General features: G+C 39.8%; 3 protein-coding genes across 3 annotated transcripts; all 3 read left to right on the top strand.

Moving 5' to 3' along the window:
- Positions 1-5,219: 5,219 nt before the first annotated feature.
- On the top strand, positions 5,220-12,346 carry ZNF367 (zinc finger protein 367). Its single transcript, XM_036402561.1, has 5 exons — positions 5,220-5,770; positions 6,734-6,884; positions 8,506-8,625; positions 9,004-9,142; positions 9,723-12,346. The coding sequence occupies exons 1-5, from the start codon at positions 5,411-5,413 to the stop codon at positions 9,961-9,963; spliced, it is 1,011 nt and encodes a 336-aa protein (XP_036258454.1). The 5' UTR covers positions 5,220-5,410; the 3' UTR covers positions 9,964-12,346.
- A 548-nt stretch (positions 12,347-12,894) lies between these two features.
- SLC35D2 (solute carrier family 35 member D2) lies at positions 12,895-36,473 on the top strand. The gene is made up of 12 exons (XM_036403171.2): positions 12,895-13,111; positions 15,848-15,881; positions 17,488-17,574; positions 20,455-20,522; positions 23,339-23,410; positions 25,368-25,436; positions 26,508-26,610; positions 28,573-28,665; positions 31,018-31,085; positions 31,810-31,888; positions 33,641-33,723; positions 34,319-36,473. The coding sequence occupies exons 1-12, from the start codon at positions 12,969-12,971 to the stop codon at positions 34,419-34,421; spliced, it is 1,002 nt and encodes a 333-aa protein (XP_036259064.1). The 5' UTR covers positions 12,895-12,968; the 3' UTR covers positions 34,422-36,473.
- Positions 34,839-59,864, top strand: HSD17B3 (hydroxysteroid 17-beta dehydrogenase 3). Its single transcript, XM_036402925.2, is given in 7 exon segments — positions 34,839-34,899; positions 37,988-38,578; positions 40,626-40,670; positions 46,735-46,794; positions 48,903-48,920; positions 52,385-52,512; positions 59,064-59,864. Coding segments are annotated over 6 exon segments (576 nt in total). The 5' UTR covers positions 34,839-34,899; positions 37,988-38,424; the 3' UTR covers positions 59,235-59,864.
- The last annotated feature ends 62,032 nt before the right edge of the window (positions 59,865-121,896 follow it).

Raw genomic sequence — 121,896 nt, 5'->3', positions numbered from 1 at the left:
AACACAATTCTACTAAGCAAAATTGACTACATGAAGTCTTAAGCCAAAAAGAGAGCTCCATCACCGAAGATGGACATGCTTATAGAGGAGTACCCTAATGCTGAGAGCTTTGTGCACAAGCTGGACGTTGTGCCCTGGCTGGCAGCAAATGGTTGGAGCCCCATCAAATGGGCCAGGAACAGGCACTGACCTTCTGCTAACAAAGGGCACAGGGACCTTGGTGCTAGCTGGTGGGGGTGGGGGTGGCCAGTCACGTAGAGACTCTGCAGGACCCAGTGAACAAGGAGAGGACCTCAGCCAAAATATCACCATTGGACCAAGAGGCAAGTGCAAGGGGCATGAAGGGTGGGCACATAGGTTGTAAGGGTGTAAAAGCCCAGGAATTCCTTAGAAACAGCACATGCTGCTACTGAGATGCCACATCAGGATCAAAATACTTCCAGGAACCCAGCATCTGGGACACTGCTATGGGAAACGTGGGGTCGAGATGGCAAAGGAAGCTTGTCTGGCAGTGTGAGTATGGTGAGTGTAGGGATTCAAATGGGGCACCTGTAAGGTGACTGGAGCCACCCACTGCAAAGGGGTCTCAGTCCCAGCAGTGAAAGTCTCACAGGTTGGGAATGTGATTCCCAGAGTGGAATCTGAATGCTCAGACAGGAAATCTGGAAACTTTAAAAATATAATAACAAAGACTTGGATAAAAGATATTATTACCATTGCTAAGGTTTTACATAAATCCATATTATAACATAATAACAATAAAGTTACATGCAGTGTGACCGTTTGCTATTATCTGCCTAAAGGCCATAATATAAAGTACATGCTTTAAAGAGGTAGAATACATCTTTTCATCTTTATTTGTCATGTTTTGTTCTGTTTCAGAGTTAGTTGTTTTTATCTCTGAAAGTTCACTATCTTCAAACTCCATAATTGTCATTTCCATCTTGAGTCTAACAAGCTAGATTTTCCGGCTTTCTCTTGAATCCTTGCTCCGTATCCTTTTACAATTCCAGTCTTATGTCATGTGTGATAAAAGGTGTGCTTTGTTGTAATAAGCAGGATTTGATCTGACTATATCATGTTTCATTATTTTCGTCCTTTAACTCACATAGAGAACTTTTTCTTGTTTCTACACTGAAATATTAATGCTTTAATGCATTGAATTGGGTTTGCAAGGGCAAGCTTTGGAGGGGGGAGAGTTACAGGACTGGTTTCTGTGAGAAGCTGCTGGAAGTTTCCTCCATGTCCAGCAGAGCCAATCCCTGGTGGCTCCAATGCAGATGTGTCACTGGCCTAGGCTGGGCCAGTCAGAAATGGTGATAACACAGCTGTGATAACAGATTAAAGATGAAAGGGAAAAAAGTTATTATGCAGATATAATTGTGACCAGAGAAGAGTAGGGTGAGAACACATGAGAGGAACAACTCTGCAGACACCAGGGTCAGCGGAGAAGGGGGAGAAGGAGGAGGAGGGGGAGGTGCTCCAGGCACCAGAGCTGAGGTTCTGCTGCAGCCCCTGGTGCAAACCATGGCGAGGCAGCTGTGCCCTGCAGCCCATGGAGGTCCATGGGGATGCAGAGATCCACCTGCAGCTGGTGGAGGAGACTCACACTGGAGCAGTGCAATAATCCGTGGCTCTCTGGGCTGTTCTATTAGTCCGACCCAGCTAGCTCAGACTCTGGCCCACACGGACTTGCATAGACAGAAATAAAATATGAGAAGCGCTCTTGTCCACGTGGGGACGAGTATCCTGTTTATTGGCTTGGGACAGGACACTGCTGGCTGCAGCAACCACCCAAGTAGAAAAGAGTCCATAAGAAAGAACTCCTGCAGTGGAGTTTTATACCCGAGGGAATGGGGGCAGGGAAAGAGGACCGCGGCCAATGGGATACCAGTGGGGAGGGGCGAGGGGAGGGGTACCCATAGGACAGACCACCAGGTGTGTATAACAGGGGGGTGTGTGAGGGAGAGACCATGTGATGGGGGAGGGGAAAAACCCATCCACATGACCTAACATATTCAGTAAATATTTCCCATCACCCAGTCCAAAACAACAACTAAATACACTATTTAGTGCAATACAACGGAGCAGGTGGATGCACAAAGGAGTCTGTGAATCCAAGGGAGGCCCCATGCTGGAGCAGCTTGTCCTTGAAGGACTTGTACCCTGTAAAAGAGTGACACACACTGCAGCAGTTTTGGGAGGACTGTGTGTCCATGGGAGGGACTCTCATGGCAGCAGGTCACTGAGAGCTGCTGCTCATGAGATGGACCCATGTTGGAGAAGTTCATGGAGAACTGTCTCCTATGGGATGGACCCCATGGTGCAGCAGGGGAGTGACTCCTCTTCCTGAGCAGTGGGAGAAGCCTCAGGTGATGAACTGGCCATAACCCCATTCCCTGTCTCCCTGTGCTGCTGTGGTAGGAGCAGAGCTGGAAGGAAGGAGGGGTGGCAGGAAGCTGTTTTTAAGGGTTATTTTACTTCTCATTATCCTCCTCTGATTTTGTCAGTAATAAATTCACTTCATATCTCTAAGTTGAGCCTGTTTTGCCCATGATGGTATTTGGTGAGTGATCCCTCGCAGTCCTTATCTAAGCCCATTAACCTTTTGTTAAAATTTCTTTCCTCTGTCCAGCTGCAGAGAGAAGTTATAGAGACTTTGGAATCTAGCCACAGTCAAACCAAAACACATATTAAGCTAGTAGCATAGCATCAAAATACTATGAAAAGGAAATATTTAATATTGCTAAGACACTTCAGTTCAGATGATTACTTTAGAACAGGTTTTACATGTAACATGAACTATTTTAATAACACATCATAATACCTATGACTGTGTACTGAAAAGCAGTGTGTTTTAAGCCCTCTAGGCCAGGTACATTCTATATGCCCATTTTCTCTTCCAGTGGCAGGATCTGGAGAAAAAGTTCAGTTCTCTTTGGTTATGGCTATTACAACATAAAACACCATTGTTCAGAACAGTTAAAATATCAGATGTGGCATCAACTAACTTCTCCCTTCTCTTGCGTTGCCTCCATTAACAAAATTCTATTAGTTGGCATTAGAAAAATTTACAAGACCCACATATAAAAGTTAATCTGTTGTCAGGCCCTTGAAATCCATCACAAAACATAACGTGTACATTGGGGCAGCATAGGTTAAATATGGAGATACTCTGTTGCTCACAATGCACTGCACCATTCCCAGAATCTACAGTGCTGTACACCAGGTCACTATGTTAATTCCATCCATCACTGGAGTTCTTTAGCAGCTACATGTACTACCTGAAGCATTAGGCATGTAGTTTTGGAAAGTTATGAAGAATATTTGCAGCTTGGTTTTGGGGTGCAATTATTTTAACATGAATATTATTTTCCTTTTTTTTTAATTTTAAAGTAGATTTTAACATATTTTTTGTATTACTATTCCTCTACAACATCATTACATTACCAGAAGTATTTACCATGGGCTATTTTCAGGGCCAAAGGTTTTAAGGGGGTCAGATCCAAGCATGTGGAAACCTATTTGCTCATTTTGGAAACAAATGTTACAAGCTGCAGCATTTTCTTTCTGGCCTGGTAAGGAAGGCCTAACCTGGCATAGTAATGGTAGGACTTTGACATGTTACACTGACTTTGAGAAGCTGGGATAGCATAGCAATGGACAAGAATTTGCCTAAGCAAACATTTGAGGATTTTCAGTTAGTTTAAAAGAGCAGTTGAAGCAAACTCAACTATAATTCAGAATTAAAGGGCTGCTGATCTCAGGATGGATAAGGAATGCTGAAGCCCCGTATTACAGCCTCTGTGTTGGAAGAATTGGTAGGCTTTTCCCATTATCCAAAAGGGAGTTACTTAGTAGTCATACACTGCAAACCTGCTCTTCCCTGCACTTTCCTGTTCCTGTCAGTCATGAAGTTTGCCAACACTCTTACAAGGCAGCAGTCAGCAGCATACAAACTGCGAACAAAATAGATCTGGGGGAAAAAACCTCACAATTTTTGGAGCTTCGTGGCATCTCTGTGCTCCTGATACTGGCCTCAAAATTTAGCTACTAATGTAACAAATGTAAGCTATGTTCTCAGACTGGAGCAGCCTCGTGCTGAAGGGAAACTTCTTATGTTTTAGTTCTCTACCACACTCACCGTAAAGAAGCTGACACTTATGTTGAAGTGAAGCTTCTTATGTCTCAGTTTAGAGCCACTGGCCCTCGTCCTGTCGCTGGGAACCACTGAATAAAGTCTGGCACCATCCTCTTAAAATAACACCTGCCTTAAGAACCTCCTAAAATTCCCGAGTCGAGTGTCATGACAACGTCTTCTGCACACTTCTCACAGCCCCGGGACCGGTGCACGTAGCTGTACAGCTACGAGTGCCCTATTGCCACAGGCACCGTTGCTAGACGGGGCGTCTCCCCCGGCGGCCCCGCCAGCGCCATAACGGCCGCACCGGCCCGACCCCACCCGCCCTGCGATCCCCGCGGGGGCAGCTCACTGGGGTACCCTCCCAGCCTGTAAGATCGCTCCCAGCTCTGTCCGCCACTGAGGGCAGAGCTCCAGCAGGCAAAAGGAAAGAGTTTCCCCCGCCCCAGGGAAGGGAAGCCACGACCCGCTGTCCCAACGCCAGGCGACCCCTTTAAGCCGCCGGGCGCGCCAACTCCGCTGCGGCGCCACGGGATTGGCCCGCGCAGCCCGCCCACAGCCGCAGCGCGCCAAACCTGCCCGGGCGCGCCGCCCCTGCCTCCCCCCGCCCCCGCCACGGCAGGCCAATCAGCGCCTCCAGCGGGGCCGTGGGCCCGGCTTCTGCCCAATAGAATGGCAGCAGCCGCACGGCCTCGCCCTCAGGCCCCGCCCCCAGGGGTGCGGCCGCCGACTTTCCCGCCCAGCGGTTGGCCGGCGGGAACAGACTCCCCGTGACACCCGCGCTAGGCCGGGTGATTGGCTGCGCTCGGGCGCGAAACGTAACGCGGGAAAACCTGGGGCTCGGCCCGGGCTGCGAGCGCGGAGGTATCGCGGCGGCGGCGGCGGCGGCTCCTCCTCGGGCATCGCCGGGACCGGGGCTGCCAGCGGGGCCGGCTTCGCTTCAGAAAGGTGCGGGGACGCTGTGACTGCTTCGCTCCGGGCGCTGCCATGGCCGGGGGCCGCCGCTGACTTGGCGGACCCGCTCGGGGGTGGCCGCGGAGGCGGAGGGGTGCGGAGGGCAAGCCGCCGAGACCACAGGGAGCCGCCGTCCTCAGTGATGAGCGGCTGAGGCGAGCCTGAGCGGCGACAGGTGCCGACGGCCGCGGGACCTCCGTGCAGCTGCACGGCCCATTCCGGGACACGGGTGCGGACTGCGGGGCCCTGCCGCCGCGGAGCGCCCTCCTTTCGCTTTCTTTCCCTCCCTTCGCCGCTGCCCGCGAGGGTTCGGCGATGGCGGAGCGGCTCCCGCCGGGCCCCCCCCCGGTGATTTTTTGCCAGGACTCCCCGAAGCGCGTCCTGGTCTCCGTTATCAAAACCACCCCGATCAAGCCCTCCTCGGCGGGGAGTGGGGCCGAGGAGCCGATGCCCGTCCCGCCCGTCCCCACCAGCCCCGGCTTCAGCGACTTCATGGTCTACCCCTGGCGCTGGGGCGAGAACGCGCACAACGTGACCCTCAGCCCCGGCGGCAGCGACAGCACCGCCGGCCCGTCAGCCCTGCCGCCGCCCCGCGGGGGAGCGGGCAGAGTCCCTGGCGGAGACGAGGAGAAGGCGGGGAGCCCGGGGAGCAGCGGGCGGCACCGGCACCTGAAGGTGAGTGCGCGGCGGGCGGGGGCGGGCGGGCCGCGCGCCTGCGGGGTGACTCCGCGGCGCGCGCCCCTCCCGCGCTTCCGCCCGGGCATTTAAAGTGAAGTCACTTCCGGCAACGGCGCGCGCGCCGCGGGGAAGAGCAGGGGATGGAGCGGCTGCCCGTCCTCCCTCCTTTAAAAAGTAAAAAAATGACCATAAAAAAACCAACCTCGCCGCCGAAAAAAACTCTTGTCTTCTCTCCTCGTGTCTGGAGCGGTTTGTCCCGTTCTGGGCTCCTCGGTAAAAGAGAGGCATGGAGCTCCAGGAGTGGGTCCAGTGTAGGACAACAAAGATTATTTAGGGACCGGAGCATTTATTTTGTGAGGAAAGGCTGAGGGAGCTGTACCTGTTCAGCCTCAAGAAGAGATGACTGAGATGATTTTAATAACGGATATGAGTATCTTACCACGGTGCCAAGAGGATGGCGCTAGGATTTGCTTGTAACAAGCTGGAGGAAAAAAAGGCAGTAGGCAAAAAGTGATACACAGGAAGTTCCACCTCAATATGAGGAGGAATTTTTTTATGTGTTGGTGGCCAAGCATAGCACATGTTGCCCAGAGAGGTTTTGGAGTCTCTGTCCCTGGAGATACTCAAGAACTGCCTAGACACAATCCTGTGCCATGTGCTCTAGAATGACTGTTTGAGCAGGGAGGTTGGAGCAGATGACCCGCTGTGGTCCCTTTCAGCCTGACCCATTCTGTGGTCCTATTGTCGGTTTCCCCCGTGCTCCTGAGCTCATGGTGGTGCCTGTCATCTCCCCTCCTGCACCGGGCCCTTAGGAATGGGCTGGGCACAGTCTGGTGTGGCTCTGTGCTGTCACAACACCATCCTTGGTCATGCCTTCGCTCCAGGGCATGCTGTACCAGTTGGCCAAACTGCAGGGGGGAGGAAGTGCCTGAGTTTAGTTGCCTCGTTATTTACACCCAGGATGGAATAAGACGCGGCCGTCCAAGAGCAGACACCGTCCGAGACCTGATCAGTGAAGGAGAGCACTCTTCCAGCAGGATACGCTGCAATATTTGCAACAGGGTCTTTCCACGAGAGAAGTCACTGCAAGCCCATAAACGAACTCACACCGGTGAGTAAAAGGAAAGTGTGAATAGCTGGGGAGAGCCACTTAGGAAGCACAAATGAAGGAATTAAATCCCCCCCAAACAAACATAAAGGAACCCCAAAGAACTTAACCCGTTATGATTTTATTGTAACTGCTAAATTAACATACTTTGCTCCCAGTGCTTGTTAGTCAATCAAAGTCTTTGTAACCATATTTGTAGTGGGGAAGTGTAGCAGCAATTTGGGCTATAATAGTATAGCCAAATTGTGTAAACATTTTATCTGTCACAGACTCACTTTTTAAGAAAGACTGTAGTCTTGGGCTTGGTACTCTGTACTTGAGCCTCGTAGCACTTTCTATCCTGATTGCCTCTTTGTGATTTGTTTCCTCCTTGCTGATGTATTTTTCACATCACAACTGAAGTTTTGCTGTAAGAGGTTAGAGTAACTTAAAAAGTGGCAACTTCAGGATTGTCCCAGGAAGTGGGCTTAAATATTGAGAGAAGAGTCTACATGCTTAAAATCACCACCCAGTCGTTTTTTCCCACCACCTAAAATTAATTTTCTGGGGTGGAGGAGATCAGGCTAATTTACTGAACAGTATTTAGAAGGTGATTTGCATTTAAGTTTAAATGTATGATGAACTCACTCAATACTCAACTGAGCTTAAACTGAAGATGATGTTTGGGGTTTTTTTTAAACCAAGCAAATACATTTTATTTCTTCAACAGAACACTGTTTGCCATAAAACATGAAAAAATGTAGCTCACAATACAGACACAACCACCAGCACTCTCCTCAAACCAACCAAACAAAATCCCAAAAAAGTCCTGGCTGTCACCATCTCCTTCTGACTCAGGTCACTATGACTAATCTAAATAATGATATTAAACAGCATCATTCCTCATTTTTTGGTCAAAATAAACTATTTCACTCGATCCTGCAATGTGTTGAACTTGTAAGAACTTCTTAACTGAGTAGAGCTTACCCTGTCATTCCTCTGAATTAGTGAGCCATACTCACCCTCATTTTGTTGCCTTCCTGAGGGCGGTGGCATGGCATATCTTTGTGTAGTGTGTGCAGTCAGGTCCACTTGAGGAAGGAGACACCTGCTACCTTTGTTCTCCTGGTTGCAGTTTGCATGGACAACTCTTCCTTGATCACTGATTTAAGAAAACTTAAATCTGGAATAAGTTTCTCATGCAGCCTTCATCATTATAACTTTTCTTAAACATGAGCTATTTCTCCTAATGAGATAATTCTATAACCTTGTATTGATGTTGACCTCAGGTTATTTTACCCTTGTTCAGGCTATGGTAAGGATAAAATGTTTCTGGTTACAACCTGAATCCAATACAATCCTTGTATTACTGAATCCAATTACTTGTCCATATTTCTTGCTTTATATCTGCACAGTTTCACAAAACTTATGTAGTGCTATCTAGCAGTCTTAAATCAGGAAATATGACAAGGAAAAGTACAATTTTTTTTTTTTCTCTTCAGAAATAAGTGTATTGTTCAGTAGCATAGAGCCTGCACTTCTAGGATTTTTTAAGTAGATGCAAGTTTCTGAAGCCAGGGACCACTGCTGGGTACTATGACACTTCTAGTCATCTTTCATAAATCTCTTCTGTTACTACTTTTAGGTGAAAGGCCTTATTTATGTGATTACCCAGATTGTGGGAAAGCCTTTGTACAGAGTGGGCAGCTCAAAACTCACCAGCGTCTCCACACAGGAGAGAAGCCTTTTGTCTGCTCAGAGAATGGTAAGTCATCAGAGAACGATTTGCAGCTTTCTGGGGTCAGACTAATATTGGGAATGTATGCGTGTTAACATGGCAAAAGCTTTGGAGTTTAAATTTGGTGGAACTTTTAGGGAAGGGAAGAGCCCTGCAGAATCTGCCTAATTCTGCAAGTATGTATCTACGGATTGCATACATTCTCTGTCAGTGGATACTAATGTATAAAATAATGACCGGGCCATGTTACGAACCTAGAGCCTTTGGTTTTCAACAAAACCTAGGGGTTTTTGTGAATGAGGAAGGGTGGATTCAGTGGCATTTCCATCCCACAGATGCTACACTTTCTTTGGTTGGCTGCTTTCTGTAACACGTTCTTCATTGTCACTCTGTGTTTTTTTTAAGGCTGCGTAAGCAGATTCACACATGCAAACCGTCATTGTCCCAAACATCCCTATGCCCGACTGAAGAGGGAAGAACTCACAGACAGGCTGAGTAAGAAGGAGACAGCTGACAATAAAGCGGTGGCCGAGTGGCTAGCGAAGTAAGTTTCCTCATCTTTCTCAAAATACTTAAAAGAGTGGTCTAACACAGCATTCATTCTTTGGGATAGTTAAACCCCAAGAAAGCAAAACTAGATGTTCTTCCAGTACACATCAGCACAGCCTTGCCTCTCCTTAAAGAATTATGAACTCCTGGTCAAGACCAAGTTCTTGAGCCTTTTTTCTTACAGTTTTGTTTTGTGTTTGCTCTCTGCTTAAATACCTTTTTTTTTTGCTTGATCAACACCTGCTAATACTTTATTAGCTAGTGCTACAGTTTTGCTGAATTTGCATTTGTATGAGGGGTACTGTATGTCTAGGAAGAAATGCCTGCTGAGAATACCATGGAGACAAGAAATCTGTCACAGATGTTCACTTGGGCACTTCACATTGAAAATACTGAGTAAAGAAGCTTTCTGACAGCTTAAATACTACCATATAAGGGCTGAAAGGTAAAGCCAAGTGCAATGCCCAGTTCAATGCAAGCTAGTACTTGGGAGGTTTTTGCCCATTTTGAATTGGTGGTGTGCGAGTCAATTGTTGTGTGTATTTTACAAGTATTCCTCACGTTTGATGTTATAGATACTGGGAGACTAGAGAGCAGCGTGCTCCTGCTTTGAAGACCAAAGCAATCCAGAAAACAGATCAGGAACAGCAGGACCCAATGGAGTATCTTCAGTCTGATGAAGAGGACGATGAAGAGAAAAACAGTGCTCATTCAGCTGCCCGCCACCGTCGCCTCCAGGAGCAGCGTGAACGCATGCATGGCGCGCTGGCGCTCATTGAGCTGGCAAACTTAGCTGTGGCACCCCTGCGACAGTAGATAGGAGGAGCAGTCTCTGCCCATAAAAAATGTACTTTCTGGTGTTACTTAACCAGTTAGATCCCAAGCATAAGCTAAGCACCTTATTTGCTTATAATAGGCTGCTATTCTGTAGAATTTATGAAGAATGTTGTTGCCCCATAACATGGGGTGAGAGAATTGCACTTTTGATAGGGTAGAAGACAGATGTAAAATTTCTAAGTATTTTGTAAATATGGGACTGCATAAGGCAGGGTTGATAAATTTATGTGTCATGGAAAGCTAGATTTTTGCAAGGTTAACTCATTTATCTGAAGCAGATTTCACAGGAAACACTTTCTGAATAAAGTGTTCACAATTAGCAGGATGGTACATGTGGCCAAAGATGGCTGACAAAAAAGTATTTATCTGACTATCTAGCAAAGTGATGAGTCTGGGGATATTGTCAAAACAGCAATGAAACCATGTTTTTCTAATGTCAGTATATCTATACCTAGCATCTCCAAGGCGAAGGGCAGAGTTTAGTTATCTCAACTTGTACAGGGAAAGAAAATGCTTCATGCAGGGAATATCTTCACTGTGACTGCCCAAGGTATGAGGCTTGACTTTGCTGCTTCACATTTTTTTTATTTGATTTCAGCAGAATCTCTTGGTAGCACTTGTTATTCCTAACATGTGTAGTTGGGAAGTTTTGCACATTGTTTTATCTGAAAATGATTAGTCTTGCAAAGTCTAGAAAAAGGTAAAGAACTGGTAATATTTTTTTCAGGTATTTGGGCCCTTTAGTGATTTGGCACTTGATTTTGTTAATAAAGGGGTTATTTACAGGGTGGTATGAATTTGTAGTAAACTATTCTAGGTCTTCTATTAGCAAACACTAAGTTTTAAAGCATTGCTTTTATAATGATTAGCAAATAGAAGCCTCAATACTTACTGTGCATAAAGCCACCTTACTGCTTTAGTCCAGCATAACATGCCAATTTTTTGTTCACTAACCATAGCACAGCTATAAAGTAAACACTGCAGAAAAGTATTCACTATACAAATAGAAAATAGGCTTCCAAAGGTAGTTACAAGTGTGTTAACAGTGTGATTTCATATATTTCCCAAATAAATGAAGTTGCAGAATGCTGCCTAGTACTCAGATGCTGATATAAAATGTTTAACAGGGTATCTTGTCACTTTGTGAATGTTATGTACTTTCAGTAGCATTGTCTCATGGTGATCTTTTACCATATTTTGCTTTGAAGGCAGCCAGAGATTCCTAATATACTAACAAAACTTTGTTTTCAGATGGGATTTTTTGTGTGTGGTTTTGTTGTCAGTTGTTGTTGTTGTTAAGCTACTGCTTATGGGGATATTAATAATGTGTATTTACTGACCTGCTTGCTTTAACTTCTTCCCCTCGTTGGAAGTCAGGAAATTCAGATGAGAAGGGAAGTCTCTTTCCCTCTCGCTTGAACTGAAAAGGAAGAAAACATTTTGTCAATCACTTGATGTAGGCTGACCAGTTGCATACAGCTGTTCCAGAAAAGTAGAGTGGTTTCATATCTGAAACTGCAGCTGTTGAAGTATGTTCTCTGATAACCTTTTGTGGTTGAAAATCTCATTAATCCAGTTTGTTTAAATCCTGTGTCGATGCACTTAACTAAAAAGTAATTGAATAATTTAAAAAAAGAAAGTGTCTTTCATTGATTGTAAATAATTTTGCACCAGTGATACGGTTTAACTTTTGTTTCAGCTTCTGAAAAGAATAGGAAACACTAGTCATACAAGGCTTCTTTGCCTATGTAAAACTGGTAATTCATTCGTGTATGTAGGTTTTGGGTTTCTAAAAAATATTAAGTGCTTCTGACTGTTCATCTGGCTTCATGTGAATAGTCTGATCCCAAAATGAGCCCTGAACATACATCTGTTGTAATTCTGAATCATAACTCAGAATTGCTCCCGAGCAGTATTTCACAGGGCAGAAGACTGTAATTACCAGCCACTTGCAGACTGGAATATTACTTCATCAGGTTTGGTTGTGGATTTTTTGGTGGGGTTTTGTTGTTGTTGTTGTTGGGTTTGAGTTCTTCAAATTTCTTTTTTCAGTCAGCCAGAATATTTCCTCAGGTCTTTGAAGTATGACAAGTACACTGGATTGTACTTTGCCATAGACGAAATTCAGACAGCTGAAGCAGTTTTCGATCATGACAAGTTTAGGGTAAAATACCAAGTTAAAAAAGAAAGATGGGTTGTGGAAGACTGCTTTTTGTTTTATTAAGTGATTACATACAAGAAATTGTTTGGTTCTTTGAAAGATTTAAGTTGTAGTTTCGCGTGAGTTAAAAGCAGAAGAGTTGATGTGCTGTCATTCTAATAGATGCTTTGAATAAAAACTTGATTTAATTTTCAGGTTTAATGTGTGCTGTTTGGTAATTATTAAATACTCAGCCTCTTCCTTGTTTCTGACAGCCCGGCTTGTTGCAGAGAAGGTTTAAGGTGTTTATTTTCCCTGTCCCTTGAAATCTGACACAAGTTAAACCACCCGAGGCAAATTGTTTTTTAGTTTCAGGAACTTGTGAGAATCCGTCCCTCCGCGCGGAGCCCAGGCCGAGCTCTGGGGGTGCTGAGGGCTGGCTGCAGCAGGGTCCCCGCGGGGTTCGGCCGTCTCCCTTCCGCGGGCGGGCTCCAGAGGCCCCGCTTTGCCGCCGGCCTGGTTTAACAGCACGGCCGGGCGCTCTGAGGGCCGGGCTGCCGCGGCCCCGGCCCGCCGGAGGCCCCGCGCGGTGCCCGCCCCGCCGCCGCCGAGTCCCGTGGGCCGCTCTGGCGGGGCTCCCCGGCCGTGGCGGCGGCAGCGCCCCCGGCAGGCGAGGCGAGGTGCGGCGCCGCTCCAGACCCGCCCGCGGGGCCGCCGCGCCCGGACCCGGGGCCGCCGCCGCCGTCTGGGGACGGGCCGGGGAGCAGGAGGAGGAGCGGCGTCCCCACGGCCACCCTGGTGCAAACCCGCGGTGCGGCCCTGCTCGCCGCCGCTCGTCGCCGCCATGAGCGCCGGGCAGGCCGCGGGGGAGGAGGCGGACGCCGTCGCCGCTTCCCCGACACTTCCCAGGGTGCTCTCGGCGCTCTTCTACGGGACGTGCTCTTTCCTCACCGTGCTGGTCAACAAGGCGCTCCTCAGCGCCTACAGGTGAGCGCCGGGGCGGAGCGGGCGGCCCCCAGCCGCGGGTGCCTGTACGGCCGGTGCCGGGCGATGCCGGGCTCTGTCCCTGCCCGGCGGAGAAGCCTTCCCGTTCCTGTTCCCCTTCCCGGTGGCGTGACCCTCGGGCGTCCGTGCAGCTCGGGATCCCGAGCCAGCTGGTGGGTAATGTGCTGGAAGCAGGGCTGGTTTCTCCAATCTGGGACCCTACCCGTGCCCAGTATGTACCAGTTCTGCAGCACCGCCCGACAACACCCGTCTTTTCCTGCGGGTCTTTTCACTATTCCCAGAGGATCGCACTACCTGAGACACCCGTGAGGGAAACAGCGTATCCTCTAACTGTTCCTGCTGAACAGTATCTTTCTTCCAGCATCTTTCCTTTCTGAGGCAGCCAAAAACGAAAAGTGAACCTCGTAAAATGGCTTGATCGTAAAAACACTGAGAGATTCCGTCCTTGACTTGATGGTGCTAATTCCCATATGGAATCCTGGTGATAATTAGAATCTTCTACCACTGTAAAGCAACAGCATTAACTGCACCCCTCTTACACTGCACTTTACTCTTAGTCTTGCAGCTGACGGAAATAGGAACTTGGGCATTCATCTCCAAGTCATACTTTTCCCATCTAGATGTATATACTTGTTGGACTTCAATCATCCTTGTGGGTCCCTTCTGACTCAGGATATTCTATGATTCTATATTGTCCTGTGACTGTCATTTTTGTCACCAGTAATGTATTTTACTTGAAATCTTTGCTCTGTTTTTGCTATGGTTTAGCTCATCTTGAATCAAAATAAGAAAAAGAAAAACCAAAATAAGAAGAAAGTTGAAAAGCCAAATGTCATTTTCTAACATTCAGTGCTATTTGAACATATAGCAGCTGTATTTAATATGTCTCATAAATTGTACATGGTGCAAGTTGAGATTTTATTTTATAGTGCTTTTTATCCTATGGACTGCAGCTCCCTGAAAGTCCCTAGCATACATCTAGCACATCTGCATGAGATAATCGAGTACAGTGTGTCCATCAGTAAGCCTAAGTTTTGTATTAAGACCTTACAGCATTGCTGGAAGTATTTAGACCTCTGCAAATCACAAATGTCTGCAGAAATCTGTAGTACAGATGGGCAAACTCTTCATCTTTATATGGGGGAGCTGTAAATACTAAACAAAAGGCAGTTTAAGTGTCACATGATTATAAATGGAAGTCCTGCTATTTTTTATGTTTTTCCTGCCCCCAATATTTCTGTTTCCCTGATCTCTTTTGCTATCAATTGCTCCTAACTCTGTTTTAGGACTGTAGGGCTCTTATGGCCTTTTTGCTGTGAGTCAGCGTGTTTGTTTCTTTTGTCAATGCTTTGTTCCCATTTCAATTATGTTAATATTAGATGTACATTTCTCGCCACACTAAGTAGGAGAACTGCAGCTTCTGCAAATGTCATGAAGTTCAACAAGGCCAAGTACAAGGTCCTGCACCTGGATTGAGGCAATCCTAGGCACAAATATAGTGTGCATGGAGAATGGGTCAAGACTAGCCCTGGGGAGAAGGACTTGGGGGTGCTTGTGGTAAAAAGCTGAATATGAACCAGCACCGTGTGTTTGCAGCTCAGAAACTCAACCACCTGGGCTGCATCAGAAGAGGTGAGGCCAGCAGGGGAAGGAAGGGGATTCTGTGCCCCTGCTCCGGTGAGACCCTACCTGTAATAATGCATCCAGGTCTTGGACCCCCCAACTCAAAGAAGACATGGACCTGTTGAAACTAGTCCAGAGGAGGCCACTAATCACAGTGGTTCTGATCGCAGGATGGCAGCACCTCTCCTGTGAAGACAGGCTGAGAGAGACAGGGTTGTTCAGCCTGGAGAAGGTTCCAGGAAGACCTTATTGTGGCTTTCCAGTACCTAAAGGGAAGAGCTCAAGAAGGACTTTTGAGAAGGCCATGTAGTGATAATGCAAAGGGAAGTGGACATAAGCTGAAAGAGGGGAGGTCTAGATTGACACTAGGAAGAAATTCTTTACTGTGAGAGGGGTGAGGCACTGGAGGAAGTTGTCCAGAGAGGCTGTGGGCTCCTCATCCCTAGAGATGACCAATCATCAAGAGCAGTCTGGATGGGGCTTTGAGCAACATGGAGTAGTGGATAGTGTCCCTGCTCATGGCAGAAGGTTTGGAGCTAGATGATCTTTAAGGTCCCTTCCAACCTAAACCTTTCTGTGACTCTATCTACGCTTTCAGGTAAAGCCAACTGAAGGGTTATAGTAGGAATGTAGCTAGTTTAGTAGACAATAGATGTTTCTACAACATTTACCTAAGAACTTGATTTTGACAAAAGCATATTGCTAGTATGTTTGGATTGTAGAGATAAGCTTCCATGTTAGAGCAAATGCAAGATGTTTTAGTTACTATCCCATCTCAGGATTTAAAATGTATATGTGAAGCTACTCAAGAAATGATGCATTAAGAGCTCTCTAAGTGTGTTACCTTCAGTTACGAGTAGTCCCCAAACAGCTAGCAGTTCAGAATTGATCAACTGTACATGCATGGGCTGTATCATTTGGGCTTCAGAAATAAAATATTTCTATTACATTAAGTGTAGTCTTGAACTCTTCTTAAACACAGGGCAGTCATCCTCATGTTTAATTGTTGAATTTGGTTTTAAAATTTAACTTTTTTATTTTTCCTAATTACTTATTTCCATTCCTCAGTACTAAATATCTGTTCATGCTTTTCAGCTTCCCGTCACCAATGTTTCTTGGAATTGGACAGGTATGTTCACAAGTAAAGCATACTAAAAGTATTCATTCTTTTTTAAGTTAAACTAATGATAATAGAGGTAGATTTTAGGGGGCAAAATCACAGTTATAGTGAACTGCTTGTCTTCTGGATTAGATACACTTTAAGGAACTGTAATTTGTTTCATTGAAAACAGGCAACTTTGAGCTTGAGTAAAAATTATTGCCTGGAAAGACTGGATATGCTATTTAATTCTCCTTGTAAAGTTCAGTAATTAAGGAATCTGGCCTTCAAAACTGTCCAGCTTTGTTCTAGCAAATGCATACATTCTGCATGCATACATTCTGTGAGGGTCCTTGAGCCTTTGTGGACTGCATGCAGAGATATTGCCCCTGTTTGTAGCCAAACCATTAATTTCCTCATAAATTTCTCCCCATTTCCCAGCAGTTTTCCAGTAGGACCAGTGCAAAATTTTGATTCTTTCTTGCTTTATTTGCCCATGGGTAAGTTGGAGTATGGCAGCAGAAATGTTTGTTGTTGGGCGACATTGTAATAAAACCAAAGTTCAAATGCTTGTGGACTGGGTCCATAAAGAAGAATGTGTCACTGCAGAGGGATCACTAATAAAGACTGAGCCTTGAAGCAAGTGTTATTTAGGCAAATACATTTTGTAGGGAATTTGCTTTCTGCCAAGGCTGCACAGCAGGGGGTAGTGAGGAAGTATTGAAAACAGGGTACCGTAAGTCTGACATCTCTGCTGTTAGGTGCTAGAGAGAGTGAAATGTCTTTTAAAGACTTTGCGATGTGATAGAGAGTTTTACATACCCAGACTGCTAAAAGAACCATAGAACATGTTTCAGTGAAAGGCTTGAAAATGTGGCAATACTTCATGTCTTGATGTGGCTTTTTTCTTTGTAAAAAAAAAGAAAAAGAGTCTTTGCAGAATCAAAGACTTAATGACATTTCCATTTTTTTGTTGACAGATCCTTCCAAGATTTTTCTGAACACTATATAAAGTACATATGATACGGTATAATGCTTTAGTCTGCAGAACATGACTCCACCTCATCCTCTAGATACTTGATTGCTGTATTTTCATATTAGGAAAATTTGACCTTTTGTTTTGACTCCTTGGGGCAGCATTAACACCTGTGATATATGATTGCTCAGATACTCTTCTTCATTCTGTCTGCATCTTTACTATTTCTTCCTCATGTTGACAACAGATTGATCAATGCCCAACTTCCATGTTGCATTACCAAAAAAAAGTTTTGGGAGTGCTTCTGCAGACTAAACTATTTTCTGAGTAAAAATTTCATGGTTTATCTGGGATTGTGTCCTATTTTATTTTCTCAACTCCTTCTCAGCATGCATTGTTTCACAGAATGCCACTAATTTTCTTCAGGATAGTAAAGTATATTTGTGTATTTTACTTTTAAATAAATAGCTGGCAAAATTGTTTCAATAAGAGCAAAATTATTTCAATTTGTTAATTTCATTCTGTGCTGTTCTTTTAAAGAAATACATAAAACCTAGCATTTGTCAAATTCATATAAAGATTTTGTCTTTGAAGCAGTTTTTTCATTCATACATTACAATTTTGCTCTTGCATAACTTCTCATTTTTTCTTTTTGTTTAGATGGCCGCCACTATACTTATCTTGTATGTGTCAAAACTAAATAAGATTGTTCACTTCCCTGATTTTGACAAAAGTATACCTGTGAAGGTAAGGATCACATATGTCATAGTATTAATAGGAAAGAGTTACTTCTTATAGTAGCATTCTTTCTTATGGAGACAAGAAAAACATTTGCATTTCTTTTTCAAATGGGATTCTTTGCATCATTGTTTCATTTAAAAATTGATTTGATAATTTTAATTTCTCTGTAATATTCTAGTTTGGGCAATAGATATAAACTCTGTTTGCAGAGAAATCATTGCAATTTAGTTATGCAGCACATGGGAAGGTTGCTTTACCTTTATATAGCAGGATGAAATCTTCCACATTTCTGAAAGGTTTTTCTGGATATAGCTCTCTGTGGGATCAATGGGAGATAGGTGTTTGTGAAAGACTTTTGAACACAGCATAAAAAGAGGAAGGCTGCTTGGAAATATGAATGAAGCATGTGATAGTAGAAAAAATAGTAGAAAAGTAATGTGGTAGATGAGAAACCAGAACAATAGCTGACTCCCAGTACAACATTTACGTTCCATAGGAGGGGCTAAAATAATGCCTACTGAAAATACTGATGGTGGCGACTAGCTGCATTATACAGACCTTAAATGTATATGGTCTAAAGAGGCAGGATAGAACAAATGTGACAGGACCTCTTCTTACCTCAGTTTGGGAACTAGAATGTGAAATTAGTACAGCAACAATCCTCAAAGATTTTTGCATCTATGCAATGTTATTGGAATGTTTCTTCGATGCATTAGCCTGTGTGTTTATGTCTTGTTGCAGGTTATCAGTTATGTTTGCTCCAGGACACAAGGAATGTTCCCAGCCCTGCTACAGGGATCAGATAGCATAGTTTTTCAAGCCCACATCTTTACTGCAGAATGTCCTGTCTTCCTGTCAGTGTGAGGTTTACAATGGATGTCTCACAGATATGTTTATTCTTAATGCATGTTGAAATCATTGGCATTTCTACATGTACAAGTCTTGGAGGAGAATCCATGGTATTATTCATAAAATGGACAATCCTTCTTTATTATTCCAGAATAAGAAAGAAAGTTTCCCCGTGGGTAGCTTTGAGTTCCATGTATAAACAATTTATTGAGACCTTGAGAAGTTTCTTCCCTCCATCCCCACAAGTCCTGCTGTGCTCCCTCTCTGCTGTTGTCTTCGCTTTAACTTATATACAAAGGCATTAAAAAATACAGCATGTATTTTCTTTATCCTAATAATATCTGTTGTTTGGAAGATTTTGCTGGATAGGCTGGGAGGAGTCAGCATTTTAGCTTCTAGGACATGTACACTGTTTGTGGTGTTGGATTTGACTAGTCATAGTGAATCAGCTTTTTTTTTTTGAATCAGGATTGCCCATTGTTGATTTCTCTACTTTTTAAGGAACCCTTAGTCCAACTCCTTATCCTTTTGTCAACTTTTGCTATGGCACTAAGATAACCATTACTTTTCACTCCTCAACTGGTAAATGTCTTCAGTGCATTCAGCTGGAGTTTTAAAGTAGTGAAATGCTTATTTTACTGATGAAACTTTGAAGTTCCTGACCCCTTTTAAATAAATGATTCACTGATCTCTGCTGTTACGCTGGATGTTGTAATTTTGTCTTTACAATGGAATGAATTTCAGAGGAAAGATAATATAATGTCTGCTCTGTTTTCAGCCTATAAATTAAATGAACCAAAATGTTCTAAATAAAAGTCTGCAGATGAGACTGTGCTTTACAAAATTTTTGCAAACTTAGGCCAACAGGCTGAATATTTATTGTTACTCATACTCCTGCTTTCTTTATATTCCTGTTTACTTTTACTGTGACTTTCACTTAAAAGTTAACTTCCGTTGACTATCAATTAACTTTTACTTCACTTTTTTCTCTCTTGCTGTGAAAGAAACACAGCATTTTTAACATAGATTAAATACACCCTACTCCTCTGTATGCTTTTCCAGCAGGGTTTAAAAATGAATAGCCTTTGACTTTAGTGTCCTCCAAAGTGTCCCTGTTTAGAAACAAGAGCAACTATTACACATTAGGATAGAGGATCTGTTATGTCTTTCTGCCATCTCAGCCCCTCTTGACTGATAGTGAATGGGACCAAATGTACACACTGCCTTTGTCCCCATTGATTACCTTGGCTGGCTTAAATCTTCTGCAAATTCCAACCTTATCCATTCTGTGATAATGTCATTTTTTCTGTAAAAGGAAAATTAATGACTTTGAATTGCAGCTGATAATTGTAGGGATTAATGTATTCTTGTACATTTTCTTAAGGCTCATAAGTTCCATTATTTTTTCTCTATATTGTGTTATGGACTATAGATTTCTGTGCAAGTCAGTCTCTTTGCTGGTTTAATTTACTCATAGTTAAATTTACTCATAATTACTCAAAGTTTAATTTACTCATAATTACTTAACTTTCCTTTCTAGTATCTTACAAAGCAAATTTTTTGGGTTAATCTAAAATGTTGCAACTTCCAGCTGTATTAATATGTGTGGAATATGTAGAAGAGCACAGCATACTTATAGTTTATTAACTTTTTTATTCTACCTCTTCAGTTGATTATTTAGATACTGTTGTTATTATTACCTTTATATCTAAAATTAAATGTTAAAATGGATATTTATCTGAGGATTATAGTAATTAGAATAAGAGTGATTAACATTTACTCTAAATGGATTCTAAGTCTCATTAGTGGTAAATTGCAACTCTTCTAATGACATAAATGAAGCTGTGGTCATGACCAGTCACATAAATAGGAGCTGCAGATGAGCTTGCAGCTTAGTTACCTTTTTTCCTGTTGAAAAACCCCTCTTTCTTCGTAAAAGTACATCTGATATGACAGGTATCAAATTCTATCAAGTGAAGTTCCTCAACAGTACTTCTAAACAAAATAATCTGAGTTATGCTTTTAATTTTATCACAGTTATTTCCTCTGCCTCTGATTTATGTTGGAAACCACTTAAGTGGATTATCAAGTACCAGCAAACTCAGGTACAGTAAGTAGAAGTTATAAGTAGACTCTTTGGATTTTACCCTTTTCTCTTGTGGGGTAAAAAAGAAACACTAAAGAAGAGCATTGTCTGGAGTCTTAAATCCATGTGCTATCTGTCTGTCTGCCTGTCTGTCTAAACCCCTGGTACTGTTATTAAATTTTTACACAAACATTTGACCAGTTTACAAGTTGTCTACTTCCTTTAAGGGGAGCTTAGCCAGTCCTGTACTGACATAAAATCACAATACTGCTATGTAACCATGAAAGTGCTTACACTTCTGCCTCACACCCAAGCATCTAGCTTTTCCTGGGTGTCCTAACCAGAGAGTTGGAAAACTGTGTTTCTAGAAGGAAGAAGCATAAGGAAAATGTTTGTATCATGGTGTCATGGCAGATATTTAGGAATCACCAAGAGATGAAAAACTACTGTGTAGTGGGGTGGTGGTGATGCTTGGGGAGGTGGTGGTTGTCAGGGAGCGCTGCTGAAGAGTGCCTTGACTCCCATGTGCCTGTAAGCTTAGACTCATGAGAGTTGCTTCCATGCTAGTGCTAAAGAGGTGTAAGCAATGCAGATAGAATGAATGACTGTATTTTCTGTGGAAGACAAGCATAGAAGCATGATGGCTGCACCAGGACTGGAGGATACAGCTAGAGGATACAGCAGGATACACCACTACCATTGTGGTGGTTTTTTTATGTTGTTGCAGGCTTCTGAAGGTTTGGTACTAAGCTAAACCAAAACAGAATTTTGCAGGTTTCTGTGCAATTCATAACTATTAGACAGATGCTAGGAAAGAAAGTAGAACCACAGAATCATAGAATCATCAAGGCTGGAAAAGACCTGTAAGATCATCCAGTGCAACTGTAAACACAGCACTACTACCACTGTAACCCTGAACTAGTAATCTTATCACCCAATGCCAGATCCAAGCGCCCTCAGGGATGGTGACTCCATCACCTCCCTGGGCAACCCATTCTAATGCTTGATCACCCTAACAATGACAATTTTTTTCTAATATCTAGTCTGAATCTCCCCTGCCTCATCTGAAGGCCATATGTTCTGGTGCTCTCACTGTAGGCACAGTAGAAGAGACCTACCCTCACTTCACTGCACCCTTCTTGCAGGGAGTTGTAGAGAGTGATGAGGTCCCCCAGTGTATTACTTTTAATTTGTTTGCATTTCTGTGGTGGTGTTCGCAGGGGTCTCAGGATGAGGGAAGAGACAAGAATTTTGATTCTATGTTTCGGAAGGCTGATTTATTATTTTATTATATATATTATATTAAAAGAAAATTATATATTGAAACTATACTAAAATAATAGAAGAAAGGATTTCATCAGAAGGCTAGCCAGGAAAGGAATGATAATAAAATCTTGTGATTGACCAGAGAGTCCAAGACAGCTGGACTGTGATTGGCCATTCATTAAAAACAACTGCATGAGACCAATCAAAGACGCACCTGTTGCATTCTACAGCAGCAAATAATTATGGTTTACATTTCATTTCTGAGGCCTCTCAGCTTCTCAGGACAAAAAATCCTAGCAAAAGGATTTTTCATAAAATATGTCCGTGATACATTTCTTTTTATTTATAGAATTAATGTTCTCCAGCTATGAACACTAGATGCCTGGTTCTGCAACTCCTTGTTGAATGCATTCACGAGCTGTTCCACTGAAACAGACATTAAGACTTAGGCAGTACTGTGCCTGGTAGCACTTCAGCCATTGTGAATATGAAAGAAGTTTCAAAACTGTAAAAATTGGGTTTTACTTTCCCTTTTCCCTGATTCCCTGTAGTAAATTTAAATGCTTAGTAGGGTATGTAAGTGCACCTTCTCCCTCTCCTGTGGCTGGTATACCTATTTTAGATTTACCAGTTTTAACTAATTTTTATAACAGAAACTTTAAAATGCCTGCAGTGTTCCTACCATTAACATTTTGTTACATTACATTTTGGTACAATGTATGATACTTATTTACATCACTGAATTCTCCGCCTTGTTTAGGTTGTCTGGAAGGTGCAGATGATCCCATGCATAAATTCAAAATATCTGTTGTAAAGTTTTTAAATATTGTGTTAGGAATTGTATCATTTACTAATGCAATTGTTAATTATTATCTTTAGCAGGGGATTAATTGGTCCATATGGCCATGCTGTCACATTTACAGTGTCAGATGCAAGTGTTTTCTCACCCAGAAAGGTTTCCAACTGCATTACTTCATGCAGATCAACAATATCTTGCTAAAAATAGAAGTTTGTTTCGTAGTTGCAGCTGTGGCCCCACCTTTTATGTTTCTTGTATTTCCTCTAATTTTTTGGTCATGCATTTATTTTACTTTTTCAAAGTACAACTTGTTTACTAAGCATGTTTTCTTTGTATTTTATTTCTGTTACATGTTTTCAGAGAAAAGTTTAGTGTCTCTCCTCTTAAGTTTCAATAGAAATAGTTTTTATTTAACTATGCCTATGAATTTTGGAGAAAGAATTATTTTATAAGGGTTATGCTAGGTAAAAAATACCTACTATATTCCATTTCAGTAATGCAGAGTGACCTTCAAACATAGCCAGTTGCACAAATTTACTAGCTGGCAAAGCTTGCTATCTTTCAATTATTTGGTTGTCTAATGTGCATTTCAGACTGACATTCATATATATGTACTAAATACTAAATATATGTACAAATTGCTATTTGGTTTGGTTTCTTATTCCTGGACTAATTGTTCCATCTCCTGGGTTAGTAAAATAAGAGTTAGAATATAAGAATGCTATTAATCTGATACTATGCTTGGATTTTTATTTTGTTTTTTTTGACAGTTTGCCGATGTTTACAGTGCTCAGGAAGTTTACCATTCCACTTACTTTACTGCTGGAAATCATCATACTTGGGTGATCCTTTTTGTTTGTTTTTGGGGTTGTGTTTTTGTTGTTTTTTTTTTTTTCCATTTAAGATTCCTTTACTTTAGATCACATCAAATGGATTACTTGTGTCATCTCATCAGAAACTTGAATGAGTGATTTTTACTTACAAATAGAGAAAAGCAAAGAAAGTGATTTATGTAGCTTTTTTGAAGGCATAGATATAGACATTTTAGTGAAGAGAGGGAAAAAATCAACTTGCCTCCATTTTCATATCTCATTCTCTAGACTGTTACATGGGTTTCAGGTCAGCAGACACAACTCAGTACTTTCAGTGTTTATGTTTGTGTCTTGTCTTCTAAACTGTGAACTGCTTCAAACAGACAGATCCTTATGTCTCCAAAGAGTGCTGATAGCATGGCAGTCTGCTTATGTAGAGTAACTGTCTGGGTCAAGTCTGAAAACATACCAGGTTAATGAAGCAAAATGGTATTTACCAGTTCTTAGATCAGAGAATTCCTTACTTACAGACACCTATGTTATTTTTCATGAGAAATTAAGAAGGATATGCTAGCTGCTTAGGATCTCTAATTTCAGTAGTACTGAGTTGGAGGAACAGGAGTAGAAATAAATCATACTTTGTCCAGAACTTCACAGTTCTATCCACATGACTGATGCTGAGCTCACAAGATGAACTCACAAGGAGAAAACCAGCTTGCTGAATCTGAACCCAGGCAGCGTGAGAGTGATGATCAGGGGAAAGCTAAAACTGCAAAAAGCCCCCAACTAAACCGTCATCTGCTTTTGGCTGAAGCAGCAGTTAATTGATCAATGTGATTGATATTTGGAGATGCTCTGGAATTCTTTTCTAGTTTTAACTTCTCCCAGGGAAAGCAAAACTTGCTGTCTTCTGTTGGCCTGAAGACTCCCACAAGCAAGTGAAAAAAAAATATGAGTCAGTGAGATGCACATAAATGCTCAGCTGGAGAACAGCAATGTGGCCTGTGAGTGCAAGCAACATCCTAACCAGTGGAAAGCTTGGGAGGAGAATGCTGTGTAGGTGCAGACTGACACAGTGGATTTCGTCAGGGCTGAAAATGAAAGGACTCTAGAGAGTCTGTGCAGGCTTATGTCAGGATTTTTGAAACAATCAAGATTTGGCTTGTTACTCTTGAGAGTCATTATGATCAAAGCCTAATTTAACTAGAGTCTGCTCAGCACATTATTCTTGGGACAGTGGTCCACAGATGTAGTCCTTTACACACAGGATTTCTCCAAGAGTATTTCTTCAAAGAGAATTGTACATTCTGTTTTGAGGATCTTCTCTCTCAGTCTTATCTTGACAGAATAAGGACTAGGGGAATATCTGTAAGGCATGTTAGAGTATGATGCAAAAATGAGTGCTTAAGATATTTTCAAATAAAGTGGTGTAGATATAAAAACCTTTTAACAGGTTTACAGTATGCCTTTTACTACTCTGTGGCAGCACTGATGTGGTGGTGAAGAATGTTATAAGCTCCGTGTTTTCCCTTTCAAGTAAAAAGTTTCAGTTTGAGTTCAAAATAAGTATCTATTTGAAAATAATCCAGACAGTGTGCTGTATAGCATCTTCCTCAACAGGGGTGGTATGAAAAACTGCATGAGAGATGTACTGGACTGCTGGACGACTCTGAAATATGTCTATTATGAATATCAATACACATTAAATTTGTTTGGTTCAGTGCTGTTACTTTGAACCTTTAACCTTTACTTTTATAATTGTCTAGTAAGAGAGTGCTCAGAGTGCTTTTTCAATATCTGTTCTCAGGGCCAAGGTCTGACAGCATGGCACATGAGCAATCACATTTTTTCTGTAAGGTTGTCAAGACTTTGCTCTCATATTAAATGTTCTGTGATTGTTAATTGCTTTGAAACTTTTCAGGCAGACAGCCATTTAATCTCTGCTTCAAATAATGAAAATGTGAACTGTTTCAATTTTTGCCTGCAGGAAACGGTACCCACTGAATATTATAGTCAGCATATTTGCCATCATTCTTGGGGCTTTCATAGCCGCTGGGTAAGGTTTTAATTTCTCATACAAAGCCATATTATGAGGGGAGGGACAGCAGGAGGACTTTTTCCTTGTTTAATTCTGAGTAAACCTAAGTAGAGATAAGTTACTTTGGATAAAGTTTTGATTTGGAAAATCTCTCTAGTGACATCTCTAGGAGGTGCAGTTATACAAAGGAAAAAATCTAATTCCTGCTGACAGTCTTTGGGTGTGTCTTTTTCCACCTCTAGGTTTTCCATGTTTGCAGGATCATAAGTGAAGCAAGTTAAAACTGTGTGAGGAATCATGTTTTTATATCATGGTATCAGTGTATTTTAATAATCTTGGAAAAGTATATTCTTGTTCTGGATAGAAAGAATGATATAATGATATTTTGGTAGTGAAATATGGAGTTACACATTATATATTTTTTTAATCATAACCCCCCCCCCCCCCTTTTTTTTTTTTTTAACTTCTATTGTGAGATAATTGCTACAATGCACCCGTATGCTGTTGTCCTCTGTTTTATGTTTGAACATTCCTTTACCTACCTGGAAAGTTAATGTTTTGCTTGTTTGTTTCCTGGCTTTGCTATGAACAAGGGTAAATAATTTCCATGTGATGTGACAGAGATAGAGCCATGTCCTATCAAATGAATTACCCTGTATTGATGAGATAACTAGTCAAAACAAATAGGATGACAATATGTCTGAAAAATATACAAACCAGCTGGATTTTATTCCCTAGCTGCTTTCTCTCTGTAGTAAAAGAAATAGGTAAGTAAATTCAATTATAATTGGACTGGTTGTCAGGGTTGAGATGGGTGGAATTTTTCTCTGAATGAAAACTGAACATTTCCTGCCACTTTCACACTGAGCATTAGGAACTCTGATGTTTCATTTGTGATGGTCCTGTGACTGGAGAAATGTAAAGTACTTTGACTTACAAAGAAGGCTTGAAGCCTAACCTGTGACTGGCTGGAGTTCATGGGATTTGCATATCCTCATTCACAATATTTGTCTTGGTAAACAAGGTAATGCAATGGATTGCATATTTTTTGCTTATTTACAATATAGTATTTCTTTCTTTCTTTCCCAGGTCTGATCTGTCTTTCAATCTGGAGGGCTATATCTTTGTGTTGCTAAATGATATCTTCACAGCAGCAAATGGAGTTTATACAAAGCAGAAAATTGATCCAAAGGTAACTTGGGGTGATTGATTTGAATTTAGCAGTGAGCTACTGTCTTGTTTTAGGGCAAATTTAGGGAGGGGTCCCTCTAGAAAGCAAATTCAAGTGGCCCTTCTCCCTACCTGATCAGGAGATAAACTTCCTTGGAGAAAAGTGGAAAAAAAATATTTATTTAACAAGCAAGGTAGTCACAAACATGAAAAAAAAAAAAGAATAATATTAAGCATTGGAACCTCACACTGTTCTGAAGAGATGGCAAATTCAGAGAGAGAGTCCTTGTCATGGAGTGTAGCTTGGCTTGCTCAGTCTCTTATCAATCCCTCTGGTGCTAGAAAATGCTGTGTCCTGGACCCTGGTGGGGCACAGGCATGAGCGCCTGATGTTTTCCTGGGTTTTCAGTCCAGAGCAGGTTTGAATAGTTCCAAGAAAAAGAATAACTACAGTCCAGGGAACTTCTCTGCCTCAGCTAGCTGAAAACTAACTAAAAGCAAAGGGGAGCTCTCTCCCACTGTCCTTGCTGCAGACAACACACACCGAGAGAGAGAGGTGAAGCTCTTATCTCTAGGTTCTTGAATACAGCTGCCTCAGACATTTCCACCGCTTCTCCTTTTCCCCCTCTTCACTCTTGGATCTAGTTTTAAAGGCACAAAACTTATTTATAGGCTAAACAGACAAATGGGGATAAAATTCAGCATCATAAAGTCACCCCATTAGTCACCCTAGGACACCAATTTATTATATGACTTTTATGTACTTACCATTATGAACTCATAAATAACTTTATTTACTTTCACATTCCAGTTGATACATGCATTCTTAATAGAGAACAGCCTAGAAAAAGTTGTTATTTCTATCTCTGGCTAGGCTTTGGTAAGCAAACTATATTTTCTTTTCTCCCAAGGCTTTTAAGCAGAGTTTGTAGTTATAAAAAAAAAATCAAACCATAAAGCAAACAGTTTACCTCTAAATTTGATATGTATATATATAGGGATGATGACTTTTTTTGACTAGAAACACATGTTATGTGAGGTTTATGTAGAATAAACAGAGAACTGTCCAGCCTAAGTCATAACCACAGTAACTGTAGACTTTCTCAGTTATCTAAAAGCAAGTCTTCAGCAAAAGCAGGTGTGACAAGGTATTAGTTGATGTCTTGATATACATTACTCATGTAAATGTTGGGCAGGCTGCTCTTCAAATGCAGTGCCATGAAACATACTAAGCCATAGCAAAGAGCAGTCTTGGATAGAGGTTTGGTTTCTGACTTCTGTGGTTCACTCTGTATAGCAGAAATATATGTCTTTTAATAATCTTAGAAATCTTTGTCGATTCCAGATTGCATTTTTATTTATAAGCAGCGCTTAACAGCCTCACAATTTTCTGCAAAATACAGGAGAAGAGATAGGCTGCAGAGATTTTCTAAGCAGCATGGCTGAATCTGTAGGAAGGGAAGGTTATTTTTTCATTATCCTAATTTCCTGCCTTTGTGCCAAGCAAGTTAACCCACAGGTTATATGGCAACCCTTAAGTTGCATAAAGTTACATCAATTACCAGTGATTACAGAGCTCTATCTATGAGTCAAATTTCATTAATTTTCCTGTTATATGTTTTTGTGGTTGATTTGTAGTAGAATGACTAGGTGATTGCTTGCCCAGGGAGAGACTTTTGTGAAGTCAACACAAAGCCCTTCTGGACCAGGGCTTTTGAAAGTTCCTAAAGTTGTATAGGAAGTGTCCAAGGTATAACAGAGCAATAACACTCTGCTGAGTGCACAGACAGAGTGAGTGAAGTGGAATTTCAGCTTAGTATGAAACACTGAATAAAAGGATTGCAAGTTAAGTTTGTATTTTAATTTGAGATGTATTCTATCTGTTTACTCGCTGACAATAATGTCAGAAGAATTACCAGAGAAATATGTAGTATTTTGCTCCCAAGTGGCTTTTAATGCCAAATGCCATGTTTGTTTTTCACAGGAGTTGGGAAAATACGGTGTCCTGTTTTATAATGCTTGTTTCATGGTGATTCCAACAGTTATTATTAGCTTTTCTACTGGAGATTTTCAGCAGGTAAGTAGCAATATTGCATATCTCAGACTGATAATATTATTTTGTTCATATTTCATTTGGGGAGTGAGAGGGGCTTTTTGGTTTTTTCTGAAGAAGTAATTCTCCCTCAATTGATTTGTTTTATTAGTTTGAAAAGTGTGAGTTAGACTTGTCCTTCACATGTAAGAACTTGTGAGTATTCGCTTAAGGAGAAGCTAATTTGTGTGATAGTCCTTATTTGAGTCTTTCTCTAGGAACTAAGGTATGTTCAGGTACACCCAGCTTGAACAAAAGGTTGAGAATCCACCTGCACTGTGTGATTTGCCACATGCTCTAAAACAAGATTGCAACTATACAGACAATTTTCAATCTTTCTCTTTGAATCTTTCTGTCATTCTGATGTCCAGGGCAGATTTCTGTTTAGTCTCAGTCTAGTTTAGTAACCTACATTGTGGTTTGTCATAGAATGAGAGCAAGAGTCTCCCCAGATAATCCTAATACAGTATCTATAGGCAGTATGTCCTTAAACATAAAATATCAGACCAGAAGGCTTTCCTGGCTCCCTCAGACTTGCTGAGTTGCCTTTTTGGTAATAGTTAAATGAGTCTAGTCATTCATATTCCTTTCTAGAAATGTTTTACATTTGCCACAGAAAATTCTTTGGAGGATGTAATAAATCATTGTAATGTTCTTTGTTGTATGTTGTTGTGCCCTGAACTCACACGATTTTGTCACTGTGTTTTTAGAATTCTGCTTTAAGCAGAAAAATTATGATTCCCTGAAAGTGCTAGAATTAGGTCTGCAGTGAATGTGAAATTTCTTTATGTCATCAGTCCAGCATGACCTTGTGCCGGGTTAGGACAATGCAGCCGCTGCCTATCCTGGAAAAGGAGCCCAAGTTTTTATAGCTGTAAGATTTCAATTACTTTTCCAGAACAAAGGGTTTGAAATATTTTGGTAGACCTGGTCAGAGGAGTTTACCTTGTTGCTATGTTTACTTCAGGGGAAAATAAGGAGTGTGTTGTGCCCACTGGCTGATTTGCTGTAAACATCTTAATGCTCAGTTACCTGAAGAGAATAAATATCTATTAAGGAAATACATTTTGGTTGCTGTGCATCACATTGGTTTGGTCACTTAAAAATAGAAGTACTGTTAAATGTTGCAGATAACTAGTGTCACTGTGACACACAGAAATCAAATTACAGAGAAAACAGAGAAAATGGAAAGACACTGATGATAAGTCAGCAAATGATTGTAGATAACCATTTTACTGAGCAGATTTTCAGACCAGTTTTTACCCTGGCAGAACTTCTTGCCTTGACCCATCACAGCATACGTCTTCTGCTGTGAAGTCAAAGCAACAGTACCATGTCTGTCCCTACCCCCATGTGATAGGGACATGCTTCTACTCCTCTAGCTAGTTCTGTAATCTTGGAGAGATTGCAGTTTGTAAATGAATGTCTAAGTTACTAATTTCTCCTCCCCCAGATGGCTCACTGTAAGGACAGGAAAACATGATGCAATGTAAGATGAAGGAAGCCCCAGAATGGTTATACTTGGCAGCTTGTTGTTGCACACCAGCAAAATTCTAGTAGGGCAGAGCTGCTCAAGATCCTTTTTACCTATTACCTCACATGGTGGAGACTCAGCTGGCTGTTAGCATGAACTAATGGCCTTTATTCTGTTTCTCAAGGATGTGTTCAGCCTTAGCTGAATTTGTTGTTTATGTAGCAAGTGTAAACTAACCAGATTAAAATGAGGCATATCCAGGAGTGGCTAGAGATGGAAAAGAATCTCTGACATGTTTCTTAGTGGCTGGTTGGCACTGTGTGTTTGTTAGCTGCACTTCACTAGGGAGGATACTTCAAAGCGATTGAGCCTTTTCGTTGATATTCGTTATTGAGAGACCTTAGTAATGCTCGAAAACACAGGCCTGGGCCCTGAAAGTTGTTCATGAATGAACCTGTGGTGTGGAAGAGATTTAGAGGAAATTACTTATGTATTTGCTGTTTCTGTCCATCTCACATCAACACTATTTATTATGTGTTATTATTCACAGTGTTAGTATCTGTCAGTAAATAGCAAAACACAATTTTCGGTATTGTGTTCATGTTCACTGCTTACAGTGTGCACTTGTGTATTTGCACTGCTCTACATGTTACAAGTACTTGTCTAGGTATCAGGGATGCTGTCATCCTGCTGTCTGTCAAGTTAGATGTATTAAATTGTTTCCAGAAGTAATATAAGTGGTTCATAATTTTGGTATGAATTAAATGTATTTTGTGAATTTACATATTTTCATATTAAGTACATTTTATATGTGTTTACAGTTGATTATATAGCACATAATTCTCTCTCTCTCTTTTTAATAGGCAACACATTTCCAGCACTGGACAAATTTTTTATTTGTCTTTCAATTTATTCTTTCCTGTTTGTTGGGGTAAGGATATGGGGGAATAAAGCAGGTTTTTTTCATGTCAGTGTTTCAATTTGAAAATCTCAAACATAAGACTCACTAATAAGTTACATTAAAGTTCAGAGAAAATGGGTTTTCCCCCAGGGTTATGTCTTGACTTTTAATTATTTCTGATGGTGTAAATAACTGTTCAGTGCTATCTGGATTTTTGACCTCACAGTACAGTGCTGAGCAACATGACATTTAGCTTTGTATTTTCTGTACGATCTGTCTTTTCCAATAATCTAATTTTGCAGTTAATAGCATGTATAAGAGTATAAGAACTGTTTCAGTGTGTTTGTTCTTCAAAGCAGCTGGAAAAGTGTGGGAGACTTAAAAGTAATGAAACAATGCTTTGTTCCTGTTGAAACTGCAGAGTCAAAGGAAGAAGGAATTGCATCCTGTTCTTCTCTTCCATGTCATATCCAAGGGGTCAAACTAACTTCAAGCACTGACATGTAAAAAGCACAGAGAAAAGAGTTGACTCTGCTAGAGCTCAAGTAGCATATTTTAACATGTATTTTGAATATTCTGTAAGTGCACATCATTAACTTAAATTAGAGATTCACAGAAATTCTTTTACAAGGGTTTGAAACAGGTGGGATTATAGATTCCAGAAAATTACTATTCCAGATAATGTTTAATATCTTGAAGTAATGTTAAACTTAGCTCCCTGGGAGGAATTTATAAAATTTTCTCCTTTGTTTAGGTTTCTCTTGATGTATTCTACTGTTCTGTGCAGTCATTACAATTCTGCACTCACAACAACAGTAGTTGGTGCAATCAAGGTGAGTTATGGACCAGAAGAGGGAAATAGAAATGCTCAAATAGACAGGAAAGAGCATTGGCTCAGCAGTGATCTTTATTCTGCTTTGAGATGGAAACTCAAAATGAGGGCTAATACTGAGACACTGCTTGTGCCAAGCAAGGTCACACCACAAAGTGACCCTATTCTCTTGCCTTCAAAGTCAGGTATGCTCCAGAAAACATTGTTAGTATTGATCTGTTTTTATTTCTTCTACAAGAGAAACTGGAACAATTTTAATTAAAAGGTGTACATTTAGCCACATTTCATCAGGGAGTATCCTGTGCCTCTGTTGTTTGTTAGGTTATTGTGTGTTAGTCAAGATGCCCTGATGCAAATCCAGGTGAACTTTTACTTTGGATTAAACTAATTTCCTTAGCAGCTGATATGTAAGCCTTTTATAGATACAGAAGCTGAAGTACAGAGTGTGCTTTATGGTTAAGTGCCTCAGCCTCTGTGTGAGAACCTGTGTTCTAGCTGAACGGACTAATTAATTTTGGTTCGTACAAATTCTGGTCAATTTAACCAACACCAAAACATGCATATCTTAAAAATTGAACCTGGTGTCCTTAGAGTCTGTTTTCTTTAACTCAGTTTAACTTAAAACTGTGCATCTTGCTTTGTATTGATGAGGACAACATGTCTAGGAACATCCCTGACTGCCTCTGCACTTTTAGGTAGGCCAGTTTGGAGAGAAACATAGAATTATAAAGCTGAAAGAGAAAAGACAAAACTTATGCAGCTGTGGGCAAAAAATTTTCAGAATTCAACTTACCTTAACAGGAATAACAGTACTGAAAGTGCTCCCTTCCATGACTAAGGAAAACAATAAATTCACCATAACAAAATCTGCAAAAGGAGGGCAGTACTTCTCTTTCTACATCCTTTTCCTTTTTGAAAGCTGCAAGATTAATCTAGTAGTTTTCATTCTGTGGCCCTGAAAACATTCTTCTAAATTTTCTATGTCTGCATCAAACCATTAAGTCAGGGCAAGACTATTTCTGTTTTCTTAGCTGTAATAGTCTTTGACACTCTTTGAACAGCCTTAAAGTTGAGAAGCAGGTTATGATGCAGCAGTCTCCATTAGAGACTTGTAGAGACAGATGTCATTATGCAGACTAGCTGCTAAAACAATTGAAAGCAACAAAGTGTTGGTAAAATGATCACACACTTTTACATTTTTCCTTGTGTCTTTAGGGGTCTATTTTTTCCAAAACTTGAAGCAGGTGGGTGAGAGGTAGAATTTTTAACTTTAAGCTGTGCCTGTCTTGAACCTGTACCAAGTGATTTCAGAGCATATTTAGTTGGAAAAGTAAGCAGATAACCCTCTTAAGGTAATAATGAAGAACTTTTACTGTGGCTTTAAGGCATCCTTTTTATGCTGGAGAACCCAAAACCCACTTTTAAGAAATGAGATTTGAATTCCAAAGATAATAAAGAAATAAATATCAAAAGGTGACCTTAGGTCCATTTTACCTAATATCAAATAGCCTTTTTTTCCCTAGAAAGTTACTGTGCATTGTATACATTTAGAAAACATATTGATTTTATTATTCTTTTCATTGCTACCTTATCCATAAGGCTGACATCCATGAAATTAGTTTAAAGGCTGATTTTAGAGTGGTCAGCAACACAGTATGACTATTTCCTTAGAAAAGTGAATTAGTTGATATTGTTTGTATTCATGGAGATGAAATCTGACTTAAATAAATGCATTAATTTTGTTTCCTTTCAGAATATATCCATTGCTTACATCGGAATTTTGATTGGTGGAGATTACATATTCTCCATGTTAAACTTTGTAGGGCTAAATATTTGGTAAGTGAAACTTGAATAGCCTCTATTTATTAAAGCTGAAAATTTCTTAGTGAGTTCTAGTTTTATATTTTGTTTGATTGGACTCATTCGGTGATGCAGTTTTGAAACTACTGGCCTGACAAAGCACTGCCTCAGCATGTCATTACAGTTAGTTATGTCTTTTCATGTCTGTTTTCAGACATTAAATATTGCTGTGGTAAGGCCTAATTGTGGAAATATGCCTGCAGTTTTACTGTGTGGAATTATTTATTTTTTATGAGCAGCAGTTCTGAGCTGTGAGGCTTCCAAGTACAAGTCAGCTGGGAAGTGAGAAAACTGACTGAATGAGTTGTGCCCATTATATAAGCTCTAACTTGTGAGTGGTTACTTTCTGTGCTTAGATGATGCCCTGTGTGTGTGAATCTGTGTGAGCAACTGGTAATTGATCTTTGGCTGCTTGGGGTTGCTTTCTCAGATGGGTTACATAGCTCTTAGGTGCTCCTAGTTTATGATAGCTGGTGTTCTTTAGCTCTTCAGAAGGAAAGTTATGTACCTATGAAATGACATCTGTAACATCAGACATCTTTGACACCACTGTTCATTCTCTTTTGTTTAGCATGGCAGGAGGCCTGAGATACTCATTTTTAACATTAAGAGGAAACAGCAAGCCTGCACAACTTGGGGATGAAGAGAATGCACTTACAGTGTCAAAGACTTAGACAAAATGCCTGCCTTGAAAGAGACTGAAGATACAAGTTTGTTTAGCATTGCCAAGACCTTAAATAAGTGTATGCTGGAACATATTTGGAACAACAACAAAAAAATCTACCTCAGTTGTCACAGATGCACACAATTCACTGGCTCAGAAATATTCTTGCTCAGCATTTTTTTTTACATGCAAGCTAGTTTGATTTTAGCTTTTTCTTCTTAATCTGAAAGCCATTTTGTAGGAGGAATGCTATGAGCCAATCTTAAGTTGTAGATTTCTGCATTTACCATACCGTACTTGGTGCTATTTCAACAAGATCTTTGAGCTTTGTTTCAGTGACTGCCTGTAGTCTCTTGAGGCAAAATTCCCTGTAAAGATCATGAGGCTTGATTCACCATTGCCTTATGCCATATGCAAACCTAGATATCACTGGGGAGATGAAAGATCCTAGTGTTTCAGATTGATTTCACGCATGCATGTGCTCTTGGGTAAGTGATATAGAAAGTATGGAGCAAAGAGGGTATCTGCCCCCAGATTGTTCCCTGTGTAAGTGTCAACTAAAAAATTCAGCCTATGTCCATGTATGTACATTGTGTAGGCATTCTCTCTCTGTGTTTTTCTCATCCTCAATCACACTATGGTGTTCTGCAGAAATTGTCACTGTTGTTATAAATGAACCCTCATAACTTTGCAGCAGATCAAGGAGAGTAGGGAAATGACAGGGGATATTTTAATATTTGAAGATTTTTTGTGTGTATGTGTCTGTGAGCCAGTACTGACAAATCTATTTTTGTTAAGGTACATTTTTCTTTTTATATCACATTCCTCTCCTCTCACCTTTTATCTGCCACCACCTTGCTGCAGAGAAGTGTGCTACTATGTACAAACATAGTAGGAAAGAGAAACATAGATATGTGGAAGACTGACTTGTGTTTAAACAAGGAGAAATGCTAGTGTCCTGTTGTGTCTTATGAAGTAAAAGCGTGTGTCTTATACAGTAAAAGCTTATCTGGTACTCATTTATGCTTTCAGTTCTAAGCAAGGAATCATAATGAGCCTGGGGATAACTACAGTAGGCTCAGCTGGTACAGTGGTTAAGAGGCCCAGACTGACGGTCTTAGTGATCATCTGGGACAATAAGACCTATATCTATATTTCAATAACACCTGTATCTGTATTTCCTTCTTTGAAAATATTTGACAATGCTTACCTGTTTCTCTGAGGAGAAACTGTTAACCTTTGAAAATGTGATAGGCACACTGAAGTGCTGGAAGACAGCAGAGAAATTAATCTTGTTGAAGTTCTCAATTCCCTGTGAGCATGAGCCAAAATTTTTGAAAATAATCAAATCAAAAGAAGATTTGGAAAGACTTTGACATGGAACCAGGGTGGTCTAATGACTTGTTTGATCACTTCAATTAAAATACAGCTAATCTGAAAATACAGAAAATTAGAAAATGTTACTCTGTGTGTAGCACATCAATGACCAGTCTGAATTAGATCTAAGAAACATATGGGTAACACCAGAAGATTCAGGGAGTGACTGCCTGCATGGATTTGAATGGCAAGAGGACCAGTGACTGCAGGTACTAGAAGTGGCATTTAAAGATATGGTCAAAGTGAAAAGAGAAATCTGAGCTATCAATTTTCTCTCAGCTGGCGAAGAATGTGACTTTCATTTTCTATCTGTTGAAGACCTGTGGAGGGAAAGCATTGCTGGAAATATTTTTCCATCATCATCTGTTTTTAAAAATTTCCTATATGCTTAAAAACCTTCAATATTTTTGAGTGTATTCTTTTATAAGGCTCCTCTTTCTTCAGAACATCTCTACCTCCACAATTTCAATTACTGAACCTTAACTCTCTTCCATGAGACAAGGTATTGGAAAGTTTTCATTTCTTGTGAAATTAGTATGAGTGCCATTTGATTGCAATACTGAAGAACACACAAAGGCATCTGCTAAATAAGATGTAATTCCCACAAAAGAACACTTAACATTTGCATATAATTAATTAATATTTTGCTCTACCTTTTATAAATAAAACGATACAGATTACAGTTTTCACAGGTGTTTTGTTTGGGTTACTTTTTTTTTTTTTTGTGGATGGACATATTCAATTGTACCAAGCACATGAACAACACTACTATTTGCTTTTTATATGATTAACTCCTCTAGTGTACTTCAAGTAGTTTTTTTAGGTCATTCTGTACCATAGTGAAGTGATTTTAATTTCTTGTTCATAGAATGTTTTTGAAGTGCTTCAGACTTAGATTTTTCACCTGAAATACAGACCTGATAGTTATAGTCTTTATGACAGTGTTACTCAGAATAATTTAAAAAATAAATCTAGGAATAACAAGAAATAGGTACTATCTAGAAGTACTTGCAATTGCTTGTATACTTTCACAAAGAAATTCAGCTTCAGTCACTTTCTTTTTTCCTCTGTGTCTGAGATACTGTTGATTTCAGTAAATTTGCTGATTAAAATTCTGGCAATAGGGGCTCAACCAGAGACAACTATCATGTTAGAATTTAGGAAATTGTATGGGTGTTTCACCCAGATCATCAATAATTGTGTCTTTCAGTTACTAAGATAGAAACTTAAAACTGATTTTTTAGATTACAGCTGCTTACTTTTCTACAGATTTCATATTAATGAACTTAAGGTTTTAAATATGACATTCATACCATTATAGGTGCCAGGGTATATTTACAAGGAAACATACAAAGAAAAATCATTACTGGACCAAAAAAATGTTGTCCTGTGCATTAATCTGTTCATGCTCTAAATTTTGTGGGGCTTTTTTAGCAGTGAAGAAACGTGGTCACCCAAGCGACTTCCTACCTATTCACTGTGTAAATTTTTTGCAGTGATTCCTGTGGAAGTCAGAGAGGAAAAAAGGACCTTACCTCAGGGAAAAAACACTTAGACCGAGCAATTCTTCACATACTTAAGAATTTATTAATTTTCTTCTCATTATCTTGCCCTAATTTACTTATATTGGGTCCATGACTTATAGACCTATCTGAGACTCATTACCAACCACAGGAAAAGAAAATGGAAACATGGAAGTCCAGAACAGAAGACTGACAGCTGTGGAAGATTGTGTTTTGATTCCATCATTAAACAGAAGGAATTCTTTTAAATTTTAGGGGCATTAATTTAAAAGAGGTATTCAGCATTATTTTTTACATGTAGAAAATAGTGATACCTCTTCAAATTTAAAGTATTCCTTGAACAGTTGAAAATTACTTGAAAATTACACACAGAGTAATTTTTTGGGTTATTTGTGATTGATTGTAAATACTTTTGTAAATGTTATATTCAAACCTTTTTTATTTGTTTGGTCTGGCTTACTTATGAGGTGAGCCCTGAGAGGAAAATTAAGACTGCTTTAGTGTGAGGAAACTGGGTTGTTGTTAAGCTAAGACAGTAATGATTTTTTATCTTGTTACAGATAAGCTAGTATTCCTTGTGATTCAGACATTGTCTTGTAAAGCATCTGCACAATTGTGTGTTTCTATCTGAAGGTGTCAGTAATGTAACATGGTAAATCTTTTTTTCTGGTTCTAGTGTGAATTTGTCCTGGAAATGTCTGGACCGCAATTTAACTCTTCACTGTAAGAAGTAGTGTTGATCTCTGTTTGGGGTATTCTTTTTTAAGGGTTTGGTTTAGATACATCTCTGGTCTCTATGAATGGTAAACAATGACAATACAATTAATTTTTTGGGTTTATGTAGTTTCCAGAAAAGAAGTGAAACCTTTCTCCTGAGGCCAACATCAGAAGTCATTGTTTACTTTGGATTTTCTCAATAGTTTACAAATGTGGGTGTAATGTAGTGATGTTATGCTAATCTAAATCCTGGACATTTCCTGGAAAATGAAATCATGTGACTTGATTCGTCCTCTAAATTCTCTTCCAAGGCTCAGAGACTAACAATGGGCTGGAAGGAGGCATTTTCCATGCAGAGAATGTCTGATTCATACAAGCTCACTACCTTCTCTCACCATGGAAGTGTTCCAGCATCAGCTACTCAGTCTTGTTGGGGCTCTGATCTGTTTCTGTACTCTGATAAAATGCATCAGATTCATGTGAGACCTTTTTCCATATGTCTGAAGTTCTTTGCCTTAGATTTTCTTTCAGTCAATGGGAGAATGGGCAGGTAAAGGAAATTGCTTCACTTTCCGCTTGTAATTGGGTGGTGGATTGTTACATCACTAATCAGAAATGGTTTTCCTTGTATTTCGTTACCCTGTTCCTTCAGAATGAAATACAGTTTCTGATATATATGGTTTGCTTTGGGTTTATGAACTTGAAGGTTTTGTGTACTTGGGGAGAATAGAAAACTGGTCAGACTGGTAACAGCTCACATCCTGGTGTGTAAATGTGAATTCTTTCCCTGTTGCTACTTCTGCTGTTTTCTCTCTGCTGCAAATGCTTTTATTTTAGTGGCATTGCCCAGATCCTCAGTTTTCTGGTATGTGAAGATGCTAGTTTATGTCTAGCATATGTGCTCCAGTTTTCAAAGCAACTTTTCTTGTTCCTGCTGATGTTGTTCCTTTTGTTCCTTGTTCCTGTTGTTCCAGTGTATTCTTTTCCAAATTGCTGACCTATCCTTAATGATACCATTAATGAACTAAATTTACTTTAGTCTAAAATCTTCCAAAGCTGCATGTTGGCAGTGTTTTCTAAGATAGTATGCTTTCTTGTAGAATAACACAGAGTTTAACAAGCATCTGCTTCTTCCTATTGATTATTCATGTGTTTCTTAAGCTCGTTAGACGATCAGTATAAAGCAGGGATGAACAGCTCCTGAGTTCCTTGGCTGCCAATGTTGCTGATGGCAGCTTGTTGTTAAAAAATTACCTGAACAGTAGACTTGTGTTTGATTCCTTTTTCCTGCATTAGAATTGATGGGACAAAATATACAAAATTATTAAATATATAAAATACATCAATTAAATATATAATTAACTATTAAATATATGTTTAACTACCACATCTTCTAGTGGATTAATAAAATAAATCCATTCCTGTAGAAGACCTGCCTGAATACCACACACTTCTATGGCAGTGCATAGGTCTCATTTTGACTTAAGTGAGGCAAAGACCTCCCTTCTGTGTATGAGATGAGGAACAGCATGTGGAATTTGCTGTGTAGAATCTTTCTTTTCACTTAGGGTTGGAAGACTTGTTTCTTTCAATGAACCTTTATGCTGTGTTTCTATAAACAAAGTCTTCTGGCCCCAGTAAAATTCATAAGGCTCAGATAATTAGTGTTGTCATGTGGCACCTGAGATTCTGATAATCATGAAAATTAAAGTTGGCATGTGGAAGCTTGTTTCTCAACAGACTCTTCACTTTTCATCTACAGGTCTGTTAGGAAACTTAATACCCACCGCTTCTTTACTGGGATCTCATTTCCCTGCGAAATCAGAGAGTAATTGTTCTTCTGTTGGCAACACCTAACCATTCAAAACCACTTTGCTTTCTGTGTCTCTGTCAACACAAAAGTCCTTAATCCACATTTTTTTATATTGACTAGTTTTTCATTTGCTCTAAAACTTACCAGCTTTACCTTCGAACTGCTTTGGTTATTTCTTCTCTATGTTTATAGTTCCTCTTTTCATTTATATGCATAGTGTTTAAAGTTCAGGGTACTTTACAAATGCCAGGATTTGTTTATTTTCATACTAAGACTAAATCCAAAAGTAAACTGAGTAGTACAGCTCTGAAGGAAGAGCATTTTATAGGTGGTGGCAAGTTTGATGTGATCTTTCCTTACAGACAGAAATCTTGTGTGAGAAATTGTTGTATCAGTTTCAGGTGGTCTTTATCTCCTACTATTCTGCCACCAGCATATAAATTCAAAGCTTGCAAAACAGAACTTGTGAAAATACATACATGGAAGAAAATTCTGCCAGCTCTTCAACAATTGACTTGTTGCTTATGGACATCACTGAAAATGAGAGTAATAGCTACCTCCTGTACCACATGGACTACCTTGGGGAGAGATTTGCTTTAATGACAGAAAGTGCTGAATAAACTAAGAGATGCATTGGTCACAAGGAAAAAATACTAGAAGACTGATTCTATTCTTCAGTTGAGACATTTAGGTTGTATCATTCAGGAAATGCAGATGATGAAGATTGAACAATTCACAAATTCAGAGATCCAAATGTAATCTGTATCATTTTTGCTTTCTCCAGTGGTCACAGGAGCAAGAGATGGGATTGGAAAAGCATATTCCTTTGGGTAAAATAGATTACCTACCTTTCATTTTACCTTAACAAAATTACAATTGCTATCCCTCCATCAGTGTCTTCAAAATAGTAAAATTATTCTAGAATTCTAAGCTACTGTGACAAACATGGTCCTAATCTTTCTCTCATGTATAACCAGAATAGCTTTAATCAGATTCTGAAAGGAAACCAGTGGTGCATTTCAGAGGAAGGTCATTTGCGCCTCAGTGGTCTCATCAAACCAGGGAACTAAAATGAGTGATTCAAAAGAGGGCCTATTGTCTGTCCAGAAAAGGATGTCTCCTAAATTGTCCCTTTTCTCCCAGTTTCACAGCTAATCTGCAATGAGCTGGTCCAGTCTTAACACACAAAATGTAATTTTGTAGCCTTTACACTTGCAAACACATATTGAAAGTTTTATCTGAAATATCCAATAAGGGAGAAACTTGTATAAATTAATATAAACTACAAGTTATGGAAAATATAAGTAATCCTAATGGTTTAATTCAGAATCAGGAGCTCTAGGAGGCTGCAGGAGGAAGACGGTCTTTGTGCTGTCCCTGTAGCTGCTGCTGTGCAGAGTCACTGCAGCAGTACCTTCCATTAACCCATGGTGGTCAGCACTGAGGGCAGGCTGGCCTTGTATTGTGTTGTACCAGCCCTGCTATTATTGATTGTGACTGAGCAGTACATTTTCTCCTTGGTGTCTTCTTTCTAAAGTGTCTCCCTTTCTAGAAGCTAAACAGCAACGAATCAAGAGTTGCTGTCTTCAGGGCTGAGGTGACTGGGTGGCAAAGAACATCCTGTAACATGCAAGAGCTTAGATGTGATGCCTTCTGCTCATAGATTATAAAATGTATTTCACAGGAAAAGAAAAAAATTGAATTGTTTAGAAGATTTCTGTGCTAGTCTTTTCATTATGCATTGTTTAAACACCTAGATACCTTATGACTGCCATTGCTGGGAGTGGCAATACAATAACTACTTTTGAAAGAGCATTGAATGTAGAACACTCAAAGACAAATACCAGATATTAGAGACAAATAGCAGGTATTAGAGTTTAACATTTGGCATAGTTGTGAAAAAACCCATATGAGAGAAGGGAAAATGCTATTTCCTGTCTACTCACTAAGTTGCAGTATTAATTAGTAAATGGGATGGGTCTGATGAATACATAGGTCAAGGGGAATGGGATGGGATCAATACAGGGAGAGCAGATATCAAAAATGCCTAAACATTTTTATCATGTCTCTGGGTTAAGTCCTCTGTTTATGCAGCTGAACTAATTTTCTGTGTGATATTTTATCCATGTGAAGGCTGCAAGAACCTGTGAATGTCTAGATTGGAGCTTGTCACTGTTCTGCTTTGTTTGGGCCGTATGGGTTATGCAAGAATAAATCCCATTAAATGGCCAGCTATAACATGTGAATGGCTGCATTATGCCATAAGAAAAAGTAAACCCACCGCTGTCCTTTTTTTAAACTTGGCTAGAGCTGGATAGATTCTGTGGAACATTTGTTCATTATTTTTGGCATTTGTGGGATGACTGAAAGTCATCTTTCTCCATGCTGAGATGTACCATCCTCTCCAGGTGGTCCCTTTGATTGAAGCTGTGCTCAGCTACTGCTCTGTGGGATAGATCCCAAGCCCACACCACATGAACTCATAGTTTGGCACATCATCTTGCTGGCTGAAGTGGAAGCACACACTTGTGTGTGGCTTGTAGATAAATAAATCTGATCCTGCTGTTTTAATATTTGTGTGTCTTCAGAGGCTCTGGCTCAGCGCTGCTGCCTTGCTGCTCTGATGTCAGGATACAAAATTCTCTGATATTATTCTGGTGTAGGTTCCTCTGGCATTGTGTGCTGATGTGAAGGCAAGCCTTGTTGCTGATGTGAAGGCACAGTCTTATAGAGTTTGAGTTCTGATGTCAAGTGATGAATTTCTTTCTGATGCCCTCAGCTCAGGCATGGGTCAAAACTAATTTAAGGACTTGGTAGCATATGCTACAGGATTCTTAGGAGAGCTGGTTTTGTGTTTTGGAAGGCTAGTGGAATGTGGTTTCCTGTGTTTAGTTTTATGTAGAGAGATCCCAGTGGGTGGTTCATTGGATAAAACTCAGCAGGCAGACATCCAGAGAGAGATTACAGTATCTACAGGTTCCATACTCCTCTTTCCAGGATTTATGCCTAGATACAGGACTCTACAAAGTCTCTTAAGCTCAAAAGCTGCCTGGGGCTGTATGAAGAACCTGGCAGCCGTGAGGTCTCAGAACACTACATTGTTGATGCCGGGACACAGATCTTTTGTTTCACAAGCTTGTTTGAGAGGCAAGCAGATGTGAAACTCAAGTTTATCCTCTTAAGAATGAATATCCAGGCTTCCCTGAAGGCTCTACATGTATTTTGAGTAGATCAGTTGTTTTGAATGACTGATCTTCTTGAAGATGAAGATCCCGACCTTTTAACAGACTGCTGTGATGTCAGAATACTGTAATTTTGGATCTAGTTTGCTGTATGTACTTGAAAAGCCAGGCTTCTGTTACACTTGGTCCATGAGTTCTTGGGCTAGTAAGGTTTAAACTCTCCAGATTTCCAAGAAGAAACAAAAGTAAGTCATCTGTGAGTCTGCTGCTAGTCTGTCACATCTCTACTCAAGGATTAGCATTTCAGGTACTGATGTAGTATTGTTTGTTCTGCTTTTGTGGTGTAGTAACTACAGATGTGCTTTATCACCTGTTACTGACGTAGCACCTCAGACATACTGGGTTTATGGACAAGGCCATGGCATATTCTGAGATTTATGGCTTGACCTCTTTACACTTCTCATGTGATGACCTCTTTACACTTCTCATGTGATGTCAGGGCATAAGCAGGGTGTGTTTTGGCTCATGTGGTCACCATTCTTGCTACTGTTAATAGTTCATCATTCTCTTATAAGTTAGGCCAGTGCTTGTGTTCAACTGGTGTTTCAGAAGACCATTTTGAGACAGACCATATTCATTTAAAATTCATTCATTTCCTGATTTAACAGCTCCTTAAATCTTAAATATTTGTTTCTTGTCCTGAAATTCTGTGTAGTATTACCAGCAGTATAATACCTCTTAAATATGATCTGAGTTTTCCTGTCCTGGTTGCAAAGTATTCTATTTTCTCCGCTAGATCTTGGATTTATTCCTGGAAGTACTGCTATTGTCCTTGCATTACACAGATCATGCAGAGCTAGCAGAAGAATTGCTAGATCATCCTACTCTGTCATCTCAGTTCTGGTCTGCTGGAACAAAACCAGGGTTGAAATTTTTGAATCAGAATGAATGACTTTTTGATTCGTAGGGACCCTACAGTTCTGAATCCCAGTTAAAGAAAGACAAAAGGTGAAACATGGATCATATCAGTACCGTCCTAGAGAAGAGCCTCTTCTCTAGGAAGTTGAAGATTACTGTAGGCAACTACAGATTCCACAAAGCATTAATAAGGATTTTAAATTATTATATCTAATAACTCATGTAGAATATAAGGAATTTGTCAAGGTAAATGTAGCAGTCACATGCAGAAGCAGTCATGGTTTGAATTTAAAACCTATCTCGCCTTTCACAGAGCTTTATTGTTTAAAAAATCAATTCAGACTGAGCTGTAAACACATGCTAGAAAATGCAGAGGGATGTAATAATTGTTTAATGTAGATTTGAACTTTTAATCATGCATTTTTGAGATCCCAGTGTGCTTGAATTTTCTTTATCATTAGCCCTATTTCTAAATGCTTAGTTGTCATAATTCTTTATGGCTGGTGTTGTTAATAATGTTCTTACATTTAGGCAGACCGAGTCTCAGAATCATTTTAGTCCTTTGCCACTGGGAGTCAGGATTTCCTAACATATGTAGCTTCCCATTACACACTGGCTGGGAGCCAGTGCTAATTCTTTACTGTGAAGGGAAACACCATTCTTTAACGTCAAAGCCTTTGTATATTAAGAAAATTCTTTGTGCTAAAGACATCAACACTAAAAGTTACCATCATTTGAAATATTAAGCCAGGATTAACCTTTCCTGCAGATGGCCAGGGAATTCTAACCACAATTAGTTTTGTTTGCTCGAGGGTCTGTTTGTATCTCATGGTAATTACAGTGTCCTACAAAACCTGTTTCTGGAAAGGATACACATTTTCTATGTGGATGAGGAAGCAAAAGAGACTAGTCAGAGACTAATCAAAAGAGACTAGAGACTCCTTTGCCTTGACTTCTGGTTAGAATGGTGCACAGCAACAAGAGAGGTTCCTCTCACCTGATAGGTAACACTTTCATAAGGTTGCTCTAAATATGAGCTTTTAGGTGAAATACAATGCAACCTTAGCAGTAAGAATCATTTTATAGTTAGATTTTAGGAGGGGATTTTCTGTCAAATGACATACAGTGAAAAATGTGTGATACTGAGAAGCCCAGTGAAGCAGAACTTTTTTTATTTTGTGTATTACATGACTGGCAATTTGTCTTGGGTCTGAAGATGCAAAAGTCTAAACAATCCCTGTGCAAACACCATCAAATGACAGAAAGGAGCAACTGGAGGGACACTGGAAACAGAGACCATATCTCTGACTGAAAATGCCTTGAGTCAAATTCCTTACAGACAATGGAAAATCTACCAATATGTAGGCAATTATAGTTCTCTACTTGAGAGCTTCAAGTGGAGTACTTAAAGCAGACTTCTGAAAACCCAAACACCCAAGGTGCAGGTGCTTTTGGAGCCCTGATCAATTATGTTAGAGGATCTACACAATACAGAATTGTGAGAAAGGCTGAAAATGCAAATGGTTGTGGCTGATGCCTTTAGCAGGGCAATATCCCCTTGTACTCTTGATGGAGAAAATTTTTGAGCAAAGGTCCTTATTTCTTAACATTCTCTGCATTGTCTCATCATAACCCAACGGGACAAACTGTTTCCTCAAATAGTTTAAGAAGAAAGTGTTGCAGTGAGTCAGCTATAGAAATGAATTGATCTCCAGTGGATGGTCCTTGGCAATCATTTCTTCTTCTAAGCAAATCAGAAGGTTCTTTCAGATAATACAAGCTTTATGTTTTGTGATGGCTAATTTAGCTCTCTTTCTCCTTTCTCTCACAGGCATTTTTCTAGTTTTAGTTTTATCTTTCTTTATACACTCAGCTCAGCTGACAATTGTTAATAACTTAATTTCCAAAAATGAGGCCATGGCCCTTTCTCTGACTTTGCCTAAAAATCTGATGGGAATGGGGGGCCTCAGAAAATCAGGAGAAAACCATTCTGTGTTTGTTCTGCACATGGTTACATGAAAGTGATCATAAATGGATCGTTACATTAAGTAGTGTTTGCAGCTATAGAATTACAGCTATTGCAAACGTCTTTGTGGATGTACATTTTTGTGACTCTATTTTGAGTATTTATGTCTATAATTCACCTTTTTTCCTTTGATTTTTGAATATTTAGTTCTTTTAAATTTGCATCTAATTAAAAAATAAGAAAAAAAAACAGTTAAAATTTATCCATCAAACCTGGATCAGATCTTATTTATATTCAGTGAAAATTATTAAAGTCCAAACCTTTTCTAGCTGTTGGGCCTTCAATTCAATAGGCTTAATGTAGTTCCTCAGGAAAAAAAATATAATGATGGAAGGTGATGCTATGAAATGACTGGAAAGCCAGCAACATGACTAGGCTCCAAAATAAAAATAAAAATAAAAATAAAAATAAAAATAAAAATATATTTCTGAGAAATTCCATATGATTTTCACTCCCTGTAGACTTTCATTTATTTGAAGTTGACTCACATTATTTTTATTTTTTCATGTTATTGGGATTTGATTGTTGTCCAGTATAATTTTCTTGTAAAGGTCCAAAATTATGCAGTGAAGGAAATATTCTCGAAGTCTCTGGAAGACTGATTATTTTTTGGTCTGGTTTTAACTTCTCTTGTTTATCCATTAGGCAAGTGACAGGTGAATGAAAACAATTTCAAAATTCATTATTACTGTTTTTGCAAAACTGTAAAAAATGGAAAGATCCTTGTCGCCTTGCTATTTCTTAACAATTTTATATTCCTCTCTTGTAGCTGGCAAGAAGTGGATTAACTATAGTGATGATAAGGAGAACTTTTGAAAAACTGAATGGTAAGCATTTGTCTCAAAATTATCCTCCCATTTACCAGGCTGGCTTTACAGGGATCTGCAAGTCTTTTCCCTTGTTATCTAGCACAGCAGGGTGCTGGATATTGCTACAGCTGTACCTCCAAGTATTTCTCCAATACTAAGAGCATTTTTATATTACTCTGTCCCTTGAGCTCTTCTAGACATGGGTCACTCTAAAAATATATGCTTACTTTCAAAGAGTGTAATGGGCTAAAAAAAAGTGAATGTGTGTTCTTTACTGCCTTTATCTGCCCTCAAAAATCTGTAAATACAGATAAATAGGTTACCTTTAAAGTAGTTCTTGGAACAGTGCAGAGGAGGACTAAAAACAAAATCAAAGTACCAGGTTTGTTTTTATGTTGGTTGGTGTGTTGGTTGGTTGGTTTTTTGAGGCTTTCAAATTACATTTGGCTCTTGATGAAACAGTTAAATAGAGTGCCTTTAGAATTAATGTTCCCTTTCTTTTCTTCAAAGGAAATTAACCATTAATCCTGGTGAATGTCTTGTATAAATACTTTAAGATTGACAGTTAGAATTTATTTAGGAGTCAAATGAGTTTTTATTCTCCATTAACTTTACAGATTGCTAGAATGAAAATCATTCTTTCCACTGTCTCTTTTTCTATACATGGCTTCTATCCAGCAGATTCCTTGATTTACATGTTTAAAAGTATGTGTCAACCCAAGACTATATCCATACAAGTTGGAAAGACTTTCCCTTAAGAAGGCTTAGCAGCTGAGTCCAGCAGAGTATCATCAGGTCCAGGGTACTTAACTAAGAGAGCAGCACATCTGTCAGATCTGTCAGGGATGTGGCAGACTCCTGCAGCTACCAAAATCAAGGAATGGACCCAGAAATTTTCTATTCAACATGCCTCTCTCTCTCTCTCTCTCTCTCTTTTTTTTTTTTTTTTTTTTTTTTTTTTTTTTTTTTTTTTTTTTTTTTTTTTGTGAGGCGGGATAGGCTTGTTTTCCCTTGGAAAGCAAGGGGTATCTGATGAGGAAAGCTGTAAATTCTTCCACACTTTGACTGAGTACAAGGCCACCCACTGGACACCTTCCTGACTGAGGCCATACTGCACTGCATTGTGTAGCAGCATTCAATGAAGGACTTGCCTGTTCTGCAAACACTCCTACACCTTCTGCACACATCCATGGCTTTTCAATTGCTCAGTGACAGCTCCAAGCTTCACTGACAGCAGCAGTGTTATCCATGTAATCCAAGGTGTGGGGAGGTGTGTTGTGTGACCCCAGAAGTCAGGCTACATTGATGAGGTTTACGCACTGTTCCACCTAGTTGTGGTCATAGCCTTTCCCACAACTTGCTGAAATAGGTGACAAATCCCAGTGAAGTATTTCAATTGTTTTCAGCAGGTTTTAGCTGAAGTCCAAAGTGAGTCATCTGTTTTTTATTGTGTCAGGTTGGAAATTAGTATCTTAATAACAGATAGATGGCACAAATAAAGGAAAGAGAGAAAAATACAGCAATGAAAAGTATAGAGTATCTGATGTGGAGGCACTAAAACCAGCAGGGAACTCTGGACACATTACTCTTGTTTCCTTTTTTTTAAATATCTACACAATACCTTTTTGCAGTCCATTGGACATTATGTTGAAAAGACTTGCTCCATTTTCAAACTGATTGTATTATTTGCCTAATTATACTGCCACTTCTGTTTGGATACTGAGTGCTATAAATTAAAGGAGTCTAAACTGTGGGTAATTACAGACATCTCAATGTTTGGCTTTCCAAGTTCTGTGGGCCACAGGTGTGCCTGAGAACAGCACTCAGAGCTGGAGCCGGCAGAAATCCACAGTAAGAAAAACATTTCTCCAAAGACACACTGGAATTGAAAACCAGATTTCCACTCATTCAGACTGGAAAGCTCTTTTAAAATGAGATAAAAAAATACCAAAGTAGGTGTTATAGAGGGCAGACAGAATCATAGCACAGGTATACTGCTCATTTAACATGTTCAGTACTGTGGTTGTGAAACATTGATCAAGCCACAATACCAGGGGATTAGAAATTATGGAATGCTACTAACTGCAGTCCTGTTTCATTTCTTCTGCTTGTATTTCCTGAGCAAGCTGTACAGGCAGAGCTAGGTCCTGTTTGCAAAATACTCCCTTAGGATCCATTCATATGTTCAGGATCTGTACCATACTATTGTTAAAGCCAAATAAACAAACAAACAAAAAAAATCCACTTCTGCAAGATAGAAAATTCCTCCGCACAAGCGTGGTTGGGGTTTGTCGAGTTTGGTAGGGATTTTATTTTTTTATTTGTTCTGATTGGTTGTTTTGGGGTTGGTTTGTGGGTTTTTTTGCTGTTGTTGTTGGTTTTTTGTTTGTTTGCTTTTGTGGTTTTTTAGTAGAAACAAGTATTTTTTAAATGAAAAATAAGGTATGTTGTCCTCAGATACAATAAAAATACAGCTGGTAGCACTTTAGATTAGCAGAGAACATGGTTAATGTATTTGGATTTGGTGATGCAGGAAACTATACAGAAATTATGTCTGCTAATATAGAATTAAGTAGTGAATAAAAAAGGAACCCACACAGCCCAGGACAAAATATACCTTACTCCCACAAAGACCTGTTAAGATGCTAATTCATTCAGCTGTCCTCCCTGCTATAGGCTGAGTTTCCAATCTGCTCTGCTGTGTCCTCTGCCTCTTGTCCTGCCTGCTCCAAGAAATAAAGAAATAAGCAGGTAACATAGTGAGTTCACTGACTAGCATAAAACAACTCATCTCCCAAGCCTTTCTGCATACTAAAAGGACATTTAAAACTGTCTGTTGTGTCTTGCTGGTCCCTTAAGGTAAACTCTTCAATTTACTCTCCTATCTGTAAATTTCCACTGAATATGAACACCACCTAAGATTTAGTGCTTCTCTCTTTATATTCAAATGTTGCTGTAGTACTTCAAGAAGGCCTTTCAAGATCAGTTCTTGTGCCACTTGGGCATTCATTTTGCTACACTGATTTTCAGAACATCTTTGTAACTCTCTAAACTATCTAAATAGGAGGGGAGTGATTCTGGAATGCTGTATATCCTAAACAACTTCATACTTCATTCTGATTTATTATCTTTTCGGTAAATTTCAAAAAGCAGCACATTATCCTATCTAACAGCAGATTCCCAAGTGGTCTAGGCCAGAAGAAGTTAGATGTAAAAGTCTTAGAAATACATCTTATAACATATTGAACTGGCCAGCTTGGTTCCACTTTTAATTTTCCTTAAATTAGCTTTTACTCCATTATTTAAAATAAAAAAAAAAAAAAAAGAAAAAAGACAATAAACTGTCCTGGTGTTTGAAAAGCTAGGCTTTTTACTCTAGGACACTTAGGACTTTTAAACAGAGATGTAATGCCTTGAATCTTCAAAGACTATAATAAATCTGTCACAGGGAGGGAGAGACATAAGAAACATTGGAAATTGTTTTTTGGCTCTCTCCTTTGCAGAATTGCTATAATTTTCTGAAGAGCTATCCCGGGGTAATTCATTTGTCAGCATGAGAGTTTTATTGTTTTTTAATATATTGGTTTATTCTTATAAGAGATGGAGGAAAGCCATCTGGAGTACTTGTTTGTTGGCTGACAGTGCTGGTTGCAGCCATACAGTTCTGTACAGACAAGGAGTTGCAGAGAAAGTCCAAATGGCTTGTTTGATCCTCATTTTTATGTTGCTCTAGTTTTGGCTGCCCTTCTGATTGCCCACGAGAAGGATGGCCACAACATCACTATACTTTTTAAGACCATCTCGTTTTGTTTATAGAGCTCTTCAAACAGAAGGTCACTGTAGGTGTCTGCTCCAGCTGTTGCTCTGTTCTTTCCCACTCACTGCATTTACACTCACAATATCCTTTTATTTATAGTTTCACCATTCTCCCAGCCTGGGACCATGACGGGGTCATTTGCCACTAGAGTTGCTTTTATAGGTTGAAGGTTCAAAGGATGTTTTGTCCCTTTCATACACAGAACTGCAGCTTAGAAAGAGGGCAAGAAAAAGGGCAGTCCTTCCTCCTTTCTTCTGTCATGGAGACAGATGTCCTCTAAAACTGCACACAAGATGCAGCACACATTTCAGGTCTGCTGTCAGTGTGCATGCTGTTTCCTCAGACTTCATTACTTGAGTAGTGTAAGGTGGTCAAAACTTGGAGTTTGCAAAGAGCTTTGAGGGGCAAAGAGGAACAACTGGAAGGGAGCAAGTTTATCTCATCCTCCACTCAAACAGGTGTTCTGATTTGTTGCAAATTGATCTGCTGGACCCAAAGCCAGCTTTCTGCATCCTTGCTCTCCCACAGGCACTGGCGCAAGGCCTCTTCTTAGTGAATGAGCACCAATGGATGAGACAAAATTTCTGGGTAATAATTCAGCAAGTCTGATTCCTATTCAAGGCAATGCTCTCTGTCTTCTGTATGATAAAATCAGAATACAGGCCAGCAAGAGACATTTTGCCAAAAACCATGCACAATTTTTGCCATGAGTGTGCACCTGAATTCCTGCCACTTGCAGAGAGCCTGCAATCTGATACTCTATTGACATTTCCAAGCTTTGCCTGTCACTTTTTCAGCAAACTTCATCTGGATTTCAGGTTGCCCGTAAAACTTGAAAGCAGGTTTAGTAGCAAAAATTTACAATGTGAACATCTAGTTAGAGGAGACCTTATTGAGCCCTTTTAGAGGAGAGCCTTGCCTTTAAAAATGAGTAAATAAAGAGTTTCTACTTCTTTTCCTCATGAAACTACATTGAAAATATGAACAGCAATAAATCAACTGCTGAAAAAAATGGCAATGTAGAGCTGGGCTCCCCTCCTGCATAGAAATGACATCGGAAAAATCACACACATTTCCCTTTCCCTTCTAATTGACCTTGTAAAATTTAGGCTATAGCCTCCCTAAAATGCCTTTCAGTGCTGCAAAATCCCAAGAAAGGTTCAGACTATGAGAGGGCAAATGTTAAAATAGTCAAGGAATTAAAAAAAAATAATACAGAAAATGCTGCATCCCGTCCATCCTTGTTTACCCCTCCTCTTGTGTAAAAAGATAAGTTCCACTTGTTAAAATGCTTATCTTATCCATCAAAATTATTTCAAACTGTTTTGCAAAGCTGTGCTTGTGTAGGGGATCTGGCGTCCACATTCATTTGTTTAACGTATGCTGACAGTGTTCATCTATAAATATTATGATAACAAGGGGAAGAAGTCCTGTGTGTCTTATTTCTGAATTTGTTTTGTTTTACCTTACTGAAGGACTAAAGATCTTCTTAGAAGACCTAATGTTGTTTAGGTCATGTACGAAAAGCTCCATTGATTGAATCCTTCCTATATTTGCCAGGCCATTTTCCTGAAAACAGCTGGGTAGAGTGAGAGTGTTATGCTTGTGTCGTATTATTTCTTAGAGTAAGAATGTTGAAACAATTGCTTGATGTATGATGGACATTACTTAGCAAGACATCTGGTTGTTTCTCTCATTACTTATTACAGCTCCCCTCTCTTTCTCCGTAGATGAGAACTGAGGTTTTCTTGGCTGGTTGGTCTTTGGTTTTGGGTTTTTCTTTAGTTAAAGAGCTGGCCACAGATCAAAAGGTGAAGGTTATACAAGCTGATTTCACTAAAAATTCAGTGTACAAGAACATTGAAAAAGATCTGAAGGACTTGGATACTGCTGTTCTGGATCAGTCATTAAGGTCTGTTAATTGACAAGTATTTTATGGCTGTGGTGTATTTAACAGACCATTGTATAAATGATGTGTTGTAACAACTTGTTAGCCAATGATTAAAATAAAATATACATAATGAGTCTGTGGCTCATTATCTGGTACGACTCATGAAGCAACAGTGAAAAGATGGGGTTTTGGAAGGTATTTTTATATTTTAAAGAAAGTCAACCTTTTAATAGTGAAAGAAATGAAACAACAGCAACAATACACAAACAGCTTTAGCAACAGTCTGTTTTTCTGTTTCCCAGAGACAGCATTCCTCAGTATCAGTGACCTCAGTGAAAACAGGACTTAACACTAAACAGTGTTTCTCCTCACATGTAGTTGACAATCTTCTGGGTCTTGAAGAGAAGCACTTTGTTTAATTAGATTAACTATGCAATTTGTCTAGATTTGATTCTTAACATTGTATTTTCCCTGACTAATTAGCAATGTTGGAATGCTTCACAATCCTCTTCCATGCCATTTCCTTACTGGGCCAAACATAGAAGAATTAGGATTATTCTGTAGATTTCATCTTCAAATGTAACAATGAGGAATGGCAATTCATTGAACAAGGCACAGATTTTGCCCCTGCTACAAGCAAGTATTAACTGTTCAGTTGGGTTGGAAATGAGCTGGGCCTGAAGAAGCATATTTTGATTTGGGTTTAATGCTTGGAAGAGCTTGAAAGAGAAGAAGAATGGTAGTTTTCAGCTAAACTGCAGGAAGCATCCAGTGATAGAGGGGAGAGTGCAGCTGACCTGGTTGGAACAGGGATTAGCAAACCCCCTGACTCCCTGCTGGCTTGTAGTGTAATGGGGTCCAGTCCATTCACAGCCACAGCTGAAAATATTGGGTTCTTGTTAGCGTTATTAAAACTTAGTTTCTTTGAGACACATTGCTTAAGTATGTGGAAATAGACAAACAAACAAACAAAATTAAAAAAAGAAAAGAAAGAAAAAAAAAGAAAGAAAAAAGAAACCTCATTTAAATGCTGTTTACTTTGTGGGGGAATTAATTTACGGCGGTTGAATTGAGTGACAGGATTAAGGATGTGATCAAGTATTCCATTGCCTTATTGTTATTTGCCTCTATATCACTTGCAGTGAAAAGGCCAGAATTTCTAAGTGTGTATCTTCCTAGCACCTCTCTCAGGATTCATTCAGTTTTTGTGTCATCTTCTCCTCCAAATCAGAGAATTTCAGGCAGGCTGTTTCCGTCAAACTCTTGCTTAAGGAGTTTACTGTTTTGTTTCTTCCTGCTGGACCTTGTCAACTGCAATATTATTTCTGTTCCAGGTAGATATATGACTCCTTCCTATCTGTTCTGGGGCTGTAATGTATTTCATTAAAAAGTACATTCGTAGCTTTTCTATGTATTATAATTTAATTCATCAGTGATTTTCAGCAGGACAGTCAGTGTTAATTTAAGGAACTCACCTGTTTCTATTACCTGTGAAATATTTTGATCAGAACTGACTGGAAAATTCTTAACACAATTTCTCAGTTGAAACACATCCTTGCACTATAGCTGAAACAGCTAAAACATTTCACAAATCATTTTTGTTTTGGTATGCAGGGAGATTTCCATCAGAATTAAAATTTTCAAGGCAGGTAAATCTGTAGTTTGAATTTTAGCACTGTACATTTTTTTGGTCACAATTATCTTTTGCCAACATGTTTTTGTATCAATGCAGGACAGAAACTCCAGAAACTGTCTCCTGATTCTGTATTGTTATCCCTTAGTGCTAATTTTGGTTGGCTCCTTCCCCTCCAAGAACATTTAGTATTTCATGCTTTTCAACTCTGATTAAGATTTGTATTGCTCTGCTGTTTGCAAGCAGCATGTTAACATGAACATGGGCAGAAGATCTCAACCTTGACTTTCATGCCTTTCATGTCTTTCTAAAAATGACATGAAAATTAACAGCAGATGTTTGTCCCTCTCTGGCTTTCAAAATTTACATCCCAAATTTGTACTGCTGCCTAATGACTTAAGATAATAAATCATGTAATACCAGTCAGTGGGAGCAAATTCTATAAGTAGCTTTGTGACATTTCTGCTCCCAGGATATAGGATATATTCTATTTCTGTGTCAAAAGAACAGAAATATCTGCAATATCTGAATGCTATATATATGTGCCATTCTGTGCCCTCTTGATCTGGATACAGGAGGTTTTTCTTTTTGTCATTTCCCACGTTACCTATATCTCAGAATCAACCTCTTTTGTTTTTGCAGTGCCTGGGCATTGCTTACCCCACTGCTGCAACCACATCCTTTTCAGTGTTCCATGAATATTCACTTTCCTCCAAATTACAGAGAAGAAAGTATTCTCCTAACCAACATTCCTCATGGTTAGGTCCAAATAATCTTTAAATCTTTTTGGATTTCCTTTCTCCTCCCTGTCTGGATTCCTGCTAGATCCCGTTCACCATTTCTTGCAGTGTAATGCCTGAGGTCCATGTATCCTGGCTCCCACAGATGTCAGTGGGATTTTCTGCACTGCAAAGGAAGGACATTTTCCCATATTTATTTGGAAATTCCTCTTCATCCAAGCTGATGTGACTGACTGTATTTTCAGACTTTGTCAACCCCACACTGCTCCTACTATCCTCTTGAGCACAATGACCCTATTGAACAAAATATCAGGAAATAACAAATATTCAATTAAACTGCGCCATTAACTTGCACTACTTTTCACTACAACCATTTACAAGTTAGGTCACACTGCTGTCCTGACACAATTCATAATGTAAGTATGACTTCTTCCTGGTGCTTAGGTTTCCTATCAATAATACCCTTCAAAAGCACAAAGAAAAGCTGATTTCTTATCTGAAAAATGCATCTAATTTCACTTTAAAAATCAGATTCATGATTAAGTCTATTGCTAAAATAAGAATGAAAAAATAATAAAATAATTAGCACTAAAAAAGATCCTAAAGCTCTTTCTGGTTCCAGGAAGAAAATTATATATTTTCCTGATTTTCTGCAATTTCTGATCCAGCTAGAGGCAGAACTGAAAATGCAAAAAGAACATGGAGCTGACTTTCTCCTTGCAGTTATGATTCCATGTTGAAGAATTATGAAATTCAGAAACTGTTAAAAAGCTTTGGACAAACATAAGACTCTCACTGCTTAGAAGGCTAACTTTTGGAATTTTTTGACAACTCAGATGATTTTCAGGCCACAAGCATTTCTAAAATATTTTCCAAAATGTTGAATGTGCCATATTTTAGCTATTTGAGCTGTACATATATAGCTTGATCAAGTGAAAAAATTTGTTATTAAAATAAAATCAGTTCAAAAATGCTGTCAGGAAGATGGGGAATGGAAAGAATTCTTAAAATACTTGTCATATAGTTGACAAGAATTGTTTTGAAACAAATGCAAGCAAGGTATTTTTTCTATAACTTTGAACTGTGTTAAGCTTCCACCTTCAATGCCTTTAGTGGTAGTTAGGCTTTTTCATTAACTTCTGAACTTCACAGTCAATCAATCAGTAAGATATCTTCTACTTCTGTTATTGCTCTATGATTATATGTATAGGAACTCCCACAAATTGTCAGTCAATTGTAGAACAGAGCAGAAAACCAAATATGTATCTGTCCCCAGTTAAAAATGTGTGGCAGAAATAGAATAGGATGTGATGGGCCTAATAAAGCAAGAAACAGCATTTGAATATATTATCTATTCTTCTAAGAATGGTAGTTTGGGTTGGAATAATGCTTTTCAAGCTCTGGAAATACCCATATTACTAATCAGAGACATTAATTCAGCTCTGCGATTAAGGGTCTCTGTCCTCTTTTTGTACTATGTGTATTTTAGACTTGGGGTCCTTAAACTAGAAGTTTGGCTTTTTGGGTGGATTTTCTAGAAAATATTGTTAAATACTGCACTTTAGAGGCCAGTACATGCTTTTAGTTTTGGCAAAAAAAAAAATAAAATTCTTGTTTAATTTTCGTTTTGTTTTGTTTTGTTTTTCCTTGTTGTTGCTGAATGCATTCGGTTTTAGTGATGTGTACAGGGAGTTGTGAATGGGGAAGCTAAACCAACAGATCCATGCAGCAGGAAAAAGAATGTGCTGGCTAAAGAGCAAAGGGGATCTGCCAATTACTTAGGAGAATGAAATCTTTCCTCTGATGACAGACTTTTCTCTCTGTTAGATGTACAAGTGCATGTACAATGTTCCCATGTTCCTGATTGTGGCAGGCATTCAATTTTCACTTATGACATTACTCCTGTCTGGTTTAAACCAAACTAAACTGTAAAAAGGGGGTCTTTTGAAGGCACATTTGACAGTATAATAGGAGACCTATGCCTTCTGGGGAAAAAAATGTTTTCTGCTCATGCAGAAATATACTACTATACTTTTACTATAATCCTGTAAACTGTAAACAGAATGTAACTGTTTAAATTAAATTTCAGTCAGAAAGTTCTAATTTTGAATCTGTCCTCTGGTTCGAGTACTTTCCCTTGTCCATTATATATAAATCTTTCACATTGCTTTATGAAGAAATCCTCATTAAGTGTTTATCAAAGCATTATATCAGTATAAAAAATGATCAGAATATAAATAGCATTGCTCCATTGAAATAATGAAGTAATGTAAATTAGCAATACCTGACAACCAAAAATGAGTGAAACACTGTAAATGAAGTCAGCTCAGAGTATGTCCTATCCTTGGAATGATTTTGCCTTTGATTAAATAGTATTAAACCAGTGCTCACAATTTGTCTTCATTCTGGAAAGTGATGAATTTTACTATGCTCATTTATCTAGTTTATTTTAAATTGTAGATACACCAAAGTGCTAGGTTTTGCTTATGGAACCAAGAATAAAATTTCTGGTAGGTGACTGGTGAGTTGCCTAACTTCATAGATTTCACCTAAATATTTGCTCTGAATTTGAATTCATGAACTCACAGAAGTGAGGAATGAATGATTTTGAGTAAAACTCCAAAAGTAACTTGATCAACTCAGGTTTCCTTCAAATGAAAAATTCTAATGATATTTTCTTAAATGTAGCTAAAGTTTAGATTGGCCAAAAAAAAGAGCTATTCTTGGTAAGAAAATATAGTTTTCTATTTCCTTTTTCTCCTTTTATATAAATCCCTCATTGCTCAAAATTTGAACTTCATTCAAACCAGATAATTTTAGATCCTTAAAAATGTTTACTTAACATGATTTCCAAATGATATGGTACATTAGTAATGTTATGTTGTCGACTTGTCTTTTTTCATTCTCAAGTATCTTTTAACTTTGGGGTTTCTTTTGTTTTGGCTTGGTGTTTGTTTTCGTTAGCTCATTTGTAACATTTTTTTTTAGTCCTGTGGAGGGAAATTATTTTACTTGTCAGCATTATATCATGCAATATCATGACAGTGTTGGTGTTACAATTTTAAGACTATCGAATGATGGGTTTGGAAAACAGTCTTTTTTTTTTTTCTTTACTAGGACTTTTATATTTTTCATTACAGAGGAGCAATTCAACCTCATCAAGTGTCTGACTATTTCTCAAAGATCTAACTCCTAAAATCTCGCTTGAAAGAAACTCAAATTTGCACAAAGTTAGTATGTGCATACTCTTCATGCTGTGGAGAAAAACTTAAATAAATCTAAAAGATTGAAGCTAAAACTTTTCTTCAAATTCAGAAACACTTGACTTTGAAACATTTACCTGCAGGTTATGCTACTAGGTAAATACTGAAGGCACAAGTTTCATTTTGTTCTACTTTTCATTGCAAAAGAAACAACAAGTGCAAGTGTCTGACTGGCACAGTAGGGATCATCCAGAGCACAGAGCCACATAAAACAATAGCTAGAATAAGTGGGACTCTACTTTTTCATAAAAGTGTCAAAGCTTCCAGTGCAGTCTGCAGTAACACCTGTTGGATGTCCAGCTCAGGACAGTGCCAGGCTCCATCTTTTCTGGTGCAGAGAAAGAGTCAGCCTCGCCCAGGTGCACCAGCAGAAACTGTATCTTGAAAACTTCATTTTTGTGTTTTCCACCAATGCCCTGGGCCTTAGGTTGTACAATGTTAGGCCATTTGTGTTAAGGATATGTTTACACTTCTGAGGATAGTGAAAGCACTGAGCTTCCTATACTAAGGGTTTGTTTTGTTTGGTTTAGTTATATTCTATCTAGGCTTTTATTGGTTTGGTTATATTCTATCTAGGCTTTTATTATTCTACAACCACTGCAAGCAGAGTATAAGGCAAAGGTAAATATCATACAGGCGTTGACGCATCTTGCCATATTAGCCTTCATTTTAGCAAATTCTTCAAGAATATTTGAGATGTCTAAATCTGTGTTGTGTAGCTGTCCTCAGTGAACTGCTGGGTGACTCTGCAAAATTTCTGTCTCCCTCTATAGGCAGCTTTTTTCCTTATTTCACCATAGTGCTGTCACTGATTCCATATAGTGCCCTAATCCATTGCAAACATCGGTCAAAATATGTCAGATGCTATGGGAATCTGCAGAGTGCCTTATGTAAGTATTATATGGCATTACACTGTTGTCATAATTTTTTTTTTTTATTTTAGATAGTGATTCCTTATGGTGTTTCTGCTCCAATGACAATGTACCAAAACCCCGGTGTTATTACAAAGACAGCAGAAGAGTTTCTTAGTGAATCACTGGAGTATGTCACCTTTGGAGATGAGATTTTTGGATGTTTCACCCGTGAAATTTTGATTGAATTTTGTTGTGTGTAAATGTCTTCCAAAGACTCCAGTCGAGTACGTCTGGGCTCAGCCTGCTCTTTTCACTTTTTCGTAGACCTCAGATATCAAATGAGAAAGTGGCAATGGGTTGCTGCAGCTAATATGGCACCAGTAAAATATGAAGAGAGGAATACACAAGCAAAGCGTAGTGGTTACAGCATAGTATGATTTTCTCTGCTTATGAGCCTTGAGTGAGCTCAGTTTCATGTCTGGTTAGTCTTTATCCTCTCTCCAGCTGCCTGTTTTCATGACCTTGCTAAGGAATTTTCCAAGACATCTACTCCTTCAGAAAAATTGGCCAGCAATTTCAAAAGTTTTTAGTGGGGGAGAGGAAAGACATAAAACCTGAATGTACTATCACAAAGACATCATTTTCTTGGATACCATGCTAACAAAATAGAGCAAATATTTATACACAACAGCTGTTAATGATGAGCATTAAATGAAAGTATAAGAAAGGCAACAGATTTGCTGAAAGCAGAGGAATTAACATTTTCCTCTAAGAGAAATGTGGTTACTGAAAGCCTGAAGTAAAAGCTTTTGTGGGCCTTATATAGGCTCTATGAAATTTATATTACCATTTTAACATAATCTTAAAGGTCACCAATAATTATACTCATTTGATATTTATGAATAAAATGATAATTTGCTTTATTTCCATCTTGTTCACAGTGTATTTTCATGCTTTCAATGAGTGTTTTGTGTCTTTGGTTTCTTTGGAAATTTGCAAGAAGATAAAAAGAAATCTCAGAATGTAAAGTACACGCTGGGCTTTAGGAAGCCCGCAATGATAAAAAAAATTACTTCTTTCCAGAGCCTGTGAGCAGCTCTGCAATATCCAATATGGGATGTAAGAGGCAGCAACAGGGATGCACAGTAATTCTACACTGCTGAATTAATCCAGAGGACAAGTGTTTTGACTGGATGGCTGTCAAATCAAACTGGGTGCTATTAAAAGGTATTTCAAGGACAATGAAATCACCAGGCATAGTCATTGTGGGATCATAAAAGGAAAGTCCTGCCTAATTAATTTGATACCCATCTAGAATAGGGTTACTTGCCTAGTGGATGAAAGGAATGTGGTGGGTAAGGCTTTTCTTGAATTTAGTAATATTTATTATGATTTTGGTAAGATTTTTGATGCTGTCTCTCAAAGTGTTGTTCTGGACAAGCTGTTGTGATGATCAGGTTCACAGTGTACTGGATGAAAAACCGGCTGAATGTCAGAGCTTCAGGGGTTTTAGTGTGTGGGGCTGCATCTGCCTGGTGAGCAATCACCAGTGGTATTCCTCAGGAATTCACTGTAGGACCAGTTCTGGTCAACAACCTTGTCAATGATCTGGATGCAGGACTTGAATGCACCATTAGCAAGTGTGCCAATGATACCAAACTGAGAGGTGCTGCTGACTCTCTCAAGGCACAAGAGCCTTGCAGAGGGATCTGAAATAGATTGGAGCACTGGGTAATTATCAGTGGCAAGAAATTAAACAAGAACAAATCCAGATTCTGCCCCTGGGATGCAGTAAAGCTGGGCACCAGTATAAGCTGGGAGAGGAGTGTGTGTAGAGCAGCCCTGCAAAAGGGATCTGGGGGTGCTGGTGGGCAGCAGCTCAGGGTGAGCCAGCAGTGTGTGCCCGGGCAGCCAGGAGGGCAAACCCCATCCCGGGGTGCAGCAGACACAGCATCACCAGCTGGGATTGGGATCATCCCGCTGGATCCAGCCCTGGTGCGCCTCACCCCGAGTCCTGTGTGCAGTGCTGGGCCCCACACTCTGAGAAGGGTGGGAAGAAGGTCCTGGGATGGTCCAGAGGAGGACAACAGAGCTGGTGGCTGGGCTGGAAGGCACATCCTGTGAGGAGGGGCTGAGGGCTCTGGGTCTGTCTGGGTTGGAGAGAAGGAGGCTCAGGGGTGACCTCATTGCTCTGTACAGCTCCCTGGGCAGGGGACCTGGAGAGGGAGGCACTGATCTCTTCTCCCTGCTCTGGACATTAGGAAGCACCTCCCTACTGAGAAAATGGTGAAACACTGTCACAGGCTTCCCAGAATGGTGGTGGATGTCCTGTGCCTGTCAGTGCACCTGGACAGTGCCATTCACATTGGGCTTAACTGCTCGTCGGCCCTGAAGTGGTCAGGCAGCTAAACTACACAATCTCTTTAAGTCCTTTCCAACTACTTTATCCTGGGCTAGGTTTGTTTCTGCTATTTAATCAGATATATCTCTGTTAATTAAAAATCAGTAATTTTCATGTGTCTTTTAATTTTGCATGTTTATTTAACTTCTGCATATCAAAAAGTATTTGTAAAACACTTGTATGAAGATAGCAAGGACTCTATTAATAAATGAGATTTTTTGCCAAATGTGAGGGACAGTCTCTGTAATTTTTGCCAGGTAGATGGAAGAGAAATCACAAAATGTATCCTGCTGGCTCCAGAAATACCTATCTGCTGCACTGAATTTAATGACATCTATAGACAACACACCACAGACATATATTATAGCACCATTTAGGTCCCAGCTTTCTGCAAGTCTCCTAAATTTGTTGTTATAAATCTCAAAAAAACCCAAAAACAACAAAGGACTGAGCTGAGATATCTGAACTGAAATAATGAAAATTGCAATACACAAAATGATATGTATCTTTCCTGCAGTATAATCAGATTTAGCCCAGATCTGCAAACAGTTGTAAAAAAATCACTTTACTCACATGGGCTCCTATCAGTTGGTTCTGCCACTGAATTCAGTGAAAGTGCTGATACACTTATGTTCTTTCATGTCAGAAGTGGAAATAAAACTATTACTTGAATATTATCACCCGATGTAGAAAACATCTGGATATGAGACATCTATGCTGGATATTTCAGCATTGCTGGTTTGAAAAGCAAGGAATAGAAACTGTTTGTTCATCACTCCATAAAGACTATGTTCTCAAGTGATTAAACTGTATTCTTCGAAGTGTTATATTTGTGCAGCTGTGCAGCAAATAAGTACAGAATACAAGATATGTTACATATTGCATGTACACCAAAAGCTGTTGAAGTTCCTGGGGGAAGTGTGCATTGAATAGGAGGCCCAAGTGTGGAATGTAGGGTTTGTGTTTGTAGAAGTGCCTATTTCTGTACATATGTATGTGCTCAGTCAATACATCCTCATATACATACATACATATGTATGTGCTCAGTCAATACATCCTACTGCATGGATGCAGTATGTGTGTCTTTCCCAGTTCTTCCACTCTGAGCACATCCAGAGGCCTTGTCCCCAGGCCGCTCTCTGCACGTTTGATTTGCATGTATTGGTAGGTCCTGCAGGGTGAAGCAGCTCACAAGGAGCAGGCACTGCTCCTGCTCTGGCTGAGTCAGTGGCAGTCACTCAGGGATTCAGTCACAGCAGCAGCAAACCTGAGCACTCCCATGCCTGCTGCTTGTCATGATCCCAACAATATAGCTACAAACTCCTTTATTTTCCTTCTGACTTTCACACCATTTACCTAACTCATGTTAGAAGATACATTTTCACTGTTCCTACAATGACAATGTTTTGTCACTGGAAACAAATGTTTATCCGACGTACAAGGACCCTAGTAACACAGAAGTACCATTGGTACAGGCATGGGTTAGTGAGCAAGAGACTTGGTTTCCAAGGTTCGCAAGTCCTGTCATCTGTGACAGATGACAATTCCATGTTTCTTGTCTCACACCGGTTTATGGCTGTGCATTCTGTGTGAGTCTTGCAGCCTGTTGAGTAGAGAGCTGAGTAACCAGCTCAGTGTTGATTTGTTTCTCTTGATGAACATAAGGATACTGTTACTTGCTGCTCTTGCATGGTCAGACTGTGGAGCATCCTTGTTTGACCTTTCAGCTCAGGCAGATGGTGTGATTCATGGGCTGTCCTGAGCAGGGCCAGGAGTTGGACTGGATAATCCTCATCAGTCCTGTCCAACTCAGCATACTCTAGGAATCTGTAATTTTGTTTTTCTATTTGCACAATGTTAGTCCGGATCTTGCTGACTTCCAATCTTCTGATGATAAATTAGAAATACTCTCTCTAGTGATAAATTAACATAAAAAAGAGGTTTCTCTTCCTTTGACATCTCAGAGAGGTTAGTGAGTGGATCAGCCACCAATGTGTAAGCTTGGAGGAGAAGCAATCATACCTTCCTCTTCATTTTGTACACCACGTGTTCTCTCTGAGTGCTGAACAAACAACACAAAAGTTAAAGTATCTGCTCTTGCTCTAAGTTACATTATCTGCCCTTGCACTCCGACATGGTTCATGGGGAAATGGAAACAGAAGGGAGAATGCCAATTCTTCCCAGTACTCCCTACCTAGGGAGAACGTGAAGGAGCAGACCAGCAAGTCAGGCCTTCTGCTTCTCCCACAGAACCCATAGCATGGAATTTCCTCTTTTGTGATAAAACATTGCTAATAACCACAAAACTGCACACTGGAGCAGTGGCTCATCATGGAAGGATTCAGTATTATCCCTTTTTATGGAGTGGAAAGAAGTGTGGAGAGCTGAAGCCCCTGCCCAAGCCACCTGGAGGAAGGAGGATTCCCTCAAGACAAACATTGTTCACCTCTTCTCGGCTTCATTCTCCAAGGAGCCTTTGACTTCTAAGGAGACTCACAGGTCAGAAAGTCAAATGCCTTAAAATTAAGAAAAAAAAAAATAATGGCTATCCACCTAGAGCCAAACCCTGCTGGGCTTATGTGCTTATATCCTGACCCCACCGTACCTGGGAGTTTGGTGAAAAGTTGCCATCCATGCCTTAATGGGTAGTTATGCCTCCTTTTCCCAGGGTCCCTGGATCAGGGAATTACAGAATGGTTTACGTTGGGAAAAAACTTCAAAGATCATCTACTACAAAATCTCTGCCACAGGCAGAGGCACCTTCAGGAAACCCAGCCTATTTTTCTGAGTGGTGACAGAATAGAAAAGAGATAGAAGAGCACTGGATCTGTGGAAAAAAGAAATTGGGCCAGAAATACTGGGTAGTGCACAAAGCAAAATATTTAAAGGCTCTCTCCTTCTTTCACACACTCACATTGGTTCCATTCCCCAGCTTTTCCCTGTGAGCATGCATGTGCACAGTCACATATGTGTGATGCCATAGTGTTGGTGGCCTGAGTTACCTTGAAGTTGGTCTTCAATAAGGGCCAGAAAAAAATAAAAAAAATTGGAGAAAGTCAGACCTCTTTGTCCTTGAGGCTCCTTTCAGGTATAAAAGTGCAAGTGTTCATTCGGGGTTTTGAATGCATTGTGTGCAGGCCAATCCCCGAATGAACACTTGCACTTTTATGAATGCATTGTGTACAGGCCAATCTAGAGTTGAGTGAGGGTTTTGCTGATTTGTTGGGTTTTTTGTTTGGTTGGTTTTTTGGTCTTCTGGGGCTGTAGAAGTTTTTTTTGTTTGGTTTGGTTTTTTGGTTGGTTGGTTTGGTTTTTTGTTTGTTTATTTGCTTACTTTTGTGTTTTGTTTTTTGGTGTTTTTTGTTTGTTTGTGGTTTTGTTGTTGTTTCAGTTTGGGGGTTTTGAGGGGTTGTTTTTGTTTTTTTGGTTTGGCTTGGTTTGGTTTTGTTGTTGTTTTGTTGGTTTTTTTGTTTTTTACTTTTGACTATTTTTCTGTTGGTTTCATTGTGTTTATTTCCCCCAAAATCCCTCTTTTTGGAGTAAAGATAAAACAATTTACAGCTGTGGGATGCAAACTTCAAATCTTTGATTCACACAGATTTTAGTTATTACATTAGTCACATGCTCAGGCAAAGCAGAAAATCACTCTAGGAAAAAAATCTCTCCAGTTAGCTCAAGACTACTAGATTAAGGAAGAGAGGAACTATGCAGTGCAGGATTGCTTTTAAAAATACGTTGTATTCAATCAGGGAATTACATCAGCAGTTGAGTCAAAGCCTTACTTGCATGAAGATTGGAGCTTCAAGTCTGTCTAGACAAGTAATTTACAGCAAGGGGAAAAATCTAAACCACTGAATCCTAATGTTGTAAACAGTCTGTTATCAAGACTGGTAGTACAGACAGAGCTCTACTTTTTTCAAGGACCACCCACAAGAGAAAGAATTTGATATGGCAACTTGCCTGAAAAATTTATTTATGATATCCCAGTATGTGGTAGCTGCATGAAAGAGCTGTACAAGTGGGGAGTGCTTTGCTGAGGGAGCAGCTGATGGGATTGGCCTTGACAGTGACTGCAGCATGCCCTTCAGAAATGTCAGTCCTCCTAAAACACAGAATAAAGACAGGGAGTCTTCAAACAGCCCCTTGACTATTCTACTCTGTCCTTTGGTCTTTCCAGTATTATGGCATTTCAAGAATCCCAAATTAGTCATAACATGTGTAAAGGGACAGTTGTCTTTCCTCCTGCCCCCTTTCCTTTTAAAGAGCCTTCTTGATTAAGAGCCTACTTGCAGACCTTCTGCATGGTCTTTAAGCCACAGTAGCACATATCCTGGTGTATTTGGTTTTCTGGAGGTGGAGGGAGAGCTCAACATTACAACCCAGAGTTTTCCAAAGTGAGACACACCATCAGTCACTGTCGGCAGCTGCAGCAGGAGCATGGCAGACATCTGGTAGAAACTGCCCCTTGACAGCCCCTAGCATCTCCTGAGACAACTGTAGGACAATGAGAGCTTTCTAAATCCCATTTTCAGTCTTGGATATTAAAGGTGAATACCAGCATCCACACTTACACATTTTAGAACAGTCTGTGTGATCTACATTGAAATTGCTGTCCAGCTTACTGAGAGAATTGAGAGAGAGATAGCAAAATACTCTTTTAACTTAAGTCCCCTACATTGATTTTAGTGTATTTTAACCTTTCAGAAATTATTAAAATCAAGAGTGACTGAAATGTTACATAAAGCATATTTTGAACTAAAGCTATCTAAACTTTTTCAATGTTTCAAATCTAGCTGAATCTGGGCATTTGTCATGAAAAACTGAGGCAGACACACTGAAAAGGAGACCACCTGTAAAACGGTTCTCTCCTCTCCACAATGTTTTGGGGTTTTGATTTTAGTGGGTTTGGTTGGGTTTTTTGGTTTGTTTTGTTTTGTTTTGTTTTTTTTTTTTTTGCTTTGGTTTGGGTTTTTTTCCAGTTTGGTTTGGCTTTGAGTGTTTTTAGGGGGTTGACTGGTTGTGAGTTTTTGTTGTTGTTGTTGTTGCTGCCAAAAAGAAGGATACATGAAAAAACAAAAGGCTGGTTAGTGTTCCTGGCAACTTGTTTGGTGAAGAAATACACAAAAAAGGAAGCTGGCCCAAGAGGGTTATTATTACATTCTTCTCTCCCCTTCTCTTTCCTCCGCTACTCTACAAACTTCTGAGTTGAATGGTTCAGGAGTGAGTGGGTGGGGAGCAAGGTCAAACACAGCTTTACACAATGAAATCACATCATGATAGCTTTGCTAGCTCAAGGGAAGAGTATAAAATCTACTGGAGGATGATCTGTTGCATTTTGCATCGCCTTGAATTGTCCAGGCAGCTAGGATTTTTACTCCCTAGGAACAAATTAAGAATATATAGGGTATTCCCAGGGAACTTTTTGGAAAATCTGTGGGGCAAAACAATTGTTGCTACTGTTCAAAATGCTAAAGGCCGGTTTCAATACAACAAGAGACTTTGTTGAAACTGTGACCTGGGAGGAGATGTCCTCCTGCCACCAGGCTTTGCTGTGTTGTGAGCACAGTGTGAGTCTGTGCTGGGGAAATACCTTCACTGAAGAGGTCAATGAAAATTAAATTGAGATCAAAGTTCTTTTCACCGTGTTCAAAGAGACATTCACCTAAAATTTGCTGTAGAAATAAATAGTGGGAAGAAACAATGACAAAAACGTATTTGAGCAGAAATATTTGGCAAAGGAAAGGAAGAAGTCAAAAGCAGCCATTTTGATGTATATTAAAGCCTATTTTGGGTGCAGGAGAGAGGAGGAGGTGTCTGGCCCCAGTGCCTGACTTGGATCAATAGAAAAGGGGTGATCTAGGCTGAGGACTGATGCAGATACAGGGCTCAGGAGGGGGTCTGTGATTATTAAGACCTCTGGATCAAAGTGTCTCTCCATGAAGACAAGAACATTTGTCCCACATCAAAGATACTAAGATGTGAAGCCACCTTTTTGGAAGACTTATTGCAGACATAGGGAGGCTGGTTAGTATTACTGCTGTTTAATGGCTTAGAATATGATAATACTGTGAGTATTGGGAAATGTAGTTCTTTCCCTACAGATTGGACAGCCTAAGTGGCTTCTGCAAGAAAATAGATGCAGCCTATATTAGGATTATAGCTGCTTCCTGTCCAGGGTAGGTTAACTTCTAAGTGTGCTTCAGACAGTACTGATCTGTCTGCGCGGAAAGTAAGCAGGAGAAAGGCTTCCAGTGACCTCAGTGGGCTTTGGCTCAATCCCTATTGAGAAAGAATGAACCTGCAGGAAGCAAGACATCTTCTGCTGAAAGCAGATATTGTGTTTCAAGGAAAACTATAGTATTGTAATCTGTCTACATTCAGTTCTAATAGGGTTTTTTTACAAAGCACAAATTTCTTGCAGGGAAGTGACCCCACTGAGTTAATCAGATCAACTGACAATTCTTACTGAATATTGAAGTGCTATTATTGAAACTATGAGAGCAAAATACCAGATTTTAAATGCTTATGTAGGATGGCCGAGCTAGTGCCTGGGAATGAGGCGTAGCTTGGCCTCACTCCTGGAACAGGCACAGCAAGGATGTGCTCTGCAGGGAAGCGAGCAGGTTGAGGGAGATGCCTTTGTGCTGCTGACATAAGGAACTATCCTTCTTATGTCATACTGGAAAACGGAAGCACTACCTGGCACCTGAAACTGTCTCCTGGGAAGTAGCAAACCAAGAGTTGACCTCACCCCTGAGACATGCTGTGAGAGTGTGTAACCAAAACACAGTCAGCAGTGCAACCCCAGCTTGTGCATGGAGAACGGCAATGGTGCATTGCTAGGAACACTCCAAATTGTACGAAAAGCAGAACAACTCAGGCCTGAGAGAACAAATTAGACCTTTAGGGTTTATGTACACTGCTGTTTAAATAAAGCAGTAAAGTTAGAGGGAGCCATGCAGCTATCTGAGCAGGTACCTCTGGGGGGCACTATGACCACAAAATGAAACCCTGGAAAATTTGGCTGCAATTTTATTCCCCTGGTTTTTTTCTTCTAATGGCATTGCAGGCTTCGTACATTCATTCAGCTGCTCTCTCCAAGATATATACTGAGGGGTTTTTGTTTGCATGGGGTTTTTTAAAGGAGAAATGAAAGAAAAATGAAATGCTGATTTTGAGGGAGTTTTTCTTGAGACAGAGCACAGTGAAACCCAGATAAAGGCATCAGTGATCTCTGTTCTGCCTCAGCCATACACAGACCACAGCATGTTTCAGCTCCACTCTTAGCTGGAAGGTCTGACAATCCAGCAGAAAGTCCTGCCTTCTGTACACCTCTCAACAGCATGCCATCCACATTAATAACTTCCGAAACACCTGACTGGGCATGCTCACACCAAAAGCCCACTGATGTCAACACAGCATTGAAGAAGGATCAACACTACAGGAGATCAGCCCATGGGGCACACCTGGTTCTGGTTTATGTCTGCTCTGCTTGCAGAGTTTGGTCTAAATCCCCTGTGTTGTTCCGTTCCTACCCACAGGCTAACATATGGCTGGGAGTCAGATCATCAGACTGCTTTATGGGCTCTTATCTTTCACTGTGCTGCACACAAGCAGAAATACTTCTGGATCTTGCTCTGGTAGAGCAAACAATTATATAAGTGACATTAGGTAAATAAAACATCTTTTTGCCTTTGAAGAACACAAAAGAATGTTATATATCTTCTTGCTGATCAAAGGTTTTATATTGCCCTTTTTGTTAAACACACAGATTGTTGTATTTGTCTAATGTTTACAGCATGTAAGGCTGCTTTAATCTGTCACTCAGATTTCATAGTTTGTCTGCCTTTGGTTTTATCTCAGCTTTGAACAATAAGGCTTAGTGAGAAAGTATAACTTATTTATGCTCCCTTTTTATTCCAGCTTAGGTTTTCACCTGCATCTTCTTTCTAATCCATTCCACCCCCTACTTTCCAGCCTGTGCTGAGCAGCACTGATGATTTAAGATTATAGTAAACAGGATGGAAATATTTCAGATATCATCAGAATGGTATTCTCCCTCACACACAGTGACAGAGGGACTTGAGTGTGCATGCAAGAGTGGGAGAAAAAGAAGAAGGCTGTAAAAGGAACTGAATTTAAGCATTGGCAGCCAGACAGTGGTGTTCTCTGGCAGACTGGCAGCTGCAAGTTGCCTGGAGGCTTTTTGGGCATGGTCAGGAACCACAGAGGCTGTGGAGCCAGGCTTCATGACACCCTCAACAGCACAGCCAGACAGTCACACAGACTTCACAGCACCATTTTAAAGCATTCTTAAATCTAAATCACCTTGAATTGTAGAGTTCAGAGCTGACTTTCTAAAAATGTAAATGAAGTTCTGAGCCTATGTGAAAGTTATGAGACAAATATAACTTGTAACTTCAGCTTTTTCAATTCATCTGAATGCATAGTTTTAAACAAATAAATATTGATTCCCTGATATTTTAAAGTGGAGACCACAACTCAGCTTAAACAAATAAAGCAGCTCATCTCAGTGGGCTCCTCCAGGGCTTGTTGCAGCTTGGCCTGTGTCTGATTCTTTCACTGATCTCTGGTACCTAGATAGGTCATGCAGTGAATTTGTTTCTTGACTTTAATTTGTTTTCTTCCTTAGATGGGACCAATATCTGTGAAAACTAAAGCCTCTTTAAGATGAAAATTAATGAAACCAGTTTTGCTAGCAAGAGTTGAATACTTTGTGACTTTAATCAAGGGCCATTCTTTACCTTGTTTCTCTCTTCTCTACTGTATTTTACAGAGGCAGAATGTCTGGGTCACCTGGAAAGAAAACCTTTTGATGAATAAAGATGTGCATGCTGGGAAGTGGAGAAGAAAGAAACCTAGAGATGAGCTGTTTAGGGAAAGGGATGTGAGATTTACAGGAGAAATGGCCCTGGTGGCAAAAGAAGCTTGGAGAAATGTCTGCAAGGTGTAGGTTCTGGACATAACCTCCAGTGAGACAACCAAAGGAGGACAGCTGCAGACTGAAAGACTAGGAATGTGTCACAGCTGAGGTACTAGAACAAAGACCTAGGAGAGCAAAAGATGTCCATGAAGATGGAAATCAGCTTGTGACGCAAATGTCTAATGCCCAAAGCCAAGTGGAAGGAGTTTCTGTAGAGGGGAAATTGAGAAAGCAGCAACAGGTAAGTAATTTCGTTTTGCCTTCTGTGCTATAAAAGCAATGAAAATCTATAAACCTTCCCAATATGTCTGATTCTGCCTGTCCCATTGCTTCTCCACAAGTCTGCAGGCTTGTGGAGTCGTTCTAGCAGCTCACTCTTATTCCTAAGGGTCCTAAAACTCCTTGCTGCTACCTGGCTTGAAATGTGTGCCCATCAGGGGGCAAAACCAACACCAATCCCATTTTTTCTCCCTCCTTCTCTATAATTTTGGAGTGTGAAGTGAATATGACTTCAGTCACATAATGGGAATGAGCTGGGGGTTATGTGGCCCCTGCTGTGCTTCAATTTTAAATTTATTTATTTCAGTTTATCTTCTGGGGCTATTTTCCAGCAAGATAATGTAGTACAGCCCACAGCCCGCAGTTTTAATTAAAGCCTGAGAATTTTTTGTAAGGAAGTCCTCCAGACTGCAATGACTAAAAGCTTCTGAGGATTATATGTATATTATATGAGGTTGTATGTATATCACACTGAACCACTTGCACCCAATGAATTGCTCAGAATGGATAAGCAAAGCACACTCTGCCCTTTTCTTCAGTGCAGGAATAGTTTTGAAAACAAGAATGTTTAAGGATTAATTCCCTACCAAAAGAAAAACCAAACCAGCAGAAGCTCTTGCAGATGCTTGCAGAACATTGTCTAACTATCCACACATGCTGATTTTATAGATCCAGGCTTTAAAAGGCAGCTTTCTTCTCCCAAAGCTCCACCCACGTCATAAATCAATAAATAGATCAATAAATAAAGTAACAAAATATCTCTGCTGCTGATACACAGTAGATGCCAGTTTCTCTTCATGTTCTGTTTGGCTTCCAATGGATTGGATTCCAATGAATGGCACAGAGTGGGTGGCCCATGCATTGATAATCACCTTAATTTTCAGAGTTGCCTCTATTACTAAACTGTGTCACTGATCCTGTCTGGATTACAGAAACCAATTTTACTGATGAAATCACAGAGAATTTCAGTAAAAGTTGAATAATATTCTTTCAATATTGAATAACTGTGTGGGTCTGGCTGTGCTTGCAACATAGGCATATGGCAAGCACATGAACAACATGCTGTACTCTGAACCTATTGTTTTAGTTTGTTTCTAGCAGTTTCAGCCCAGAAAAATCCATTGCTAGTAAATTACTTGTGATGGTTTGTTAGGAGAAAAATATGTCACAGCAGAAGAATATCCTCTTTCCTTGATGCCTTCCCTCCCCCCTGCCTGTTGAGAGAGTATTGATGTTGCACACAAACAACTTTTTAATTTTCTTTTTCCTAAGTATAAGCAAGTCTGGCAAAAAGAAAGTAAACTTCATGATTTAATAAGAGTAGATCAAGATTTGTCAGGAAAGATAGTCCTTTGTTAGATTGAGTTTCATACTTGGATAAACCAGGAAATCTTACAGACACATATGCCCTCCTTCAGGTTCTAATGTAACAAAAAATATTGCATCTCCTCAAAAACACCGTCTACTTTTATCCTTGTACCTTGTATCACAGCTACGTCAACACAACATTCATATCCTTGTGAGCAACAATCACAGATACTTGGTTCTTATTTGAAAATTTCAGATGTTGCTTTTGGAGTTTTTGAGGACACATTCACAGCCATCTCACTTTTTTTTACATTCTGTAATGTAACAGACTTCACAGTAAAAATGAAAATCAATGTATTTTTAAAATTTTGTTTTAATTTTTAGATATAATACTTTTATATATTCTCTAATCTAGTTGCAAACTTCTGCTTAATGTCAGCAACAGGTTCTCTTTTCTTAACACCTGCTTAACAACTCTATAGAGACAGCCTTTGGCTCCCCAGGTGCCATGTAATTCCAGCAGTGGGCATATTCTAAATCCCACTTAAATGTGGAGTAATTTTCTACCTTTTCCACAAGAGAAGGGCCACCCAGCACTGTCTGATACATCTGATATGTTGGAAGTGCTCACAAACACAGCAAGAAAGTGACAATTGCCTTTTCAGTGCATTTTCACATGCTATTTGATGCTGTAGCACATCCAGCTAGTGCATCCATATCTATGCTGGAGATGGCAATTTCCTGCTTTAAAGCTGTTCCTCCACATGCATTTGGCTTTCTCATTTTTCTCCATCAACCATCTTCTCATGAAATCTTAATTTCTGTTGTAGGATGTTTATTACCTCCCCAGCGAAGCAGTGCAGAGCACAGCCTCTTAAAGGATTAGAGATTCTTCCCTTCTGATCTGAGCATGGCTGCCTGCCGCTCTCTGGGAACAGCAACTGTGTGGAGCATCACTCATCCTCTTTCTTACAGGATTGCTCTTTGCCTCTGGTACTCAACAGCTGTGCTGCTGAACCTGGCCTTGAGCGATGTGAAAGTGTGCCACGTAATTTGATGTGAGGTGACACATCAGGTCAGCTCCTCTAGGGATGAGGTGTTGCCTCTAGTTCCACCAATCATCAAGTTATTTAGCCAGCTACCTGGCCAGAGAAGCATAGCCTGTGTACACAAAAGTGGAATTCAGCTAATTTCACCTTCAGAAGCTACTTTCCATGTTGAATGTGGCAATATAATTCAGGAGGCAAGCAGAGTTCCTCTAGGTGCTGGTAAGCTGCCTTCACCCTGCTGGGGTGACTTCCTAATGTTCCAGCAGCACCCCGTGGAGCATCCATGTAGGGAAAGCTACACCTAAGCTTGGAGGTCAGAGTTACACTGGGATAACCCCAAGCACTCTCTGGACCATATTAGTCCTTTTCCTCTTCTGGAGGCACTGGACATTTCAACATTCATGTAAATAAAGTATGTGTGAAACATATGTTGTATCTCTCCACACAGACACACATGCATGACACAAATGCTCTGAGGCTATCGGGTCATTTATAATGCTCTTTTGTTTTTATTACCAAGTAGACACAGTATTTTTCATGTACACAACTTGCATATTCACTATTCTTTTCAGCTGTTTTAAAGTAATAAATATTCTCATGCACCTGGACATAGTGGTGCTGCAATTCTTACACATTTCCCTTTCTCCCATCACTTATTTTAAAAGTTCAGTATTGGTCCGTACAGCTTTAGAATTGTGACAATTATTTTAGTCTGATTAAAGAAATATTGCTGGGTAAAATACATGCTCATCAAATATGTGTTGAGCCCTTAGACAACAACACTGAAGGGCAAGCTGGACTGCTAATCTTTGGAAGTCATCTATTCACTGCTGCTGTAATAATACTTTTGATTTCATACAAGCTGCAGGGCCAATATACCTCTCTTATGTCTGTGGCACCATTAATGTTTCCAGCACTCTGTTAAGTTGTAAAACTCATACTCTCTTTTAAAGGCAGTCACAAGAGAAACAAAGTCTTTAAATGGGAAGAATGAAGTAATAAATTATCAAAATAAAGAGCTTTCCTCTGTTTACAAAAGTGAGATGACTCTGCAGCAGCCCCAAGTTGTCTGCTTGAAGCACGTGGCACAGTGCTGCTGTCCCGAAGGAAATGCCTTTTTCTTTTTAGACACACCAAGCAGAATAACTGTGGCAGTACCTATCACACTTTCACAATCAAGATTCAAACTGACATGAGCTGCAACTGCAGATCTAGTGCAAGTGTGCAGGAAAGATTCTCTAGCTGCCACTGCTCCCCACTCAGCAGTGTTAGGGAGTTTCCCCACGCAGCACAATGCCAGGGCTTTGCAGGTGGATTGCTCTGAGATTTCCACTTTGCTGGTAGAGAAACAGAACTTCAAATGCCAGGAAAAGGAAAACAGCTCATGGCTTTTTCTTATATTTCCTATGGTGTTACTCTAAATACATGTATGATCTTAAAAAAAAAAAAAAAAAGCAAAAATAAAAGCCAATAAACCTGCCATTTCTCTGCAATCTTGTCAAGACAAGACTCTGCATGGTGCTTCAAAACAGAATAATGGCATTTATCTTCAAAACAGCTAAATGGCATTTATCCCAAGGTGTGTTTCTAGCTGTGCTCGCCCTATCCCCAGCAGTCTGTGTGGTGCACTGACATAAATTTGTACTTGTGAGAGTGCACTGCCCCATACAGAGCAATAGCTGCCTTTCAAGATGCAGCTTTTTTCTTTTGATAGCTTTTGCTATCAAGTCCAAACACTGGAAAAAATGGGAAGAATAAATCCTCCAATGACACAATTTACGAAGTGTGAAGCTTTAGGATATTAAAATATTATGAAAATGGTCTTCACTTTGTTGGGTTCACTCATGTCCTCTGCATTGAACTTGACTTGCTCTAATTAATATGGTGTTTCCTTGAGTCAGAGAAAAAACCAAAGGAACAGAGTGAAGCACAAAGGACATATAATCAGGCCAAAGCCTGTGGTATCAGGAAAGGACTAAGAACAATCAGTGACACTGGAACATGGTAGTTCAGAATACACTTATGCTCGTAGAAGCATAATAGCTTTGTTCTCAATTCAGATATATTTTGAAGGTATAATAAAATGTTACACTGCAGTTTCTTATGAGATGGTGTCCTGGGTGGGTCCTGACATACATCAGCATTTTAGAAATGACATTTAACATTTAGCAAGAAATGAATCATAATTCTCCAGGTTTACAAGAATGGGTAATAAAGACCATGAGTGATGGTCTGGCAGAAAAGTCCTGGCAAGGAGGATTACAGTGGATTTTAATATGACTTTGGAATGTCATGTAAGGGTTCTTTTGAAGTCTACATATTTTGGTATCTGCTTCTCCCTCCATGTACTCCAGGTCTAGCATGGCTGCATCAGAAAAACTGAATGAGTGCTATTATGCACGTGGTATTGTGCAGATTTAACTGCTGGATTGTCCCCTGGGAGCGAGCCACTGAAGAAAGCCCTGCCACAGATTGTAACCTTTCTTCAGCAGAGGGGTGAGTCACAAGAACACATGCACACGTGTGACAATGTGTTTTGATAGGCCATATCTTCTCCCCTTTTTTGCTCCTGGTGAAAGATCCTTCACCTCTGAACAACTGAGTGCCATGCAGGACAAGACTTTAGGTGGCATGGTAGTCATTAGCTGCTCCTTCCGTGTTGCCATTGGAATGACACTTAGGTAAAGGGAAACTTCTTGATGGCAAATGTTGCAGACAATAGGGAGGGCATTCCTGATAATAATTACTAGCCAAAGGAGAAACTCTGGTCACCTCCAGCAGGCTTCTCTAAAATCCATCACAACATTAACAGTAGAATTGTTGACAATTCTTGCTCCTCCTTCCAGGTGGGTGAAGTTCATTCATAATGAGGGGCTTCTACTGCTAAACCCAGGCCATGCTTTTTGTTTTTTCCAGTAGATGAAAGATGAGAGAGCTTCTGAGAACAGAGCCTAATCTGTGAAGAAATGGGGAACTCAGCATACTCACTTCATAAAGAAACCTCGAAGGAAATTTTCTCTATTAAATTTCTCTAGTTTAATAGCTGTGAAGTCATAAAATTTAACTGAACAATGGTTTTCCATATAAAGGTCTCTTCAGTCAATAGTTCCTCTCTAAGCTGTTCCAAATCTTCTTGGCTCCAATAAGATCAGATGCTCAAACAGCCAGCGCAGGAAAGAGTGTGACTTCTATAGGTTTAGCAGCTGTTCAATATGTTCTGTTCTGGTGTACAGTTTTGTCACATTTTTCACAGGCTTCTGCTATTGTGTCTATTAGACAGGACACATAAGAGATAATTTTTTAAAGTAGTTTGTGGGGGGAGGCATTGCCTTTTACAATATTTTTTAATTGAGATGTAGACAGAAGTCCAACTTATTAAACCTGTAAATGGTTTTGCAGTAAATTAGCAATATAAAAGAGGACTATCTGAGCTTGACAGGTGTTTTTCAGGTGTTGATTAATGTCAGTGACATTTATTTATCTCATGAACACTATGACAAATGAAAACACAGCCTATTGAATTTCTTGTGCTTGTTTCACCAGAAAATAAAAACAATATAAATTCTTTTAGTCCCAATTCTGTTCTCCTTATCTACAGGTCAATAAATTAGAAATACAGTGGAGACTGAACACATTTACTCTTCATGTAGCTCAAGTTCATCAGTTGCCTTGCTTTCTCCAATTGAAAGGGCATCTGCCCTGGATTGGGTACCACAGGCTCTAGTGTCTTGCCAAGAGTGCTGTTGGAGGTTCATGTCATCCTGCTGTGCTTTGCATTCATCACTGCTGCAGTGCTGTGAAAGGATGTGTCCCTGAGAACAAATTTCAGATTCCATTGAAAAACTGCGTCTCCCTAAACTTTACAGGGAGGATAAGTTGCATTTTCAACCACGGACAAACCAGGAAGTTGTAAAACAGTTGTTGGAGAGAATGTATGAGGCATTTTGTTTAACCTGCAATGCAGAGTTTCATTCTGAGATTTTTCTGTCTTGTAAAATAAAGATGGATACAGGTCTAAACAGCATGTCACTTCAAAATGAGAAACCAAAGTTCTCAATTTTTTATTTAGGATGCCAAATAAAACTTTTGCTTTTCTCTGTATGACTAAAACAACTCAATGTGTTCAACATGAATTCCAGCTCACTTTTACAAAGGAAATATTATCAAAACTAAGTCCAAACTAATAAAGCACAGTTCCTCTCTCTCTAACTGCACTTGTTTCTAGATTATTTAGATTTAATGCTTTTTAGGCTATGTGAATATATTCTTACAATTGATTTATTTCTTTTATGTAATAATTCCCTGGGGGAAAAAAAATCCTGCATCACTTACAATTCTGTGGTCCCCTGTTTGGAGAATTTTCATATTTGTAATAATTGCTCTGAAAATTGCAGTGAAGCCAATGATAGCCAATGTCTGCCCAAAACTTGCAATCCAGATGCAAAATCAATACAAGTGGTACATTTCTCAGCAGAAAACTGTCTCTTTCTCTTCTGGCAAATAGTTGGTATGAGTGGATTGTATCTCTGACTTGGAGAGTCTGATTTGATAACACTGTAAATCCATAATAGAGGTAGTCCAAACACAGGATTCTGGTAATCTCAGATGAGTCAGCTTTTGCACAAACAAATTTCAGATTATCCACATGTCAGACACATCCGTCAGTTCTAAAACTCAGGGACTACATGAATTTATTTGAAATCACAACTCTTGGACTGTCCTGGAGCTACTTGGATGACTGGAATGTATCTGCATTCCACAAAGATTTCAGCAGACTTCCCACCACACTAAAATATTCAGAACGAGAGCTGGTGGGTCATAATTACATTCATATATTTGCATGCTTGAGTGACAGTTTGTATATATTATTATCATGTTTCTTCATTTTCTTCTATATATTTTAGGATTAAGGTATTAGGAGTATCCTTACTATGTGGGGGAGCTGTTCATCATTTATGTCTGTATCTACTCTACTGTTTTGAAGTCAAGATTTTCCCTGCTAGCTCCAAAACACATAATCTGGTTTAGGTAATTTGGGCTGATAATAATAATATTTAGGTAAAATATTATCTCACAAACTGCGATGAAACACAGAGGTCCACTGTGGACCTGTACCAAAAAACACTCAGAGAAACTCTGGAGACAAATGCTAGTTCACAAAACATTTTCCATAAAGCTCTGTCTCAGTGTGGGCAGAAGGCAGATGTTTAATGAACTGTAAACAAATTTTGAGTGTCAGAACTATAGAGTCTTTTCCATGGTTGGAAAAAACCTCCAAGATCACCAAGTCCAGCCTTTGACAAAACACCCATGCCCACTAACTCACACAGGCTTCCTACCTCTTTCCTCCTGGAGGACAGGTGTTGATGAAGGGTCAGCACTCTTGGCACAACAAAAGCTTGTGCCACTGCTGGCACGAGCTTAGAGGTTTGCTGTTCACTTGAAGCTTGTAAGAAAAAGTGATTCCTACTGGTCACTTCAAAATGAGCCATAGTTTGCTAATTAAAACATATGCCCCAAGGTAATTGTTCAGTTTTGGTCATTATGGGACTGTTTCTTCTCCCTTGGGTGCAGTACAGTACAGTAGAAAGGTCTGTTTAAAAACCTGGACTAGCCTCTCCTTCTTCCTTTTTCAGGGACAGTGTGATTCTCCAATCAAAATTACACCAGGGATTGGCTGTGCTACAGTTTATTAACAAAACACTGAAGCACGTATTTACTGTAGTCCAAGTTCAAGCATAGCCATCGAGCATTCAAGCATGACCATTAAGCATATGACTGCCTGCATGGTGTAATGGCAGGGCAAATGTTTTGAGAGACCCCAAACAATGTAGCAATGTTTATAAATCCTCTTGCCCTTTTATTCAAACTGCATTTAGCAATAACTTGGTGCGTCAGTGGTGCTGTGTGAGACTGTATCCACACACAGCAAACAGCAACAGAGGAAGCACAAATTAAAAATTAGTTGAGGTTGCACCTCTCAATACATAGGGGTATGTGTAGGGAGGAAGGCAGGGTTACACCTCTTAGGCAGATAGTTTTGTTATGCGTATGATCAGCATGGAGAGTGCTAACAGGAAAGTTGATTAATGGTAAAACCAGGCATGAGCTATGAGCTCTAGCACAGGTAACAATCTATGAAATGGTGTTTAGTGACATGGCCAAGTGAGATTCTGTCTGCTGATAAACCTCAGTTTTACCAGAAGAGACCTTTTATGGCTCACATGGAAAAGAAGGACAATTTTGAGTTGTCTTCTGGAAGAGCTAGATGGAAGAAGCAGAATAGTTTTTTGACCAGTTTCATTCAGCCAGAGGCTTCTGTGGATGTGATAAGGCACCATGTGGTTTCACAAATTATCATATGCTTATGTGATTTGATGGCCTTATCAGAGTGCTGAAAATCACCTCTGTCTGTGCCTAGTTCCAGAGATTAGCTTTCCTATTTATTTAAATAATCTAATCTAATTTGTTCAGAGTTGTTCTTCTCACATGTAAGGACACAGGTCCACAACTGCAGGTGTGCATAGGCACAGAAATCTGGCCAAATGCATCATTCTTCCGCCAATAAACTGTGAGTGTTGCATGAATTATCTGTGAAGTTTGTTGCAGATATGCCAAGTATTTACAAGCTTGCTACAGTGTTTTGTGGGAAAAGCAGGGAGAGAAGTGCCCTTCTCAGAGAAGTTAGTGAGGTGTACTCTTAGACTACTTTAGAACATGATTTCACAAATCACCTAAAAAGGTGGAGTGCAAATGCATGCTGCTTCTGTGTATATTTTGAGGATGAGCTTTAGTTTTTTAGAAGGGGATGTCTGCATATGATTTTGTATAATGCTAATGGTAGCCATGCAAGAGTGGATGAGATAAACTGTAATTTAGGATAGTAAAGTCCAAATCCAGAAAGCTATCTAGATGCCATGTGGGTAGAGCTAACCACTGTTGTTGATCCCAGCCTAAGAGTTGTGGATGAAAAGAACTCAGTGCTAGTAAGAAGTCATAAACAGTTTGGGAAGGAATATGCATTACAGAATTGTAATTTTAGTTAAAGGGAATGAAAAAACCCAGTTTTGATGTGACCATCATCTGACATTTACCTATTTAAGTGTGTTTAGGTAACTGAGTTTCAGTTGCATATAAGTATTCACTGACTTTCTCTAATCAGTGAAGAGGAAGGGAAGTTCTAAAACATGGGTCCTTTAATCCCATGGCAGTGTCTAGAGAGCTAAAAAAATCTTCACCACTGACTGCTAATGAAGTCTAGTCTAATAGTTCATGTTAACTGAAGCCTAGGTGCAGGAGTATTAAGTGGTAAGTACTCATTAATTAGATAATAAATATTGAAATAAAATTTTAAGCACCTGAATTAAAATGAAATTAATTTTATTCCCTTTAACTGAAGTAAGGAACTTCTCAAATGGCATCAAAACTGAAGGAAAGTAGTGCAGTACCAGTGTCCAAGTATTTTAAAAACCCTATAACAGAGTTTCTGAGCTGGGATTTAGAAGATCAAGGTTGAAATCTTGGGATTCCCTGGTAGTCTTTCAAGGGTACATTAGAATTTTGACAAAAGCCAGAGGAAATTACTTGCTCTGATGCAAACCTTTCACATGAGAATATTTTGGAGTGCATATGGAAGAGTTTATGCCATCCACAAGGCATCCTTAAAGAGAAACCTGTCTCATAGCTCTCTTTTAAATACAGCATCTGGGGCCCCTCTGTTGGTCAAAGCTTTCAGAGAGAGAAAATCTAGTAGGAAAGTCCAAAGCCATCAAGGGCTTTGTAGGTCAAAGTCAACACCTTTGCCTCAATCTGGAAAAGCAGCAGGAGAGCAGCAGTGATCACAGAGCACTGGTGTCACATATTGCCATGCTGAGGAGTTGTCAGCAAAAATCCAACTCCAGGACTGCTAGAAAAAACAACAGATAGCAAAAGGTTTGTTTTGCTTCATTTCAGCTGAGTTCTGAGGTTACCAAGCTTTATAGAATGACAGCAACCATGTACATTTTTATAGTCCAGCAGAGTTCAGAGCCCTGGTAAGAAAGCAAATCACTGCTTGGTCAGGTCCTCACACGCACAACAGTTCAAGGGTTCGTGTTTTTTCTCTCTCAGCTAAGCTGTTTTCCCAAGAACATCTTCGTTACTTTTTGCCATAAAACAAAAGGTCAGGTTTGATGTTGCTCCTAGAAATGTTCTTGTTGTTCTGTTTGTTTATATAACCCCCTTCTCTGTCCATCTGATGGAGAATGTGCTCTGCTGCTAAATGCCAGCTGCATGCAGGATGATGAGAAGAATGACAGCCCCAAAAAGAGGGCCAGGGGAGGGGTATGCAGAGCTGTGAAGGAAATAAAGGGAAAATGAGCAGAGTTTTGCCTCTGGTCATTTTCAGACAGCTTGTGAGATCCTCACATCACACACATTGCTGGGTTGCCTGTGACGTTTCTGAACACACAAGCTGTTATTTCCTCACAAGGAGACAGCACTGCTAAACCCTTTCAGGCAACGTGGGTGGGCGCTTTAGAAGACATACTGTCTCATCCCATTCAGGAACTGCCCTCTGTCACTGCTCTCCTGGCATGCTGGATGTTTGTTGTTTAAGTAAATAAACTGGCTTGTGTCTCAGGCTAGCTGTGAATGCTGTGTCCTCCCACCACCACCCTTTCCCGGCCACTCCAGGGGACAGGAGAAAAAAAAAAGAAAGAAGAAAAGAAAAAAAGAAGAAAACAGCCAAAAGCAACAAGAAGATGAAAAAGTTCACAGAGAGCTCGATGCCACCCACTAAGCCCCAACCTACAAATAATCAGTGACCAAATGGTGTCATTAGAGGCCCCAACATCCTGTCAGCACTTAGCCTTTCAATGGAAATCCATGATGGAGGTGATTTCAAAACCATGTTTCCTTTCTCTTTCAGAAAAATTTCAGGGAAATGGCTATCACAGGAAACTTTAGTTTTCATTGTTTCTTTCAAATATACATTTCAACTTCCAAGTCAGTGGTCACCTCCTGCAAAACTAAAATAATAATTTTTGAAGCCCCGTTGTCAGCTTGCCTCCTTCCTTGGCTATAGAATGTATGTGATGTAGAAGGGAGATGCAAGATCATGAATCTGCCTCTGTTTTGTCAAAGATGCTCAAGCATGATTGCAAACAGGCTTAATTTGTGTTTTACTGCATCTCCACTGCCCCTTTTTTCAATCTTGATGTTAAGCTACAATAGGGAAAAGAGATGTCTGTTACAATACAGATTGTCTTTAGGGTTAATAGGAACTTTCCATATTGGCTGAAGCAGCATGCAGTTTTTCATATTCTTCTCCAGCTGGGTATTCACATTAGCCAAATGCAGAAACTTCATTAAATAATCTGGGCTTCCACCCTTAATTCCATAGGCAGTCAATGAGAAAAAAGCCCAGGTCAAATCAGAATAATTCTAGTAACTTCTCTTTGAAATCAACCTTTGCATGATTTTCTTCTGTCTTCCTCTTCTGCACTGCCTCTCTGGTGCTACTCTACCAAATGCAAGCAATTGAATAAATGAAATAATTTCTTCACACTTTGGTAATTGTGCCTATATGCTTCCTGGGAACAGAGTTGTCACTGAAATATTGTTTCTGGAAAAACTGCTTGCAAAAAAAGGTTAATTAAGAGAGACATACAGAATGGTGACAGATCCTAAGAATTTGCTCTAATGGTTCTGCTTTCCTCTACAAACACCTTCACCTATTTTCAGACTGGATTGATTATATCAACCACATTAAGAGTTAAGGCATAGAAGAACCTCAGCACTAGAAGCACCCTGCAAATGCAGAATGGCCAAACTGAACGTTTTTGTAGGGTGCCTAGTAAAACTGGCTTTCAGAAGTGTTTAGTTCAGTGAAAATGTCACAGACAGTGAGTCATGTGGTGATCATCCTTGATTTCCCTAGTCTCTCAGTACACTTCTTCATAAATAATTTTAAAAGACATTTTTCACAGTTATTAGCCCCTCTCCATTAGACAGGTGGGGCAACAGAGCCACGCCCATAGCCTCTGAAACTTCTCAGGAGAGGCACCACTGAGCACAGACTGGTTACTAGAAAGCTCTCTGAACCCACAGCAAATCACACTGTGCTTCACCATACTACTTGTGTCTCATCATACTACTTGTGTCTCCTGTTCCCATAAGGACAAAGATCCAAAACTTAAAGGGATATTTCTATATCTAAATTTCTCCTGATTCAGCAGTGTTTGCCACCACATGAACTCCATCAGTTTGCATCTGAAACTCATACAAAATTCAAAAAAATTTAATCCCCAAACCCCAGCCCTTAGAAGCAAGATTCATTTCTAGTCTTCCATTCAACCTCTTTATTTTCACACAGTCCTCAACAGGGGGTCTTGTCACCATGAGTTGGTTTTCACTTCTACAAATAGGCAATACAAAAGAAAACTGGTCTAATGTCAAATTTAGGGCACACTGTGAGTAAACACAGAAAGTGACAGCAGAGTCATAGTACTTGATACCATCACATTTTGCAGTTTGTGGGGGCCTGCCTCCAACTTTGGAAAATCATAGCTGCATATTCTATTTGGAGACCAAAGAACATCCTTTATTTGACAAAGATTTCTTCAAATTTTTAGGCAAGCTTCAAAATCATAGGAAGAAATATTGCCTTGCTTTCACAGAGAAATAAATGGGTTACATGAGATCTCATTTCTCCTGCCTTCTTTTCTCCAAGTCAAAGTTTAATTTTTCAGTTACATTCACTTGGACTGAAAGAAGCAAACAAAACAAAACCAACCAAACAGAAAACAACCAAAAGAGATCCTCTAGGAAAACAAAAAGGTCATTTAATTCAGAACTTCAAAGCTGTAATAATAGGCACAAAGAAAATCTTAATGGTCAGATTCTGTCATGCAAGAAAACATCACCAGGTGATAGATTAAGCCACTGGCATAATTAAAAGAGAGTAAATAATGAAACATACCAAATAATATGGCCTAAAACAATTGAAAGCTTTCAAAATCATAATGGCTACAGGAGTCACGCTTCCACAACTATGATTACAGATAACTGGATTCAATATATTTTCCAGACATCTTTTTTTACTTCAGCAGACAGTGAGCCTGGGAGTAGCAGGGTACAGCTGGTGGTTGCCACCCATTCCTCAGCCCCTTCAGAGCAGGAAGACACTGCTGCTCCCAGAAGCCAGGTCCTTACTGTAGAAATGGCAAATGCTCACAATCCCTGCTCTTGGCCCTTGCATTCGTGGCACAGGGGACTTTCTCTCCTGATCAAGCATGGGGACATCCCTTCTTCACCTGATTTGGAGACTCGGCAAGGGGCAGAAGCCGCTGTCCCTTCCCTCAGTCCAGGTCCTGCAGCTTTAGTGACAAACAGGACAATGTCTCCAGACCTCCCCTCTCTGACCTGCTGTGTGAGCCTTGGGTTTTGTTGCAAACACTTCAGAGCAGTACAAGTCCTGTGATGATACATAGCCCTCCTCCTCCTTCTTTTTCAGTAACTATATGTTTGGGGGTCTTTTTATCAGGTTCAGCTCTGCTTTGGAAAATGACTTTACAATGGAAATGAACTTATTGTGCTTCTCCCAGATTGAATTCAAACGTGCTTCGTGTATCTCTTGGCCTTGCAAGCAACAGACTGCTAGCAAAGAACAAGGCAGAAAATCTGTTCTGTGTGTGTATCACTGAACTGACTTGATACAGATTGACCCAGAAATACAGAGACTGTAAAATGCTTTGTTCACATGGGCAGTTTATATGAGAAGCTGCAATTGAGAGCTGTAGTGGTGATGCTGAATACAAATGAGATAACACGTAATTTAGGCTCAGTTGCCATTTGGAGCTATTGTTCATAGGAATCACACATTTTAAATTAGCTAAACCCCAGATTGAACTGACATTGTAACTATCTTATTTTCCCCCTTCTACAATTTCTTGTGAAAAATCAAGGCCAAAGTATGGTTACTATGAGAACTATAGCAATACTCAGCAAATTGTCTTTCTGTGATTTGCACCATGCACACAGGGAAGACTGGAGTGTTAAGTAACTGTGCTTAAATTGACACATGCACAACAACAGGACTGTCTTTCCCTCCTGTCCTTGAAACAAAGTTTTAGAGAAAAACAAACCAGCACTGAAAATATGCTTGTGAATCCATTTTAACTTAATTAACACTATGCTAGTTACAAATGCAAACAGGTTTCCAAGCACGAAGTTTGGCTGTTCCTCCACTGTGAATTCAAATTTGACTCCTTGCTTTGTTCTAACAAACAAAGAGAGCAAAGAACAATGTGGCCTGACCCTTCTTTACCCCCTCACATACAAATGATCCCTTTAAATATTCAGATGCCCTGAGACATGAAGAGGTCCCGTAAGAACAAACACCTGCCATTCCTCTAGACAGCACTATGACCAGACATTGCCTATCTACTTTTTGAACAACTTTTACATTCCTGGGGCTGTTTTGTAAAGAAGATGGCAACACTTGTGTTCTCAGGACATATCCTGTATTTCTCTGCAGGAGCACACAATGAGTCCCTTCCTACCACATAAACACACTCCACTTGCAACCTCTCAGCAATTTTCCTGCCTAGGGACCCAATGCCATAGGCTTGAACTCAGGGTTAGTCCAATAGTCCAGCTGCAAACTTCCTTTGAGCATGTTTGTGTACACGTGCTTGGACTGAGATAGGAAGTTGTAGTCTCCAGACTCTTCCTCTTAGGAGTGAGTCCAGACCCAACGTGAGAGGAGGATGTTAGGAAGCTGTGGGCACTGTCTAGACTGAAAGTCCGTTTTTGTTCCTTAAGTGCACAAAATACATGCATTACTGTTAAGACAGGGACATTGGTGGGTCTGGACCCAGTGAGAACTCCAGCAGGGTGCTGTGAACACACGTGGGGTGCAGGGGGCAGATCCCTGGGCACTCTGCACAAACTACAGCAGTCTGGCTTCTGTGCCTGCTCCTGCAGCACTGGGAGCTGGGCTCTGAAGATGCTGGAAGACGCTGGAAGGGTTTGAGGCTGGCAGGATTTGTTGTCTGGTGATTAGAGATTGCTCATCCTCCCTCAAAGGTCCTGGATCCTTCCTTGCATAGTTGCACAGACCACTTGGCTTATTTCTGAAAAGCTCACTAATAAGAGGAGATGGCTGGTAAGACTCACATAACTCACAAAATTATATTATTCCTCACTGGCCTTAGACAAACTCATTTTTAAAACCCTTCAGGGCTGGGAATTTCCACCACCACCCCGCCCAACAATCCATGCCAGTGCATCACCAACTACATCATTGCAAATGTTTTCTTAAAATCAGGTACAAATCTCTCTTGCAATGATTTGTACCCACTTGTGTCCCATCTGTGATGGACAAAAAAGCAGATTATTTAGAAGAATGATGTCACACTGAATGGAAACCTTGTCCTACTAAATGCTATGATGATGAATCTGCTCTAAAACTGCTGCATTCAGTGATCACCAAGATGTTTTTCACCACTTTGGAGTGCAGAGTAAGGGTTGGCCTTACCTTACGACTCTTCTCCAAAAAAGGATCTGTGCTGCTGTAATTTTCAATGACAGAAGGCACGCAAATGGGATAAAAAAAAATATAAGAAAAGAAAGCTTAAATCAGCTGATACTGGCCTTTGAACTTGATGTTTTCTGAGCAAGATGGTTTCCTCCATGATTCTCATCTATCTAATAAAAAGCAACAGCATAGGCTAAGCATAAAAGATCAACAAAGGCATGTGACCTGCTGTTTCCTCTGGAAAGCAATGGGAACTAGGCCCTGACATATCACTGAGACTTCTCAGTCATTTTCAACTTTTGATTTTTACTAAAGTTGGAGAAATACTCCCAGCTACTTCTGGTAGGCAGCAGCAAGAACACCCAGACCAAAAATTACAAGAAATATAGGCCAACCCCTCAAAAAAAAACCCCGAAAAACAAAAACCAGAAGTCCAATTCCCACAGGAAACAGTCATATCATTGAAGTTAATGGAAGTTTGGCACTAAGAACTTACAAGTAAAGCACTTACAACTGAGGACCACCAGTTAAAATGCTTCCCAACCACAATCTGTGAGAAGGTTTTGACTTGTTTTTGTACTTGAAACATTAAATTTTTGACATTTTTCCCATTGCTTTCCCAGAAAGAGATGCAGATTTTTTCAGCCTAGGTAATATGACAACCAACCATTTATCACGTTGCATAAACTGAGCCAGAGCTTTTATTTTCAAGTAAATGAATACATTTTCAGAATATTTAGACATAACTCCCTGCTTGTCTTCACATATGAAGTGAGCTCTTGCCCATGGTCTAACACTGAACCAGATTGCTGCTGTGGCTTAAAGCAGCAGCTTTGTTGTTTTTCCCAGGGTTAAGGAATGCGTTCCTGGCACCCCTTGGGCTAACAGGGACTCTGCTCCATCATGAGGTGTCCAGCCACATCTGTGAGTGAAAGTGATCAAACATCCATCTGAGTGCTGTACACATGCAACTGCATAAGAAATGTGTGGGCAAGGGTGCTCGCTTGGGGATGGAAGTCACTGCTCTTGACCAGATCCCTTCCATGCATGTTCCCAGAGCTGAAAATTTGTGGTGTTTGATGAGCCTGATGTTCCTTTCATATTTATTTTTTATTTATTTCTGTCTCTGCTTGCTATTTTCTGATAACTTTCCCAGGAAAGATGAAACCATAAAGAAGAAGGCTTTTGCTTCATACCAAGTTCTCTAGGCCTTGATCAGAGACCTGCAATGAGGGAAAATCGGTAGAATTGCTGGTTATGTCTTCCAGGGCTGAGCTTCTCATGCTGACTAGAGGTGTGTCTGCTACACAGAGATGTGCAAAATCACAATGTGCAAAAATACAGCTCCCTAGCTGGTTTCTGACCTCATGATTCACCATCAAATGTCACAAAGTGAAGTATAACATAGCTGTGAGAGAGGATAAGTTAGAACTAGGAGTCTGTGGTTTTCATTCTCCAAAATTCAAATAATTTGGATTAAGACCTTTCAAGAGATTTGCACAGAGGTTGAGACCTGACAGTCTTTTCTCCTTGCAGAGAGGTGGTGCTTCGAGCAGGTTTCAAGGAACATGATAGGAACATAAAGACACCTGAGATACTCCTGGCCTGTGTTCTCAAATGTCCACTAAAAATGGCTGAAAGACATTTTTTGTTCCGGGGGATAATGGGCAACAGATCCTGAGTGGTTGTAAGAGCAATGTATACATTCCATTAGAAATCTAAAACATGTAAACAGACAGACAAAAATTGTCAGAGGGATGTGAGAAACTCATAAATTAATGACAAAGGCAGGAAAAGGAAGTCCAGGACAAATACATCAATGTTTTTCACAACCATGGAGGAGAGTAATCCACTGGTTTATAAAACATTTGGTACAGTAAACATTAGCTGGGTAACAGGCTGAGAGATACATGGCACTGGTCCATGGAAATATGAACACAAGGCATTTGTTTCATTTTGTTTCTTTTTCTTTAAATATTTACATTCTGTGTTTTTCCAGGATATAGTTTTTTATCCCATATGCATAACAAGCTACCTTTCCAAAGGCTGACTTGGGAGGCACATTCAGGGTCACTGGTTTGGCTTCAGTGTCTCTTTGTTGAGATTTAATATATTTCATGAGGGAAAAATAGGTATATACAACTTTTCTCTCCCATTCCTAAGCCCCCCATACCCCACCACTGTATTTGATAGCCTTTTTGGCAAAGATTCTTGGGAATAAGGGCTGAAGGGGTTTGCAAAAATCAGCTTCTTTTTCCTCCTCCTTTTCATGGGCTGACACATCTAGAAAACAGACATGCCTGCACAGATAGGGAAAGTAGATGTGTATCTTTTTCTCACTTTGTTGTAGTACAGTCCCTAAGGTCTTAGAGGCAGTTTGAGTTGTGCTCAGCCCTGTGAAATGTCATGGTATGGAACAAAACACAGAAACTGGAAAAGGTACCTTCATGAGTATGTTCATTTTCAGTGTTGGCACACACTGTAACTCACAAATTCTGAGCTGTAAATTTTCAATGTCATGCACTAGATTGGCATCTGCCTGTTTGCAATGGTGTCACTTGTGATTCTGGATATGTCATGAACCATGTGATTTGAAGGCCAACTGAAAGAAGTATGAGAGGTGGCAGTCCTACCTATACAATCAGGAATCCATACAAGATTGTCCTTTGTAGCCTTGAGGCTCCATAGATTCTGTTGCATCTTCACTTTCCTGAAATGCTTCATGCTAGGAAGAATGCACCACTTGGCATTTGAAGGCCTACTCCATCTTTCCTCTCCTATCCCCCCAAAAGGAGAGATTGAGAGGAATTGTGAACAAGTCAGGTTTTCATCAAAATTTAACCATTTTACAATTATTACTCTTTCTTTGAGATTGATATGTGCTATACCAGAAAATTAGTTTGAACATCATGACACAAACCTGAAGCAGGTTTACACCAGCTAGCTCTGATAGTGCTGACAGTGCAACACCATCAGAACCACGTCCAGTGATGATGAATTATTTCAGCAGGAAACTGATAGGGCCTGAGACAAGGACCAGATTCTTGACTGCATTTCCATAGCTTGACATGAAACAATGTAAATGTGCTTCTGCAGATACCGGGTCTGCAAAAGCATCAAATTTCAGATATGCCGTGAATGTCTGTAAAAATAATGGACAATTTAATGACATTTCTAAAGGTTCCTCGATGTCACAGAGGGCAAGAGTAGATGTTGGAAATAGTGAAAGGAAGAACATTCATTCTAACTGTAAAATGATTCCCTACATATCGACAAATCTTTGATTAGCACATGGTTCCATGGGGCTAGTTGATATTTTTCACTGTAATAAAAATGTCTTTTGTATATGGTTTTTTCCCATTTTTTTACTTTCAAGAAGAATCAAACATCACTTGACAAATATAGATGTTACTCAGTTGAGCAATGAAACACTGCTTATGCTGCTTAGACTGGAAAATAAATAAATGACAAACTTATGAGAAGCATAATTGTTAATATAAATTCCAACATTCCCTATCCATCTCACATCTTGCAGAGGGCAAAAAGCTAGTTACAAGAAAGGACTACAAACATACTTAAGTCCACAGAGGGGGTTTCTTCTTCCGTGTTCTCCATTTCGTAAGCATCTCATAAAAGTCTCATAATCTAGTCCTTTCTTCTATTAAGTTTACAGAAAATTCCAGAAGGCATGGCAGAAGTGGTTTAGCTGATTGAAAGCTGATCACTGTAATTTTCAGAGCGGGTGAAAATGTTTGCTGGCAGCAACCATGAATATTCATTTACCAGCACTTCAACAACTCAATTTTTCTGATTCATCCTCCTTTTGGTTCTTTTCTTTATTTGCAAAGGATGTTCTTATAAAAAAATGTCTGTGACAGAAAGAACAAAATGACATCTTAACATTTTTATTTGAATTTGCATTTGAGATAGTAAAATATTCTGACTTTACTTAAAACATTCTTGGTATGAACAATTAAAAAGAAAAAGCAGCCGTATCTCTCTTATTTATATGTAGCTATTATCTTGCTTCTCACCAGGATACCTGCCATGGTGTAATCTTGAGACACGATGTAAGAATATGTCTGTTCTGTGCCAGCCCTTGTGCTGCTGTGATCTCTGTTTGGCAGGATCTGTTGCCACCCCAGGTGGACACCCCAAAATTGTGGTAGGCACACTGAATATGGAGAGAAGCAAGTGAATCTCTCATAATCAGGCCTTCAGAGAAGGGCCAAGGCATCTGGTCTGATGTGTATTATTGGGCCACAATCCAAATTCACAGCTTGATCATTTGCTGAAACACTGATTCATAACAGATAAACCCCTCATACTGTAGTTTCTAAAAAAAATACAAAGAAGTTTGGCATTTCAGTGTCTAGGCCCACCATATATTGTCATGCTGACAAATACCAAATCTTTTCTTTCATTGTACTATGACTCCAAACCTATAATGTTGAAAACACACAGTAGAAAGCTATGTTGAAGAAAAAGATTGAAACATAAGTTAGAATCTGACTGTCACTTGGGAAGGACATAAGAAAAGAAATAATTCTAAATTCTCTTTTCTCAAAAAGTGTGAACTCACAGCTTATTTTGAGCTACATACTGAGCATATGTTAAAATATCTTTATAGGACTAATAGAATCTTTATTTAAACGTCTATGGAAGTTGGAACTGTAAATCCAACCCAAAACTCCACTTTAGTTTGTGTGCAAATGATGCAAGTTTTAGCATAAATTGAATGACAATTTTTTTACTTCATATGTTGCTGTATTCGGACCATATGTAGGGATCCTAATCTGCATTCTAAATATAAACCTTATAGACAAGGGTTTGACAAGGGGAAGGAATGTGCCAAGAGGCATGAGAAGACTAATCACTGTCAGGAGGACCAGGAAAAGCTACAGAACCAGACTCCTCTACTTTTTCCCATAATAAATTGAGTCAATCTCCTAGGCTGCCATGCCCTTCTTCCATTTGTCTCCATGGGAAATTGTCTCTGGGAAAAAGGATTTTTCTAAACACAAATTGTAAAAGCAATCAAGAAAATAATTTTACTCTTAGCCATCACTGACAGGCAGTTGCTTTTCTGGGGGCAGTTCATGCAGCATTTGTAGGTGCTGTTTGCATGCTGGTGTTGCCAAACCATCTGCATTCTGATACAGGCAGCTTGTGAATGTCAAGCTAATTAGCCAAGGCTAATGTCTGGTTTCCTGTAGAGAGCTTTTGTGGAGTAATTGCTGTCCTCGAGGTCAAACCGGTGTAATTACAGGTCTTTAATTAATCGAGATAAACAGCCTTTGAATCTTTGCAGTGAGTCAGCCAATCACTCTAATGGACTTTTATCTTAAACTACAACAATATAGGGTATTATGACAGGTGATAGAAAGGCTTTTATTTGTATGGGATCTAAACAGTAAGAGTTTTCACTAAAGCCATAAAAATTATTAACATCTATTAAAATCCCTGCCTAGGCTTAAGAACAAATTCATTGTTACATGCTTCTCAGGCCAGACATTCATTTCTAAATAGAGCAGAAGGTAGGTGTTTTCACTGAAGAAAATGAGTAAGAAGAGAAAGAAGAAAGTATTCTCACTGTAATTTCTCATTCTGTGTGAAGATCAAATTGTTCTTTAAAGCATAGTATTGAGGCCATTTAAAAATAACAACCTCCCAAACAGCCTGTTTCTCCTGCTTAAGTGTTTTCCTTCCTCTGTGTCCCCTTTGCTTCTCACACCTCTCCTTGAGGCTCAGATATTTTGGTCTACTATGGGAATGTTGGCAAATGTTTCTCCACCTAACTTCATTAATTCTAAGGTCAATTCTCTGTAGGATTTTCTCCTCAGAAAGTGTTGTTTGCTTTGTCACCTTTCCTTGTGCACTTTGGTGAATAAAATAACTAAAATAATACCCCATTTTATGAAAAATAACCACTCTACTTCTACTACGTTGAGAGTCTACTCTGATGAAGAAAATTAAATGGAGTGTGGAAGGAAATTAATGGAGGCTTGACTGCTATTATCTTCTGTAGACTTCATCTTAGCTTTGGATTGCATAGCAAGTTTAGGTACCATATCTCCCTAATTTAAGTAATCACTGTAGTAATACATTACTAGAAACACATGTAAGTTCAGTTTGTTTTTCTGCAACAGATCAAAACCAATATTTGGAAACAACCTTCAGAGCAGTCCAATCTGGCAGTCAAATTATCAACACCTAAGAAAATAATATCCATAGCACTGCTGTCACTGAATTGATTTTTAAAATTTTTTTTATAACTAATCAATTGAATTTGCACATTCCTGCTTGGGGTTTTTTGGGGGGCAGGGGATGATTTTTTCTGTTTTGTTTTAAATTGATGTTTTTGTTTGGTTGGTGGTTCTTTTTGTTTGTGGTTTTTTTTTTTTTTTTAATAAACTAGGAGTATAACTTAATTAGAGCTTTAAGGTGAATTAACAAACACGTAAAATACAGCATGATGAACTCTAGAATGGTAACTCATGATCAAACAATTTCCAGTGCCAGACAGCATTATGTTTCACATGAGGAAATAGTTTAGCAGGAAATCAGTAGTCATGTATGTAAAGTGAGAAGAAACAGCTCTTCAGTTTTATTAATTTTGCATGTATGACACACAGTGTGAGTCTGCTCTTCTTGCCTTTTGTGACCCTTGACTCACACGGGGTCCACGTGACATCATGCAGTGCTATCACTGTGCTACCTACCCCAGGTAATGACAGCAAAAAGGACTAGTAAGAGTTAAATGAGTCCTTATAAACCACGTGCCTACACATTTACATTCTTGTTTCCAAACTCAGAACAAAACTCTGAATTTTTGTCTACATATCTGTAGATGCATGTGTGTGTATGTGTTTGTGAGTGTGTGTGTGTTCTATAAAATATTTTTCTCATTCAATATCTGGTACTGGAGTATCTGTTCATGAAGACCTATGGGACGGCCAGCTCAAAGATCTCAAGCAATCAAGCAATACAAATACTACTTGCTATGCTGTCACCTAAGGCTCTCTCCACAAAAAGACTCGGGAAGATTAAGCGGTATGTGAAGCAATACTGGAAGATGTCCTTGAAGAACTAAGTTGTTTTGTGTGGGATTGTGTCTGTCCAACTGCAGTCAGGTAAAGCTTATAATAACTCTAGGATCCAGTCACTCCAGTCTCTTTATAGCCAATTGTCATCAAGTCGGTAGCCTAATATTACCTGCAGAGGGCTGATTTACCTCCCTTATCTGAAAAAGGACTGAAGAGACAATTTTGACATATATGGGGGAACCCTACCCCACCTGTACTTGCAATAACAAAGCATCTTCTATGATGTCTTTCCACAGCTTCTCTATTCTGTGAGATACTGGGAACTTCTCTGCACTTACTGTTCGGCAGTACTTCTCATTGCAGTACTCTGGCAGAGTTATGCAGCCTCATGCTGGGGATGTATTATATCCACATTACTTTAAAGCTGCCTAAAGTTGCCAGCATAGCCTCTGTGTCTTTCTAAATGTGCATTGTTCTGCAGCAGCCATTCTGTTCCAGCCTTTCATAAACTATGTAATGTGACTCATCTGCTCTCTTTCCCCTTCCCACCCTGTATAAGCTTTCAATCACTGACAATATATTCAAAACAAAAGCATCCAAGAAATTAAAACCAGAATGAAATCCTCTAGGCCAGTATTCAGAACCCAGTTGTAAATGAAACGTCTAGTTGCCATTACACTATTTAAGTGGTGTAATGGTAAATAAGATTTCTCCTTTAAGGGGAGACTCATACGCCAGGGCACACTGGAAGGCACATGCAAACTGACCCAATCTGAGTGGGATGCAAAGTGCTTAAATGCAGTGTTTGACATGTACAGGAGTTTGAGCCCTAGAGACCGGTTAGCTGGGACTTAACAAAGGCACAGGGATCTGAGGCAGTTGGCAAAGAGAGAAAACAGCACAGCAGCATCAATGACTGTGGATACCCGCCAAGAGGAAAATTTTTGCACATTAACGAATCTGATGCATCCATGGCAGAAAGCTTCTCTTGTCCTTCAGTGACAGAGGATGAAACACTGACCATAGTTAGTGCAATTGTAAAAGCAAAATTAATTCCAGCATTTTCCAGTTTAAAGTCAAATTCCAGGATTATTTCATCCAGAAGCAGCCACAAAGCTCATACTGTGATGGAATAGAGTCTTTGCTTTCTACCCATTTGCTGGGAAAACTAAGAGCCTCACCAACTGTATAGACACATGAATATTACACAGTTTCAAGGGTGTCATCTTTTAACCTGTGTATGCCAACCCAAAGAAAAACTGAATCTCTGGTTCTCTGGAGAACCCTGAGAAAACACAGGAAAGTAGATCCATGTGCTGGCAGGTAACTCTCCACTGACTTACTGTTATAAATATAATGAGGGTAAGGTTTAATAGTTACAGCAACCCATTAGCAGAGGGATGAACTGGAATTGATTCCTTACATCTGCTTCGGCTTTTACATCACTGGGAACCTAACACATTCTCTCATCCTCACTTCACACATTCCAGTCTCCCAAAGGCATAGGGAGACTTTTCCAACTCCTGGAAATTTAGTGGAAGGTGTTCTATGTGCAAAGTAATATTTATAAAAGAAAAAATGTGGTGATTCATTTACTGCAAGCCAAAGTCCTTTTTTATGACATTGAAACATTGTCAGGGCAAGGCATTTATAGGCTGATAGACATTCTTAGTCATAACTCACAGTAGAAGAAAACACTAGAAAAATTTTCTAGTATAGGGACATTAAAACTGAGTTCCACTCAAATGATGTGCATATTTATTTGACCTTCCTGTTTAGACAGTGCATTTGAAATTGTCAAGTTGAGTCACATTTGTATATAGCTTTGTAGTGTATTAAATACTTTTCTTGTATCAACAATATGTTACATATATATCAACCTATCATATCACAAGGATATGAACAATACATATAAGGATATAAAACTGCTTCCCTTCCAGACTGGGATTCTTTAGAGGCATTTGAATGTAGGGTTTTTTGCTTCTCAGAGAAAAGACAGCTCTATCACAGGCCTCTTCATGCTGATAAGCTAGTCCTTGAACATGTTTTGAGTGAACGGGACACTTTTCTGGATGCTAGAATAAAATTTTACTTTAAATATATGGTGAGGGTTGGGAAGTTTGAGGAGAATGGGGTGGTTGGTGGTGGGTTTTGGGTTTTTTTCTGTTTGGTTTGTTAGTTTGAGGTTTTTATTTTTATTGGTTTGTTGTTGTTGCACTTCCCCTTTTTTTTTTTTTGGTTGGTTGGTTGGTTAGTTCTTTGTATTTTTAATTGTTTTTGTAATTTTTTAAAGCCACTGACTAAAAACATATATTCGCAGTTTTGGTTTTGAAATATGCATTTGTTGGCAGAAGTATTAACTTTTTTAACATAATGCTCAGTGCCTAATCAACTGTAGGATTCTCAGCATTTTTCATTAATATCTCTAAGTTCTGAGACAATATGCTTTGCTAAAAGGTAGTGAGTTGTGAAAATTGTACTAGTTGTCTTCCTGGAGTTAGCATTTATTTGGGGAGCTAACACTTAATTTGCGTTTAGTCACACCTGCCAGAATGACCCTCTGAAACTCACACCAACCCAGAACAGTGTGTTTGAAAGCCTTCCAGAGTTTGGCCAAGGACTCCATCAATCATGGGAATGACAGTGTGTTTGGATAAGAGAGCTGTCAGGCTCACTTAGCCCTTCTGGTACTCCCTTCCCTTCTCTCATCTTAAACCAAAGTCTTTGAAAATGCACCAGCTGTTACTGGGGAGAGAGACCTGAAAAGTATTTTCTAACTGTTGTTTTGAGAATGGGTTAGAGATTGGAACAGCACCATCAATAACAAAACACATGGAACATAGCCCTGTTTCATAATCAAAAAAGCAGAAAAGAAGCCAGCTATTGAGAATGCTGCAATTAAAAACAAAAGCTGAAACAATAGCTTTGGGCAAATGTGATGTTGTCAGTGAACATCCTGCTTTTCCAGCAGTCCACATGGAGTGGGACAGTAATGAAAGATCTCAAATCAGAAACAGTGCTGAGCAAAAGGTGCTGCTCCTGCTGGGATAGTCCTGGTCTGCCTACAGTGGGCTGGGATAGTCCTGGTCTGCCTCCAGTGGGCAGGCTGGAGCAAGGACGGGAGGGAGAAGCAGTGTTGACACAGAGCTCTTACCATAGCATTTTCACAGTAGCTTGCCATAGGGAAGTGCAAGACAGCTTCCAAGAAATATCTCACTTCTGGGTGGGCCAGCCTAACACCACACATAAGTTTATTGCATAGGGCTGCAAAGTTCAAAGGAATCTCTGGGAAAGGGGAACTGTGGCTCACAGTGCTGAGCCCAATCTGCTACACCACACATGGCTAAAGTACACACTATCAGTAATCAAGGGAAGGACCTCCCTGAAGCACAAATGGCAGTGGGGGTACCCTTCTATAAATATCCTGAGAAATAGCAGAGTTTCCCTTTCCAGTTGCCTGAGTGACTCCACCTCCTTTGATAGCTTGCAAATGTTCCCTAGGTTTTAGTAGTTACCACTGTCGCGTATGTTGTAGATCAAAAACAAGTGCATGGGAAAAGGCAGCTAAACACAATAGGCATGGGTTGAATTGTGCGCAGTAGGAACTGTTTTAGAGTTGTGGTTCTCTCCCTTCCCTTTTTTCCATCCTTCTAATCCCTTTCCTCTTTCAGATACATTCTGAGTTCTTGTACTCAGAGAAACCTAATGCCAGCCACAGTTCTCAGCCCTGAGGAATTAAAACCATACCCACATACTGGTAAAGGACAGATCCTGCCTAGCCCTTTTTTCCTGCTGCAAACAGCAGAGAAGTAGAATCTGAGAAGAGCCTCCAAGCCAACTCAATACCACCCAAAAACCATGTTGGCATTTAAGCAATCTTTGTAGGTCTGCATATTCAATTCTGAGGTCTGGGTTTGGTTGACGATGATCACAGTCAAATTTGCCCTGATACCTTTCCTCTAATCATTGGAAAATCTGATGTAGACTTCACAGAGTTCTGTAAACTCAGACCTACTTAAAATTATGCAAAGGACAAATAAAGCATGAAAAATACACACTTGGGTTCCTAAGAAGAAGAATAAACAGCAACAATTTCCCCTGGAAAATAGCAATTTTGTTCCATAAAAAGAGGTAGGGAAATTCAGTAACTGTATTGCCTCTACATCATCAAATTTAAATCACAGCTTATGTGTTAGAGATCAGAAAAATAAAAAGAAAACTTCTTTTTCATGTGCCTGGAAGTGGTTCACTGATGGATAAAACTTATAAATAGGTGTGGGAACTGGCCTGTTGTGTAGAATACAGCATGAATACTGGCGATTCCTTTATTAGTGTGACTACCTGGAATTTAACATGAAAGCAGCAGTACTAGAAGAAGTGTTCAAGCCTTACACTTTCCCAAGAGCTGCCATTTACCCAAATGAAAAAGGGATTCATCTGTTGCTGTAAATGGCACTAGTCATCTCTGATGAGGATTTAAACCTTTTTAAAGCCCTGTGACGACTATGAGAAAAGCTTTCATTTTGGGAAAGGCTGGATATTTCCTCCAGTTTTTAAAAAAGGTACCATATAGCATGCATGTCATGTAGTTCATCCAGTTCATTTTTAATGGTTTGAGGGATGGACTCAATTTGAAATCACACTGCATTTTTGTCAGGGAAAAGAGGAAAGAAAACACATCTTCATCAAAAAGTCCCACAAAATGCAACAGAGGCTTTTCTGGATTAACCTGCAGTAATAGGGAATAATATTCTTGTTACAAAATAGGAAGAGGCAGGAGTCTTTGAAGGCTATTATTGCTTTCCTTGCAATCATATCACATTACTACAGAACCAAGGTCACACTCAGCACAACAAATCATTTCTGTCATGAGGATTAGGTGAAAGAGTTGAGTGATTTCTCAGAGCAGGAACCCCTCCACAGGTTTGGAGAACATGTGAAACCTAGAAGTGCTTCTTCTTCTGAATAGAGCAAAAATGCAAGGAAAATTTCCTGAAGATACCTTTACTTCTGAAATTTTGAAGACAAGCAGCAAACAGACACAAGCACAACAGCTAGCAAGTGAAATTTTATTATTAGTGGCAAAACCAGTCCTCTAATGCCTTTTGCCTGTCACGCCAATGTGAAATCTTACAAGAGCAGAAAAGGTGATTTCAGGCTGACCTTCAGACTCCCTCCAAATTAAAGCTCCAATTTTGCCTAAAATATAGTCCTGTACCAACTCCAAGTCTGTCTATTTTCTGCCCATGTGCCCATATCCACATGATATGCACATGTGGTAGATCATTAGGCAGATACAATGATAAAAACAGACCTGTTAAATATCCCTTTCATTTGGTACATCCCACTGAACAATCACAGAGACATATTAAAATTATTACAGAGACATTATATGCTTGGAGAAAAAATGGTACTTACCAAAATTTTAAGTTAAATACTTGTTATCATTATTCTTTGAGCAAGATTTCCAACAAAGCCAAAGCTTTTTATCATATCCACAAATCTTCTTTCGTATTTAGCAGAAAAAAGTTAGTGGCAGATGCCAGAGATCTCTTCCTAGGAAAACAACTCACCTTGGCTGTTTTTACCTCCAAGCTATAGAATTAGATGCACATTTACAAACTCTGTCCATTGCCATACTTTATCCATGCCAGAATTATCTATGCTAATACCATAATTTAATCAGGGTTATATGGTTGCCAAAAGGTAAATACATTCAGAAAACAGCTTTGATAATACGAACATTAACTGCCCAAGTGTTTCCTCTGCCTAGTTCACAAAATCTGCAGGCTAACAATAAATTCATCATGAGACTTTAATTCCTGGCATACAAGAATGTGATTCTCCTCATAATAGAGTACACCTTATACACACATTTCACTCAGGCGTCCAAGGTACAAATTCATTATTCTCCATTATAGAAATTAACAAAACTTTTAGGTAGGTTTCTCAAAGCATGAGCTTCTCTGTGTATACAAAAAGTATGATCTACTGAATAGAGCTGAATAGAGATAAAAAATATCTTTAAATACTGAACAATGTTTAAAATTATAAAATCTATTAGGCTTGTTGAACTTGATGGGAGACTCCCAAAATCAGATGGTGTATAAATGTTTGTTGGATTAGAAACTTACACTTCATACTTAAAATAATGGGTCTCCAAAGCTTCCCAAGCTTTGGTAGCTTTTCAAATAAATTTGACCAGGGTTATTTCTGTTGTATTTTTACTTGACCCATGGCCTTTGAAATAAATACTGTAAAGGAATTGAAATTCTATAATCATTTCCCCCTGCTTTTATGTCACTTCAGTACTTAAAAAGATAGAGTTGATAAAAACATCAAGACCTTCTAAGGTTTCTTAGAGACATATTTTCCAGGTTTGATCATCATGTATTTTTCAGGTACAGTTACTCATTCCCTCAATGACTCTGATGTTATCTTCATTCTGTGGTGGACCCTTATCTCTGAGGGATGAAATATCAGTTGATCTACTTGCAGGAATTACATGCTCTGTCTTTCCATTAAGTGAACCTGATTATGGCTTCTACTTTGTGAATGACCTTCTAACATGGAAACAGCATATGGGAAGCAAACTGAATAAAAAGATTTATCTTCAATTAATGCTAATAAAAGAAAAATACTCCAATCACTTTAGTCAACCTGCCTTAAGTGTAACTTTATCAATCTAGCATGCCTTCTTTTGAAGAAGTCATAGTAGTTAGAAAAAACGTAGTTTACCTTTGAACAAAAGTATAAATTTATAGAGAAGATATTAATTAAGCAACAAAATCTAGATCAAGAAGAATGAAACTTCAGAAAACCTGTTTGGGTAATGGTGTTCTGTTATGATGGTACTACTCAGACCTCAGTGTGGATTTCATCAGCACGAGAAAAAGAAAAATTAGCTACAAGGCAAACTTACTATTTTTAAAATTCTTTTCACTTCTGCAATATATTATATATTTAGATATTCAAAATGAATATATTCTGCTTTATTTCACCCATGAAACTCTTCTATCTGTTAAAAGAATGTAATTTTCTTCAAACCCTAACAAGAGCACTCCAGAACAGCAATGAGCACTCTAGTCAAAGTGTATTAACACTGGCATTTCAAATGGATAGTACAGAAGACAGTAGATGAAGATGCTGGTTTGATTTGTGGCAGGACACAGTAGTCATATATGGAGTCCAGATATTTCTGGGACAAAAGCAGAGGGAACAACCCAGGTTCATTCTGTTATTTTGGGGTCAGATCACTTCCTTTTGCCCATATGCCATCTCAGTCCTACTTCATTTCCTCCCTCATGCTTTCAGTTTATTTTGTCATTCACTAGATGACAGTGCTTTAACACCTTTGCGTTTTAGTAAAATAAAGAAAATATTATTAAGAGGTGTAATGTCCTTTATTTCCTACAGTCTCAGAAAGTAATGTTTCTTTTAGAGCCAGTCCAAGCACCAGCCTCAGCAAAGGGAGCAACTTTTGGGAATTGCCTGGTCCGTGACAGCCTGTCCAGTGTCTTATGATTTTAAAAAATCTGAGGTTTTCCATTAAAAGAGGAATGGTGCCTTTTTATCACTTTAATGGGTGTAAGAGACATATGTCTCTCTTGTAGTCCCTCAGGATCCCTGGGAATGCCCAGATGAGGATTGCTAAATAAAAAATAAACTCTTGCTATGACAGCCATACATCTCTGTGGCCTCCATAGTGGTAAATGTCTTCTGTGAAACTCCTTCTCAGTAGGGTGCTCATTGAAAACCTTTACTCTTGTCACAGCATTTTAAAATGCATATAGATTTCTCCCTTGGCACATCACCTGCAACTGGGTAACGTGCACATGATAACTCCAGACACACTGTTTTTTCTGTATGTTTCATGTACATGTTCCCAAGTACACAACCTGCCATAGTCGAGCTCAGCACTTCTGAGTCATCAAAAAGTAATCTCTGAAAACAAAGAGAAAACCAGCCTCAAGCATGTTCACATGAACTTGGTTTAATTTGTATCATCAATGGTTGTTGTTGGGGTTTTATTATTATTGTTGTTATTGTTGCTGCCATTATCATCATCATTGTCGTCGTCATCATCATTATTACAGTAATTTTTTGTATATTCAGACAATGATGAGACAGACGATTTTTCTGCGTGCCATCTAGATCATTGTTGCAGCCTATCCCCTTGGGCTGCAATTATCTGAGACTTAAAAAACAAACAGCCTGAGATTGCTCAGCACATAGTCCTTCACGAAATAATACTACACAGTTGTGCTTGGGAGGTGATTATCCACTTCATTCTTTTCTTTCTTTCTGCATAACTTTAGGATAATTTCCTGCCGGAGGTCCTGGTTTTCTTTATAATAAGTCATAAGCTGCTTGTTTGACTGTGTGCTAAAATTAAATGTCTCTTTGTACTTGGGGCAAGAGCTGGGTATGCTCTCTAGGTCAAATTACAGTTTGAAAAATTACATCCTACTTTCTGAAATGCCAGCCATACATTCAGCTGGATATTAGTACTTACCACTTTTCAGCTTAAAATGCAACAATATTGGGGGTTTTTAAGCAGCTGCTGCTCTCCACTCTCCCTCCCCTCCAGGTGGCTGCACTTTACTGATGGGTAAAGTGATTTTTGTTTAGAGAAAAAGCAGCTTTTATAGTTTGTAAATGGTTTTAGGGTCCTTTGGGAGGAAAAGCATGGTGCAGGAATGTAAGCTATTCTGATTTTTGTTAAGAGAGGGGTACAAAACCCCGTGGGAATTAGACTAAAACGAAACTCCTGTAAAAATCTCCAGGTGTGCAATCTTGCAGAGTAGGAACACTGGGCCAACAAAATGATCAGTTATGGATTTAACTGAAAGCTCTGAAGAAAAGGAAAAAAGTTGTTAATAACATTTGCATCATAGAGGGGGAATGGCAGAGAAAGTGGTTGATACATAAAAAGTCCCTCTCTCAAATGTGTTTACAAAATCAGGAAACTTGTATGAAGTGCTGATGATATGACAAGAAACAACCCCACTTCACTGTCAGAAGCCAGTTTTCTGTGAGCTCGAGTGGACTGCACTATGCCTGTGACCCAGAACGGATCCATTAAATTGTGATCCACAGGGATTTGTTGTGCTAGGGATGTTAATCGATGTCTGATTAACTATGCATGCAAACACAGACAGCCCCCACGGCTTCTGGCTTTAAAGCCCGAGCTTTAAACTCAGCCCAGCAGCACTGGTGAGCTTTAACTCCTGTCAGCAGCACTCTGAAGAGTCTCTCTGAGATACAGCCAAGATGCATGCAGTGCACTGGGAACATTAACAAGTGGGAACTAGACTGTCCCTTCAGTACAAAATGTTTTCTTCAACTGAAAAGAAAAAAAAGTAGTAAAAGAAGTGATCTGAAATTTGAATAAACTTCTTAGATTTTAATCTGTGAGCTCATGTAATTTTTTCCATGCTTTCCTTAGAGAGAAGAATTCCACAATTTGAATAAAAACGTTCCATTTTCTTGTAAAAATATTGACATTGACAACACAACCCAGAATCCTCCCACAAGCCCCCTCTGGCTGCCCTGTGGGAGTGGCATTGCTGCGGCCAGAGCCTGGCAGCACCCCGGGGGCAGTGGGACACTGGCTGCACGGAGGCACCCCAGACTCCTGGTCTGCTGCCACGGGATGGGAACAGCACAGCCTGGAGCCCTGCCTTGCCACCCCAAGGCCCACAGAGTGGATCACATTTTGCATGTCTTCAGCAGGGTCACAGCGCAGAGATGACGAGAGGGTCAGATTTAACCGGGAAACTGACTGGTGGGATTTGGAAAGGATTTAAATTACTGCTGTACAGCTACCAGGCCATTTTCAAGATTGAATGCACACGTGTTTTTTCTGATACACTTGTCTTGGTCTGCAGGAAGCACATTGGCACACTGTCCCTTAAAGGCATCTGCCTCAAACCTATATGGGAATTAGCTCTGGTTAATGCTCGACTCTGCAGGTTATTACCCCTGCAGCTGAGATGGTCGGGATGATCTGACCTGCTTCTCAGGCACCACCATTTGCAGTCCAGCTGTTCGTGCTCACTGCAATAACCTCTTTAAATGGGTTTGCAGGGACACAGTGGGATGTGAACCGCAGTGGCTCACACAGCTCACTCTGCTCTGCTACAGCAGGTACTGCAGCAGGCAGGTGAGACACGTCCTGCCACTGCAAAATCAGGCAAGGGACCGTCACCAGGGCACAGCAGGGATCGGCAGGGCTGTCTCAAAGGCAGTTGCTGATCAGTGCAATAACACTTATGAGCAGCTCAAACCAGAAATGTCAATGCTAAAAAGAGAACTGACAAGATCAATCCCACTCTCGTGACAGGCCTTCACATGTGTGATTGAATGTGCCTTCGAGGCAACTTTTAGGCAGCTCAGTGGAGTTGAAAGGAATCATTTGAGAGTAGTTTAGGGGGCAAGTGCAGCTAGCAAGAAATTTGGCAAATTTGCAAGGAGATGTGCACAGTAGAAGAGCAAATGCTGTTCATCAGGATGTATGACGTTTAGAAGTATTGTTTATTAACTGTACAAGGCCAGGTTAAGGGTGGGAAAAGAAAGAACCTAATTACCTGTTTTGGCTTAGTCCTAGCAAGGCTTGTATCAGGCTGCAGACCTTCTGTTTTGTTACTGTTCCCTGTAGCCTTCTGGGTCCCACACCAGCCAGGTACTGCTGGAGTATGCCTTGTGTTACAGTAATATTGACCCATCCCCTAAAGGTCCCTTGTGTCAGAGGATGCATGAAAGAAGAAAATGAAACTTAAAACAACCTTCACATCTGCAGGGGATTTCCACACCATCTAGATTCCTGGGAAAGCTCTTGACAAAGACTGCCACTATCTGAGCAGTGGAAGCAGTACCCTGACTTTGTGCTGGGCAGATGCTCTCAGAATTTGGATTGAAGAAAACTCAACTGGGATGGAAAGGAAAAAGGAAAAGGAAAAGGAAAAGGAAAAGGAAAAGGAAAAGGAAAAGGAAAAGGAAAAGGAAAAGGAAAAGGAAAAGGAAAAGGAAAAGGAAAAGGAAAAGGAAAAGGAAAAGGAAAAGGAAAAGGAAAAGGAAAAGGAAAAGGAAAGATAGGGAAGGGAAGGGAAGGGAAGGGAAGGGAAGGGAAGGGAAGGGAAGGGAAGGGAAGGGAAGGGAAGGGAAGGGAAGGGAAGGGAAGGGAAGGGAAGGGAAGGGAAGGGAAGGGAAGGGAAGGGAAGGGAAGGGAAGGGAAGGGAAGGGAAGGGAAGGGAAGGGAAGGGAAGGGAAGGGAAGGCAAGGCAAGGCAAGGCAAGGCAAGGCAAGGCAAGGCAAGGGAAGGCAAGGGAAGGCAAGGGAAGGCAAGGGAAGGCAAGGGAAGGCAAGGGAAGGCAAAGCAAAGCAAAGCAAAGCAAAGCAAAGCAAAGCAAAGCAAAGCAAAGCAAAGCAAAGCAAAGAAAAGAAAAGAAAAGAAAAGAAAAGAAAAGAAAAGAAAAGAAAAGAAAAGAAAAGAAAAGAAAAGAAAAGAAAAGAAAAGAAAAGAAAAGAAAAGAAAAGAAAAGAAAAGAAAAGAAAAGAAAGAGTTGTCAAGTAGTAGTTTATCAAAATTTGTTCTTGGCAATGGTGCTGTTCTTATGTCCTCAACAGAGACTGTGTCTGATTTGTTATGAGGAGACAAAGCTAATCAGGATCATATTAGCCAGGAACTAAGCCTAGGTGGCAATTATTCTGGGTAAGAGTTCTTTTTCCTACACACAGCTTTGGGTTGACAATTCATTGGTCTAAGCTAAATGTGTTAAACAGTGAAAGGAAGAGAATAATGAGAAATTTTACACACACAGAAGCACTGGTACGGAGTTCCTGAAAGCAATTTCTTTTTTCTTTTTTTTTTTTTAAGAGGCATTTTATCACAGAATATATCTAGTTTAAAAGGAAGTAAAGGTGTTGTGAAAGTATTTGTGATGCAGTGGCAGCACAGCCTTGCCTAGGCATTACAGCTGAACTCTTTTAATGCTCAGAGCTGTTTGCAGCATCCTGGGTTCCCTCTGGCATGTAGAACATCACTAGGAGAGGAACGCTTATGCTGTCTGGGATGGGGACAAAGCAGAATTCACAGGAAAGGGCTGGTACACAGAATCTTTACTGTTGCTGGTGGCCAAATGCTAGCCTTTGCCCCTCTCTGCCCAAAATGACTGTCAAACAGGGACAGTAGTATTTCCCTATCATGTAGAAGTCTTGCAGGTGTAAGTGAACAAATTTTTCAGAAGGACCCATGAGGGTATTAGAAAAACACTGCCAGTGTTATGAAATGTCACGTGCCTTTCTAGCCAGAGCAGACTTGCAGGAAGCCAGGGGGCTGCAAGCCCTCCTGGAGCCACTGCTCCATCTGATGCAAATGCTCCTGCTCCCAGTCAGGTGGCATGGCCACCTTGTCCTCCCCTGCTGTGTGTGGTGGCCACGTCCTCCTTGTTTACAGTGGTGTATAAACAATGAATAATAGTATAGGTGGGTTGGTTATAAATTAAGCAAGTTACATTAAAATTGATTTTGGATTGTGGGGGTAAAATAAGTTATGAGGTGTTACAGTTGCAAACATTTTGGTTTATATGTTACTTCCAAGAAGAAAAATATTATGCTAAATGAAAAAGAGGTGTCAACCAATCGGCTCTCCTGATGCCGGTCCCTTCCTCCAGCAGTAATAGTCCCATCGTGCTGTTTTACAAGGCAGTAAGCCAGTCACCAAGTGGAGGAACTACCAGAATAAAGTTCTCCTGGTTTATGCCAGGGAGGGAACCAAATTATGGCCTTGTAAAACAGTGTGATAGTGCTATTATTTTGCAAGTGTTACAAACTGCTTAAAATAGTGTTTTGAAGAAGTTTTTCAGAATATTCTCAGGAGCTGCTCAGGAGAGACTCTGTGATGCCAAGTCATGTAAAGCAAGCAGGAAACCTCAGAGCATGTGTGTCTGCTCAGGAAAGGTATTCATGAGCCAGGACCCAGTGCAATGCTGCCTTCCTTGTTGAAGGCCTGACCAGGTTCAGGATGGGGCTTGCCGGCATTTCCTGTGGGATTTTCAATCCTTTCTCATCCCTTGGCATAACAGACATTTTACAAGAATAATTGTTATCTCAATTTTTTTAAAAAATGAACTAGGGTGTCAAGAGTAAGGACCTTTTAACTGTTTTTGATCACTGATGCAAAATGTCCCATCTTGCCTTTTGTAGGCTGCCCAGGCCTCCCTGCAACATTAATGCTGAAAGGAAACATTTTCCTGAAGCACAGTAAGATGCAAACAATGATAAAAGCAAACATAAGCTCCCTAGCCCAGAGATAAAAAAGGTAGTTGAGCATAAACCTCAAGAGAAACATCTAAAACTAACTAGGTGGGGGACTAGAGCAATGATAGCTCAGAGGACTTCTAATCAAAGCCTTCTTGGAGGAAAAATGAAGTCTCAACCAAAAAAATGTCTGCTTGAGGCAGAAAATGTTAAATTTCCATTGGAAATAATGGAAATGTCTGCCTGACAAACCAAAACATGTGGGTCAACAGGAAGTATTCCCATTTTGGTAATGCTGTTGACAGCATGAACTCTGAATGGCAGTTGTCTCATGGCTCATGAGGCAGGATCATGCCATGTTCAGTCCCCTGTGACACACCACCACCAGGGAGATTTTTAGGGCTTACGCTGTGTTTTGGAAGAGAAGGCTGGGATGCAGGAGAGAAAACACAGCTCACAGAGAGAGCCCATGGTCAGGAAAGAAATCCTTGCTAGCATTAGCAGATCAGTGGAAAATGCAGAGCATAAGCATGGCAGGTCACCAAACCTCAGGTAGAGACCTGCAAATGACACTCAGGTACTCCTTGAAATGCAGCAAACACACTCCAAAGCCTGGAGGCTGGGAACCAGAATCTCTTTAGTTTATAAGTCAGCACCAACTTATTTCTTTAATCTTTGAAAGATGTGGCTTGCAAAGGTACTAAAACACATTAAAATACAAATATCAATCCTTAAACATGGAATGTACATTTGCATTCATGACATGCATTTGTAGGCAAGAAAAACAGAGCAGGATGGTACTGAAGCAGAGGAGAAGGCAGGTTTAACTTGTTTAATATTTGTAAAGATACTAGAGAGGAAATCTCATTGATTTAATTCTAGGCTTTGCTTGTTTGTTGCCTCTAGTAAATTAAATTCCCAGATAAAATTACCAATGGGCATATCTGAGACTTTTTAAAATAACTTCAGTACATAAGGAATCTGGCAGACCTTCAAATAAAACAAACAATACACAAGGAAACCTACTTATTTTAGTAGCATCTACAGATGATGATAGGCAGAGAAAAGCTCTGATGCTTGAAAGCTCAGCAATATTGTTCAAAAAGAAGGCATAAAAGAGGACTACTGACATTGTCCAAAAAAGGGTAAGAACGAAATAAGAAGAAGGATTTTGTTCAAGGCTTCAGTGTAATTATATATTTTACATATCTTTCAACACAACACTTTGTTTAAGTATGGGAATGTTCTAGCAGACTTACAACAATATTTCCATACTGTACATTTATTGTAGCTGCTCATTAAGTCAAATTGCTAGCACATGAAGTCATGTGGAAAAAAAGAGGGATTTAAGACATAACATTTGCAGGACGCAAACATGAGAAGTGAAGATTTTTTCATCAAACTCTGGTTCACAGTCAAAGCAAAATTCCAGTGAGCATGCAGAGGCAAGCTAAAGGGAGGGAGACTGCTATCAATTTGAATATGATTTTACATTCAATTAGCAAATTGCAGCTCTTGCCAGGCTGGTTGTCGTGTATTTATGTGGTGCTATTCATACAAAAAAAGCCCCCAAAACATAATAGGTAGCAAAACTCTAAAAGTCTTAAAAAATAGCAAGCAAAAGAAGCATTACTGTACCAATCTTAGTAATTAACAAAGTGCTGTTATTCTCACACTAACAATAATCCATGTAGAGACTCCATATTAAAGGTCTCTGCAAAAAATTGTAAACCACAATGTAATTAAGCAACAACAACAAAAAATATTTGGGGTGTTTTGGTGGTGTATTTTCCTCTTGATTTGTTGGAAGTTGTGCTACATTCGCATTGCCGCTGCTGAATTTTGGTTCTCAGTGTTTCCTTAGTGTTCATTGCACACAGCTGTATTTCACAAGTTAACTAGACATGAAAGCTGTGCTGCTCATTGTCCTCCTTCCCCTAAGCAGTTTCCATCTCCCCTTTGCAGAGGAACTGGAGCTCAAGTCCAGTGAGTGGGCACAGGAGGAGGGCAGCACAACCAGTTTATCCAGCGTGAGAATGGCAGCTTCTCCCCAGGCCAACCAGAAATCTGGCCACTGCAAATGCTATTGCTAAGCTGGGGACCAACAAAACAAGCTTTAGCCAGGTAAAGTACCACAGGATTTGAGGAGGGGCACGAAGAAAGATAAACTGTGGGAATGATATAATTATGTGTGTATATACACTAATGTATATTTTACAGAGGAAGTAAGACCTGTGTAACAGATGGAGTTAAAAAATTATCAACATAGCCCTGTTGGGGAACAGCAGCTGTAGCAACACTAAGAGAAACAACAGCATCCACCCTCCTGCATAACACCTGCAGGGTGGTCAGTAGTCAGACATTTCTCCTGTTCATCTCATTACAGTGTGGCCAAAATATGTAGCTGTAAGAGGGTCCTTTCTTCTCCCTAGTGCTTGTTATTTGTTGTTCAGTACAGCAGAAGGGGGAGGTGATGACAACTGCAGGAGCAATAGTTATGTGTCAAGGTGAAACAGAACTCCTGAGAGGTGAGTCCCTATCTCTAGATATCCTACACTGGGTCAACATGAATGAATGTAGGAGTAAAAAACAGGGGCAAACAGGAGTTAGGTACAGAAAGGAGGCCACGCTACCAAGACATCAGTTAAAAAGAAATTGGAGACTCCCCATCACTTCCATACTCCTGGTCTGCTAGGACAGCAGCTACTGAGATCCCTGAGCCATGCCATCTGGAAATCTCAAACAAGGTGCACAAAAAATAAACAAGAAATAAAAGACTTCCTGCCTTCCTCTGATCCAAGCGGCATCCCACAAATTGTCACCTGCCTACTTTGGGCAGCTTAGCAAGCAGCTTAGCAAACACAGGCATGCTCTAGAACCACTGGTGTTTTTAGGTCACTATTCCAGAAAGTGTACCTTAGTGTCCTGCCTTCCTGTTTCAGTATGCCTCTTCCTCTTCTATCCCTAGCCTGCAAAGTTTATTTACCATTTTAGCAAGAATTCCACACCAGAAGATCATGCGTTATCTCAGAAGTTCAATCACATTTTTCTTGCAAAGTAAATAATGTGTGCTCTTTTTCACTACATGATCAGTGGATTCACTGAGAAGAGGGGTGCAGATTATATGCTGATGGACATGATAGGCTCAGGACACTTGGATTTAATCTTGTATTTTTCATTAGCCTATCACTGCCAGTCTTAGAAACCCGAACACAAAGCAACACCCAGATGCTAAGGTGTTGCTTCCTGTTCATCTCTTTGTGCAACAAAACAGACTTGAACACATAAACCAGCCTGGTAACTGTGTGCATTGCTGGGCACACTTCCTTGCTGCTCTGAAAGTAGGTTTGTGCTCAGTGACATTCACCAAGACTGTGCTGCAATTGCCACACCTGTACAATGACTTCTTTGTGAACCACTTCAGGGTCTACTGTATCACAGCTAGGTATTGGTAATATTACAGTCAATTTGTTTTCAGGAGGAATGATGCTATTTTAGATAGGATTTTTTTTCAGAGCATTGATGCATTTGTCCTTTTAATCCCTGGAATATATAAACACAATGAATTGAAAATTTTAAAAATCCCAAAGAGTAATTTTATTAGCTGCTGAATTAGGATTCCTGGACTTTGAACTGGGGAGAATTATAATAAGCCTTTCCAGAGAGTGGAAATTTTTTTTCTGATGTTAGATTAAATTATCTTTGTACTGCTTCAGCTTTGGTGGTACATAAATAGTTCTTTCTTAGTCTGCATTTATGTGAGACGACAGTAAATAAAACTCTCTTTTTGATCTGAGTTATTGCATGGTGATGTTTAGCCAGACGATGTCTGTTGTTGGGCAAACACACAGAAGAATCCAAGTCTGTGACCTTTCCTCTCATTTAAGAAGCCTAATTTTTTATGGTTGCTGTTATACCTGGAAGGCCTGGAAGGAATCACAAAGAGAGGAGGGAAGTGGGGTTGAGGGAATCCCTGATGACTTTGCCTATGTTTCTTGGTTCTTCCAGAACTCAGTGTAAAGCCTTTGTGGACAGAGCTGTGGTCTGGGCTCACCCAGCCCTGGTGTCTCTGTACAGGCATTTACAGGGTGCGAGGTGATGGCAATGTTGGGCAGGTCTTCACTCACACACCTTTCTATGCTCAACATCAAGGCACTGAATACCTTTGACTTCTGTTGACTATGAAGCAACTCTGAGACTTTTTAAACAGATTTGAAGTTATATGTAATCACTGTTCCCAACACTAATCAAAATTAGGATTAGCAGGAAGCTATACTGGTGTAATATCAGACCATGGGGTTTGGAAAGCTAAAGAAACTTCTGGTGGTCTCTAGACCATGATTAAATATTCCTAGCTCTTACAGAAACTTTGATCATATCCACTGGATTTTATCACAGGTCTGCTGTGATTTGGAGTTCAGAAATTTAGAATTTTCAAGACCAGGAGTTAAACATCAGTTTCATGAGCTTCCTTCTCATGACAACTGGTGGGAAGAAAATGGTACACTTAGATGAGACTGGAATATGTGTGGGTAGCTACATCTGAAACAGCCTGGACACTCCGGCCAATATTTGTCCTGCCAGCTAGTCAAGCAAAAAAATCTTGTGCAGAGGCAAGAAGCAGATATTGGTAATCTACAAACTGAGCAGTGCTTAGATAAGTCAGTGGGGTCTTAGTCCATCTGACAGTGGTAGAGAACAGCCTGTCTTGGTGTAAACTCAGTAAAGTCCTCAAGCATATGAAGAAGCTTTAACACCTGCTTAGTCCCAAGGAAGCTGAAGGAACCATTTGGGAGATTAAGGTGCGCACAGAACTCTGCCATTAATCAGTGAGAGTGGAATTTCTAGGATAAAACCCTGTCACTGGACCTTTATCATGCAGAACTGAATGCTGGAGGTTCACATTCATATCTACTTTGCATTATTTTATTTTTCAGTCATGTATTGTTTCTGAATCTTCATTGTTATAAATCTAGCTGACACTTATTTTCAGCCTTCAATGATATAGTTTTTCAGTTGGAGATGTATTTCACATGCCTTTATTTTGCACTTAGTGTTTGAAGGCAAATTAATACTAAATCCTTCAAACATTTACTCTCCCTTTGAATAAAGCATGGTGAAATGCTTTCTTCTAAATGGTGCCAGATTTGAAACAAGAGCTCACTTCTCTAGCTCAACATCACCTGTTAATCAGTTGTAGGATGGCTAAGAATAGGAAAAACATACACAGAAATTACCCTAAGCACCCTGTATTTCCCTCAGGTTCTGTAACTTCCCTGGCTGTGCTCTAGCCTTCTCATCTTCCTTGTTTAAGACTTTATTGAAAGCTGTTCTGAGGCTGAGGGAAATCCATGTCCTATTGTTCCAACGATTCCAGAAGGTGCTGGAACACACATAAAGACTGGTAAGAACAGAAACTTTGCTCTTTTTTTAAGATAATTATGTGAAGACTGCATGACTTTTATCAAATGAATTAGATTACTGATGTATTTTCAGGTTTTTCATTTTAAGGCTTGCTTTTTTATCTTTCTAGAGTTGTTGATTGCATTATTGATTGTTGCAATATTTTATCCAGATCCTCAGCATATATGGAATCTCTTTCTTAAAGCCTTGAGAATCTAAGTTGCTTAATCAACTGATATGACTTGTGCCTGGACTACTTAAATAAGACTTTGAAAATTGAGGTGCAGCCACAAATCTTAAAGAAAGAAAAAGAAAAATAATGTGACTTTCATTTTCATATAATTTCAAACTGTTGATTCATGGCAATTTCAAAAACTTACAAGGCACAATCCATTATAATTTGATTTTTGGAACTGTCAAAACCCATCATTTGTTCCTTACACTGCTGTTGTCTAGTCCTCAGAAATATTAGTCTTAAGTAGTCCCTAACTAATCATTCTAAAAAAACATCAAATAGAGACTTTTTGCTGATATTAAGCATTTGTTCTCCAGGTAGCTTTCAAGCTGGGTACTGAATGCCACCTCCTACCTCTGTCAAGCGAGCAATAGAAGCTATAGGGGAAAAGGTGGTGTCTTAATGCACATGCATAGGTGAATTAACCAGTGTTAAACAATGTAGTGAGCATTTGTAAAAGGAAAAAAAAAACAACAAAACAACCAAAACCTCAAACAAAACAAAACAAAACAAACCTCCTTAAACAAACAACAACAACAAAACCTAAGCCAAAACAAAAACTCCAAACAAAACCCGCCAGTAATTTGCATTAGCCAGCGATTTTATGCTGAAGTGCTGTAAAGGAGAAATGTTATCATGACACTCCAAGTGCCACTATCTCTCAAGGTCATACATGGAATGCAAAGGTTAAGAGTGGATGGTGACAGGCTACAGATCTACTAATTTGGTTTATTAAACCACCACAGATAATCCATACAGGATGTTCAGGAGACAACAGAATCTAGTACCTAATTACAGCATGGATGTGCTGCTTGCACAGCAGAAATTGTCCAATATATATTCATTTATCAGCCATGTATCACGGCCACATAATTTTCTCAGTAACAGGAAACAGATTAATAGATTGTTATGTTCTCATCTCCCTTACAAAAATTCACCAGAGAAGTAGATGTAGAATGAGAATATCTCTTTATGGTTCAGCCAGTAATAGGTTACATATGTGGAAAGACAAACTGCTTTTATTTTCATTACTATGATTAAAATAATGTGATGTTCAAAAAAGACATTTAATAAACTAGCACCCTTGTCTACGGCTGTGACAGTGAGACTTTAAGTCTACCTGTCTTTCCAGAAGGCTCAGCACACTTTTGCCTCCATCTGCAGGCTGCTGGAAAGGGTGTCTTTTTAACCTGCCCTGCAGGAACTAAAGAAGAAGATGATCTGTCTACAGCTGTGCTTCCAGTGCTGGTGCAGGAGTGAGCCGAGCTCCCAGCATCCAACCTCAGCTGGATGGTGGCCCAGAGAACCTTGCATGAACACATTCCAATGCCTAAACGGACCTTTCTTTCTCAAAATGATGTTATACACAGCCTCAATGTCCATCCTCAGCCCAGGACTGCACTTAGGACAGTCTCACAGAGGCAAAAGCAGCAGGAAACTGTCAGTGAGCTGAGCACATTAACTCTGGTCTGTGAGACTTCACACACTGTCATAGCAGGTAACTCAAGATCCTCTGGAGCAACAGCAAGGCAGTCTAACCTTTCCACACTCTCAAACCAGTTAAGAAGATTTCAGAGCAATGGGTATAAAATGCACATAGAACAGAGGAAGGGGGCAAGGGAACTGAGAACAAGAGATTAACTGATTAGAAAAATACCAGAAGCAGAGACTCACATGTGAATTGCAAAAGGAATTGAATACTTTTTTGAAAAAAGATCTTTTTAAGGGATTATTTTTTATAAATTGAAAATGCTTCCAGTTCAAACCATGCTGAAAAGCACAACCATATGGGATGAGAGAGCAACAGCAGGACTCAAACATTTTCTTAAGAAATGGACATTCATACTCACTCTGTGCCATATCAAAATAACATTTCTGTATATCAGCTTAGTTCACAAGTGCTTTTGAAAGGGGATCATTGTTTGTCCTTTCCAGAGCCATTTTTAGCTGGAGCCATCATTGCTGACTCTTCCTGGTGACACATAGTACACTGGATCCTCATAAACAGAGTATAGTATCCCTTTTCTGGCAATGAAGGTCAGAAAAGGGATATTGGCCCCTCAATATTGCCTGAAGAAGGAGAAAGTAAGGACTATGTCCTGTCCACATAACTCCAATATTTATCCATCCTTGAATTAAACATTTAAATATGACATGTTAAAAATTAAATGTTCAAGATCTGGCTCATAAATACTTTATTTATGGCTTTGAAAATATAAGTTGGAATGTCAAACTGAAATACGTCCTGCATTTGCAATCATAAATTATAGAGCACCATAAATTTGCTGGGCATTTTACAAATACAGATATTTTCCCTGTCCCAAAAAATTCAGGTCTAAATTAGGCATGACAAACAGAAGGCATTGCAGAGGACAACTTTCCAAGACAGATGTGGTGAGAAAAGGGTAAATATTGTTTGAAGCAATGGGTATAAAGGGACTAGAGAGAGAACATGAAGTAAAGGCCTCCTTTCAGGTGCAGGAGAGTTTTAATTCCCTGTGAAGGGCAAAATACTTCTCTGGAAGTCTTCATTTACATGCTCACTGATAAGCTCTCTCGCAGAGTTTTGGAAGTTTGATTAAAACTTATGTTTTGATGGTTAATAGATTATTCTTCTAAATAGACTTACAAAAGGACACTGAATTTACAAGTGACAGCTTTTGGTACAGTAACAAAGTTAAAAAGCTCAGCCAGGGGTGGCAGAGGGCTTTGCTTTGTTTGGCTTCGCTTCTCAACAGGGAGAGCCCGTGCCAAGCACTGAGAGGAGTCGTGACCACGGTGCCGAGCTGATTTCACAGGAAGTATGGGGAGAGTCAACAGCAGTACAAATCTGGCTACACAGGAAGCTGGCTGGTGGCAGCCTCCCAGACCTGATTCATGGCAATTTCTGGCTAGCAGAAAATCAGAGCTGATAGCACTGGGCAGTGTGGGTGTGCTGTAGGCTGGGACCTAGCCCTGCAGACCTCAATGGATCTGCAGAGGGCTGCCACTTCCATGGGCCCCTTCTCCACCAAAGAGTAGAGGGGGCTTTTAGTGAGGCAGCAGATAAAGTTTACAGTGGGATTAAGCACTCTGGACCTCAGAAAGGTGAACAATAAATACTTGGAGCTCAAAGCTGAACAAACTTCATGTGAAATGTTTTGAAGTAATTTCTTTCCAAAATATCAGCTAAAAGCACAAGGAATTATATGACTTGTCTTTGTTGGTCTTTTCACCCTGTGCAATTTCCTCTTAGTAGCTTGGAACTGGTAAAAAGTCAGAACTATCCATAGCACAGTAGCAGTGTTTTATCAAGGTACCTTATGGGAGACATCGACCAACTGCAGCACCAACTGCAGCTGCATCGAGGCAGGAGGCTGCTGTGGACTCCTGAAACCCTCATGCAGTGCTTGTGGGAGCTCTGTAGCCCTTGAAGACCACAGCTGATGGTTAGGTTCACCATACCACATGAAATTACTCTAGACATCCATATTTGAGCAGCTGAATTTCTCATACAGTCAAACAAAAGCAAAAAGAGGGTTTAAACAAAAAAAAACCACTATAACCCAAGGAACTGGAATGATACTATACTTCAGCCATTGTTCCTGACCACAATGAAGCAGTGACAAATCTAGAGGAATTCGCAAGCTGCAAAATGCCCTGTGTATCTTCTAGCAGCTAAAGATGCTGAACCTCTTGATAAGGTCTCTTGTGCCATTATCCCGACCTCAGCTTTAGCCTCATTTTGTTGGTCATTGGCTATATATTGAGTAGTTGAGTGATGAGAGAGATAGAAAGTCTGACCCTTGGTGGTCTGATGTGTCTCAAAGTTGCTGGACAGACATGGAGCAGGGGACATGATCAGACATGGTGTAAAGCACTCTGGCAATTGATACATTTTGTTAATGGAGAAATCTTTGCCTCTTCTGTTGGACTGCATTTCATAGGCTGCCAGCTAGGTCAAAGTTCCCCAGCATGGCTTCCTCTTCCCAGGAGGACAGCTGTTCACTGCTGTCAGTACGTATGGTGGGGTCAGGTGTGCTTGTAGTAGGGAAGACACTTGCCCTTCCTGATGGCAAGGCACAGCCTTTGCTCCTGCTGACCTGATAAAATGTCCCAGGTTGAAATATGCATGTAAAGAGTTCTATGCTTGTTGGTGTATACATACAAATGCAAACAGTTTACTTCTATGGAGGAAGACACATTGGACAATTTTTTCAGATGCACAGATTTCAATGATACCTTTTGTGTGAGATCACAGCCACTTTTAGCATATACCCCTGTCTCGGTTTGGAAAGACAGGAGTCTGCTAAGGAAGGCAGGAGCCTCCCCTGAAATGGAGAATGTAAACCCTCCTCACCCTCTGAATTGCTATAAATTTTAAATTAAGGGGCTCTCAGGCAAAAATGTGGGAAATAACAGTTCTTTAATATGGAAAAGAAAAAAAAAAAAAAAAGATAAAATAAACAATGCAGTACACTAGAACAACACTGACAGAGTCAGAACCCAACCTGACACCCTGTGGGTCAGGGTGTTGGTAGCAGTCCAATTGGAAATGTGGCTGCAGTCCTCCTGAAGTATCAGGTGTGGTTCTGTTGGAGCCAGGGGGATCTGTAGAGAAGGATGTATTCTTCCTCTGGAAGAAGAGACAGCTGCTGTTCCTCTGGGGAATCCCATGGAGAAAGCCAGGCTGGTGTCTCAAAAACTTCTGATTATATCTGGGCAGCAATGCTTGGCTCCTCCCTCTGGGCAGAGCATCTCACAATGGGATGTTATAGTTCTTATCAGCCATGCAGTGACATACACTAGTCTGTTATCAGCAATGTCCCCTCCCCAGGGAGGTGTGAATGTGGTCACTCAGAGAGAGAGATAAAGCAAACTGCCCACTTGACAAAGGTAATCTGCCATACAGATGGTAATAGAATACATCTTGCATTGCAATCTTCAACAACCTCATTTAAAAAAGACATCAAGTTTGCAATTACCAGCACAAATATGAGCTTTGATTGCAGATCCAGGCTATCTTCCCTTTTCTTCATCACATGTGGTTGATAAAATCACTTTAGTCCTGATTTACTATCTTAATTTGTAACAGAGACCAAGCTAAAAGCCATTTCAATTGTTTATCCCCATCTCTGCCCTTTCTGTTTAGTTCTAACCAAAAGTTAGGACAGATGCATTGATCTCTCACTACTGCCTGTAGGAGTGCAAAATATATGATTTGCTAAAATTCAGGAGGCCAAAGCATCATGGCCCCACAAATAAGAGTTTGCACAGTCTTCTAATTGCTGAATCCAGGTGCTGGTTCCCAAACTGATGCAACAAGGTGCCGCATAGCAAATCAAGAAAGAACTATGCTTTACAGGAAATTCTCATCATGAATTGTACAACAAAATTTGCTATTCCAGAAAATTTTCAAAATTTAACAGCTACAATAGCTTTGTTTTACTTGTGACAATGTTGGTCCTACCTACAACAAGTCTAATACTGGTTGTACAGGGGAAGAGGAAGAATAGAAAAGACCCCTGCTCCCTGATGTGATGAAGGGCTGAAGCAGATGTCTGATCAGCCAGCAATACCACAGAAACTGCCTATAACTCATGACTTGGGTTTTGCAGACTGAAGAAAGAAATTAATACAAAACCTGCTAATATTCTAAATCCTAATCTATAGATTTGAATATCTGGACTTAGCACAGCAGTGATGGATGAGGCAGTTGGAACAGCTCTTGACCGCCTACAGATGGGAGCAAAGGAACTGATTCCATTAGGTCACAACTGCAGCATAACTGCTGATGTGCCCACTTAGATGAGTTAAAAATATCCAGTTTGTCAGTATGAAAAAGTTTACAGGAATAGGTTGGCTTCCACAAATTCATCAGGAAGCGTTTGAAATACACAGCTTTTCTCCACTTTGGTTAAGATTTAGTTGCTCAGACTGTGACAAAGTATGTAATCTACATAGAGAAAATGCTAAATAGTTACATACTATGAACATTATGTATAATATAGGCGAATTTAATTTTCAAAGTTCCACAAAACTACAACACTAATATTGAAACAATTTTAAAATACTACCACAGTAATCAAACTCTGTCAGGCTTTTGTTTAATGGGAACATGCTAGCATTTTATTCTGTTTTGGAATAAGCTTTGTCTGAAACCATTGGAATTTCCTTTAGAGAGAAATCCTAGTTACCAAACATTTTTGTTGCCATTGTTCCTGCATCCCAGATCCCAGCACCCAGAGGCTAAACTTCTTTTCCAGTATATGTCCTTGTTCCACCTCCCCCTGATCACAAGTCCTGCTATGTAGGGTCTCACAGGCTCTCTTTTTGAGAAACAGCCTCTGCAGACAGCATGGGCCCACGGCTCACTCTTTGGAAAGCAATTTTATTGTGTTAGGTTCTTCTGCCTAGGGCTTTTTTCAAATAATCGCTTGCAGCACAAACATTAAACATCTAGAACCGTTTATCCCAAGGAGAGTCCCTGTGAACTACATTACCCACAATCTGAGACAGGGGAGTTGATGAGTAGGTTAATGAGGGAAAAATAAATCATGCTCAGTTCCTGTGTTCCTCAGGATCTTTTTCTTGCATAAAAAACTACTGGCCAGGTACACACAATGGGTGTTAATGACACTAGATAAAAATGTAAACCAGAAATAGTTGCACTTAAATTCATCTCAATAACAAGTGAAAAATTCAGACCCAGATGTGAGTCTTTCTGCTCACATCCATGTCCCCAGGCACAATGTGAAAAACTTACTTTTGCTCTGTTCTGATACAAATACAAAAAAGAAAAAAAGCAATAGCTGTATTTGAGTAAATTGTATTTGAGTAAAATGAAATCAGGTTCTGTAAACAAAACACCCAAGGAGATTAATCAAAGTTAGCCCCACTAGGATAATGGAGGTCAGTGGTTAAAGACAGATGGCTCTACAGATGCTGTAGCAAGACACCCAGATTGATTCCATTACAAGCACAGGTGGAAAAATGCCAACTTCCTCACTGCAGCTGGAGCAGATGATGGAAAATCTCTGGTTCTTCCCTAGGCAGCCACAGCACTGACCAGCAGCTTGGCATTTGCACCCTCTGCTACCAGTTTTCTCAGATCAGAGTGCTACTGCTTTCACTGCTGACAGCAGGCATCCAGTTTCAGAGAGGGATCACTACAATTTAAAAAAGTTTCCTTCAAGTTTACAACGGTGGAGACATCACCAAACATTTGGCTTTTGATGTGAAGCAGTGTAAATGCTGTAATCATATTTACAGGACATGATTGATAACATGCTGCACATGAACTCCTTCCTTTAAACTTTCCCATAAAACACATTCATCTGCCATTTCTCAATCTCAACTACCAAACTATTGAAGTGAAAGAAGAAAAATGAAATAGGTTCAAGCCAGGCAAACAGGCTCTAAATGACTGTTTAGTGACAGAAGATGAAAGTTCAGCTCCAAATTTCAGTTTGATGAATTATTATATTCTTTTTAAAAAAGTCTGTGTAAAATTGAGGTTTTGGAGGGGTTTTTTCTTTGTTAGTTTCACTGAACAAACTAGACTCACACCCATATAAGATTAACGTGAGATTCCAATGAATACTAAGTCCAAGAGCAAGCGTTCACTTGCTTACCAGTTCAATTAATTCTTTTTTTTAGCAGTGTGATCTCATCGATACAGAAGGCTACTCCTGAGCTCCACTGCTGTGCAGAGATCTATGGGAGATGCTGTGGAGAAGGCTATAGACTTCTTGAGCTGCTTTGCTTCCTGACAAGACTCTCCTATTAGCTGCAAATTACAGAAAATCACCCGAAGTCACTGCTAGGTTACAGCCAGCTCCTCACATCAATAGCTTCTGCCAACAGGAGAACTCTGTTACCATTCTGTCTCTGGGGCTGGGAGGTGATAATCACAGGCTAATCACAACGGCAGCAGGGAGTAGCCCTGTTAGATACTAAACATTTCCACCGCAGCTGTAGGCACCAGTCCAGTCTTGGTCCAGGGAGGGAGCATTTTAAACAACGTCAACAAGTTGTGCTCACTTATCTTCTTTGAAATTCCCCTTCAAAACAATATGGGCAAAGTCTGACTCTTGTAGAAGACATGAATTTCACCAGGTCACACAATAGAAAACACCTTAAATTATTGTAACTGGAGTGCGATGGAAAAATTAAAACAACAGTAAAAATGCAAATTTATCATAGTGAAGGAAGAACATGGTAAATAAACTCAGATGGAATATATTTGTGTTGCATTAGAATTTCACAGGATTCTGAGATTAAGGCAACCAAGTAGCACATATTAGAAAAATCCAGATGCAAAAGAAACAAATTCAATTTTTGTGTCATAGAGAGATGTATTATTTTGCTATAGCATGTTTGAATCTACAGCCAAGAACATCTAAAATATGCTGTAAACCTTTGGGCAAATGGTAGATAAGGCTGAAGCAAAATCATCCTCTCAAAATCTGGCATGTGGTAGTTGTGCTGCATTAATTTAAGATTACTTTGTGTAGCAGATGGACATCCCATCGTGCAGATGTTCAGATAACAAATGTTTTCAAACCACTTTGAAGATGGGGCACATAAATAAAAGGCTTCATTATTAGATATTAGGAAGACAAATAAAAATAAATACGTTTGTACTAAAGAACATCTGAAGGCTTTTTTATGAGACACGACATAGAGGTCTTTTCAAAGCAGTGATTTATTTTTTCACATTACTTCTTTTCATTAGCAGAGTTCACAAATTAATTTGAAAATTTCTGTTTCATTCAATCTAGCGACTGTCATATATTTCTGCCAAAAAAAGACACAACTACTCAGACAGTGTAAAGAAGCTTATAAAAAACTAGTAGATGGAGAAGTTCATTCAATGACTAGCAGCACTGATTGGATCCAGAGCCCCAATAAAAATGGATTGCCAATATACACCGTTACCTTAAACCATCTCAAATACCACACAAAGGAAGGGAGACAAAGGAGCAATAGAGCGTAATGTAGAAAAACAAAATGAAAGCCATACACTCAAAAACTCAGTTTTGAACAGTTGTGTAAAAACATCTGGAAGCTGCAAATCCTGAAGAGCCCAGCAGCGCCCTGGTCTAATGTTTCACCCAAAGACACCATATTTGGTTTCTATTAACTAGATAAAGAACAGGTACAAAACAAATTTTAGAATGTCAAATACAGCACATGCATGAGCAAGATATTTGTTGGCTTAATTAATCTGTTTTCTATGTAGTCAATGAGAAATGTCCTAGTGACTTGGGCTGTGAGAGCAGCACATTGCAAAATTCCTTTGTTTTATGGAGAGACATTTGGAAGAGGATCTCACACCCTGAGCCTGACATGGTTAAGAGTGATCTTTCAGCCACATCCCTACAGTTACTGTAAAGGCATACTGTATCTAGACAGCCTCTTATTTTTTGCCATGTGGTTATATGTAACAAAAATTTTAACAGATACATCTTCAAGAAGGGAAATTCCAATAAGGTCA

The sequence above is a fragment of the Molothrus ater genome, chromosome Z (assembly GCF_012460135.2).
Source record: "Molothrus ater isolate BHLD 08-10-18 breed brown headed cowbird chromosome Z, BPBGC_Mater_1.1, whole genome shotgun sequence".
Classification (NCBI taxonomy): domain Eukaryota; kingdom Metazoa; phylum Chordata; class Aves; order Passeriformes; family Icteridae; genus Molothrus; species Molothrus ater.
The sequence above is the reverse complement of the archived record's forward strand: the minus strand, read 5'-3'. Positions and strand labels throughout refer to the sequence as shown.

Bases quoted from the DNA above. Each gene is read 5' to 3' on its own strand.
- ZNF367 (XM_036402561.1), top strand. From the start codon at position 5,411: ATGGCGGAGCGGCTCCCGCCGGGCCCCCCCCCGGTGATTTTTTGCCAG. The intron at 5,771-6,733 runs GTGAGTGCGCGG...ATTTACACCCAG, and splicing joins GGCGGCACCGGCACCTGAAG to GATGGAATAAGACGCGGCCG. The intron at 6,885-8,505 runs GTGAGTAAAAGG...TACTACTTTTAG, and splicing joins CCATAAACGAACTCACACCG to GTGAAAGGCCTTATTTATGT.
- SLC35D2 (XM_036403171.2), top strand. From the start codon at position 12,969: ATGAGCGCCGGGCAGGCCGCGGGGGAGGAGGCGGACGCCGTCGCCGCT. The intron at 25,437-26,507 runs GTAAGGTTTTAA...TTTCTTTCCCAG, and splicing joins GGGGCTTTCATAGCCGCTGG to GTCTGATCTGTCTTTCAATC. The intron at 31,889-33,640 runs GTGAGTTATGGA...GTTTCCTTTCAG, and splicing joins CAGTAGTTGGTGCAATCAAG to AATATATCCATTGCTTACAT.